General features: G+C 42.1%; 1 protein-coding gene across 5 annotated transcripts; it reads right to left on the bottom strand.

Moving 5' to 3' along the window:
* Nucleotides 1-41,444: 41,444 nt before the first annotated feature.
* LOC128695082 (pyroglutamyl-peptidase 1-like protein) lies at nucleotides 41,445-110,950 on the bottom strand. Of its 5 annotated transcripts, none has more exons than XM_053785476.2 (6): nucleotides 110,877-110,937; nucleotides 107,029-107,095; nucleotides 80,667-80,923; nucleotides 65,404-65,530; nucleotides 49,309-49,411; nucleotides 41,445-43,128 (listed from the first exon to the last, which is right to left on the bottom strand). In XM_053785476.2, the coding sequence occupies exons 3-6, from the start codon at nucleotides 80,919-80,921 to the stop codon at nucleotides 42,957-42,959; spliced, it is 657 nt and encodes a 218-aa protein (XP_053641451.1). In that variant the 5' UTR covers nucleotides 80,922-80,923; nucleotides 107,029-107,095; nucleotides 110,877-110,937; the 3' UTR covers nucleotides 41,445-42,956. The 5 variants fall into 5 exon arrangements, with proteins under 5 accessions (XP_053641451.1, XP_053641449.1, XP_053641450.1 ...); XM_053785474.2 differs by having other exon boundaries at nucleotides 107,050-107,095; nucleotides 110,877-110,922; XM_053785475.2 differs by lacking the exon at nucleotides 107,029-107,095 and having other exon boundaries at nucleotides 110,877-110,950.
* Between the last annotated feature and the right edge of the window lie 33,229 nt (nucleotides 110,951-144,179).

Raw genomic sequence — 144,179 nt, 5'->3', positions numbered from 1 at the left:
TGTATGCATTTCAGCCACTAAAGCAGCCTATTCTCTGTTCAATAATTGCACCCCCAGGTTTCTCCTATATTTCACTGGCCCTCTATTTTGAAGCCATCATCACAAAAAAAAAAAAAAAAAAATCAAAGTTGTACCCTATTTCTCAGGTAAAATATAACTGAGAATGATTCATCATGGTTTAGAAAATCCCAATATTTAAAGCTGACCTAGTAAAATCCATAAAACTACAACCACTTAAGCTATTTCAAGCTACTTACATTCTTGAAATCAACCAAAATATTCTCAACTTCAGTAGTATGTCTTCCATGTTATCAACTGATACCCAGAAACAGTCAATAAAGCCATAAAAGCTATCCCTAGAAAATGCCTCAGTCACTATTTTAAACCAAACAATAGGTCAGAGGGATGGTTTCCCCATCATGCACCACATGGGACAGGATTTTTTTTTATACAGTGTACACTCACCACACAAATCCATTCTCTCGTGTCTAGGCTAAAATTCACTGCTGACAGCACACACGAGGGCACCGTACTTAAAATGTAGATCTACACAAGTGACACTGGCATCAGTAACGTATATCTACCTGAAGAAACAGTGAAAGGATTAACACTCGTGCCACTCTCTCATCTCAAGTGCCTCTAGCCTCCTCACTGCAACATTGAAGACCATGCTTCATACACACACAAAAGTGCTGGCACTGCTATACTCTTGTATAGCTTTTGGTATACAAGTGATTATTACAAGTCTACATCAGCCAAGCTTGTTTACTTTCCAAGTATCCACCTGTAGACACATTTCAAAGGATAATCTTCATGATGCATCTGGACATGAAAATATAAATTATACAAATTTATATTAAAACAGAACATGTAAAAAATTATAAATAAATGTATAATACCAAGAGTGGAAAAGAAGAAAATGACATTTTGAAATGGTTTAATAAATTCTGAATACATGTAAAATAATTTGTTTATATATATGTCATTACACAATGCTCTCATAATTTGAAATTTACAAAGCATAGTTATATGATGCAAGTGATAGACGTGTGAAGTAAAGCTAGAAAGGTCCAGGAGTGCACTCCCTAAATGCAAAATTTTCATTATTATTATAATAATCAAAAGGAAGTGCTAAACCAAAAATTTTCATTAGCTTGTCAAAATTGACACTATTTTAGTGAACCTTCAGCAGGTAAACCTTCACACACATCAGCACTGGGCTGCAGGTGCCCAAAATGGGCACATACAGCGATTGGCAGGTTTGAGAATAAGCTGCCATTTACTACAGAAACACCGGGAAATCAACTATACAAGGTGTACAGAAAGAAACGCAACCTTGGAGAATGCACACTGGGTATATTACTGTAACCCATTTTTTTTTCCTTCTATTTCAGTGATCGTTAAGTACAAGAATGGTATTCACTTTACAGTTTTTTTATGTTTTTATGTAACTAACACTATGTATTCAAATTACTCTCACACACTGGAAGAACTACAGAGCAACATTCAGAAGACCGTACATCATGAAAACATTAAAACAAGTAATAAATAGCATTACTCATGTACCTCTGTGAAATTCACGAGGGTCAACGCGTGCAATCATTTTTGTAATTTACCAATAAACAGTTTCCCATGGGTTGCCACTCTTTCTGCACACTTTGTAGATCTTATGAAAACTGCCAATTTTTTCACTGAAGACTAAATGTGCTTGGCTCTATCCATGAGAAGCAACAATAGTTATAATTACAGAGTTCACAACTACTATTGAGTCTTTAACCCTTTCAGGGTCCGTCCCATAGATCTACGGCTTCACGTTGAGTGTCCAAACCGTAGATCTACGCCAAAATTCTAGTGCCGTCAAATTTAGCGCGAAAGTGCTCATAGGCCTACATGTGAGAGAACGGGTCTGTGTGGTGGGTGTGCGCCATAAACAAAAAATCTAGGCGCCCACATAGCATTGTGGGAACGCCGACTCAGTTACCCTTGTTCACCATGCCTCGTCGCAAGTCAGCTCTCACTCCCCGGAAAATTGGGACTCCTCTTCCTATCTGATAGTTCTGAGACTGATGGAAGTGGAAATGAAGACGAATTCTACGGCTTTGATCAGTTAGTGACCGAAAAGAATGACCAGGATATCGATAATAGTGCAGAAAACCCTGACGATCCTCAACCTTCTACCTCTGGTGTGGGCACTCGTGACTCACGGTCAGTTGTGCCTCAATGAAAGAAATATCCTAATTGGGGTTAATATGCTCAGGCAAGCTCATTCAAACCCCTGCACAGAAGCCCTCCAAACTTTCCTCAGCACTGGTGAACACTCCTCAAGATGAATCGAAAAAACTGGAACCGACCTCCGCATGAATCAGATACATGATCTATGTCAAGTAAGGCAACAGCAGCACTTCTCCGCTCCATGGAATATTACCCTATTCCAAACTACCATTCCTCCATTTCCCCCCAAACTACTACTTAAATCACAACCAAAACTTCGCCTTGAAGCCAAACATGAGGCCTTAAGCTGTATTGACAACTTAGTCACACAGCACACACTCTCGCAAATTATTTACGCTGATGGTTCTGTTCACCAATCCACTGGTGCAGCTGGTAGTGCTGCTGTTGTCGTACAGAGTGATGGCTCTCTTAAAGAAATTGGAGCACGCATCAATAATTGGGCCTCTACCCTTCAGACAGAACTGTTTGCCATACTCCTTGCACTGAAATGCATCTATGTATCAAAGATTGACAGTTTAATTGTAACATTCTCTGTCATCCATAAATGCTCTCAACTCATTAAGCATAAATTGTGGCATGCTTGTGTCAGAAGCCAGACACAGGTATGGTAGGATTGTGGACAGTGGAGTCTGAGTGCACATGCTGTGGATTCCATCTCACATTGGTCTTCAGATGCATGATAGAACTGATAAATTGGCTAAGCTGTATGCTTTCAAAGAGCGAGTAGATTACAATCTTGGCTTGTCAGGTAGTAGTTTGAGAACAATAATACGAAAAGAACTTCAACTGAATTTTATGGACTTAAGGCTCAGGGAGATTGACACCAGTGAGTCCATCTATCATCATTCTATCATGCAGGAGGAGCCACATGTCTAAGGTGCATCCAACAAAATAAGCAGACTCTTGGATGTCACTACTGCCCGGCTCCGGCTGGGTTACAAGTATCTTTGGCAGGTTAAATCACCACCACCAGATGTAAACCAAACGAAATGTAAACTTTGCCAGATGGACTATTGTCACACCCTGCGTCATTATGTACTGGAGTGCGATAAAATTAATGAATTTAGAAACAACTCACTCAGAAGTGTTCAAGAAATGGCTAAGTATTTTATCCACAGTGGTATATTACAGACCATTCTGGAGAAATACCCTGACTTTGCTAGCTGTAAATAAAGCATTACCACATATGTGCATGTGTGTGTGTGTGTGTTTGTGTGCACTCACCTAGTTGAGATTCCAGGGGTCGAGTCCAAGCTCCTCTGTGTGTGTGTGCGCGTGTGTGTGTGCATGTGTATGAGTGTGCAGTGTGTGTGTGTGTGTGTGTGTGTGTGTGTGTGTGTGTGTGTGTGTGTGTGTGTGTGTGTATGTGTGTGTGTGTGTGTGTGTGTGTATGTGTGTGTATGTGTGTGTATGTGTGTGTGTATGTGTGTGTATGTGTGTGTGTGTGTGTATGTGTGTGTGTGCGTGTGTATGAGTGTGAGTGTGAGTGTGTGTGTGTGTGTGTGACTCAACAATCAATATTTGCACCAATAACTCACTACAGTTGTGACCGGGTGTGGAAGTGTGAATTGCTCATTACTCTAAAATTTGTTCATGATTGTAGCCATGTATAAACGCAAGTAACCATTCTTACAGTATTCATTACCTTGTACCTAGTTCAGCCATCAAAACTTTGGGGCCCAGTTCCTGGACCCATTGTGTACCTCTATAATCTGTTAATACCTCAACGCAAGAGAAAACTTAATATTTTTGCGTGGCCAGGCCTCTGACTTCAGTAATGATGATGATAGTGACGTGGATTGTGATTTTATTGCGCTCGACGATCATTCGAGTAGTGATAGTGAGGAATCATATTCACCAGTGAAGTGTCGGTATGTTCGCCGCCGCATGCGCTCGGGTAGTGTACCCTATGCTGTGCCCAGGGGATGGAGTACATCCCGTGGCCCAACACCAGTTTTAGGTAGTGATAGTGAGGATGATGTGGCTACACTTGGCATGGATAGACCACAGGCATCAGTGGATGGTGTTAGTGGTGATGGTAGTGGCACCGCCATGCGTGACTCACCAGCCCAGGGTGGGACCCACGCTGCTGACTCGTCAGTTCAAGGACAAAGCGGAGCGTCAGCCACCAGCCCACCACAACCACAACCACCCACACAACCAGCCTATGATGTCCAGTATCCACCAGCAAACCGTATGTGGGATTGGCAGCAAAATCCCAATTTTGTTCCCAAGCCTCACCACTTTGATGACTCTCAAAGTGGAATTCTACCTACTTGTCCCCTTGGAATCACGGCCAATGAACTGGAATTCTTTGAATTATTCTTTGACCAGCCATTGATGGAAACTATTGTCAGGGAAAGTAATATTATTATTATAATCAAAAAGAAGCGCTAAGCCACAAGGGCTATACAGCGCTGCAGGGTAGGGAAGGAAGCGAGGGTATTGGATGGCAGAAGGGAGGAGGGATGATCAGCAAGTTACAGAAAACAGCGGGGCAGGGGATAGTACGGGGGTAGAGGGTAGCAAGAGACTGAAGTAGAAAGGGCTGAAGGTATCAGAATTTGTGAAGTAAGTCAGTTGTTGTCAAAAAGTCAATGAGAGAGTCCGGATGAAAGGTGGGTCCATCAGCGAGAAGGGAAGGTAAAGAGAGAGCAGCGGAGCGAAGACGACGACAGAGGTAAATTCTGCGTGCTCGTTGATAAAGTGGGCAGTCCAACAGAATGTGGCTGACTGATAATGGAGCTTGGCAATTCTCACAGAGAGGAGCAAGATGCCTCTCCATGAGATATCCATGAGTAAGACGAGTATGGCCAATGCGAAGACGGGAGAGAGTAGTCTCCCAACCTCGACACTGGTGATAAGAAGACGGCCAGTAACCTATACTCGGTTTAATAGATTGAAGTTTGTTGCCGAGCATAGTAGACCAACGTTGTTGCCAACGGGTGTGAAGGTGGGAAGATATTGCAGCAAAATAGTCCATAAATGGAATACCTCTATAAGAAACTGGTAGGTCATGTACTGCTGACCGCGCAGCAGTGTCTGCCTGTTCATTGCCCTGTACATCAACATGACCAGGGACCCAACAAAAAACAATATCTTTATGCTTGGTAAAGATGCGGCGTAGCCAAAGTTGGATACGGAGGACTAAGGGGTAAGGTGTATCAAATTTTTGTATAGCCTGTAAAGCACTAAGGGAGTCTGAGACAACCACAAATGATGACACAGGCATAGATGCAATACAGATAAGTGCTATAAGGATGGCATATAATTCAGCAGTAAAAGTACTAGCCGAAGATAGTAAATGCCCTTGTACGACGCTGTCCGGAAACACTGCTGCAAATCCTACGCCGTCAGACGACTTACAGCCATCTGTGTACACAGCAATGGCATGAGAATGAGAGTGAAAGTGGTCAAGAAAAAGAGAGCGGGAAGCGACCGTAGACAGTTGGGCTTTCGAGCAAGGGAGGGAGAAAGAACAGACTCGAACAGCTGGAACTTCCCAGGGGGAAAGGGAAAAGTGAGATGCTACATGTACATAGAAAGGTGGTAGTTGAAGAGAAGACAAGAGCGAATGAAGGCGAAGAGAGAAGGGACGGAGTAAACAGGGGCGGCGAACAAATAAAGAATGTCTACTAATATCAGTGACCATTCTATAAATGGAAGGATTGCGGAGATCATGAGAGCGTACATAGTAGCACAGGCAATGGGCATCACGGCGATCGGATAAGGATGGAAAATTCGCTTCTGCATAGAGGCTCTCGACAGGGGAAGAGCGAAAAGCACCAAGGCATAAACGTAATCCTTGGTGATGAATGGGGTTAAGGCTAGAGAGAGTAGCAGGAGATGCCGCTGAATAGATCTGGTCACCATAATCAAGTTTCGATAAAATAAGGGTGGAATGTAGGCGAAGGAGGGTTCGACAATCAGCTCCCCATGAAAGATGAGCAAGGGTTTTAAGAAGGTTCAGCCGGCTGTGACAAGTTGCCTTCAGAGAGGTAATGTGAGGTTTCCAGGATAACCTACGATCAAAGAGACCCAGAAACTTGACTATCACGTTCAGGGATACGGGAGCCATAGAGGTACAAAGGATGATCGGAGATGACAGAGCGTCTAGTGAAAGTAATTTGGTGGGTTTTAGTGCTGGAAAATTTAAACCCACGTGTGGTGGCCCAATTGGAAACACGGTCGACTGCATGCTGGAGAGAAACTGTAATGAGGTGACAGTCAGCGCCTGCACAGGCAATAGCGAAGTCATCAACATAAGAGTGATGACCAAATATTTGATGGAAGACTAAGAGGCCAAATCATTAATAACAAGGAGAAAAAGTGTTGTGCTCAGAACACATCCCTGGGGGACACCTTCAGCTTGGATAAAGTCCGGGGAGAGCACATTATTAACCCGAACACGGAAATGCCTGTCAGTTAAAAAGTTCTTAAGGAAGGATGGTAGATTGCCTCGAAGGCCTAAGGAGTGGGCTTGGGCTAAAATATTATACCTCCAAGTTGTGTCATATGCCTTCTCAAGGTCAAAAAATATGGCAATAACTGAGTGGTTATTCGCAAAGGCATTACGAACATACGTATCCAAGCGTAGTAAGGGGTCTATGGTAGAACGTCCCTTACGAAAGCCATATTGACGAGTGGAGAGACTGTTGTGTGTCTCTAAATACCACACTAAACGTCTATTTACTAGGCGTTCCATTACTTTGCAAACTGCACTGGTAAGAGCAATGGGACGATAGTAGGAGGTTTCATGTTCCGTAGTGCCTGGTTTGCGGAAAGGGAGAACAATGGCGGATTTCCACAGCTGTGGAAGAACTCCTTGTGACCAAATAAGATTGTAAAGGCGTAATAGGACTGCAAGGGCTGACTGATGTAAATGTTGTAGCATACGAATATGAATGTCGTCGGGCCCAGCTGCCGATGATCGACAAGCTGAGAGTGTTTCCAAGTTCTTGAAGTGTAAAAGGCACATTATACTGTTCTTCTCTGAGAGAAGAAAAGTCCAAGGATGCTAACTCTCTGGCAGACTTTGAGGAAAGAAATGAGGGGCATAGATGGAGTCCCAGCAGGCATGCGTGAGCGTGTTTGATAGCAGTGAATGGAGACAAATGGTTTTTAATACTTGACGTGCTGTTGGAGTGTGAGCAAAGTAACATTTATGAAGGGATTCAGGGAAACCGGCAGGCCGGACTTGAGTCCTGGAGATGGGAAGTACAGTGCCTGCACTCTGAAGGAGGGGTGTTAATGTTGCAGTTTAAAAACTGTAGTGTAAAGCACCCTTCTGGCAAGACAGTGATGGAGTGAATGATGGTGAAAGTTTTTCTTTTTCGGGCCACCCTGCCTTGGTGGGAATCGGCCAGTGCGATAATAAAATAAAAAATAGATGGAGTCCCTGAGAAATACGGACCAGATGATTGCCAATTTCATTGGCAACATCTAGTGGGTTTGCTATATCAACACCGGCAACCCACAGAACAGGAGCCGGGTCAGGAGAATATTTACCACTTAGTTTTCGTACTTTTTTCCAGACTGCACTCAGAGGAAGCAGAGGTGATGGTGGAGACAATCTCGCCAGCAAGTGCGTTTAGCGTCACGGATGACACGGCGAGCGATCGCACGCTTCTGTTTAAAATCAAGGAGTCTCTCTGTGGTTCTATTGTACCGGTACCTGCCCCATGCAGCGCGTTTCAAACGTACTGCACGAGCACAAGCAGGAGACCACCAAGGCACGCATTTCTGAGAATGCCTGCCCGAAGTTTGGGGTATAGAATGAGAAGCTGCGATGAAAACGGAGGACGAGAAGAGGTGTAAAAGCTCATCAATGGAGGACGAAGAAGGAACCTCTTTAAAAACAGTTAGGTGTGAGTAAAGGTTCCAATTTGCCCGATTAAATTGCCAGCGTGGGGTGCGAAGAGGTGGCAAATATGAAGGGGAAGTAAGAATGATTGGGAAGGGAAAGTAATAAGTATTTTGAGTACACCATGGCAAATACGATCATATCACCACAGTCAAGACTACACAGGTGGAAAGAGACGACTGTTGCAGAAATGTATTTGCTTTTTGCAACAATAATGCTGATGCCTCATGTCCATAAGCATAATATAAAAGCATACTGGTCCACAGATCGGCTAATTTCTACCCCGGTCTTCAGCGAAATCATACCAGTCAACAGGTTTATCTTACTCTTAGGTATGTTGCACTTCTCTGACAAAACCAGGCCTGACAGAAGTGACAGGTTATACAATTATTATTATTATAATCAAAAAGAAGCGCTAAGCCACAAGGACTATACAGCGCTGCAGGGTAGGAAGGAAGCGAGGGCATCAGGTGGCAAAAGGGAGATGGATAATAGGTTACGGATAACAGCGGGGTAGTGGATGGTGAAAGGGTAAAAGGCACCAAGAGACTGAACTAGAAAGGGCTGAGGGGAGTGCGAAAAGTATCAGAGTTTGTGGAGTAAATCAGTCGTTGTCAAGAAGTCAATAAGAGAGTCAGGATTAAAGGAGGGTCCATCAGCAAGAAGGGAAGGTAAAGAGAGAGTAGTAGAGCGAAGACGACGGAGGTAAATTCTGCGTGCTCGTTGATAGAGAGGGCAGTCCAACAGAATGTGGCTAATCGATACTGGAACTTGACACTGCTCACAGAGAGGAACAGGGTGCCTCTCCATGAGTAAGACGAGTGTGACCAATGTGAAGGCGGGAGAGAGTGGTCTCCCAACCTCGGCACTGATAACAAGAAGACGGCCAGTAACCTATGCTCGGTTTAATAGAATGAAGTTTGTTACCGAGCAGAGTTGACCAACGTTGTTGCCAACGGGTGCGAAGGTGGGTAGTTATTGCAGCAAAATAGTCCAGAAATGGAACACCTCGATAGGAAATTGGTAGGTTATGTACTGCTGACCGCGCAGCAGTGTCTGCCTGTTCATTGCCCTGTACGTCGACATGACCAGGGACCCAACAAAAAACAATATCTTTATGTTTGGTAGAGATACGGCGTAGCCAAAGTTGGATAAGGAGAACTAGGGGATGAGATGTATCAAATTTTTGTATAGCCTGTAGAGCACTAAGGGAGTCTGAGACTACTACAAATGATGACACAGGCATAGATGCGATACGAGTAAGTGCTGCAAGAATGGCATACAGTTCAGCAGTAAAAATGCTAGCTGAAGATAGTAAATGCCCCCGCACGATGCTGTCCGGAAACACTGCTGCGAATCCGACGCCGTCTGAAGACTTAGAGCCATCTGTGTACACAGCGGTGGCATGAGAATAGGAGTGGAAGTGATCAAGAAAAAGAGAGCGGGAAGCCACCGTAGGCAGTTGAGCTTTCGAGCAAGGGAGTGAGAAAGAACAGACCCGAACAGCTGGAACTTCCCAGGGGGGTAGGGAAAAGTGAGATGCTACATGAACATATAAAGGTGGTAACTGAAGGGAAGACAAGAGTGAATGTAGGCGAAGAGAAAAGGGACGGAGCAAACAGGGGCGGCGAACGAATAAAGAATGTCTACTAATATCGGTGACCATTCTATAAATGGAAGGATTGTGTAGATCGTGAGAGCGTACATAGTAGCGAAGGCAATGGGCATCACGGCGATCAGACAAGGATGGAACATTCGCTTCTGTATAGAGGCTCTCAACAGGGGAAGAGCGAAAAGCACCAAGGCGCAAACGTAATCCTTGGTGATGGATAGAGTTAAGGCTAGAGAGAGTAGCAGGAGAGGCCGCGGAATAAATCTGGTCACCATAATCGAGTTTCGATAAAACGAGGGCTGAATGTAGGCGAAGCAGAGTTCGACGATCAGCTCCCCAGGAAAGATGAGCAAGGGTTTTAAGAAGGTTTAGCCGGCTGTGACAAGTTGCCTTCAGAGGTAATGTGAGGTTTCCAGGATAACCTACGGTCAAAGAGAAGGCCTAAAAACCTGACTATCACGTTCGGGGATACGGGAGCCATAGACATACAAAGGATGATCAGAGATAACAGAGCGTCTAGCGAAAGTAATTTGGCGAGTTTTGGTACTTGAAAATTTAAACCCATGCGTGGTGGCCCAAGTGGAAACACGGTTGACCGCATGCTGGAGAGAAACTGCAATAAGATGACAGTCAGCGCCTGCACAAGCAATAGTGAAGTCATCAACATAGTGATGACCAAATATTGGGTGGAAGAACAGAGGCCAAATCATTTATAGCAAGGAGAAAAAGTGTTTTGCTCAGAACACATCCCTGAGGGACACCTTCAGCTTGGACGAAGTCCGTGGAAAGAACATTATTGACTCGAACACGGAAATGTCTGTCAGTTAAAAAGTTCTTAAGGAAGGATGGTAGATTGCCTCGGAGGCCTAAGGAATGGGCCTGGGCCAAAATATTATACCTCCAAGTTGTGTCATATGCCTTCTCAAGGTCAAAAAATATGGCAATAACTGAGTGATTATTCGCAAAGGCATTACGAACATACGTATCCAAGCGTAGTAAGGGGTCTATGGTAGAACGACCCTTACGAAAGCCATATTGACTAGCGGAGAGACTGTTGTGTGTCTCTAAATACCACATTAAATGTCGATTTACGAGACGTTCCATCACTTTGCAAACTGCACTAGTAAGAGCGATGGGGTGACAGTGGGAGGCATCACGTCCCGGTTTGCGGAAAGGGAGAACAATGGCAGATTTCCACAGCTGGGGAAGAACTCCTTGTGCCCAAATAAGATTGAAGAGGTGTAAGAGGACTACAAGGGCTGACCGATGTAAATGTTGTAACATACGAATATGAATGTAGTCAGGCCCAGCTACCGATGATCGGCAAGCTAAGAGCATTGCCTCCAGTTCTTGAAGTGTAAAAGGCACATTATACTGTTCTTCTCTGAGAGAAGAAAAATCCAAGGGTAGTAACTCTCTTGCAGACTTTGAGGAAAGAAACGAGGGGCATAGATGGAGCCCTCGGGAAATACGGACCATATGTGTGCCAAGTTCAATGGCAACGTCGAGAGGGTTTGCTACATCAACACCAGTGACCCGTAGAACAGGAGCCGGGTCAGGAGAGTATTTACCACTCAATTTCCTCACTTTTTTCCAGACTGCACTCATAGAAGAAGCAGAGGTGATGGTGGAAACATAGTCTCGCCAACAAGTGCGTTTAGCTTCACGGATGACACGGCGAGCGATCGCACGCTTCTGCTTAAAATCAAGAAGTCTCTCAGCGGTTCTATTGTACCGGTACCTGCCCCATGCAGCACGTTTCAAACGTACTGCACGAGCACAAGCAGGAGACCACCAAGGCACGCACTTCTGAGAATGCCTGCCTGAGGTTTGGGGTATAGAATGAGAAGCTGCGGTATAAACTGATGACGAGATGATGTGTAGGAGCTCATCAATGGAGGATGAAGAAGGAACCTCACTAAAAGCAGTGAGGTGTGAGTAAAGATCCCAATTTGCCCGATCAAATTGCCAGCGAGGGCTACGGAAAGGTGGTGAATAGGAAGGAGAAGAAAGAATGATCGGAAAATGATCGCTGTCATGTAAGTCCGGTAGAACAGACCAGGTGAAGTCTAGTGCAGTGGAGGAAGAGCAGACTGATAGATAGATGCAAGAGAGAGTATGAGTACGAGGATCAAAATGGGTGGGAGTACCCGTATTTAAAACATGGAGGGGGTGAGAGGCGAGAAAAGCCTCCAACTGGATGCCACGTGAGTCACAATGAGACCCCCCCAGAGGAAATGGTGGGCATTAAAATCACCAAGTAACAGAAGTGGTGGTGGTAAGGATGAAACAAGAAAGGCAAAGTCTGGGATAGAAAATGCTCGAGAAGGAGAGAGATATAAAGAACATATTGTAAACCACTTATTCAAGTGGATACGGGCTGCAGTGTAATGCAGCGAGGTATGGACAAATAGTTGACAGTACGGAATATCATTGCGTAGAAGAAGGGCACTTTCATTAAAGGTCCCATCTGAGAAAGGATCCGAAGAATACAATAAATTATAGCCTGAGATAGGTTGGAAAACAGCCGAGTGTAATTTTGGTTCTTGTAAGCAAGCACCAACAGGGGAAAACCTGGAAAGCAACATCTGAAGCTCACCCCGATTACCCCTGAGGCCGCGGATATTCCACTGTAAATAGGCCATGATTGGCGATGAAGAAAATACCAGGAATCTGTAGGTAAAGGCACCTACGGACTAGAGGGGTTAGAAAAGTCAACGTGTGGTGGCATTGGAAGACGTTCAAGTAGCGAAGGAACGGAGCGTTGCGAAGAATGGGGTTGTGAAGATGGAGGAGAGGGAAGAGAAGGAACAGGAAGTGAATCAGTGTCCATTGAAGGTTTAGTCTCTGCAATATATTCTGAAATGGCATCAAGTGTTTATGAATTCAAAGATGTATGAGAGACCATATTGGAGATAGAAGGAGGAGGGTGAGTAAAGATTGGGACAGTAATGGACTGTACCAAAGTAGAGGGGGAGGGAAGAGTGTAAGGGACTGGAGATGAAGTGTGGGGGGGGGGACAGAAGAGGCAGAAACCTGGGAGGTGGCAGAAGAGGGAGAAACTTGGGAGGGGACGGGGGTGGAAGGCATAGTACGAGGAGGAGGGTGAATCTCCACACTTGTAATAGAGCCAGAGAGAGGGGAAGAACTAGGTACAGAGACTGGAAAGGTAAAGTGTGGAGGTGGAAGAAGGGAAGGAAGGGGCAAAGAAGATTTGAGCAATGTGGATTTTCTGGACTTCTGAGTAGAGGGGCGATTGGTATTAGGTGTCGTACGAGGTCTTGTCGATACTGGGGCTTGTGAGGAAGGACGCGAAGATGTGAGAACAGACTGAGTTGTAGTCGGGACGTCAGAGCCAAGGACAGCAAGAGGATTAGATGCCGTAGTGGCTATGGGAGGGGTAACAACAGAGGAGGCTGCAGAAGATGGGACCCCAGAAGTGGGGGGATGTTTGGAAACACGAGAATAAGAAACACGGGGTAGTCTCCCTTGGAGGCGGAGATGAGTAACTGCCATAGCATAAGGGAGACCTTCTGCCTCTTTGAGGCAACGGATTTCATGTTCATTTAAGTAGACCTGGCAACGGCGGGAGTACGAAGGGTGAGCTTCATTACAATTAAGGCAAGATGGAGGTTGACTGCAAGATGTATAAGAATGGTCGTCGGCACCACAGACTGGGCATTCGGCCATAGATCTGCAATATTTCGCTGGGTGACCAAAACGCCAGCAATTTCTACATTGTTGCGGTGTAGGTATCACCTTTCGAACTTGTAACCGATGTCCCGTGACATAAACAGAGGACGGGAGTTCTCGGCTGTCAAAAGTTAAACGAGCCACATTGCAAGGGTAACATCTCCACCCCCGGGCAGGAAGGACATAAGTGTCTACTTTGAGGACTGCGAGATCCTGGAGTTCCAGCTGTTCAAAAATGTCATTGCCACATGACTGGAAATTCTGTTGGACTATGGTATGGGGCAGAATGACAGTACCACTACAAGAATTGAGAGAAAGATGTTTTTCAATAGTGATAGGAGTAGTATCGATATTCGAAAGGAGAGAAAGATCATGAGCTTGGGTAGCATTCTGGACAGTGACGATGCGCATACCGCTCTTGAGAGCATGAAATGAAATATCTCTACCAACATGACGCAGGAGCGCTTTGCCAATACTATGGTCAGAAAGGTAGGCAGAAGAAGTCGGTCTTAAAGTAAAGAATTTAGTCCATTGTGTGGTCCGAAACCGAGCGTGGAGAGGGAGTGCATGACGTGTCGGTCTTTTCCGAGTAGAATGGGAAGGTAACGAAGGAGCATCATCAGGAGATTGGCGTTTAGGAGTAGGACCGGTGTTGGTCCGGCGTGAAATGGGCGGGCGATTCGAAAATTGCCGTACCGTAGAGGGAGAAGCCGGAAGCATAGTCAAAGGAGAGCGGAGTTCAGACAAATCGAAGGAGTCAGTCGAAGCCCCGGTACCTGAAGCGGGAGAGGCAACAGCACCAGCAAGAGGTACAGGGGCATCAGGAGTGTCCGAAGAGTGGTCTAAACACAAGGCAGGGTCAGAATGGGGTGCGGTATCAAGAAGGGGCCCGGGGGTAGTGGGTTCATGGACTAGGGCTGCCATGGTTAGGTTACTCCTTTGCTTTTTGTTTTTAAGAAAAAAAAAAAATAAAAAATAAAATAAAAATAAAAAAAAGAATAAAAAAAAAGGGGGGAGCGGGGAGGAATAGTTCTCCGGAGGAATGAAAGGGCCGGAAATCTCCCTCCACGCCCAAGAGGACCTCAGCACCGCTAGTAGCGCAGATGCAGCATGGAACCCGTGCCATACCCTACCCTTCATGCCAGTAAACCAGCAATCCGGGATAGCAACCTCACATCTGCCGAGCTACCTCGGTGGACAAAAGAGAGGGCGGCCGGATATCCGCCACAAAGCATACCTCCTTCAGCCACCACCCCCGGAATCCGAAAGGTGGCTTCCAGAGATACACCCGTCGCCCAAAAGACACCCAAAGCTACTCCGGGATACCGGAGAGGGATCGGGACATCCCTAGGCAATCCAGATTCCACGGCAAACTACGCCACCGCCAAGAAACCTCAACGGAATGGGATCGACCCCGGTGTCCTTTCCCCTACCTAGGAACTAGCACGCCTGTGGGAGAAATCACGAAGGCTAAAAAGAGGAAGGGCAAAAGGGAGGGGTGAGGAGGAGGAGGAGGAATGGAAAAAGGGGAGGATGGGGAGGATGGGATAGGGGAGGGGAGAATGGGGGGTAATTAGGTTCGGTCTGAGGAAGAAGACCGACAGGGCTAATTCCTCAGACCAAGAGCCGCTTCATCACGCCAAGGAGCCCCCACAGGTTATACAAGATTAGAAATGTTTTCATGTATCTCAAACAAAAGTTCAGCATATACTTTTATCCATTCAAGAATCTTGTAATTGACGAGTCTGATTTTGTTCAAAGGTAGACTGTCATTCAAGCAGTATATACCGAGCAAGAGGAAACGCTTTGGTATAAAACTGTTTGTACTCTGTGACTGTGACAGTGGCCTGGTGTTGGATATTGTTGTATACACGGGAAGTAAAACATTGAAAGATACCAAGATGTTATTGGGTATCTCAGGTGACGTAGTGAGAAACATGATGGCACCTTATCTTGGTAAGGGGCATACATTATATACCGATAACTGGTACACAAGCGCATTACTCAGTGATTTCATGCGAGTGAACAAGACAGATGTGTGTGGCACAGTACGTTCTAATCATAAACATATGCCCAGGCTCAACGCAGGTGCTCGTGGTGATGACGTGCAGGTGTTTACTGCCAATGACATCATGGCATTACGGTGGCATGACAAACGAGATGTCACATTGTTGACAACCATTCACCGTAATGAAATGCAAGACAGTGGCAAAGTTGATCGAGTGACTAATGAACGTATTCGAAAACCAGTGTCAGTGATTGATTATACACAAAACATGCGCTTGGTTCACAAATGTGACATGCAGATTGGTTTTGTTGACTGTGTTCGTAAGAGTTACAAGTGGTACATGAAACTTTTCTTCCATCTCATGGACATTTCAATGCTCAGTGCATATAATATGTACCAAATAAAGACTGGCAACAGACCACCATATGGTGAATTTTGTTTGTCTGTTGTCAGACAACTCATAATGAAGTACCAGGTAACAACACCTGCTATACAACACGGTCCTCGAATTACTCAGGATATACCCAAGCGTTTGAGGAGGGAAGGTGATCATTTCATAATACAGCTTCCTTCAACTCAGAAGAAATTTGCTCAGAAGAGATGCATCGTCTGTGCACAAACAAAAAGACGGCAACAAAGACGCAAAGACACACTGTTTATGTGTGAGGAATGTAAGGTGCCTCTGTGCATGGTGCCTTGTTTCAAGGAGTTCCACAAGCTCCAGCAGTTCTAAAACCATGTCCAGTGATTGTAAATATGTAAATATGATAGAACATTAGTATTATACAAGATTTATGAATGTTTATTGTAATAAACAACAGTGGTAAACAATAATATGATAATAACTTTAGTGCGGTTATAGTGTTCAATACAGCGAGTTTATATATATACATTATATACAGTATTGGTCTCTCAGGCCCCAAATGTTAGTAAGAATAGAAAAAAATTGGAAAAGAAAAGAAAAAACTATAAAAACCGCAAAATAACGTAATGCGCGTATGTGGAATTCGTCGATGTTGCCGCCACCACATCATTTTTGACAAACTTCTTGGCACTGTATCTCGGTAAGTACTGATCAGAATTTTTTTTTTTTTGTCTTATTACTTTCACAAAAATATGCTCTTTAATTCTTTAAGAAAAAATAATTTTTTTTTTTTTCAAAATTTCTTGGACACTAGCACCACTTCAGATTTTGGCCTTGGACCCTGAAGGGGTTAATGATTCTTTCTTACAAATATGAAGTTGTATTTATTTTCTGTGTAAACTGTAATCGTGTACTGACAATTTAAAGTGCCTGAAAAAAAATTAAAAAGAAATTTAGGAAAATAAAATGTGTTTAAGAAAATGTACAAAAAAAAAAAAAAAAAAAAAAAAATCTTGAGCACAAATAAAAAAAGTAAGAGATCTCTTATAATATGAACAAGTATCATGAAAGACTATGTAGATACTGAATTAGAAATTAAAATTATGTTCAATATAAAAGAGTGAACCTCAAAGGTTTAGCTGTAACATGCAGAACACCAAAAATAAACAAATGCATCCTTTCCAGTCACTTCCAAATACACAAATTAAGGTAATGAGTACATGTAATTTAATACTTTTTTGGTTCACTTAAAGCTTAGTACAGTAATATCTCTATATATTTTCATACAACATACACAAATTACTTAAAGAATAAATCAAAGGTAATTTTGTAAGTACATTATATATCTTGTTTACCTAGCAAAATATGCCTCTGCCCAAACAGTTGCAATAAGAATTTTTTCAGCCTTTCAAAGAGGCTCTTTTAAAATATGACTAAGTACAACCATATGGAAAGTTAAGGGATATCTGTATCCCAACAGCATAGCTCTTTCTTTAGCTGTACCACCATCCATTGTTCTGCTACACTTATCCAACTTTAGCCATGGATACTGTTTTTTTTTCCATTTATATTTTTTTCTAAAACTGAAGAAAAAATTGTTCCTTACTTTCTACTTCCTCATTTGTATATGCTTAACCAAGGCAACCTTTATAATTTCCTTAAAAATTTAAATGCAAATATACAGCATCAAAATTCTTTGATTACCATTTCACCCAAAGAATTGCATTTGGAGAAAGCATCAACAAAATATCATAAACTAAGGCTCCTCCACAACAAAATTGAGTTTATTATGATTATCCTCCATCATAACTTAATAGGTGCAAGAAATGCCATGTATTAATGCTATATCTGTCCAGTTCAAAAGTAAAGATTGCACCTTCACACACATTTGAGAAATAAAAGAAGCACCAAGTGTTGTCATGTCCTGTGTTGCATGCCGGTATACAGTAGCTTATCATAGCAACTTTATACCACCTGTATACACCCTTTGCTTGCTTGATAAAATTTATCACTCGTCTAGCATAGCATGGCTAGGGTGAATGACATGCAGACGTCTGTTTACTTACTAAATAAACATTAAAATTACTTTCTATTTAACAAGTAAAAACTATACATGTAACATTACATAAATTTTAACATTTTAAGTACATGTATGGTTTCTGTTATTTAGTACTGGTTATCAAAGTCAATTTGCAGACTCAACTGCACTGCTAGTGAGTATTTCACTATGAACACTCATTGCATCTCCTCCATCCCTCCCACAGGCCGTGTCATATCAGGTTTGCTCTATACAAATCTTTTCACTGTGACAGTCTCCTGTGTGTGCCTACCAGTTGTTCCAATTATCCAGGCAAGTTTCTAGTATGCAAAATTTTCCCTTACTTTATGCAGTTTTTGCTTTTATGTGGCCACCTTATTTCTATAAATTCACTCTTATGCCATCACTGAATATTAAATTTAACCCCTTGACTGTCGAAACCCCAAATCCTGATCCTGGTGTAAAAAAAAAAAAAAAATCTTATGAAATAAGAGAATCTTTTCCCGAGGGTAATGACACCAAAAGAATGAAATTTGATGGAAAACCTACGGAATTACGCTCTCACGAAGTTAGCAACCACGGCGATATTTACGAATCAGCGATTTCACCCACTTTGAACCTTATTTTCGGCTAATTCCATTGTTCCAGTCAAACAAACTCAGTTATTCCTTTAGAACTCCATTTGTTCTATCGATTGAGTACAAGAAACTGCCCATTTACCAATTTCAGCTACCCAATAACGTGGTCAGAAATTTGCAATTTGACCAATTTCATGCAAATTAAAAAATATGCCAATTTCAAAATAGGGTCCAGAATGAACAATGCAGTCATTCCTGGCTCTAAAATAACATTTTCTTTGTTCATCAGTCATGTCTCCTGGCACTAAAAAAAACATTCATATCCCCAGGCTTCTTCCATATGCTTGCTTTCAATTTTGAACTTTTATCCACACAAAATAGAAAATTTACTGTTATGCAGACTACTGCATTTTTGTAATAATTGTACAAATAATGTCAGCGCAATGGTGAACACTTATTAGACCAACCAGCTGGACAAGTATTGGGAGAGTGACAATTTGTGTACTCTGGAATACTGTATCTGGGAGACAGGGGGATGGGGAAAAAAAAAAAAAAAAAAAAAATCACTACTTTGAGCTCAATTTCAAGCTATTTTCAGTCCTGAAACCGATCAAAATAATCTTTCTGTAATGTATCTTCCACTCTATCAAACGAGACCAAGAAACTGACTACAACCATGAAAACATATGAAAAACCACAAAGTTGCTATTTTAAACCAAGAAATATGGTCAGTTTTTTCTCATGCACTGCCTGGGGCAGGATTTTTTTAAATGGTGCACACTTACCTCAGACGAATTCCCTCATATCTAGGCCAAAATTTACCGATCATAGCTTATCTGAGCTGAGCTCATCACGTAGTTCTACAGCATTGACCCAGAGCTCAAAGCCTTAGTACTACGGCACAGACCTCAAAAGTGTTAACCTTTCCAGGGTTTTTGGTGTACTAGTACATGTGTTGGCGACGTACTAGTATGCGTAAATTCTAGTGCCCTCAAATCAAGCAGGAAAAGGGTGGTAGGCCTAGATGTGAAAGAATAGGTCTGCGTGGTCAGTGCGCAGTATAAAATAAATCCTGCAGCACAGTGTATAACGAGGAAAAAATAACTCCGTGTTTTTGGTTTAACCCTTTGGGGGTTTCGGCCGTACTAGTACGGCTTACGCCCCAGGGTTTTTGACGTACTAGTACTCCTAAATTCTAGCGCCCTCAAATCTAGTGTTCCTCGTGAACCTTGTGTTCTTATTTTCCATTTATTTCTGTGTGATTATTAGCATATTATGCTGACAACTAACCTTAGTTTTGTAACTCCAGTAAAATTTTCCACTTGAGAGTGGAAGTGCTGCTAAATGCTTTGTAAGTACAGTAACGAAAAAATCTGTCATTTATGACAATGCTGAAGTTTCAAAAATTGACATGATAAAAACAACTGAAATGAGGTACAGAAAAATTATGAGAACACAGGTTCAGTAAACTAAGAATCTGACTTATAAATGCATTCCTGAAAATTCATTTTGTCATAAGTTGGGGCCCTACTACATACAATAGGGCCCCACTTTACGGCGTTCCGCTAATACGGTCATTTCAAATTATGACCAAAACTCTCTATATGGCTTCCCCCCACCTGACATACGGTCGCCGTGCCTCACCCAGTTTGTTTACATTCTCAGCGAGATCCGTAAGCACTCTCTCCATTATGTCTGGAAACTCCAAAATTTCAAGTGTTTTTAAGTTGTTTCGTATTTTATATATACTCTGATAATTATACTTATGTATACCTGTACCTAAATAAACTTACACACTGTGCTGGCATGCAGGTATACATTAAAATCAGTAAGTGTCTTGTGTCTCAAGGCGCCATATTAATGATAATAATCACCGAGTCTCATTAAATGTCGTATATTACGTTAATACGTATACATGTACATATTTTTATCAATCCATCTATCATATTTTTTCAAAATAAACACGATACATAACATATAAACATGATAAATACACCCCACAGTAGAATAAATAATCATAAACATGAGATGTGGTAGCCAGACGACTTGTACGAGTGACAATAACATTTTCTCTAGTCCAACATAAGAGAAAATGTGTTACTGGGGTTAACTGTAGAAAACTATTCCTTTCATATCTAAGTTTATTCAAGTACAGTGGACCCCCGCATAACGATCACCTCCCAATGCGACCAATTACGTAAGTGTATTTATATAAGTGCGTTTGTACGTGTATGTTTGGGGGTCTGAAATCGACTAATCTACTTCACAATATTCCTTATGGGAACAAATTCGGTCAGTACTGGCACCTGAACATACTTCTGGAGTGAAAAAATATCGTTAACTGGGGGTCCACTGTATACACAAATACACAGACGACTTGTACGAGTGACAAAGAATAACATTTTCTCTAGTCCAACATAAGAGAAAATGTGTTACTGGGGTTAACTGTAGAAAATTATTCCTTTCGTATCTAAGTTTATTCAAGTATACACAAATACAGTTACATAGATTCTCATAGATAGCAGCATATGTGTAAAGTACCTAGGATAACCCAAAAAAAGTCAGTGACTTATTTCCATTGCCTTCACTCAGAGTGTCATTTCTTCTAAAAAATGGTGTTACATGAGAATGGGAGTGTTCCTCTTTATTTATTCTACCGTATCAATGTAGAAACAACTTGTACACAATGTAACGTACACAAACCAGACGTGTACACCTGGTTTGTTTACAAAACTGGCATTTGCCTGGTTTGTTTACATAACTTCGCGAATGTCCTCTCTCATGCACTCATTCTCTCTCTCTCATTTATTCATTTTATCTCTTTTACTCACATCTGACCCTATATTAAGACTACAAATATTTTAAAGGTAAGTAATGAGTGAACTGTATATGCATTTTATCGCTCCGGGATGCTTAAATGTCATAGAATATTATGTGTGGGTGGGTTGGTCTGGTATGGTAGCCTGGCTGGCTGGTGTACATACCACACTTGATTTTTTTTACAATAAATACTACTCATCTCATCCTAGATTAAGACAAATATTTTAAGGTGAGTAATGAGTGTACTATATGTGTATTTTACATTTTTGTTGTTTTTAATGCCTATGTTAATGTAAACTTGTTATCTAGTATTTATATGCATTTATAAGTAAAAAAAAAAAAAAAGGTGTTCCACTTTACGACAATTTCTGTTTTATGGAGGTAGCCTGGAACCTAACCTGCCATTTAAGTGGGGCCCTACTGTACAATGGAACCTCGGCTTACGAGGTTCCATTGTACAGTATCCTGATTCATATCCTGATTTGTTCGTATGCCGAGTCAATTTTCCTCATTTAAATTAATTGAAAAGCCATTAATCCATTCCTGTGGAATTCCTGCTCTCAGAGGCAGGAAAAATACACTTCAATATAATGCTAACATCAACTCTACGGCTTATTTACCTATCACAATTGATCTATTATGACATAATAAACAATATAAATAACAGAAACCTGATATGTACTCTAGAATGAATAAAATATATTACGTGAAAGTGGAGGCAGCCATAACCTCTCTCGCATATGTGTGGTATTCACTGCCAACTAGCAATGGCCTTATGAAGCCATCTATTATATTATATTATTGGCAGTTTGGAGGGATATGTTGTGTATCTCTATACGTATATGCTTCTAAACTGTTATATTCTGAGCACCTCTGCAAAAGCAGTGATAATGTGTGAGTGTGGTGAAAGTGTTGAATGATGATGAAAGTATTTTCTTTTTGGGGATTTTCTTTCTTTTTTTTTGGGTCACCCTGCCTCGGTGGGAGACGACTGACTTGTTGAAAAAAAAAAAAAAATAAATAAATAAACATTTTACTTGTTTATTTAAGGAACCTCCCTTGAGGAGGAAGTACGCATCCTGAAATTTCGTTCATTTCCAGAAGCAAAAAATCGACCGAATGACTGTTCGTATCCTGAATTATTATTATAATCAAAAAGAAGCGCTAAGCCACAAGGGCTATACAGCGCTGCAGGGTAGGGAAGGAAGCAAGGGAATTGGATGGCAGAAGGGAGGGGGGATGATCAGCAGGTTACAGAAAACAGCGAGGCAGGGGATAGTACGGGGGAAAAGGGTAGCAAGAGATACAAGTAGAAAGGGCTGAAAGTATCAGAATTTGTGAAGTAAGTCAGTCGTTGTCAAAAAGTCAATGAGAGAGTCCGGATGAAAGGTGGGTCCATCAGCGAGAAGGGAAGGTAAAGAGAGAGCAGCGGGGCGAAGACGACGACAGAGGTAAATTCTGCGTGCTCGTTGATAAAGTGGGCAGTCCAACAGAATGTGGCTGACTGATAATGGAGCTTGGCAATTCTCACAGAGAGGAGCAAGACGCCTCTCCATGAGATATCCATGAGTAAGACGAGTATGGCCAATGCGAAGACGGGAGAGAGTAGTCTCCCAACCTCGACACTGGTGATAAGAAGACGGCCAGTAACCTATACTCGGTTTAATAGACTGAAGTTTGTTGCCGAGCATAGTAGACCAACGTTGTTGCCAACGGGTGTGAAGGTGGGAAGATATTACAGCAAAATAGTCCGTACATGGAATACCTCTATAAGAAACTGGTAGGTCATGTACTGCTGACCGCGCAGCAGTGTCTGCCTGTTCATTGCCCTGTACGTCAACATGACCAGGGACCCAACAAAAAACAATATCTTTATGCTTAGTAAAGATGCGGCGTAGCCAAAGTTGGATACGGAGGACTAAGGGGTGAGGTGTATCAAATTTTTGTATAGCCTGTAAAGCACTAAGGGAGTCTGAGACAACCACAAATGATGACACAGGCATAGATGCAATACGGATAAGTGCTGTAAGGATGGCATATAATTCAGCAGTAAAAATACTAGCTGAAGATAGTAAATGCCCTTGTACGACGCTGTCCGGAAACACTGCTGCGAATCCTACGCCGTCAGAAGACTTAGAGCCATCTGTGTACACAGCAATGGCATGAGAATGAGAGTGAAAGTGGTCAAGAAAAAGAGAGCGGGAAGCGACCGTAGACAGTTGGGCTTTCGAGCAAGGGAGGGAGAAAGAACAGACTCGAACAGCTGGAACTTCCCAGGGGGGTAGGGAAAAGTGAGATGCTACATGTACATAGAAAGGTGGTAGTTGAAGAGAAGACAAGAGCGAATGAAGGCGAAGAGAGAAGGGACGGAGTAAGCAGGGGCGGCGAACAAATAAAGAATGTCTACTAATATCAGTGACCATTCTATAAATGGAAGGATTGCGGAGATCATGAGAGCGTACATAGTAGCGCAGGCAATGGGCATCACGGCGATCGGATAAGGATGGAACGTTCGCTTCTGCATAGAGGCTTTCGACAGGGGAAGAGCGAAAAGCACCAAGGCATAAACGTAATCCTTGGTGATGAATGGGGTTAAGGCTAGAGAGAGTAGCAGGAGATGCCGCTGAATAGATCTGGTCACCATAATCAAGTTTCGATAAAATAAGGGTGGAATGTAGGTGAAGGAGGGTTCGACGATCAGCTCCCCACGAAAGATGAGCAAGGGTTTTAAGAAGGTTCAGCCGGCTGTGACAAGTTGCCTTCAGAGAGGTAATGTGAGGTTTCCAGGATAACCTACGATCAAAGAGGAGGCCCAGAAACTTGACTGTATCACGTTCAGGGATACGTGAGCCATAGAGGTACAAAGGATGATCAGAGATGACAGAGCGTCTAGTGAAAGTGATTTGGTGGGTTTTAGTGCTGGAAAATTTAAACCCATGTGTGGTGGCCCAATTGGAAACACGGTCGACTGCATGCTGGAGAGAAACTGTAAGGAGGTGACAGTCAGCGCCTGCACAGGCAATAGCGAAGTCATCAACATAGAGTGATGACCAAATATTTGATGGAAGACTAGAGGCCAAATCATTAATAGCAAGGAGAAAAAGTGTTGTGCTCAGAACACATCCCTGGGGGACACCTTCAGCTTGGACAAAGTCCGGGGAGAGCACATTATTAACCCGAACACGGAAATGCCTGTCAGTTAAAAAGTTCTTAAGGAAGGATGGTAGATTGCCTCGAAGGCCTAAGGAGTGGACTTGGGCTAAAATATTATACCTCCAAGTTGTGTCATATGCCTTCTCAAGGTCAAAAAATATGGCAATAACTGAGTGGTTATTCGCAAAGGCATTACGAACATACGTATCCAAGCGCAGTAAGGGGTCTATGGTAGAACGTCCCTTACGAAAGCCATATTGACGAGTGGAGAGACTGTTGTGTGTCTCTAAATACCACACTAAACGTCTATTTACTAGACGTTCCATTACTTTGCAAACTGCACTGGTAAGAGCAATGGGACGATAGTGGGAGGTTTCATGTCCCGTAGTGCCTGGTTTGCGGAAAGGGAGAACAATGGCGGATTTCCACAGCTGTGGAAGAACTCCTTGTGACCAAATAAGATTGTAAAGGCGTAATAGGACTGCAAGGGCTGACTGATGTAAATGTTGTAGCATACGAATATGAATGTCGTCGGGCCCAGCTGCCGATGATCGACAAGCTGAGAGTGTTGCCTCCAGTTCTTGAAGTGTAAAAGGCACATTATACTGTTCTTCTCTGAGAGAAGAAAAGTCCAAGGGTGCTAACTCTCTGGCAGACTTTGAGGAAAGAAATGAGGGGCATAGATGGAGTCCCTGAGAAATACGGACCAGATGATTGCCAATTTCATTGGCAACATCTAGTGGGTTTGCTATATCAACACCGGCAACTCGCAGAACAGGAGCCGGGTCAGGAGAATATTTACCACTCAGTTTTCGTACTTTTTTCCAGACTGCACTCATAGAGGAAGCAGAGGTGATGGTGGAGACATAATCTCGCCAGCAAGTGCGTTTAGCGTCACGGATGACACGGCGAGCGATCGCACGCTTCTGTTTAAAATCAAGGAGTCGCTCTGTGGTTCTATTGTACCGGTACCTGCCCCATGCAGCGCGTTTCAAACGTACTGCACGAGCACAAGCAGGAGACCACCAAGGCACGCATTTCTGAGAATGCCTGCCCGAAGTTTGGGGTATAGAATGAGAAGCTGCGGTGAAAACGGAGGACGAGAAGAGGTGTAAAAGCTCATCGATGGAGGACGAAGAAGGAACCTCTTTAAAAACAGTCAGGTGTGAGTAAAGGTTCCAATTTGCCCGATTAAATTGCTAGCGTGGGGTGCGAAGAGGTGGCGAATATGAAGGGGAAGAAAGAATGATTGGGAAATGATCACTGTCATGTAAGTCCGGGAGAACAGACCAAGTAAAGTCTAATGCGGCGGGGGAAGAGCAAACTGAGAGATCGATGCAAGAGAGAGTATGAGTCCGAGGATCAAAATGGGTGTGAGTACCTGTATTTAAAACATGGAGGGGGTGGGTGGCAAGAAAAGCCTCTAACTGAATTCCACGGGAATCACAGTGAGACCCTCCCCAGAGGAAATGGTGGGCATTAAAATCACCAAGTAACAGAATCGGTGGCGGTAATGACGAAACAAGGAAGGCAAAATCCGGAATAGATAATGCCCGAGAAGGAGAGAGATATAAAGAACAGAGCGTATACCACCTATGTAAGTGGATACGGGCTGCTGTGTAATGCAGCGAAGTATGAATAAATAGTTGATGGTACGGAATATCAGTGCGGAGAAGAAGGGCACTTTCATTAAAGGTCCCATCAGGAAAAGGATCTGAAGAATACAACAAATTATAGCCTGAGATGTGAGAAATAACAGCAGAGTGTAATTTTGGTTCCTGTAAGCAAACACCAACAGGGGCAAACTGGGAGAGTAACATCTGAAGCTCACCCCGATTACCCCTGAGGCCGCGTATATTCCACTGTAAAAAGGCCATGAATGGCAATGATAAAGATACTTGAAATCCGCAGGTAAGGGTTCCTACGGACTAGGAGGGTTAGAAAAGTCCACATGCGGAGGCAGTGGAAAATGTTCAAGCAGCGAAGGAACGGTGCGCTGTGAAGAAAGGAGTTGCGCAGATGGAGCAGAGGAGAGAGAAAGAGCGGAAGGTGGATCAGTGTCCATTGATGGTTTGGTCTCTGCAATATATTCAGAGATTGCTTCAAGTGTTTCAGAATTCAGAGATGTTGTATGGGAGACAATATTGGGAATGGTAGGGGGAGGATGAGTAAAGATTGGAACTGTATTGGACTGTACCAAGGTAGGGGGGGGCGAAAGGGTGGAGGGAACTGGAGAAGCGTGGCAGGGGACAGAAGAGACAGGAACCTGGGAGGTAGCAGAAGAGGAAGAAACTTGGGAGGGAACAGGGGAGGAAGGTACATTACGAGGAGGAGGGTGAACCTCTGCACTTGTAACTGAGCCAGTGAGAGGGGAAGAACTAGGGACAGAGACAGGGAGGGTAAAATGAGGAGGTGGAAGATGGGTAGGAGGTGTTACCGGACCTTTTTTTGACTTTTGAGAAGTAGAGGGACGATTGGGAAGAGGTGTCGTACGAGGTCTCGTCGATACTGAGGCTTGTAAGAGAGAACTCGAAGAAGCGAGATTAGACTGAGGCGTTGAAGTAGGGACGTCTGAGCCGAGGACAGCAAAAGGATTAGATACAGGAGTGATTATGGGAGAGGTAACCACAGAGGTGGGTGTAGAAGATGGGATACCAGAAGTGGGGGGACGTTTTGAAACACGGGAATAAGAAACACGTGGGAGTCTCCCTTGGAGGCGGAGATGAGAAATTGCCATGGCATAAGGGAGACCTTCTGTCTCTTTGAGGTAACGGATTTCCCGCTCGTTTAAATAGACCTGACAACGGCGAGAGTACGAAGGGTGAGCCTCATGACAGTTAAGGCAAGAGGGAGATCGATTGCAAGACGTATTAGAATGGTCATCGGCACCACAGACTGGGCATTCGGCGATAGATCTGCAATATTTCGCTGGATGGCCAAATCGCCAGCAATTTCTACACTGTTGTGGTGTAGGGATCACCTTTCGAACTTGTAACCGATGTCCTGCTATATAAACTGAGGATGGGAGTTCTCGGCTGTCAAAAGTTAAACGAGCCACATTGCTAGGGTATCGTCTCCGCCCACGGGCAGGAAGAACGTAAGTGTCTACCTTGAGGATTGGGAGATCTTGGAGTTCCAGCTGTTCTAGAATGTCGGTGCCACATGTCTGGAAATTTTGTTGAACTATGGTATGGGGCAGAATAACGGTACCACTACAAGAATTGAGGGAATGATGTTTTTCAAGGGTGACAGGAACAGTATCTATATGGGAAAGACGAGAGAGCTCACGAGCCTGGGTAGCATTCTGTACGGTAATGATGCGCGTACCGCTCTTAAGAGCATGAAAAGAAATATCTTTACCAACATGGCGTAGGAGTGCCTTGCCAATACTATGGTCAGAAAGATAGGCAGTAGAGGAAGTTGGTCGTAAAGTGAAGAATTTAGTCCACTGTTCAGTCTGAAACTGAGCGTGGAAAGGTAGTGAAGGACGTGTCGATCTTTTCTGAGAAGAACGAGAAAGTGAAGGTGGAGAAGTATCATCAGCAGGTAATTGTCGTTGACGTTTAGGCGTGGGACCAGAGTTGGTCCGACGTGGAACGGGTCGGCGATTTGAAAATTGCCGCACCGTAGAGGGAGAGGCCGGAAGCATAGTCAGAGGAGAGCGAAGGTCTGGTAAATCGAAGGAGTCAGTCGAGGCCTCAGTACCTGAAGCAGGTGAGGAAACAGCACCGGCAATAGGTACAGAGGCATGAGGAATGTCTGAAGAGTGGTCCAAAGACGAGGCGGGGTCAGAACGGGGTGCGGTATCAAGAAGGGGCCCGGGGGTACCAGGTTCATGGACTAGGGCTGCCATGGTTAGGTTACTTCTTTCTTTTTGTTTTTAAGAAAAAAAAAGAAAGAAGAAAAGAAAATAAAAATAAAAAAAAGAAAAAAAAAAGGGGGGACCGGGGAGGGATAGTTCCTAGGAGGAATGAAAGGGCCAGAAATCTCCCTCCGCGCCCAAGAGGACTCGACACCGCTAGTAGCGCAGATGCAGCATGGAACCCGTGCCATACCCTACCCTTCATGCCAGTAAACCAGCAATCTGGGATAGCAACCTCACATCTGCCGAGCTACCTCGGTGGACAAAAGAGAGGGCGGCCGGATATCCGCCACAAAGCATACCTCCTTCAGCCACCACCCCCGGAATCCGAAAGGTGGCTTCCAGAGATACACCCGTCGCCCAAAAGACACCCAAAGCTACTCCGGGATACCGGAGAGGGATCGGGACATCCCTAGGCAATCCAGATTCCACGGCAAACTACGCCACCGCCAAGAAACCTCAACGGAATGGGATCGACCCCGGTGTCCTTTCCTCTACCTAGGAACTAGCGTGCCTGTGGGAGAAATCCCAAAGGACAAAAAGAGGAAGGGCAAAAGGGAGGAGTGGGGAGGAGGAGGAGGAAAGGAAAAAGGGGAGGATGGGGAGGATGGGATAGGGGAGGGGAGATTGGGGGGTAATTAGGTTCGGTCTGAGGAAGAAGACCGATAGGTCTAATTCCTCAGACCAAGAGCCTCTTCACCACGCCAAGGAGCCCCCCTTGAAGAGGTCGTATCCTGAAAAGTTCTCACAGTGGGGTGTTCGTAAGCTGAGGTTCCTCTGTATATTCAAGTATCTATTTCAAAATTTTCTAAATAAACTAGCCGCTCTGAATAATAATTACCATACTTCATTTTAGACTGAACTGCTATACATTCAGCAACACATTAATTATTATTATTATAATCAAAAAGAAGCGCTAAGCCACAAGGACTATACAGCAGCAACACATTAATTATTTGTTAGTAACACAAGTATTTGGAAGACCAGTGATGAAATGTAGCAGAAAATGTACACATTACTCAGTTAATTTAAAGGACTTCAGTAAATCAAGTTATCATTTATGGGAAAGCACTAAACCTGTAGGATCATACAATCCCTGACAAATCATACTGGGAAGTAATCAGATCTGACCCAAGGAAGGGAAGTGTGACTTGAATTCCTTGGGTCATGAGTCTACCAGCATCAAGACACCCCTTGAAAGGTCAACAACCCAAAGACTTCCTTTCTCTGAGTTTATTCATCCTTTATACCCTAACTGAAAAACCTCATTCCCATTTCAGAGTGAATCAAGCATATATAGTATTATGTATTTCTGATAGTGTCATTAATTATTTAAAGCACATAAAAAATTTAAGTCCAGGGTTCCCTCTCTCTATGTGTATCAGCTTTTTTACCAGTAATTCTGTACATAGTAGGACCCAACATATATCGCAGGGAACCGGACATCACCGGAAAGCAGAGCACCATTTTTATCCACTTATAAATGTATATCAATTGTCAGACGAGTTTACACTAATGTTTATCAAGTTAGCACTAGAACTAGGCATTAAAAACAATAAAAAGTAATATGCACACACAGTACATTCATTACTTACCTTAAAATACAGTGAAACAACTTCTTACAAGTGCCTTGCCATACGAGTTTTTCAGGACACGAGCAGTTGCTCGATCGATTTTTTTCTGGACATGAGCAAAATTTCAGGATGCGAGCTTCCCCCCTCAAACAACTTTTTTTCTAGACCTCCAGATGTTACATAAGTAGAAGTGAATATATAATCGCAGTTCATTGTCATGATGTATTATTTTTTTTTTTTACTGCTTAAGACTATAACTGCAACAGAAAAAATAGTATTTCTAACATTAAATTGTGGGTGCTGGTGTTTCTGGATGATTGTGAAGAGAGTGGAGAGTTATGTTGTGGTCCTACTGGGCTGAGGTGGATGGTAGAGGTTCTGGTACTGAAGACGATGGTTGTACCGAAGTGTGCATAAATTCTGTAATGGATTTCTATTCTATTGTACCCTGCAGTACATTATACAACTGATGGTAAGTCATCAGCTGCTCTAGACACCGTTTCAGGGTCCTCTTCAGTGAAAAAGTCTAAGTCATTCAATTAAGTCATTCAGCAACACTGGTATGCCTACTGGGTGTCATGATTGCTTGGCAGCTACAAGATATGGTAATTAAAAGATCAAAACAATTCACAAACACAGCTAGGTGTCAGGGGATGGCAGGAGATCTCCCCCACTGACCCAGATGAATTGCGAGAGATAAATAAGCCGTAGAGTTGATCTTAGCATCATATTCCTGCCTCCTGAGACCAGGAATTCCACTGGAATGGATTAATCGCATTTCAATTAATTTAAATGAGGAAAACCGACTCTGCATACGAGCAGATAGGGATATGAGCAAGGTCACAGAACGGATTAAACTCGTAAGCCGAGGTTCCACTGTATTTGTGATCTTAATGTAGGGCGAGTGGTGAGTAGTATTTATTGTAATTAGTTAGATGTGGGAGGTATAGTAGCCAGCCAGGCCACCTCACCAACATGTAATACAGTGTACTATACAGTTGACCCCCGATTAACGATATTTTTTCATTCCAGAAGTATGTTCAGGTGCCAGTACTGACCGAATTTGTTCCCATAAGGAATATTGTGAAGTAGATTAGTCCATTTCAGACCCCCAAACATACACATACAAACGCACTTATATAAATACACTTACATAATTGGTCACATTAGGAGGTGATCGTTAAGCAGGGGTCCACTGTACTATGATATTTAAAGCACCCAGAGCAATCAAATGCATATACAGTATACTCATTACTTTAAAATATTTGTAGTCAATGTAGGGCGAGAGGCGAGTAAACGAGGTAAAGTGAATAAATGAGAGAGAACGAGTAACCAAGAGAGGGGGGAGAGAGACGCAGACGATGTAAACAGACAACCGCGTCTGGTCATGGTTGATACACGTAACATTTCAATTATGTCAATTTATTCTACTGTGGTGTTTATTTATCATGTTTATATGTTACGTAGCATGTTAATTATATAATTTAAAAAAAATATCAGATAGATTAATGAAAATGTGTATGCTAATGTAATACAAGACATTTAATGTGCCTCAGATTATTATTGTGTATTATTAATATGGCATCCTCAAGACTAATGAGGCACTCTTAGTGATTTTAATGTGTGCCTGCACAGTGTGTAAGTTTACTTAGGTACAGGTACACAGAAGTATACTAATTATCAGAGTATATATAAAAGGTTGATGGGTAGACTCCAGGATGTACATGTTTATAGAGGGGCAACTGATATATCAGATCATTATTTACTTGTAGCTACAGTTAGAGTAAGAGGTAGATGGGAAAAGAGGAAAACGGCAACACGGAAGAGGGAGGTGAAAGTGTATAAACTAGGGGAGGAGGAAGTTTGGGCGAGATATAAGCAACTATTGGCAGAAAGGTGGGCTAGTGCAAGTATGAGTAGTGTGGAAGGGGGAGGGGGTTGAAGAGGGTTGGAATAGTTTTAAAAATGCAGTATTAGAATGTGGGGCAGAAGTTTGTGGTTATGGGAGGGTGGGTGCAGGAGGAAAGAGGAGCGATTGGTGGAATGATGAAGTAAAGGGCATGATAAAAGAAAAATTTAGCTTATGAGAAGCTTTTACAAAGCAGAAGTGTTCAAAGAAGAGTAGAGTATATGGAGAGCAAAAGAAAGGTGAAGAGAGTGCAAAAGGAGAGCAGATGATAGAGTGGGAGAGGCACTTTCAAGAAATTTTAATAAGAAAAATTTTTGGAGCGAGTTAAACAAGTAAAGAAAGCCTAGGGAACAAATGGATTTGTCAGTTAAAAACAGTAGGGGAGTCAGTAGATGGGGAGACGGAGGTTTTGGGTAGATGGCGAGAATATTTCGAGGAACTTTTAAATGTCGAAGAAAGGGAGGTAGTAATTTCATGCACTGGTCAGGGAGGTATACCATCTTTCAGGAGTGATGAAGAACAGGATGAGTGTGGGGGAGGTGCGTGAGGCATTACGTAGAATGAAAGGGGGTAAATGAGCTGGAACTGACGGGATCATGATAGAAATGTTGACAGCAGGGGGGCCATATATTGTTGGAGTGGTTGGTATTTTTGTTTAATAATGTATGAAAGAGGGGAAGGTACCTAGGGATTGGCGGAGAGCATGTATAGTCCCTTTATATAAAGGGAAAGGGGGACAAAAGAGATTGTAAAAATTATAAAGGAATAAGTTTACTGAGTATACCAGGAAAAGTGTAAGGTAGGGTTATAATCAAAAGAATTAGAGGCAAGACAGAATGTAGGATTGCAGATGAGCAAGGAGGTTTTATAGTGGGTAGGGGATGTGTAGATCAAGTGCTTACATTGAAGCATATATGTGAACAGTATTTAGATAAAGGAAAGGAAGTTTTTATTGCATTTATGGATTCAGAAAAGGCATATGATAGAGTGGATAGGAGAGCAATGTGGCAGATGTTGCAAGTATATGGAAAAGGTGATAAGTTACTAAATGCTGTAAAGAGTTTTTATGAGCATAGTGAGGCTCAGGTTACGGTGTGTAGAAGAGAGGGAGATTACTTCCCAGTAAAAGTAGGTCTTAGACAGGGATGTGTAATGTCACCATGGTTGTTTAATATATTTATAGATGGGGTTGCAAAAAAAAGTAAATGCTAGGGTGTTCAGGAGAGGGGTGGGATTAAATTATGGAGAATCAAATACAAAATGGGAATTGACAGTTGCTTTTGCTGATGATACTGTGCTTATGGGAGAGTCATAAGAAAAATTGCAAAGGTTAGTGGACGAGTTTGGGAGTGTGTGTAAAGGTAGAAAGTTGAAAGTGAATATAGAAAAGAGTAAGGTGATGAGGGTATCAAATGTTTTTGATAAAGAAAAATTGGATATCAAATTTGGGAGGAGAAGTATGGAAGAAGTGAATGTTTTCAGATACTTGGGAGTTGATGTGTCGGCGAATGGATTTATGAAGGATGAGGTTAATCATAGAAATGATGAAGGAAAAAAGGCAAGTGGTGCAATGAGGTATATGTGGAGACAAAAAATGTTATCTATGGAAGCAAAGAAGGGAATGCATGAAAGTATAGTAGTACCAACACTCTTATATGGGTGTGAAGCTTGGGTTGTGAATGCAGCAGCGAGGAGGCGTTTGGAGGCAGTGGAGATGTCCTGTCTAAGGGCAATGTGTGGTGTAAATATTATGCAGAAAATTCGGAGTGTGGAAATTAGGGGAAGGTGAGGAGTTAATAAAAGTATTAGTCAGAGGGCTGAAGAGGGGTTGAGGTGGTTTAGTCATTTAGAGAGAATGAATGACATGGAGAGCATTTAAATCTATAGGGAAAGGAAGGCGGGGTAGGGGTCGTCCTCGAAAAGGTTGAAAGGAAGGGGTAAAGGAGGTTTTGTGGGCGAGGAGCTTGGACTTCCAGCAGGCGTGCCCGAGCGTGTTCAATAGAGAATGGAGACGAATGGTATTTGGGACCTGACGATCTGTTGGAGTGTGAGCACGGTAGTATTTAATGAAGGGATTCAGGGAAACTGGTTATTTTTATAAAGCTGGACTCAAGTCCTGGAAATGGGAAGTACAATGCCTGTACTGTAAAGGAGGGGTTTGGGATATTGGCAGTTTGGAGGGATATGTGTATCTTTATATGTACAGTGGTCCTTCAATAAGCGTCCGGCCTGAAAGTCGTCCATTTCGGAAATACAGTGGACCCCCGGTTCGCGAAGTCATCGGTATCCGATAAATCCGGTATCCGAAGCATTATATCGCAAAAAATTTGCCTCGGTTCCCATTACAAAACCCGGTATGCGATATGATTCGTACGAGATGTGTCCACATGTGGCCTGAACTGCCCCGTGTGTGCCAATGTTTACAAGCCAGCCAGTGTGTGCGCATCTAAGGATACATTCAGTACATTCCATATTATCCATATTATCACTTTTTGGTGCTTGTTTCTGCAAAATAAGTCACCATGGGCCCCAAGAAAGCTAGTGCCAACCCATCGAGACAAAGGGTGCTAATGACTATATTGAAATGAAGAAAGAGATAATTGCAAAGTATGAAAGTGGAGTGCGTGTGTCGGACCTGGCCAAGTTGTACAGTAAATCCCAATCGACCATCTCTACTACAGTGAGCAGGAAAACGAATATCAAGGAAGCTGTTCTTGCAAAAGGTGCAACTGTGATTACAAAACAGCGATCGCAAGTGTTAGAAAATGTTACTGGTGTGGATAAATGAAAAACAGATAGCAGGAGATAGCATCTCTCAAGTGATCATTTGTGAAAAGGCTAGGCAGTTGCATGAGGATTTAATTAGAAAAATGCCTGCAACTAGTGGTGATGCGAGTGAATTTAAGGCCAGCAAAGGTTGGTTTCAAAGATTTAAGAATCGTAGTGGCATACATAGTGTGATTAGGCATGGTGAGGCTGCCAGTTCAGACCAAAAAGCAGCTGAAAAATATGTGCATGAATTCAAGGAGTTGAATTCAAGATATGTTGTGCGACAGAAGTCCAGTGACTCAAGCTGGTCCTAGTGGCATTAAAAGAAGGGAAGTAACCCCGGAAAAGGACTTGCTACCTCAAGTCCTAATGGAGGGGGATTCCCCTTCTAAACATTAAAAACTTTGACACTCTCCCCTCCTCCCATCCCATCAATCATCACCACCAGATCTTTATTAAAGGTAAGTGTCAATTATTCTATTGTGATTATTCTATTGTTATTATTGTTTTTGTAATTATTCTATTGCATTAAACTTAATATTTCATGTGGTAAAAGTTGTTTTTTTTTCATACTTTTGGGTGTCTTGCACGAATTAATTTGATTTCCATTATTTCTTATGGGAAAAATTGATTTGCTTTCCAATAATTTTGCTTTATGATGAGCTCTCAGGAACGGATTAATAACGTGAACCGGGGGTCCACTGTAGTCCCGTTATTTCGTCTAAACATTGGCTCGCAAATGGTCCGTTAAGGACGATAATCGAGGGACCACTGTATATGCTTCTAAACTGTTTTGTTCTGAACACCTCTGCAAAAACAGTGATTATGTGTGAGTGAGGTGAAAGTGTTGAATGATGAAAGTATTTTCTATTTGGGGAATTTTTCTTTTTGGGTCACCCTGCCTCGGTGGGAGACGGCCGACTTACCAAAAAAAAATTTATATATATATTTATATATACATGTATATATGTATATATACATACATATATATATACGTATATATATATACATGTATACATGTAGTAGGTTGGTAGACAGCAACCACCCAGGGAGGTACTACCGTCCTGCCAAGTGAGTGTAAAACGAAAGCCTGTATTTGTCTTACATGATGGTAGGATTGCTGGTGTCTTTTGTCTGTCTCATAAATATGCAAGATTACAGGTACGTCTTGCTACTTCTACTTACACTTAGGTCACACTACACATACATGTACACGTTTATTTATACACACTCATCTGAGTTTTCTTTGATTTTATCTTAATAGTTCTTGGTCTTATTACTTTTCATTTTATATCCATGGGGAAGTGGAATAAGAATCTTTCCTCCGTAAGCCATGCGTGTTGTAAAAGTCAACTAAAATGCCGGGAACAATGGGCTAGTAACCCCTTTTCCTGTAAAGATTACTAAAAAGAATAAGAAGAAAATTGTCAAAGTGGGAAGTCTGAATGTGCGTGGATGTTGTGCAAATGATAAGAAAGAGATGATTGTGGATGTTATGAATGAGAAGAAACTGGATGTCCTGGCTTTAAGTGAAACAAAGCTGAAGGGGGTGGGAGAGTTTCAATGGAGAGGAATAAATGGGATTAGGTCAGGGGTTTCAAATAGAGTTAGAGCTAAAGAAGGAGTAGCAATAATGTTGAAGGATAAGCTATGGCAGGAAAAGAGGGACTACAAATGTATAAATTCAAGGATTATGTGGAGTAAAATAAAGATTGGATGTGAAAAGTGGGTTATAGTAAGCGTGTATGCACCTGGAGAAGAGAGAAGTGTAGAGGAGAGAGAGAGATTCTGGGAAATGTTGAGTGAATGCGTGGGGAGTTTTGAATCAAGTGTGAGAGTAATGGTGGTTGGGGATTTCAATGCTAAAGTGGGTAAAAATGTTATGGAGGGAGTAGTAGGTAAATTTGGGGTGCCAGGGGTAAATGTAAATGGGGAGCCTTTAATTGAGCTATGTGTAGAAAGAAATTTGGTAATAAGTAACACATATTTTATGAAAAAGAGGATAAATAAATATACAAGGTATGATGTAGCACGTAATGAAAGTAGTTTGTTAGATTATGTATTGGTGGATAAAAGGTTGATGGGTAGGCTCCAGGATGTACATGTTTATAGAGGGGCAACTGATATATCGGATCATTATTTAGTTGTAGCTACAGTTAGAGTAAGAGGTAGATGGGAAAAGAGGAAGGTGGCAACAACAAGTAAGAGGGAGGTGAAAGTGTATAAACTAAGGGAGGAGGAAGTTCGGGCGAGATATAAGCGACTATTGGCAGAAAGGTGGGCTAGTGCAAAGATGAGTAGTGGGGGGGTTGAAGAGGGTTGGAATAGTTTTAAAAATGCAGTATTGGAATGTGGGGCAGAAGTTTGTGGTTATAGGAGGGTGGGGGCAGGAGGAAAGAGGAGTGATTGGTGGAATGATGAAGTAAAGGGTGTGATAAAAGAGAAAAAGGTAGCTTATGAGAGGTTTTTACAAAGCAGAAGTGTTATAAGAAGAGCAGAGTATATGGAGAGTAAAAGAAAGGTGGAGGGTGGTGAGAGAGTGCAAAAGGAGAGCAGATGAAAGAGTGGGAGAGGCACTGTCAAGAAATTTTAATGAAAATAAGAAAAAATTTTGGAGTGAGTTAAACAAGTTAAGAAAGCCTAGGGAAAGTATGGATTTGTCAGTTAAAAACAGAGTAGGGGAGTTAGTAGATGGGGAGAGGGAGGTATTAGGTAGATGGCGAGAATATTTTGAGGAACTTTTAAATGTTAAGGAAGAAAGGGAGGCGGTAATTTCATGCACTGGCCAGGGAGGTATACCATCTTTTAGGAGTGAAGAAGAGCAGAATGTAAGTGTGGTGGAGGTACATGAGGCATTACGTAGAATGAAAGGGGGTAAAGCAGCTGGAACTGATGGGATCAGGACAGAAATGTTAAAAGCAGGGGGGGATATAGTGTTGGAGTGGTTGGTACTTTTGTTTAATAAATGTATGAAAGAGGGGAAGGTACCTAGGGATTGGCGGAGAGCATGTATAGTCCCTTTATATAAAGGGAAAGGGGACAAAAGAGATTGTAAAAATTATAGAGGAATAAGTTTACTGAGTATACCAGGAAAAGTATACGGTAGGGTTATAATTGAAAGAATTAGAGGTAAGACAGAATGTAGAATTGCGGACGAGCAAGGAGGCTTCAGAGTGGGTAGGGGATGTGTAGATCAAGTGTTTACATTGAAGCATATATGTGAACAGTATTTAGATAAAGGTAGGGAAGTTTTTATTGCATTTATGGATTTAGAAAAGGCATATGATAGAGTGGATAGAGGAGCAATGTGGCAGATGTTGCAAGTATATGGAATAGGTGGTAAGTTACTAAATGCTGTAAAGAGCTTTTATGAGGATAGTGAGGCTCAGGTTAGAGTGTGTAGAAGAGAGGGAGAATACTTCCCGGTAAAAGTAGGTCTTAGACAGGGATGTGTAATGTCACCATGGTTGTTTAATATATTTATAGATGGGGTTGTAAAAGAAGTAAATGCTAGGGTGTTCGGGAGAGGGGTGGGATTAAATTATGGGGAATCAAATTCAAAATGGGAATTGACACAGTTACTTTTTGCTGATGATACTGTGCTTATGGGAGATTCTAAAGAAAAATTGCAAAGGTTAGTGGATGAGTTTGAGAATGTGTGTAAAGGTAGAAAGTTGAAAGTGAACATAGAAAAGAGTAAGGTGATGAGGGTATCAAATGATTTAGATAAAGAAAAATTGGATATCAAATTGGGGAGGAGGAGTATGGAAGAAGTGAATGTTTTCAGATACTTAAGAGTTGACGTGTCGGCGGATGGATTTATGAAGGATGAGGTTAATCATAGAATTGATGAGGGAAAAAAGGCGAGTGGTGCGTTGAGGTATATGTGGAGTCAAAAAACGTTATCTATGGAGGCAAAGAAGGGAATGTATGAAAGTATAGTAGTATCAACACTCTTATATGGATGTGAAGCTTGGGTGGTAAATGCAGCAGCGAGGAGACGGTTGGAGGCAGTGGAGATGTCCTGTCTAAGGGCAATGTGTGGTGTAAATATTATGCAGAAAATTCGGAGTGTGGAAATTAGGAGAAGGTGGGGAGTTAATAAAAGTATTAGTCAGAGGGCAGAAGAGGGGTTGTTGAGGTGGTTTGGTCATTTAGAGAGAATGGATCAAAGTAGAATGACATGGAAAGCATATAAATCTATAGGGGAAGGAAGGCGGGGCAGGGGTCGTCCTCGAAAGGGTTGGAGAGAGGGGGTAAAGGTGGTTTTGTGGGCAAGGGGCTTGGACTTCCAGCAAGCGTGCGTGAGCGTGTTAGATAGGAGTGAATGGAGACGAATGGTACTTGGGACCTGACGATCTGTTGGAGTGTGAGCAGGGTAATATTTAGTGAAGGGATTCAGTGAAACCGGTTATTTTCATATAGTCGGACTTGAGTCCTGGAAATGGGAAGTACAATGCCTGCACTTTAAAGGAGGGGTTTGGGATATTGGCAGTTTGGAGGGATATGTTGTGTATCTTTATATGTGTATGCTTCTAGACTGTTGTATTCTGAGCACCTCTGCAAAAACAGTGATAATGTGCGAGTGTGGTGAAAGTGTTGAATGATGAAAGTATTTTCTTTTTGGGGATTTTCTTTCTTTTTTGGGTCACCCTGCCTCGGTGGGAGATGGCCGACTTGTTGAAAAAAAAAAATATATATATATATATTTTTCAACAAGTCGGCTGTCTCCCACCGAGGCAGGGTGACCCAAAAAAGAAAGAAAATCCCCAAAAAGAAAATACTTTCATCATTCAACACTTTCACCACACTCGCACATTATCACTGTTTTTGCAGAGGTGCTCAGAATACAACAGTCTAGAAGCATACACATATAAAGATACACAACATATCCCTCCAAACTGCCAATATCCCAAACCCCTCCTTTAAAGTGCAGGCATTGTACTTCCCATTTCCAGGACTCAAGTCCGACTATATGAAAATAACCGGTTTCACTGAATCCCTTCACTAAATATTACCCTGCTCACACTCCAACAGATCGTCAGGTCCCAAGTACCATTCGTCTCCATTCACTCCTATCTAACACGCTCACGCACGTTAGGTTCCAGGCTACCGCCGTAAAGTGGAACACCCTTTTTTTCCCCACTTACAAATGCATACAAACACTAGATAACAAGTTTACACTAACATATATTAAGTTAGCAATAGAACCAGGCATCAAAAAACAATAAAGAAGTACAATACACACAGTGCACTCATTACTTACCTTAAAATATTTATAGTCTTAATCTAGGGTGAGACAAGTAGTATTTATTGTAAGAAATCAAGTGTGGTATGTATGGTAGTCAGCCAGGCTACCATACCAGGCCAACCCACCTACACATAATATTCTATTACATTTAAGCATCCCAGAGCGATAAAATGTATATACAGTTCACTCATTACTTACCTTAAAATATTTGTCAAGTCTTACCAGGCCAACCCACCTACACATAATATTCTATTACATTTAAGTAGGGATCAGGTCGTCTTAGTAAGTAAAAATGAGATAAAACGAATAAATGAGAGAGAAAGAATGAGTGCATGAGAGAGGACAGGCGCAGAGTTATGTAAACAAACCAGGCGAAGGTAAGTTTTGTAAACGAAGTGTACACGTCTGGTTTGTGTACAAGTTACATTGTGTACAGGTTGTCTACATTGATACGGTAGAATAAATAAAGAACACTCCCATTCTCATGTAACATCATTTTGAGAAGAAATGATGCTCTGAGTGAAGGTAATGGAAATAAGTCACTGACTTTTTTGGGTTATCCTAGGTTCTCTACACATATGTTATGTATGATAATCTATGTAACTGTATTTGTGTATACCTGAATAAACTTACTTACATACATACGAAAGGAATAATTTTCTACAGTTACCCCCAGTAACACTTTCTCTTATGTTAGATTAGAGAAAATGTTATTCTTGGCATCACTTGTACAAGTTATCTGGCTACCACATCTCATATTTATGTTTATTTATTCTATTGTAGGGCGTATTTATCATCTTTTTATGTTATGTATCATGTTTATTATATAATTTTGAAAAAAATATCATGGATGGATTAATGAAAATGTGTATATTAACGTAATATACAACATTTAATGAGACTCGGTGATTATTATTATTATTATTATCATTTCTAATATGGCGTCACTTGTGCAAGTCGTCTGCTACCACATCTCATATTTATGTTTATTTATTCTATTGTGGGGTGTATTTATCATCTTTTTATGTTATGTATCGTGTTTATTATATAATTTTGAAAAAATATACATGGATTAATGAAAATGTGTATTTAACGTAATATACGACATTTAAACGAGACTCGATGATTATTATTATCATTACTAATATGACGTCTGGAGACATAAGACACAAGACACTTACTGATTTTAATGTGTACCTGCATGCCAGCACAGTATGTAAGTTTATTTAAGTACAGGTATACATAAGTATAATTATCAGAGTATATATAAAATATGAAATAACTTTTAAAAACATTTGAAATTTTGGAGTTTCCAGACAAAATGGAGAGACTTAGTGCTTACTGAGCTCATGAAGAATGTAAACAAACAAGGTGGGGCGCGGTGACCGTATTAGAAAGTCAGGTGGGGGAGCCGTATAGCAAGTTTTGGTCATAATTTGAAATGCTTGTATTAGCGGAATGCCGTAACGAGAAATGCCGTAAAACAGGGCCTTACAGCCGCCATAAATCACATGCAGTATGTGAATGGCATAGTTCACAAAGCACATTGAAGATTCTATTATACACCACTAAGAGTTTATGATATAATTCAACTTCGTACAGTTGCCAAAGGCACAGGAAACATCTAGAGCACAGACAAGGGACATCTGTAAATGGTATGGCTATGTCAACATGATATGGAAAAAGAATGTACAGCTCAGGACATTAAAACATTCTGCCACAAGTATTATTATTATAATCATACTAAGCACCCTGCTTTGGTGGGAAACGGCAGTGTTAAAAAAAAAAAAACTAATCACTAAACCCTTGTTGCAAGTAGCTTCTTCAGAAGCCACCTGCAGAGAAACCATTTCCTTAAATGTATTGCCTGAAATGTCTGCAAGTCTTTTTGAACATTAATACTCTTTCAGATTACGGCATTCCATGAAAAGCTAAGCTGCCTAATATTGGCCAGTAGGCTTACTGTAGCCTCAATCCTCCATCTGCCATTGTGTGCAACTAGAAACAAGTGACAGAATACTTTAAAAAAAACAGATAACCATTTCAGAAACACTAGTAGATGAATGCTTGAAGAAATAAGTTATTTTCAAAGACACAGAACTGCTAGAAGTTGCGATAAATTTTTTATTCCCTATTTTGAAAACCCCATAATTATTCACATCATTTCAGGCATTAAAGAAAAAATTATAGAAGACATGGAAAACTATACACACTACACTTAATGAAAAATAGTGGGGTAGAGAAATCTCATCAAGTTAACACAGTAAAACATTCGACAATTATTAATTACCAGTAAATACAGATCTAAAAGTGGACCTTAAAAAAAATCAGACTTCTACCTATAAAGACCTGAGACAATATAAAAACAATTTTATATTGTACTGCATACATCCTGGATTACTATAAGGCAAGAGTGTAAGAGATTCAGTTATATAAATCATTTAGCAGGTTACATGCAATACTGTACATATATATAATACTGCTTACTGACAAATATTCAAGCAATGCTTTAGAACAAGAATAACCATGTTCCACATAATGCACAAGATATTAAAGAATCTGCATCACTTGTCTGAACTGTAAATGCTACAACATTTTCTTGATGGAGACTATTTAATGCAGTGGAACCTCGGTTTTCGTATGCCCTAGTCTGTATGTAAACCTATATTTCTCTATAAAAATGAAATTGTTAATATTTTTGGGTGTCTGGAATGGATTAATTGGAATTACATTTAATATGGAAAATATTAACAAAAAATACACTTTATAGAGAAAAACTATAGTTTTACATACACTAGGGCATACAAAAACTGAGGTTCCACTGTACAATGTCTACTGAAATTTTTAAAAGTTCTCTAAAATTAAGGAACCATATACAAAATAGACAAATATGCATAAACAATTTTAAATGCAATACAAAATAAATGCAAGTTTTAAAGTAAAACTTGCAAAATTAAAATTATGTTTTTGGTCCCAGTCCTGAGATTTTTATTTGTACTCTCTGCAATCTACTGGATAAATGCAGATGTAATGCATACATTAATATCTAAAGGCACTTTTAAGTTTGTAACAATGCCCATAATTAGAGGCAGAATGTGTGTGTACTTTGGGTATTTAAAAATAATTTGAGCACAAACTTCAAAAAATCTCAATCTCATCTAGAATCTCTTGAAAACCTATCTATAAAATGTGTGTGTCCCAGGCCTAAAACTTTTACACAGTCTTGGAGACTACTTGCAGTCCAGTTCCAAAACTTGTTGGTAAAGGGCTTCTACGGCAACAGCAAGGCCTGTAGCTATGTCTGATGCTGATAAATTTTCTTCGATGGGTGGAACGTGAATGAAAGCCGATCTTAATCTGTCTTGATGCAGGGACAAGTAATATACATACTCACAAATAAACCTGCAACAAAGAATTTGCAATAAATGTATAAGCTTATATTCAGTTTGTCACCTTACATATTTTGTAAAATATTTAAAAACCTTAAGGACTGAAGCCACTTATCCTAACTAATTTAAGAGATAATATAATCAATGCGGAATCAAATTTCATCTTAAAACATGTGTTCTGATACTTGCTGTACATCCTTGGACATTATTTTACTTTTCATTGCAACCCACAGGTTTTTATTTCATTTTTTAACTTTTTATGCTGAAGTGTACACAGTAGACCTATATTGGCAATCGGCTCCTTTTGATTACTAGATGATGTGTTCAAGACATGATCATATTTGAGTGGCCTCCAATAAATTACCTCTCACATTACAGGTCCTCCATCACAAATCTGGCATCACTGGGACCTCTGTGTCGGATTGCTGAGTTTGCCGGATCACAGAGTGGTTAGGTTAAAATACACTTAATAAAATTAACCAACTTGACTAATACATTGGCAAAAATCAAACGTTTCTGCTACTTTGAACTTATTTCAAAGTACTTTTCATCATGAAACCAGTGAAAAATTATATCTATTTCTGTAATATATCTTCCATTCTATCAAAACGAGAATACAACCATAAAAGCCATATGAAAATATACCGCAAAGAGGCGGCTAATGGCTAAGAAGAGAACTCCCTTATTTATCGTCCATTTTTTTATTTTATTATTTCTGGTGTACGTTAAGAAGCATCTTTCCATCGTACATTGCCCAAGTTTCAATAAGATAGCCCAACAAACAACCGAGAGAAAAAACAATATAATAATTTTATTTACTACACGTACACGTACGTGGTACACAGGCCTAGCTGACATCAGTGACATACTACTATATAGAAAGCCCCTTAAGTTTATTCAGGTATACATAAATACAGTTACGTAGCTTATACATAGCAGCATGTATGTCAGGTACCTAGGGTAACCAAAAAAAAGTCAGACAGTGACTTATTTCCACTGGGGTCCCTTTGTCCCTTGTTATGCTAAGCATTTCAAGCAAATTAAGTCAATGTCCCAGGATAACACCCACACCAGTCCACTAACACCCAGGTACCCATTTACTGATGGGTGAACAGACAACAGGTGTAAAGAAACAAACCTAATGTTTCTACCCTGGCTGGGAATCGAATATTTACCAAAAATCATATATGGCTAGTCCAAGCTAGGTACTAGAAATAAGCCACTGACTTATTGGGTTATCCTAGGTTCTTTACACATGCTGCTGTGTGTGATACTCTATGAAGAGAAAATAGCTTTTCTGTTTCAGTTTTATGGTGCAGTACGAGTGTACATCATAGTTAGCCCTGTACTATACTCTGTTTTCTCTAATATAAGCAGCAAGACAGGGATAGAAGAATGGCACTTTTATCCCATATATTCTTCATACCTCCGTCGAACTACTCAGTACGTATTATGCGAATTAATTTTGGAGTATTTAACAAGTTTTTATGTTATTTATATTATTTATTATGTGATATTAGATCAATTGTGATAGGCAAATAAGCTGTAGTGTTGATATTAGCATAATAATAAAGCATATTCCGCCTCGTCACAGACCGGGCACGGGGGCATTGACCCCCGGAACTCTCTCCAGGCATCATGGGACTGGGCTCATGGCAACCGACAGTGGCTTCAAAGTCACCTTATTTTTAACCCTTTGACTGTTGCAACCCCAAATCTTGAGGTGTCTCCTGGTGTCAAAAATTAAAAAAAAAAAATATATACATATATATACATATATTTTTTTTTTTTTTCAACAAGTCGGTCGTCTCCCACCGAGGCAGGGTGACCCAAAAAAGAAAGAAAATCCCCAAAAAGAAAATACTTTCATCATCATTCAACACTTTCACCACACTCACACATTATCACTGCTTTTGCAGAGGTGCTCAGAATACAACAGCTTAGAAGCATATATGTATAAAGATGCACAACATATCCCAAACCTCTCCTTTAAAGTGCAGGCATTGTACTTCCCATTTCCAGGACTCAAGTCCGACTATATGAAAATAACCGGTTTCCCTGAATCCCTTCACTAAATATTACCCTGCTCACACTCCAACAGATCGTCAGGTCCCAAGTATCATTCGCCTCCATTCACTCCTATCTAACACGCTCATGCACGCTTGCTGGAAGTCCAAGCCCCTAGCCCACAAAACCTCCTTTTCCCCCTCTTTCCAACCCTTTCGAGGACGACCCCTACCCCTCTTTCCTTCCCCTATAGATTTATATGCTTTCCATGTCATTCCACTTTGATCCATTCTCTCTAAATGACCAAACCACCTCAACAACTCCTCTTCTGCCCTCTGACTAATGCTTTTATTAACTCCACACCTTCTCCTAGTTTCCACACTCCGAATTTTCTGCATAATATTTACACCACACATTGCCCTTAGACAGGACATCTCCACTGCCTCCAACCATCTCCTCGCTGCTGCATTTACCACCCAAGCTTCACATCCATATAAGTGTTGGTACTACTATACTTTCATACATTCCCTTCTTTGCCTCCATACATAACATTTTTTGACTCCACATATACCTCAACGCACCACTCGCCTTTTTTCCCCTCATCAATTCTATGATTAATCTCATCCTTCATAAATCCATCCGCCGACACGTCAACTCCCAAGTATCTGAAAACATTCACTTCTTCCATACTCCTCCTCCCCAATTTGATATCCAATTTTTCTTTATCTAAATCATTTGATACCCTCATCACCTTACTCTTTTCTATGTTCACTTTCAACTTTCTACCTTTACACACATTCTCAAACAATTGAGGATATTAAAGTGATCTCTCCAAAAGTCTCTTAGAGTCAGTTGAGTTTCTGAGGTCACTACAAAGCACCTTTCAAACAGAGCTTTTGTGTACAGTTTTTTGAAGTTTGCAATAACCTGCTGGTCCATGGGCTGCAGGAGAGGAGTGGTATTAGGAGGCAAAAACTTCACCTTAATGAAGCTCATGTCCCCATAAAGTCGCTCTGCCACGTCTGTAGGATGACCAGGGGCATTGTCTAACACCAGGAGGCACTTAAGGTCTAATTTCTTTTCAGTTAGGTAATCTTTCACATTGGTTACACCAAGCATTTGCCCCCAGTCATAGAAGAAGTCCCTAGTGACCCATGCCTTACTGTTTGCCCTCCACAGCACACACAAATTAGCCTTGAGGATATTCTTTTGCCTGAACACTCTGGGAGTTTGAGTGATACACTAATAAAGGCTTCACTTTGCAATCACCACTAGCATTGGAACACATCAACAGAGTAAGCCTGTCTTTCATAGGCTCATGTCCTGGGAGTGCCTTTTCCTCCTGAGTAATGTAGGTCCTGCTTGGCATTTTCTTCCAAAACAGGCCCGTTTCATCACAATTAAACACTTGTTCAGGTTTCAGTCCTTCACTGTCTATGTACTCCTTGAATTCCTGCACATATTTTTCAGCTGCTTTGTGGTCCGAACTGGCAGCCTCACCATGCCTTATCACACTATGTATGCCACTACGCTTCTTAAATCTCTCAAACCAACCTTTGCTGGCCTTAAATTCACTCACATCACTAGTTGCAGGCATTTTTTTAATTAAATCCTCATGCAACTTCCTAGCCTTTTCACTTATGATCACTCGAGAGATGCTATCTCCTGCTATCTGTTTTTCATTTATCCATACCAATAAGTCTCTCAACATCTTCCATCACTTGCGATCTCTGTTTCGAAAACACAGTTGAACCTTTGGCAAGAACAGCTTCCTTGATTGCCGTTTTGTTGGACACAATAGTAGCGATGGTTGATTGGGGTTTATTATACAACCTGGCCAGCTCGGAGACACGCACTCCACTTTCATACTTAGCAATGATCTCTTTCTTCATCTCTATAGTAATCCTCACCCTTATTCCTGTAGGGTTGGCACTAGAAGCTTTCTTGGGGCCCATGGTCACTTATTTTGCAGATAAAATCACCAAAACACTAATACAAAATGTTCCGATTGTATGCTTGGATGTTACCGTGGAGGCTGGCTGGTAAACAATGCCACCGGCGGAACATGCGAGGCTGGCTCAGGCCGCACATTAGACACGTCTCGGACGAATAGCGTTGAGCGGGTTTTTTAGCGGTATGCGAGGCAAAATCTTAGCGATAAAATGTATCGGTATGCGGATTTAACATTATGTGATGCCAACGGTATGCGGGGGTCCACTGTACTGGAAAATGACATCATTTGTTTACTTTTGAACTTCGGCACAAATCAAACATTTCCCCTACTTTGAGCTCCATTTCAAGGTCCTTTTCATAGTAAAACCAATCAAAATCACCTCTATTTCTATAATATGTTTCCCATTCTATCAAATGAGACCAAGAAAACAAGAATACAACCATAAATACTATACGAAAATACACCACAAATTCGGCGTTTTAATCCAAACACACTGTCTTGAGTTTTTTTTTTTTCATTATGCACTGCGTGCTGCAGGATTTTTTTTTTATATGGTGCACACTGACCACACAGACCCATTCTCTCACATGTGGGCCTACCAGCTTTCTCCTGATTTATTTTGAACGTATCACTTATCAAACTCTTCAAAAATCTAACTTTTTTCGAACCAACTTCATCCCTACTATCGAACTCGCCCCTATTTTTGAACTGCCAGGTACTGGACCTGTTCAGCAGCCGACTCTGTCCGCGTCCCCGCACAGGCGCCGTGAGTCAGTCTAGTTTTGTTCATGCTTGAGTGAACACTAGCCTGCGCTCTCATTCAAACATTTCACAATTATTTCATTGTGTTTAGTGCTTGTGGGACTGTGAAATAAGCTACCATGGGCCCAAAGAAACTTGCTAGTGGTACCCCTGTGGTAAAGTAAGTGAGAAACACCATAGTCTCCCCATTTTCTTTTACCCCTGGCACCCCAAATTTACCTACTACTCCCTCTACACTTTAGTATTGAGATCCCCAACCACAAATACGCTCACTTTGTTCAAAATTCCCCATGCACTCAATCAACATTTCCCATAATCTTTCTCAATTACACTTCTCTCTTCTCCAGGTGCATAAACACTTACTGTAACCTACTTTTTACATCCAACCCTTATTTTACTCCACAATCCTTGAATTTGTACATTTATATTCCTTTTCCTGCCACAGCTTATCCTTCAACATCATTGCTACTCCTTCCTTAGCTCTATTAGAAACCCCTGACCTAATCCCATTTATTTCTTCCCACTGAAACTCTTACCCCCTTCAGCTTAGTTTCACTTAGAGCCAGGACATCCAGCTTTTCATTCATAACATCCACAATCATCTCTTTCTTATCACTCGCACTACATCCATGCACATTCAAACATCCCACTTTGACTTTCTTTTTAGTAGGCTATACATGTATAGGAAAAGCAGTTACTAGCCCAGTGCTCCCGGCATTTTGGTTGACTTTTACAACATGCATGGCTTACGGAAGTAAGATCCTTATTCCACTCCCCATGGATATGAAAGGAAAAGTAACAAGAACAAGAACTATTAAGGTAAAAATCAAAGAAAACTCAGATGAGTGTATCTACATAAACATGTACATGCATGTGTAGTGTGACCTAAGTGTAAGTAGAAGTAGCAAGATGTACCTGAAATCTCGCATGTTTATGAGACAAAAAAAAAAAGAAACCAGCAATCAATCAAGTAAAACAATTACAGGCTTTCGTTTTACACTCGCCTGGCAGGATGGTAGCACCTCCCTGGGTGGTTGCTCTCTATCAATCTACTACCTACTGATACTGTATATTAATTACCAAATCCTCCCCCCCCCATGCTTTTTTAACACCAGTAGTCTCCCACCGAGATGGGATTACCCAAAAAAGAATGCTTTCATAAAAGTTGTGACTTTTTACATTAAGTAATTTATACAGCAAAAGAGGTTACTAGCTCCTTTTTCCTGGCATTTTTGTCACCTCTTAAGACATGCACAACACACATGGCTTACTGAGGATGGATTCTTCTCCACTTCCCCATGAAGATTATTTTAACATAAATTAACAAAATTTATCTAATTTATAACATACAATAACAGCAATAACTCCAATAAGGCATAGAGGCAAGAATGATTTGATGACAGATAAGAAAATGGGGAACCACCAAATTAAATACATTTTACACTTTAAACAATGTGACTTGGAGCTCACCTGCCAGCATTAGTGGATCTATCAGACTTAAGGGTGCCATTTTCATTTATGGCCTGGGATGCCATCTTCATGCAGATTCCAGATTCAATCACCTCCTCACCACCTAGAAATGTACAGTCAGTAAAAAACAAACAGTGAAATAAAGATTAAACTTAATATTAAAGTAAAACTAATTGATTGTGTAATCCTTGAGAGTGAGATTGTAATTTAAAATTCTTTAGTGATCACTGGCTATTTGGAGTATAGGTATAGGTACAGCACATATAAGTTTACTCATACACATACAAGCATATGCAAAACAAACTGAAAAAAAAATTGTAAAATTCCAAGTGCTTTCAAGATTTCTCACACTATCAAGGAACTATAATAACAGAAAAGCAGAAGGCTACATAAGGCCGAGATAACACCTCACAGGTGTTGTGGGATAGGTGTGACATCAGACGTGACCGAGGTGTTACCACAGCCTTATACAGTGGACCCCCGGTTTGAGATATTAATCCATTCCTGAGAGCTCATTGTAAACCAAAATTATCGGAAAGCGAATCAATTTTCCCCATAAGAAATAATGGAAATCAAATTAATCTGTGCAAGACACCTAAAAAGTATGAAAAAAAAATTTTTACCACATGAAATATTAAGTTTAATGCACACAAACTGAAGACCTGCACAGTTTGTAGTACTCTACTAACAACAGAGTACATAACACTTACCTTTAATGAAGATCTGGTGATGATTGATGGGATGGGAGGAGGGGAGAGTGTCAAAGTTGTTAATGTTTAGAATGGGAATCCCCTTCCATTAGGACTTTTTGGTCCGACATGGCAGCCTCACCATGCCTAATCACACTATGTATGCCACTACGATTCTTAAATCTTTCAAACCAACCTTTGCTGGCCTTAAATTCACTCACATCAGCACTAGTTGCAACTTCCTAGCCTTTTCACAAATGATCGCTTGAGAGATGCTATCTCCTGCTATCTGTTTTTCATTTATCCACACCAATAACAGTCTCAACATCTTCTAACACTTGCGGTCGCTGTTTCGTAATCACAGTTGCACCTTTTGCAACAACAGCTTCCTTGATTGCCGTTTTCCTGGCCACTACAGTAGCGATGGTTGATTGGGGTTTTGTATACAACCTGGCCAGCTTCGACACACGCACTCCACTTTCGTACTTACAAATTATCTTTTTCTTCATTTCAATAGTCATTAGCATCCTTTTTCTCGAAGGGTTGGCACTAGAAGCTTCCTTGGGGCCCATGGTGACTTATTTTGCAAAAAGAAGCACCAAAATCACTGATATGGAATGTACTGAATGTATCCTTAGATGCGAGCACACTGGCTGGCTTGTAAACACTGGCACACACGGGGCAGTTCAGGCCACACGTGGACACATCTGACGAATTGTGTGTACCGGGTTTTTTAACGGGAACCGAGGCAAAATTTTTGCGTTAAAATGTATTGAATACCGGATTTATCGGATACCAATGCCATCGCAAACCGGGGGTCCACTGTATAGCCTTCTGTTGAGAAATTGCTTTACCAGCTAAGCTTATACAGCTTGTAAAGGGAAAACTTAGCTCATCGCCTGCACAGCCGCCCCTGCAGACGAGGTCTTGAGAAGCTGTCGAAGTCATTCCTCAATGGGCTGAAATGAGTTATAATTTGTAAACAATAAATTACCCCTAGGGGGTGTTATGTCAGCATATTTCATTCACTGATGGCTGACAAACTTACTTGTGTGTACTCAAAAGTCCGCACCTAACTGCTGACTATAGGTTGATTACAAACTCCTTGCGACTCAAGAACTGCGCAGTCCCCCGTACTACATGAAATTCGTAACCTACCTTGCTCTCGTAGCGTGAGCTATGGTGTTCTTCACACCTTCGACAGATATCGGTGACTTGACAGAAGCTGAAGCGTCCTTGGATGTCCACGTCTTCCATAGTCTAGGAATACGCACACTGGTACACTATGTTCCACAAGATTTGTCTTTATTGTTCACAATCTTATCACTAAAGAAGCTGATCACACTTCTCAAGTGTTTGTGTTTTATGAGACACTTTGTTCACACTAACGCACAGACCGTTCTTTGTTGGTTATCCTGGCGTCAGTGTCACTCTCAGTAGAGTCAAAAGTAATCTGAAGACGCCACAGCACCCCACGCAGTTACTGCCCCTTGCACAAAGGAAAAGCTGACATACTTTTGCTTCCTTGCCACTTCCTCGATGAAGCAAAGCAGAATGTTTGATTCTTGCTGTCTTAAGCATAGACAACAATGTCCACTTTCTTTACTATGGTAATAAAGTGGGAGCAGGATTTACCTTAATTGTCCTGCCAAGGTAAGAGATGTACTGTCTCTTATTAAAATACACTCTGCAATACTGGACTGCAAGGAGCGGCGGTCGCTTGACCATGTTGCATACTCTTACTGCATCTGCGATCAATTACTCGCTGAAGCAGTAAGCAAGATATTTGCCCCTTCTGAGAGGGCTGGGCCCCTCAGGGCTGAAAAGGGCTGAAGGGGGCTGATACCCCCCTCCTGGAGAAAATTTCTCCACACCTTCTGCCATTCTATTATAGTTCCTTGATAATGTTAGAAACCATGAAAGTACTGTGTATATGCTTGAACACAAGAATATACAGAGAAAAGTTGGCAGATGTAAGATGAAAGAGCACTGCCCTATACTCAAATCAACTTCAATACACCATACTAATGTTTAGTCTCTTGAGGAAAGCGGCACTTTCAGAAGTAACAATGTACTATACAATTAAAATGTTTTTTTGAAAATTTAACACTATTTCAATGAAAAGCTGGGAAAGGCATGAAAAATTATATCCATGTTTTATAACTGATTAAGATAAATGATTCTTATTAATCAGTTATGTAAAATACCTAGCTTGTAGTAAAACAAGTTTAAATATAAACACATTACATACTACTATTAAGTGCATTACCCTTGTACAAGTAATAGTGGTACAAGTAGATGTACTAGTAGTGGTGATACAAGTACAGTGAAACCCCGGGTTTCGGCCGCCCTGGGAATCGGCTGCTTCAGGTTTCGCCTGCTTTCTCAGCCAAATTTTGTCCCATGTTTCGGCCATTGCCCAGGGTTTTGGCTGGCATACCAGACCTGTCCGCCTGCCCGTGCTTCCGCGCCTCCCTACGCAGGCGTCGTCAGCCAGTCAAGCATTATCCTCAAGTGAACATTACACTGCACTCTCGTCCTGCCAACCATCCAGCCAGGCATCCAGCCAGCAATGTTTACTTAAGTTGTAATTTATGTATTGTATAATAGATATGTATTTATCTGTGGTGTATGTAAAACTACAGTTATTATTTAAAAAATGTGTTTTCTGTGAATATTTTTGTGGGTTTGGAATGAATTAATTTTATTTACATTAGTTCTTATGGGAAATATTGGTTTGCCTTTCGGCTATTTCGTGTTTAGGCCTAGCTCCTGGAACGGATTACAGCCAAAACCTGGGGATTTACTGTAGTTGTAGTAGTGGTGGTATAAGTAGTATAGTAGTAGTACAAGTGGTGGCAGTAATAACAGTAGTAATAGTAATAATAGTAGTACGTAATATAGGTAATAGTAATAAAGGAGGGCTTTAATTTATGGCATTTTGCTAATACAGCAGTTTTCAATTACAGTGGTACCTCAACTTACAAGTGCCCCAAACTACGAGTTTCCCCGAGTTACGAGCCATCGCTTGGTCGATTTTTTTGCTTCGAACTGCGAGTGAAAATCAGTTACTAGTGAAAAAAAATATTTACTGAAAATATTTGGCAAGAACCCCAGCCTAAATGGCCCAACGAAAGGTGGTTTTGGGACTAGGTACTTGTAAAACAATGCTAGTGATGTTCTCACTGGAGGTAATCGTGTAATTCTTTCTTTTTCTTCTTTCAACAAACCGGCCGCATCCCACTGAAGCAGGGTAGCCCTAAAACAAAAACAAAAGCTTCTCTTTTTTAACTTTAGTAATGTATACAGAAGGGGTTATTAGCCCCGTGCTCCAGGCATTTTAGTCGCCTCTTACGACACGCATGGCTTATGGAAGAAAAAGCCTGTTCCACTTCCCCATGGAGAAATCATGTAATTATCTTTAGTTATTCTACAAAAAAATATAGTTGCTAAGTTTTTGACATTTGCAAAATATCTTGCCCTTTACTCTCACACAAATACCAAAAATTTGAAATATTTTTAATATTCCACAAGCCAATTGTAGAATAATCGTTTTTTATTCCTGTCAATACTATTGCATTTACTTCAATAATAAGTGGTGGGCTTCACGAAGTAAGTCAATAACTTACTTCTGAGATACTCATATATCAATGCACTAGCGATCTAGTGCAGGTACCCTCCCAAAAACTCCGTTTTCTCTTACCCAAGACCAAAGATGGTCCTGGTCCTGGACACTCGCCATAATATGGTCTATTTTATTCATGCTAGACTATGTATCATGTTTCTATATAAATAAGCCATCAATTAATTACAATGAAGAAAATTGATTTCATTCAGTTTCATGTGGTATAGGGTAACATTAAAGGCACTGTGTGCCCCTCTGGTTGCTCGGCAGGTATCACTGATAGTCCAGTTCAGTCCAGATGCTCTGCAGCATATCTGGAGTTATCATGCGAACTGCTTCAGTGATCGAAATTTCCAGCTCCAGGGTTGCGGGTAGTGGTGGTATGTAAACTGTGCTCTTCAAGTACCCCCAGAGAAAGAAGTCAAACAGTTAGGTCTGGTGATCTCGCGGGCCACTTGCACAGGTCACTGGACCTAACTGTTTGTGACTATCTTTGGGGGTATGTGAAGAGCGCAATTTACATACCACCCCTACCTGCAACCCTGGAGGAGCTGAAAATTTCAATCACTGAAGCAGTTCACATTATAACTCCAGATATGCTGCAGAGCGTCTGGACTGAACTGGACTATCACAGTGATGCCTGCCTAGCAACCAGAGGGGCGCACATAGTGCCTTTAATGCTACCCTATACAGGTCTGCCATCACAAATCCGGCAATCAGTTATTCGGTTCCTTCAGTTATTCGGCACTAATTTTGGCTAGCATAATTTCAAATTTCCAGGGTCGCCACACCAACCTGCTGGTACTGTTTGGTGGCGCTACTTGCTGCATAAGTCATTCCAATTTCTTTTTCTCCATTTATTGTTTTAACCTGCTTACTTTTAGCCCTAGCCATGGTTCCAATGAATAAAAGAAATGCTTCTCATTACGTAAAGCACAGACACAGAACATTATCCATTAAAGATAAGGTGACTTTGAAGCCACTGTCGGTTGCCATGAGCTCAGTCTCATGATGCAGGAGAATATGCTTCATTATTATGCTAATATCAACATTACAGCTTATTTGCCTATCACAACTGATCTAATATCACATAAACAATATAAATAACAAAACATGTTAAATACTCTAGAATAAATAATATTTGGCATAACACCGAGCAGTTCAGCGGAGGTATGAAGAGGATGTGGTATACAAATACCATTCTCCTATCCCTGTCTTGGGGCTTATATTAGAGAAAACGGAGTGTAGCACAGGGCTAGCTGTGATATACACTCGTACTGCACCATAAACCTGAAACAAAAAAGTTATTTTCTCTATATAGATTATCACACACAGCAGCATGTGTAGAGAACTTAGGATAACCCAAAAAAGTCAACGTGGCTTATTTCTAGTATCTGGCTTGGGTTAGCCATATATATGATTTTTGGTAAATATTCGATTCCCAGCCAGGGTAGAAACATTAGGTGTGTTTCTTTACACCTGTTGTCTATGTTCACCCATCAGTAAATGGGTATCTGGGAGTTAGCCGACTGGTGTGGTTGTCATTCTGGGACACTGACCTAATTTTCTTGAAATACTCAGCATAACAAGCAGCTTTCTATATAGTAGTATGTCGCTGATGTCAGCTGGGCCTGTATACCTTGTACATGTACGTGTAGTAAATAGAGAACACAAGAACATAAAGAAGGAACACTGCAACAGGCCTACTGACCCATGCAGAGCAGGTACATGTCTCCCCCCCCGGATTAGCCCAATGACCCACCCAGTCGGGTTACCTCCACTCAAGGATGGAGCATGACACCAGATCCAGCAGCACAAGCTAGTCAGGTCCAACTCACACCCACTCATGTATTTAACCTATTTTTAACCCTTTCAGGGTTCGTCCCGTAGATCTACGGCTTTACGTTCAGGGTCCAAACCGTAGATCTACACCATGAGCTCAGCTCACTCTGATAAACTGTGAGTGGTACATTTGGGCCTAGATATGAGAGAATACATCTATGTGGTATGTGTGCACCACATAAAACAGATCCTGCAGCACACTGTGTATAATGAGAGAAAAAAATGAAATCATGATTTTTCGATTAAAACAGCAACTTTGCAGTGTTTTTTCGTATGTTTTTTATAGTTGTATTTGCGATTTCTTGGTCTCATTTGATAGAATGGAAGACATATTACAGAAATGGAGATGATTTTGATTGGTTTTAGCACTGGAAATGGCGTGAAACTGAGCTCAAAGTAGCAGAAATGTTAAATTTTTGCCGATATTCAAGAGTAAACAAACGACCTCACACGTCTAATACACATCAGCTGGTGGGTCTAATATACATTCACAAATATGGTGATGATATTTATACAATTATTACAGTATTGCATAACAGTAAATCTTTTATTTTTTGGTGTGAATAAAAATTCATTAAGTGAATAAAAAATCAAAATGGAATTTATTTGTAAAGCCTCAAAACATAACTAATGAACAGAGGAAATGTTAGTTTAGTGCCAGGAATGCCTACATTGTTCATTCTGGACCCTATTTTGAAATTGGAATATTTTGAACTTTGTGTTAAATTGGCCAAATTAACAATTTCCGATCACTTTATTTTGTAGTTGAAACAGTTGACTTGGCGATTTCTTGTGCTCAATCGATAGAATAGAAGTAATACTAGTGAAATAGCTAAGAATTTGGTTGACTGGAATAATGTAATTGGCCTAAAATGGAAGTCAAAGTCGGCAAAATCGCCGATTCGTAAATATCGCTGACACATCAAAATTCGCGAGAGCATAATTTCGTCAATTTTCCACCAAATTTCGTACTTTTTGTTTTATTACCTTCACAAAAAGATTCTCTACGATTTCATAAGAAAAAATAACAAATTTTTTTTTTGAAAATTCTTGGACACTGGTGCGTGACTCCAGATTTGGGCCTTGGACCCTGAAAGGTTTAAAACTACACAACGTTTTAGCCTGAATAACTCTACTCGGGAGTTTGGTCCACTCATCCACAACTACAGTGGACCCCCGCATAACGATATTAATCCGTTCATGAGAGCTCATTGTTATGCGAAATTATCATTATGCGAATGAATTTTCCCCATAAGAAATAATGGAAATCAAATTAATCCGTGCAAGACACCCAAAAGTGTGAAAAAAAAAATTTTACCACATGAAATATACATTTTCCTACACACAAAGAGAAGGATACATGCACAAAAGTAGAGTAGTACATGCACAGTATATATTGTGCATGTACTACTCTACTAAATGAAGAATAAATGACACTTACCTTTATTGAAGATGCAGCAATGACTGATGAGACTGTGTCCTGGAAGTGCCTTTTCCTCCAGAGTACTGTAGGTCCTGTTTGGCATTTTCTTCCAGAACAGGCCTTATCACACTGTATGCCACTACGATTCTTAAATCTCTCAAACCAACCTTTGCTGGCTTTAAATTCACCAATATGAGCACTAGTTCCAGGCGTTTTTCCCTGTTCACCTGGGTGTTAGTCGACTGGTGTGGGTTGCATCCTGGGAGACAAGATTAAGGACCCCAATGGAAATAAGTTAGAGTCCTCGATGATGCACCGACTTTCTTGGGTTATCCTGGGTGGCTAACCCTCCGGGGTTAATCGTTTCTCAGTAATTGTTTCACGTTAAGCCACACCAACAACACTCTCTCCACATCTTCGAGTAATACAGCTGATGGTGCAGCAACAACAACAGCTGTGGTGCAGCTGACCATGGTGCAGCAGCAGCAGCTGTGGTGCAGCAACAGCTGACTGGTCCAATTTATCAGCTGACCATGGTGCAGCAGCAGCTGACTGTGGTACGATAGTATTTATCACCCTTTTTACCACAGGGTTGGCACTAGAAGCTTTCTTTGGGCCCATGGTGGCTTATTTAGCAGTTACAAGCACTATAAATAATGTAATACAAAATGTATCGAATGTATGCATACAACTGGCCACCCTGGCTTGTAAACAATGACGGCAAGGCAGGCACTCAGGCTGGACGGACAGGTTCGGGACGAGTCATGTTCAGAAGCAGCTGACCGTGGTCCGGCAGCAGCTGATGGTGCAACAGCAGCTGACTGGTCCGGCAGCAGCTGATGGTGCAACAGCAGCTGACTGGTCCGGCAACTGCTGACTGGTCCGGCAACTGCTGACTGGTCCAGCAACTGCTGACTGGTCCAGCAACTGCTGACTGGTCCAGCAACTGCTGACTGGTCCAGCAACTGCTGACTGGTCCAGCAACTGCTGACTGGTCCAGCAACTGCTGACTGGTCCAGCAACTGCTGACTGGTCCAGCAACTGCTGACTGGTCCAGCAACAGCTGATTGTGGTGCAGCAGCAGCTAACTGATCCAGCAACAGCTGACTGGTCCAGCAACAGCTGATCATGGTGCAGCAGCAGCCGACTGATCCAGCAACAGCTGACCGTGGTGCAGCAGCAGCTGACTGTGGTATGATAGTATTTCTCACCCTTTTTACCACTGGGTTAGCACTAGAGGCTTTCTTGGGGCCCATGGTCACTTATTTTGCAGATGAAACCACCAAAAACGCTGTAATAATACGAAATGTTCCGATTGTATGCTTGGATGTTACCGCGGAGGCTGGCTTGTAAACAATGCCACCGGCGGAACATGTGAAGCTGGCTCAGGCCGCACATTAGAAGAGTCTCGGACGAATAGCGTTGAGCGAGTTTTTTAGCGGTATGCGAGGCAAAATTTTAGTGATAAAATGTATCGGTATGCGGATTTAACGTTATGTGATGCCAACGGTATGCGAGGGTCCACTGTATCACCAAACCAGTGCTTTCCTATATCCTTCCTGAATCTGAATTTTTCCAACTTCAAACCATTGCTGAGAGTCCTGTCTTGGCTGGAAATTTTCAGCACACTATTTACATCCCCTTTATTTATTCTCGTTTTCCATTTATACACCTCGATCATATCCCCCCTAATTCTACGCCTTTCGAGAGAGTGCAGATTCAGGACCCTCAGTCTATCTTCATAGGGAAGATTTCTGATACATGGGATCATCTGTCATCCTCCTCTGTACGTTTTCCAGAGCATTTACATCCATTCTGTAATACGGTGACCAGAACTGAGCAGCATAGTCTAAATGAGGCCTAAACAAGGATATCCAGTGGACCCCCGGTTTACGATCAGCTCCCAATGCGACCAATTATGTAAGTGTATTTATTTAAGTGCGTTTGTATGTGTATGTTTGGGGGTCTGAAATGGATTAATCTAATTCACAATATTCCTTATGGGAACAAATTCGGTCAGTACTGGTACCTGAACATACTTCTGGAATGAAATAATATCGTAAACCGGGGGTCCACTGTATAGAGTTGAAGAACCTGAGGACTTCTATTATTTATACTTCTAGATAGATATGAAGCCAAGAATTCTGTTAGCTTTATTGCAAACACTAATGCATTGTTGTCTTGATTTTAGATTACTGCTAACCAGAACTCCTAAATCCTTTTCGCAATCAGTAGTATTAAGATCTACATTATTTAGTTTATATGTGGCATGGTTATTTAACTGTCCAACATTTTGAACTCTGCATTTGTCAAGATTAAACTGCATCTGCCACTCCTCCGACCATTGCATCAGTCTATTCAAATCATCCTGGAGTGCTCTAGTGTCCTCATTAGAATGAATTGGATGGCCTATTTTGGTGTCGTCAGCAAATTTGCTTATGTCGCTATTTATTCCCTCATCTATGTTGTTCATGTAAATTGTGAACAAGGGGCCCAATACTGACCCCTGAGGAACACCACTTGTGATGTGCCCCCCATTCTGATTTCTCCCCATTTATGCAAACACTCTGCTGCCTATCTGTCAGCCATGCCTCTACCCAGGAAAAAATTTCTCCTATTCCGTGTGCCTTAAGTTTCCTCAATAGCCTCTGATGTGGAACTCTATTGAAAGAGTTACTGAAATCCATATACACAATATCATATTCATTAACATGATCTACCTCCTCAAACACCTTAGTGAAAAAGGTTAGTAAATTCTTAAGACAGGAATGCCCCTTTGTAAAACCATGTTGAGATTCATTAATCAATCTGTGCCTATCAAGATGGCTACGAATTTCTTTGGCAATTATTGATTCCATAAATTTTCCCACTATGGAGGTAAGGCTAATTGGTCTATAGTTCGAAGCCAAGGACCTGTTACCTGCCTTGTAAATAGGCATTACATTTGCCATTTTCCACTTATCAGGCACTATGCCAGTTTGTAGTGATATGTTAAAAAGATCAGCCAAAGGTACGCTAAGTTCCTCTTTACATTCCTTTAACACCCTTGCAAACAGTTCATCAGGACCTGGGGATTTGTTAGGTTTTAGTTTCTCTATTTGTCTGAGGACCATGTCACTAGTTATCGCAATTGTACGTAGTTTATTACCCTGTTTTACATAATCTATTATTTCAGGAATATCACTAGTATTTTCCTGGGTGAAAACTGAGAGGAAGTAGGTGCTGAGAATTTCACATATATCCTTATCACTGTCAGTGATCTGACCAGAATTACTCTTAAGTGGGCCAATCTTGTCCATGATATATTGAAACTAAGTGATTTGTGATCACTTTCCCCAAGCTCATCATTAACCTCAAGATTATTAATTAGTGAATCTTTGTTGGAAAGAACCAAGTCAAGCAGATTGTTTCCTCTAGTTGGTTCTGTCACAACCTGTTCTAAAAAGCAATCCTGAACCGTATCAAGAAAGTCACTAGACTCAAGATTTCCTGTCATACTGTTCCAATCAATTTGTCTAAAGTTAAAATCTCCCAATATCACAACACTTTCATATCTAGATGCCTTATGAATTTCATCCCATAACAGCTTACTGCACTCCCTATCAAGGTTTGGGGGCCTATAAATCACACCCAAAATTAATTTCTCACGTCCCTCGAGAAACTGTAGCCAAGCAGATTCTGTGTTCGATGTTTCTAATCTTATATCATGTCTAAGACAACAATTTAAATTTTCTCTGACATACATCACCACTCCACCACCCTCCCTGTTGACCCTATCAGTGTGGAATAGTTTAACCCTGTGTGTTGCATTCAGAAGGCATTTCTCTATCTTTCAAGTTGAACCAGGTCTGTTATACCAATAATATCTATATTGCCTGCACTTGCAAGTAATCTTAGCTCATCTATCTTATTTCTTAGACTCCTACTATTTGTATAGCAAACCGTAAGGGAGCTAGTCGCTCGTTGCCTTCTACTATCTTTCTTTGCTGATAAATTGATTTGCCATTACTAGCAACTTTATTTTGAATATTGTCTTAAACATATCCCTGAGGTATCCCGGTAATAACTGCTGTTTTTAACCCTAATGCTGCAGCCTGATTGTTTCCCACAAACACCCATACCTCTATAATGTATCAGTTTAAATTCCTAGACAAGTCATCAATTACCCTCTCAATTCAATTGGCTAATGCAACCACTCCATCCCCATAGAGATGAACCCCATCCCTTGCATACATATCACGTTTGCCAAAGAATAGGTCCCAGTTATCATTGAATGGGATTGCAAGTTCCTTGCAGTACCTGCCTAGCCAGCAATTTATACCAATTGCCCTAGACATCCATTCATTGCCCACTCCCTTTCTAGGCAAGATGCTACATATGACTGGGATCCCTCCCTTAGACCTAACTACTTCTATGGCTGACCTGTACTTATCCAGCAGCTCCTCTCTCCTGCCCTTCCCAATGTCATTACCCCCAGCACTAAGACAGATAATGGGCTTGTTCCCATTACCTGCCATAATATTATCCAACCTGCTGACTGTCACCAACACCAGCTCCAGGAAGGCACACTGTCTGACCTTTCTGTCTGTTACAAAATGCACGGTCCATATATCTTGCCCAAGAATCGCCTATTAAAATATTCTTACCTTGATTAGCAAGGGAATCAGTGGTACCTTCAACCTCACTAACCACTGAAGTACACTCGTCTTGGAGAACAGAGAATCGATTTCCTACCTTCACATCTTTATTAACTCTCATCTTCCTTCTTCCTGAACTGTGAACCACTTGCCACTTAAAGCAGCTGCCACTATCACTGCTGATGACCATTTCCCCCTTACCAGCTAAATCCTTCTCACACTCACTCCTAAACTCATCTATGCGAAGCTTCAGCCTCCTATTTTCCTCCTGAAGAAGTAGAATCTCCTTCAACACTTGAACCCAAGATTCTAAAACACTTCAACAAGCCATGGTGCTTGGTAACAGCCCACGCTAACTCCCAAGAGCTTAGGCAAGTATGACCGCAAGTGACTACTGATTATTATATTTTCTCAGTTGTTTGTTGGGTTTTCTTATTGAAACGTGGGCAATGTATAATGGAAAGATACTTCTTAACGTACACCAAAAATAAAAGAAATCAGACCACAAATAGCGGAGTTCACTTCTCGGCCATTAGCGGCCGCTTACCGGTATATTTTTTTATTGTTTTTATGGTTATATTCTTATTTTTTCGGTCTCATTTCATAGAATGAAAGATATATTACAGAAACAGATATGATTTTGATAGCTTTCATGATGAAGAGTACCTTGAAATTGCGCTCACAGTAGCGAAAATGTTCTATTCTTCAGCAAAGCTCAAGATTAAACAAATGACGTCACCGTCCAATACCTGTCCGCCTGCCAGTCCAATTCCAAAACTGAGTCAAGAATAGGTTGACATTATTTATACAATTATTACAATAATGCAGCAGTCTGCATAACAGTAAATCTTGAATTAATTTTTTTTTTTTTTTTTTTTGTGAATAAAAATTCCAAATGGTAAGCAAGAGTAATATAAGAGGGGCCTAGAGCCATGACTAATGAACTGAGAAAATGTTATTTTAGTGCCAGGAATGTCTACATTGTTTATTCTGGACCCTATTTTGAAATTGGCATCTGTTGAAATTTGTGTGAAATCGGCCAAATTGCCAATTTCTGACCTCTTCACTGGGTAGTTGAAATAAGTGAATGGGCAGTTTCTTGTACTCAGTTGACAGACTAGAAGTAAATATTTTATTCAGGTATACACAAATACAGTTACATAGATTATCATACATAGCAGTGTATGTATCAAGAACCTGGGATAACCCTGAAAAGTCAAAGTGACTTATTTCCAGTACCTGGCTTGGGCTTGCCATATATGATTTTTGGTAAATATTTTTTTTTCTTTGTTGTTTGTTGGGCTATCTCATTGAAACTTGGGCAATGTACGATGGAAAGTTTCTTCTTAACGTAAAACAAATATAAAAAAGACGGACGATAATAAGGGAGTTCACTTCTCAGCCATTAGCCGCCTCTTTGCAGTATATTTTCGTATGGTTTTTATGGTTTTATTCTTTTTTTTTTTTCAACTCATTTGATAGAATGGAAGATATATTACAGAAACAGACACTATTCTGATTGCTTTCATGACAAAAAGTACCTTGAAATTGAGCTCAAAGTAGCAGAAATGTTCGATTTTTGCCGATGTTCAATGAACTTTGTGTAAGCCAAGTTGGTTAATTTTATTAAGTATTCTAACTTAACCACTCTGTAATCCGGCACACTACAGGTCCCAATGATGCCGGATTTGTGATGGAGAACCTGTATAACATGAAAATGAAATCCTGTATCTGAAGCTACTAACTGAGAGATTATTACAATAAAGTTACATGTTATACCTGTTTAAAATCAGGAAGTGTTTTTGTGAATACCCTGAATGATAGTATAAATATGTTATCAGGCATTTACAGTGGAACCCCGACTTACGATATTATTCCATTCCTGAGAGCACATTGTAAGACTAAATTATCATAAGTTTAATTAATTTTCCCCAAAAGAAATAATGGAAATCAAATTAATCCGTTCAAGACACCCAAAAGTATGAAAAAAAAAAAATTTTTTACCACATGAAATATACATTTGCCTACATAAAAAGGATACATGCACAATATATATTGTGCATGTACTAGTGTACTAAATGAAGAATAAATGACACTTACCTTTATTGAAGATGTAATGATGAGTGATGAGACACTGTCCTGGGAATGCCCTTTCCTCCTGAGTATTGTAGGTCCTGTTTGGCATTTTCTTCCAGAACAGGCCTCATCACACTGTGTATGCCACTACAGCTCTTATCTCTCAAACCAACCTTTGCTGGCCTTAAATTCACCAATATGAGCACTAGTTCCAGGTATTTTTTCCTGTTCACCTTTGTTTTAGTCGACTGGTGTGGGTTGCATCCTGGGGGGACAACATTAAGGATCCTAATGGAAATAAGTTACAGTCTATGGTGACACACTGACTTTCTTGGGATATCCTGGGTGGCTAACCCTCTGGGGGTTAATTGTTTCTCGGTATTCTCGATAAGCCACACCAATAACAGTCTCTCCACATCTTCGAGTAGTATAGCAGACTGTGCTACAGCAGCAGCAGCAGACTGTGCTACAGCAGCAGACTGTGCTACAGCAGCAGACTGTGCTACAGCAGCAGACTGTGCTACAGCAGCAGACTGTGCTACAGCAGCAGACTGTGCTACAGCAGCAGACTGTGCTACAGCAGCAGACTGTGCTACAGCAGCAGACTGTGCTACAGCAGCAGACTGTGCTACAGCAGCAGACTGTGCTACAGCAGCAGACTGTGCTACAGCAGCAGACTGTGCTACAGCAGCAGACTGTGCTACAGCAGCAGACTGTGCTACAGCAGCAGACTGTGCTACAGCAGCAGACTGTGCTACAGCAGCAGACTGTGCTACAGCAGCAGACTGTGCTACAGCAGCAGACTGTGCTACAGCAGCAGACTGTGCTACAGCAGCAGACTGTGCTACAGCAGCAGACTGTGCTACAGCAGCAGACTGTGCTACAGCAGCAGACTGTGCTACAGCAGCAGACTGTGCTACAGCAGCAGACTGTGCTACAGCAGCAGACTGTGCTACAGCAGCAGACTGTGCTACAGCAGCAGACTGTGCTACAGCAGCAGACTGTGCTACAGCAGCAGACTGTGCTACAGCAGCAGACTGTGCTACAGCAGCAGACTGTGCTACAGCAGCAGACTGTGCTACAGCAGCAGACTGTGCTACAGCAGCAGACTGTGCTACAGCAGCAGCTGACCGTGGTATGATAGTATGTATTTCAATGGTATTTCTCACTCTTTTTACCACAGGGTTGGCACTAAGCTTCTTTTGGGCCCATGGTGGCTTATTTAGCAGTTACAAGCACTAAAAACACTGAAATACAAAATTTACCGAATGTATGTGTGCAACCGTCCGCCCCAGCTTGTAAACAATGTCACACTAGCTCAGCTGAGGTACTCGGGCCAGACGGACCAGACGGCCGCGTTCAGGACGAATGATGCAAGTCGAGTTTTTCCAACGTAGGTCGGGGTCAAATTTTTACACTGACAAGCATCGTAAGTAGGTTTTAACGTAGGTTAAGGACATCGTAAGTTGGGGGTCCACTGTATTCGCATTTGAAAGTGAAAAAAAAAGGGCGTTTCACTTTATGCCAATTTTCACTTTACAGCAGTAGCCTGAAACCTAACCTGTTGTATTAGCGGGGCCCTCCGGTATTAGTAGTAATAGGTAGTAATAATAAACAGTAATAGTCACTGTACCAGCTGACTGTCCAGATATCCCTCTTACCATCATTTCTCAATTGCAGACAGGTCTTGGGTTATACGAGAAGTAAAGAAATTTGAAGTTTAATAGTGACAAGGATATAAAAAACACCATTATAAACTAAACTAATTCTAGATTGCAACTTTAAGAGGATATTTATGCTCACCAGGAATGCAAATGTTGTTTTTTGGAAGCATCCTATGATTGTCAAAATACTGGTAGCCAGTGTTGTGTGCCATCTGCTCCAGCATAAGTTTATCTGTGTTGTTCTTCATCCCAACATGGATCACCAGCTGAAAGGAACACACAAGCATGTAACATGGTTTAACAAGCAGTTTACAAGCATCTGTTCACAAAGCGAGTTTCATTAACCCTTTCAGGGTTGACAGGCCCTCTCGGACTTGTTCTCATGGTCGGCCAAATTTAAAAAAAAAAAAAAAAAAAAATATGAAAAGGATAGAGAATCTTTTCCTGATCATAAAGACACCAAAAGTATGAAATTTGATGGAAAACTTACGGAATTATGCTCTCGCGAAGTGAGCGGTCTCGATGATGTTTACACATCAGCAATTTTGCCCACTTTGAGCCCTATTTTCGGCCAATTCCAGTGTACTAGTCGACAAAAATATAACTACAGTGGTCCCTCAATAATCGTGCGGCCTGAAAGTCGTCCATTTCGGAAATAGTCCCGTTTTTTCGTCAAAATATCGGCTCGGAAATGATCCGGTAACTCGCTAATAGTCCTTCGTCCCGGACGCGTACTCACGGTCTAAGCGGCCTCAAGCCGCCTTGGCCTTTCCTTCCCAGCCAGTGTGCCATTGTTTACCAGTGAGCGACGGTCCCCTCACGTGCTCCAGCGAAATATTTCATAATATTTCATTTATTTTGGTGCTTGCAAGTTATTTAAGTGCTAAATAAGCTACCATGGCTCCAAAGAAAGCTCCTAGAGCCAAGCCTTTGGTAAAGAAGGTGAGAAATACGATTGAATTTAAGAAAAACATCATTGAACAATATGATAGTGGCGTACGTGTGGGCGAACTGGCCAGGATGTATAACAAATCCCGTACAACCATATCTTCCATCATAGCCAAGAAAAGGAAATAAAGGACGCTATTGTTGCAAAGGGGGTAAATGTGCTGACAAAAATGAGATCATCAGTACTCGAAGATGTTGAGAAGTTATTATTGGTGTGGATAAATGAGAAACAATTAGCAGGAGACAGTCTTATGACATCGCTTATTTGTAAAAAGGCTAGGCAGTTGCATGATTATTTGGTAAAGAAATTGCCTGCAAATAGTGATGATGTGAGTGAATTTAAGGTCAGCAGAGGCTGGTTTGAGAGATTTAAGAAGCATACTGGCATACACAGTGTGGTAAGGCATAGTGAGGCTGCCAGTTCGGACCACAAGGTGGCTGAAAAATATGTGCATGACTTCCAGGAGTACAGAGGCTGAAGGACTGAAACCTGAACAAGTGTTCAATTGTGACAAAACAGGCCTCTTTTGGAAGAAAATGCCAAAGAGGACCTTCATTACACAAGAGGAAAAGGCAATGCCAGGACACAAGCCTATGAAAGACAGGCTGACGCTAATGTTCTGTGCTAATGCTAGAGGGGATTTCAAAGTGAAGCCATTACTAGTGTACCATTCTGAAAATCCCAGAGTGTTCAGGAAAAACAATGTTATGAAGAGTAAATTGTGTGTGTTTTGGAAATCTAATAGCAAGGCATGGGTCACGAGGGAAATTTTTGTAGAGTGGTTCAATGAAGTGTTTGGCCCTAGTGTGAAGAATTACCTCCTGGAAAAGGAATTGGATCTCAAGTGCCTCCTAGTAATGGACAATGCACCTGCTCATCCTCCAAACTTGGATGACCTAATTCTGAAGGAGTTTGGGTTCATCACAGTAAAGTTCTTGCCCCCGAATACCACTCCTCTCCTCCATTATTATAATCAAAAAGAAGCGCTAAGCCACAAGGACTATACAGCGCTGCAGGGCAGGAAGGAAGTGAGGGCATCAGGTGGCAAAAGGGAGATGGATGAGTAATAGGTTACGGATAACAGCGGGGCAGTGGATGGTGAAAGGGTAAAGGGCAGCAAGAGACTTAACTAGAAAGGGCTGAGGGGAGTGCGAAAAGTATCATCAGAGTTTGTGGAATAAATCAGTCGTTGTCAAGAAGTCAATGAGAGAGTCAGGATTAAAGGAGGGTCCATCAGCAAGAAGGGAAGGTAAAGAGAGAGTAGTAGAACGAAGACAACGTTGGAGGTAAATTCTGCGTGCTCGTTGATAGAGAGGGCAGTCTAACAGAATGTGGCTAATCGATACTGGAACTTGACACTGCTCACAGAGAGGAACAGGGTGCCTCTCCATGAGATACCCATGAGTAAGACGAGTGTGACCAATGCGAAGGCGGGAGAGAGTGGTCTCCCAACCTCGGCACTGATGACAAGAAGACGGCCAGTAACCTATGCTCGGTTTAATAGAATGAAGTTTGCTACCGAGCAGAGTTGACCAACGTTGTTGCCAACGGGTGTGAAGGTGGGTAGCTATTGCAGCAAAATATTCCAGAAATGGAACACTTCGATAGGAAATTGGTAGGTCATGTACTGCTGACCGCGCAGCAGTGTCCGCCTGTTCATTGCCCTGTACGTCGACATGACCAGGGACCCAACAAAAAACAATATCTTTATGTTTGGTAGAGATACGGCATAGCCAAAGTTGGATACGGAGAACTAGGGGACGAGATGTATCAAATTTTCGTATAGCCTGTAGAGCACTAAGGGAGTCTGAGACAACCACAAATGATGACACAGGCATAGATGCGATACGAATAAGTGCTGTAAGAATGGCATACAGTTCAGCAGTAAAAATGCTAGCTGAAGATAGTAAATGTCCCCGCACGATGCTGTCCGGAAACACTGCTGCGAATCCGACGCCGTCTGAAGACTTGGAGCCATCTGTGTACACAGCGGTGGCATGAGAATGGGAGTGGAAGTGATCAAGAAAAAGAGCGGGAAGCCACCGTAGGCAGTTGAGCTTTCGAGCAAGGGAGTGAGAAAGAACAGACCCGAACAGCTGGAACTTCCCAGGGGGGTAGGGAAAAGCGAGATGCTACATGAACATATAAAGGTGGTAACTGAAGGGAAGACAAGAGTGAATGTAGGCGAAGAGAAAAGGTACGGAGCAAACAGGGGCGGCGAACGAATAAAGAATGTCTACTAATATCGGTGACCATTCTATAAATGGAAGTATTGTGTAGATCGTGAGAGCGTACATAGAAGCGAAGGCAATGGGCATCACGGCGATCAGACAAGGATGGAACATTCGCTTCTGTATAGAGGCTCTCAACAGGGGAAGAGCGAAAAGCACCAAGGCACAAACGTAATCCTTGGTGATGGATAGAGTTAAGGCTAGAGAGTAGCAGGAGAGGCCGCGGAATAAATCTGGTCACCATCATCGAGTTTCGATAAAACGAGGGCTGAATGTAGGCGAAGCAGAGTTCGACGATCAGCTCCCCAGGAAAGATGAGCAAGGGTTTTAAGAAGGTTTAGCCGGCTGTGACAAGTTGCCTTCAGAGAGGTTATGTGAGGTTTCCAGGATAACCGACGGTCAAAGAGAAGGCCTAGAAACCTGACTATCACGTTCGAGGATACGGGAGCCATAGAGATACAAAGGATGATCGGAGATAACAGAGCGTCTAGTGAAAGTAATTTGGCGAGTTTTGGTAATTGAAAATTTAAACCCATGCGTGGTGGCCCAAGTGGAAACACGGTTGACCGCATGCTGGAGAGAAACTGCAATAAGATGACAGTCAGCGCCTGCACAAGCAATAGCGAAGTCATCAACAGAGTGACGACCAAATATTGGGTGGAAGAACAGAGGCCAAATCATTTATAGCAAGGAGAAAAAGTGTTGTGCTTAGAACACATCCCTGAGGGACACCTTCAGCTTGGACGAAGTCCGGGGAAAGAACATTATTGACTCGAACACGGAAATGTCTGTCAGTTAAAAAGTTCTTAAGGAAGGATGGTAGATTGCCTCGGAGGCCTAAGGAATGGGCCTGGGCCAAAATATTATACCTCCAAGTTGTGTCATATGCCTTCTCAAGGTCAAAAAATATGGCAATAACTGAGTGATTATTCGCAAAGGCATTACGAACATACGTATCCAAGCGTAGTAAGGGGTCTATGGTAGAACGGCCCTTACGAAAGCCGTATTGACTAGCGGAGAGACTGTTGCGTGTCTCTAAATACCACATTAAACGTCGATTTACGAGACGTTCCATCACTTTGCAAACTGCACTAGTAAGAGCGATGGGGCGATAGTGGGAGGCATCATGTCCTGTAGTACCCGGTTTGCGGAAAGGGAGAACAATGGCAGATTTCCACAGCTGGGGAAGAACTCCTTGTGCCCAAATAAGATTGAAGAGGTGTAAGAGGACTACAAGGGCTGACCGATGTAAATGTTGTAACATACGAATATGAATGTCGTCAGGCCCAGCTGCCGATGATCGGCAAGCTGAGAGCGTTGCCTACAGTTCTTGAAGTGTAAAAGGCACATTATACTGTTCTTCTCTGAGAGAAGAAAAGTCCAAGGGTACTAACTCTCTGGCAGACTATGAGGAAAGAAACGAGGGGCATAGATGGAGCCCTCGGGAAATACGGATCAGATGTGTGCCAAGTTCAAGGGCAATGTCGAGAGGGCTTGCTACATCAACACCAGCGACCCGTAGAACAGGAGCCGGGTCAGGAGAGTATTTACCACTCAATTTCCTCACTTTTTTCCAGACTGCACTCATAGAAGAAGCAGAGGTGATGGTGGAAACAGTCTCGCCAACAAGTGCGTTTAGCTTCACGGATGACACGGCGAGCGATCGCACGCTTCTGCTTAAAATCAAGAAGTCTCTCAGCGGTTCTATTGTACTGGTACCTGCCCCATGCAGCACGTTTCAAACGTACTGCACGAGCACAAGCAGGAGACCACCAAGGCACGCACGTCTGAATGCCTGCCTGAGGTTTGGGGTATAGAATGAGAAGCTGCGGTATAAACTGAGGTCGAGAAGATGTGTAGGAGCTCATCAATGGAGGATGAAGGAACCTCACTAAAAGCAGTGAGGTGTGAGTAAAGATCCCAATTTTCCCGATCAAATTGCCAGCCAGGGCTACGGAAAGGTGGTGAATAGGAAGGAGAAGTAAGAATGATCGGAAAATGATCGCTGTCATGTAAGTCTGGTAGAACAGACCAGGTGAAGTCTAGTGCAGTGGAGGAAGAGCAGACTGATAGATCGATGCAAGAGAGAGTATGAGTACGAGGATCAAAATGGGTGGGAGTACCCGTATTTAAAACATGAAGGGGGTGAGAGGCGAGAAAAGCCTCCAACTGAATGCCACACGAGTCACAATGAGACCCCCCCCCCAGAGGAAATGGTGGGCATTAAAATCACCAAGTAACAGAAGTGGTGGTGGTAAGGATGAAACAAGAAAGGCAAAGTCTGGGATAGAAAATGCTCGAGAAGGAGAGAGATATAAAGAACATATTGTAAACCACTTATTCAAGTGGATACGGGCTGCAGTGTAATGCAGCGAGGTATGGACAAATAGTTGACAGTACAGAATATCATTGCGTAGAAGAAGGGCACTTTCATTAAAGGTCCCATCTGAGAAAGGATCCGAAGAATACAATAAATTATAGCCTGAGATAGGTTGGAAAACAGCCGAGTGTAATTTTGGTTCTTGTAAGCAAGCACCAACAGGGGAAAACCTGGAAAGCAACATCTGAAGCTCACCCCAATTACCCCCGAGGCCGCGGATATTCCACTGTAAATAGGCCATGATTGGCGATGAAGAAAATTTCAGGAATCTGTAGGTAAAGGCACCTACGGACTAGAGGGGTTAGAAAAGTCAACGTGTGGTGGCATTGGAAGACGTTCAAGTAGCGAAGGAACGGAGCGTTGCGAAGAATGGGGTTGTGAAGATGGAGGAGAGGGAAGAGAAGGAACAGGAAGTGAATCAGTGTCCACTGAAGGTTTAGTCTCTGCAGTATATTCAGAAATGGCTTCAAGTGTTTCTGAATTCAAAGATGTATGGGAGACCATATTGGAGATAGAAGGAGGAGGGTGAGTAAAGAATGGGACAGTAATGGACTGTACCAAAGTAGAGGGGGAGGGAAGAGTGTAAGGGACTGGAGATGAAGTGTGGGGGGGGGGACAGAAGAGGCAGAAACCTGGGAGGGGACGGGGGTGGAAGGCATAGTACGAGGAGGAGGGTGAATCTCCACACTTGTAATAGAGCCAGAGAGAGGGGAAGAACTAGGTACAGAGACTGGAAAGGTAAAGTGTGGAGGTGGAAGAAGGGAAGGAAGGGGCAAAGATTTGAGCAATGTGGATTTTTTGGACTTCTGAGTAGAGGGGCGATTGGTATTAGGTGTCGTACGAGGTCTTGTCGATACTGGGGCTTGTGAGGAAGGACGCGAAGATGTGAGAACAGACCGAGTTGTAGTCGGGACGTCAGAGCCAAGGACAGCAAAAGGATTAGATGCCGTAGTGGCTATGCCAGGGGTAACAACAGAGGAGGCTGCAGAAGATAGTACCCCAGAAGTGGGGGGATGTTTGGAAACACGAGAATAAGAAACACGGGGTAGTCTCCCTTGGAGGCGGAGATGAGTAACTGCCATAGCATAAGGAAAACCTTCTGCCTCTTTGAGGCAATGGATTTCACGTTCATTTAAGTAGACCTGGCAACGGCGGGAGTACGAAGGGTGAGCTTCATTACAATTAAGGCAAGATGGAGGTTGACTGCAAGATGTATTAGAATGGTCGTCGGCACCACAGACTGGGCATTCGGCCATAGATCTGCAATATTTTGCTGGGTGACCAAAACGCCAGCAATTTCTACATTGTTGTGGTGTAGGTATCACCTTTCGAACTTGTAACCGATGTCTCGCGACATATACAGAGGACGGGAGTTCTCGGCTGTCAAAAGTTAAACGAGCCACATTGCAAGGGTAACGTCTCCGCCCCCGGGAAGGAAGGACATAAGTGTCTACTTTGAGGATTGGGAGATCCTGGAGTTCCAGCTGTTCAAAAATGTCATTGCCACATGACTGGAAATTCTGTTGGACTATGGTACGGGGCAGAATGACAGTACCACTACAAGAATTGAGAGAAAGATGTTTTTCAATAGTGATAGGAGTAGTATCGATATTCGAAAGGAGAGAAAGATCATGAGCTTGGGTAGCATTCTGGACAGTGACGATGCGCATACCGCTCTTGAGAGCATGAAATGAAATATCTCTACCAACAAGACGCAGGAGCGCTTTGCCAATACTATGGTCAGAAAGGTAGGCAGAAGAAGAAGTCGGTCTTAAAGTAAAGAATTTAGTCCATTGTGTGGTCCGAAATCGAGCGTGGAGAGGGAGTGCTTGACGTGTCGGTCTTTTCCGAGTAGAATGGGAAGGTAACGAAGGAGCATCATCAGGACATTGACGTTGGCGCTTAGGAGTAGGACCGGAGTTGGTCCGGCCTGAAATGGGTGGGCGATTCGAAAATTGCCGTACCGTAGAGGGAGAAGCCAGAAGCATAGTCAAAGGAGAGCGGAGTTCAGACAAATCGAAGGAGTCAGTCGAAGCCCCAGTACCTGAAGCGGGTGAGGAAACAGCACCAGCAAGAGGTACAGGGGCATCAGGAGTGTCCGAAGAGTGGTCTAAACACAAGGCAGGATCAGAATGGGGTGCGGTATCAAGAAGGGGCCCGGGGGTAGTGGGTTCATGGACTAGGGCTGCCATGGTTAGGTTACTCCTTTGCTTTTTGTTTTTAAGAAAAAAAAAAAAGAAAGAAAAGAAAATAAAAATAAAAAGAGTAAAAAAAGGGGGGAGCGGGGAGGAATAGTTCCCAGGAGGAATGAAAGGGCCGGAAATCTCCCTCCGCACTCAAGAGGACCTCAACACCGCTAGTAGCGCAGATGCAGCATGGAACCCGTGCCATACCCTACCCTTCATGCCAGTAAACCAGCAATCCGGGATAGCAACCTCACATCTGCCGAGCTACCTCGGTGGACAAAAGAGAGGGCGGCCGGATATCCGCCACAAAGCATACCTCCTTCGGCCACCACCCCCGGAATCCGAAAGGTGGCTTCCAGAGATACACCCATCGCCCGAAAGACACCCAAAGCTACTCCGGGATACCAGAGAGGGATCGGGACATCCCCAGGCAATCCAGATTCCACGGCAAACTACGCCACCACCAAGAACCTCAACGGAATGAGATGGACCCCGGTGTCCTTTCCCCTACCTAGGAACTAGCGTGCCTGTGGGAGAAATCCCAAAGGCCAAAAAGAGGAAGGGCAAAAGGGAGGGGTGAGGAGGAGGAGGAGGAATGGAAAAAGGGGAGGATGGGATAGGGGAGGGGAGAATGGAGGGTAATTAGGTTCGGTCTGAGGAAGAAGACCGACAGGGCTAATTCTGCAGACCAAGAGCCTCTTCACCACGCCAAGGAGCCCCCCTTGAAGAGGTCCTCTCCTCCAGCCCATGGACCAGCAGGTCATTGCAAACTTTAAAAAACTCTACACCAAAGCAATGTTTGAAAAGTGCTTGAATGTGACCTCAGACACTCACTTGACCCTACGAGATTTTTGGAAAGAACATTTCAGTATTCTCCATTGCTAAGCCTTATAGGTAAGGCTTGGGAGGGAGTGACTACCAGGAGTTTGAACTCTGCTTGGAGAAAATTGTGGCCAGATTGTGTCCACAAGAGGGATTTTGAAGGGTTTGGGGCTGACCCTGATAAGCCTATGTCAGTTGTTAAATCCATTGTGGCACTGGGGACTTCCATGGGGTTGGATGCGAGTTTGGAGGATGTGGAAGAGTTGGTGGAGGGCCACAACGAAGAGCTAACCACTGAGGAGCTGCAAAAGCTTCAGCAGGAACAGCAACAGATGGCAGCTCTGAATCTTGCTGCAGAGGAGGAAGAGAGATGGAGGAAGGTGCCTTCTTCAGAAATTAAGGAGATTTTTGAAATGTGGGGTAGGATGGAAAGATTTATGGAGAAACATCACCCAGAGAAGGATGTTGCAAGCCATATCGGCAACTTGTACAGCGACAGTCTTGGCCCATTTTAGGGAAGTTTTAAAGAGACGCCAAAAACTGAGCTCTCTGGACAGTTTTTTTGCGAGACAGGACTCCAGTGACTCCCAAGGTGGTCCTAGTGGCATTAAGAAACAGAAGAGAAGTAACTCCAGAAAACCAATTGGTACCCGAGGTGTTGATGGAAGGGGATTCCCCTTCCAAACAGTAATTCATCCAATCAGTCTCATTCTCCAGTCTTCCATACACAAAGAAGAATCACCAATAAAGGTAAGTGTTATTCTGTTAATGTTTAATTCATCATGTGCCACTGTATTGTTTATGTACTACATCTATATTTCATGTAAAAAAATTTTTTGTTTTAATACTTCTGGGTGTCAGGAACGGATTAATTGAATTTACATTATTTCTTATGGGGAAAATTGATTCGTAAATCGTCCATTTCGATAATAGCCCCACTTCCAGGAACGGATTATGGACGATTATTGAGGGACCACTGTATTTCGCTAGAACTCGAAAATTTTCTATTGAATGAGTACAAGAAACTACTCATTTACCGATTTCAACTATCCAATACAAAGGTCAGAATTTAGCAATTTTGCCAGTTTTACACAAATTTCAAAAGATGCCAATTTCCGAATGGGGTCCAGAATAAACAAGACATTCCTGGCACTAAAATAACGTCTCCTCTGTTCATTAGTCTCGTCCCCATGCCCCTCTTACATTGTTTCACTTTCCACTTTGAATTTTCATTCTCAAAAAAATTCAAGATTTACTGTTATGCAGACTACTGCATTGGTGTAGAAATGGTAAAAATATTATCAGCGCATTTGTGAAAGAATATTAGGCTCACCAGTTGACGTGTATTGGACGCATAGCACAATTTGTTTACTTTTGAACTTTGGTAAAAATCAAACATTTCTGCTGCTTTGAGTGCAATTTCAAGGTAGTTTTCTTTGTAAAACCAGTCAAAATCATCTCAATTTCTGTAATATGTCTTCCATTCTATAAAACGAGACCAGGAAAACTAGAATACAACAATAAATACCATACGAAAACACAGTGCAAAGTCGCTGTTTTAACCCTTTGACTGTTTACGCCGTATAAATATGTCTTACGAGCCAATGTTTCTGACATTTATACGCACAAATTCTAGCGGCTTCAAATCAAGCGGGAAAGGCCTGGTAGGCCTACATGAGAGAGAATGGGTCTCAATGGTCGGTGTGCACCCTGTGAAAAAAATCTGGGACCCAGCAGTGCATTGTGGGAACGCCATCTTGTTAGTCCATTTTCACCATGCCTCTCGGTAAGAAGTTCCTCACTCCTCGGCGGATTGGAGGTCTTTTGTTCCCAAGTGATAGCTCTAACAGCGATGAAAATGTCAGTGACAGTGAATTCCAGGGTTTTGAAGCGAGTGTTACCGGAAAAAGTGCCCAGGATAACTTAATTAGTGATGAAAACCCAGATGACCCACAACCTTCCACCTCTGGTGCTGGGCCGGCTTGTTCACGTTCGCCTGTACCAGGACGAAAGAGGGAAACTATTTGGTCGTGTACAACACCCAGATGTTAGCAGTGAATGTGATAGTGATAGTGATTTCAAGGTCATTGAAAGCAGTTCTAGTGACAGTGAGGGTGAATATTCCCCAGTGAAGCGGCAGTATGTACGACGTAGCATGCGGTCTGGTAGTGTTTCATATGTTGTTTCAAGGGGAAGGAGAAACTCTGGGAGAACATCCCGTGGCCCTACACCACGACCTGATAGTGAAGATGACGATATTGTTATGATAGGTATGAATGATGTGAGTGAGGGAGCAGGCAGTGGTGGTGATAGTGAGGGTGGCACGGCCTATGTGGCACCATCAGCGGGCCAAGCTACTACCCACGCTGCTGACTCTGCACAACAACCAGCCTCACCCGACCCCCCACAACCTGCACAACCACGGTACAATATCCAGAACCCACCAGCAGACCGCATCTGGGATTGGCAGGACGGTGACGAGTTTGTTCCCAGTCCCCATGACTTTGATGAAACACAAAGTGGAGTCAAGCCATCATGTCCAGTTGGGAACAATGCTAGTGAACTGGACTGCTTTGAGTTATTCTTCAATGAACCCCTGATGGACATCATTGTCAGGGAAACCAACACATACTATGAATACACCATGGCAAATACAATTCTCTCACCAAAATCACGGCTACACAAGTGGAAGGAGACAACTGTGGCAGAGATGTACCTGTTTTTTTGCCACAATAATGCTTGTGTCACATGTGTATAAGCACACTGTCACCACATACTGGGCAACAGAACGCCTGATTTCAACTCCAGGTTTTAGTGACATTATAGGTGTCAATCGTTTTTTGATACTGTTACGTATGTTACACTTTTCAGACAAAACCAGGCCTGACAGAAGCGACAGGTTATACAAGATCAGAAATGTGTTTATGTACCTGAAACAAAAGTGCTGCATGTATTTTTATCCCTTCAGGAAGCTTGTTATTGATGAGTCCTTGATTTTATTCAAAGGAAGACTCATTCAAGCAATATATATCAAGCAAGAGGAAATGCTTTGGTATAAAGCTATTTGTACTGTGTGATTGCAGAAGTGGTCTAGTTTTGGATATCATTGTGTACACTGGCAGTAATACTTTGAGAGATACCATGAAGTTATTGGGTATCTCTGGTGATGTGGTTCGAACAATGATGGAACCATATCTTGGTAAGGGGCATATGTTATTTACTGATAACTGGTACACAAGCCCCTTACTCAGTGATTTCTTGCGAGTGAACTTGACAGACGTGTGTGGCACAGTGCGTGGTAATCATAAACATATGCCAAGGTTCGACGCTGGCACTCGCAGAGGTGAGGTGCAAGCCTTTGCTGCCAATGACATCACGGCATTTTGGTGGCATGACAAACGTGATGTCACATTGTTGACATCAGTTCACCGAAACGAAATGGCACACAGTGGCAGGCACAACACACACCAATGAACCCATTCTAAAGCCTGCAGCTGTCATGGACTACAACCTCAATATGCGCTTAGTGGACAAATGTGACATGCAGATTGGGTTTGCAGATTGTACGCAAGAGTTATAAGTGGTATATAAAACTTTTTCCATCTTGTTGATCTCTCTATGCTAAATACTTATAACATATATTCAAATTCAAATTCAAAGTTTATTCTCTATAAGGATTACAATGCTTAGTTTACAGAAATTTGGTTATTGTTTGGTTTAACATGTAGTAAAATTGAGATTACAGAGTGTACCACTAGAACGCTTAGCATGGCTAGGCATTTCGGGCATACTTAGTTTTATTCTTAAATGTAAAATATTACAAATTATGAGGTAAGTTGGTATTATGGCTAAGTGACTAAATACTATTTTGTGAGTTTAGCAGTGTGAATGCTTTTGTTTTGGCACAGCATATAGTTTCAGTATTGGAGTATCACAGGATTCATTATATTAAGACTGAGATTAATATTTCTGTTTATGGTCAAATGAGTGTGCGAGTGTAAGTGTGAACCACCAGGTGGTATTTGTGAAGTTAGTTGACGGGGTGTATCAGGGAGATAAGATGTTTTCTAATGGTAGTTTTGAAGGTGATGAATGTGTCTGCAGTTCTAGAGTTCTCAGGTAGGGTATTCCAGATTTTAGGGCCTTTGACATACACTGAATTTTTGTAAAGGTTTAGTCGGACACGGGGAATGTCGTAGAGATGTTTGTTTCTGGTGTTATGCCTGTGGGTTCTGTCACAACTATCAAGAAAGCGTTTAAGGTCAAGGTTGATATTAGAGTTTAAGGCCCTGTAGATATAGATTGCACAGTAGTAAGTGTGGATGTGCTGAACTGGGAGTAAGTTTAGATCTTTGAAGAGTGGGGGGGTGTGCTGCCAGGGATGGGATTTAGTGATTATTCTTACTGCAGCTTTTTGTTGGGTTATTATTGGCTTTAGGTGTGTTGCTGCAGTTGATCCCCAAGCACAAATAGCATAGGTGAGGTATGGATAAATAAGTGAGTGGTATAGTGTGAGAAGGGCATTTTGCGGCACGTAGTATCGTATCTTGGAGAGGATCCCAACCGTTTTGGATACTTTTTTGGCTATATGCTGGATATGGGTGCTGAAATTCAGGTTATTGTCAAGGTATAAGCCTAAGAATTTTCCCCCATTATTTCTGGTAATTAGAGTGTTATCAATCTTAATGTTAATTTGTGCATCTCCTGCTCTGCTACCAAACATAATATAGTAAGTTTTGTCAGTGTTAAGCGTAAGTTTGTTGGCTGTCATCCAAGTCGATATTTTAATCAGCTCCTCATTCACAATGGTGTTAAGGGTGGCAAGATTAGGGTGAGAGATGACATAAGTCGTGTCATCAGCAAAGAGAATGGGTTTTAGGTGTTGGGATACGTTTGGTAGGTCATTGATGTATATGAGGAAGAGCAGGGGACCAAGGACACTTCCCTGCGGAACTCCAGTATCAAGTGGCCGTGTTGCTGATGCTGTGTCTTTAATGGTGACGTACTGATACCTATTAGTAATGTAAGATTTGAAAAAAGCAAGCGCATGGCCTCTTATACCGTAGTGGTCAAGTTTGTGGAGTAGGATTTCGTGGTTTACCGTGTCAAAAGCTTTTCTTAGGTCAATAAAAATTCCTAGTGGATATTCCTTATTTTCCAGTGCTGTGTAAAGCAGATCTAGCATTTTTATGATTGCATCATTAGTGCTTTTATTTTTCCTGAATCCAAACTGGCAGGGGTTGAGTATGTTTTGAGCCGTTATAAATGAATACAGTCTCCTGTGCACAAGTTTCTCAAAGATTTTGGATAGTAATGGTAAGTTAGATATTGGCCTATAGTTGTTTAAGTCTGTAGGGTCACCACCTTTATGTATTGGTGTAGACCAACAAAATACCAAAATATGGTGAATTTTGTTTGTCAGAAATCAGACAAATAATCGCAAAGTACCAAGGAGCAACACCTGCAATAGACCAGCGCCCACGAAATTACCAACACGTCATCTCGTTTCAGGCCTGGTGATCACTACCCCATACAACTGCCTCCTACTACTGCCAAGAAAAATGCTCAGAAGAGGTGTTATGTATGTACACATACCACAAAACGCCCACAAACATGCAGAGAGACTCATTTTATGTGTGAGGAGTGTCAAGTGCCCCTCTGCATATACCCATGTTTTAAAGAGTTCCACAAGCTGCAGCAGTTCTAGGAACGTGGTTAGTGACTGTACATATGTATATATATTATGGAACAATAGTAATAAACATTGTTTTGTATTGTTTGTTTGTGTAAACAAAGTGTATACACAAACTAATAGTGATAAAGTTTGTTCTGTTATTATGTTGTAAACAATGAGTGTATATTTGAACAATGCACCTTACATTGGTTTCACAGGCCACAAGTTACTTGGAAAAGAAAAATATTGAAAAATGCAAGAAACCTTTGAATTAGAGTAAATAAAAATACCGGGTGGGCGGCAGTTGCCGCTGTTGCTGTACGCACGTCACTTTCTGCAAACTTTGCGGCTCTATATCTTGGTAAGTACTGATGGTAAAAATTTTTTTTAGGCTTAAAACATTCATGAAAATGTTAGGAATATTTTTCTAAGAAAAAATAACTTTTTTTCGAATATTCAGCGACATAGAATGACAGTTTCAGAAAGGGGCCTGCGACAGTCAAAGGGTTAATCCAAAAACACGGTCAAAGTTTTTTTTTTCTCATTACGCACTGTGTGCTGCAGGATTTTTTTTATACTGCGCACACTGACCACAGACCCATTCTTTCGTATGTAGGCCTACCAGCTTTCTCTCACTAGATTTGAGGGCGCTAGAATTTAGGCGTACTAGTACACCAAAACCCTGGTGCCTAAGCCGTACTAGTAAGGCCGAAACTCTGAAAGGGTTAATTACTACGTATTATATATAAATAAATTCATGCTATGGAGATCCTACTCTTTAGCCACTTATCCACAACTGTATTGCTAAATCATTGCATTCCAAAACAAAGACAAAGAAGCATGGCAGTCAGTCTACATGCCCATGTTATTTAATCCTACTCTCAACCACTCAAAAACACAATCTCTTAAAAGAGACCTTAGCAAAGTCCTTGCATCAGGTCCCTGATCAAGCAGACTGTGATGCATGTTAGTTTACATGTGGCTGACAACAGTAACCTGTCTGATCTGGCCAGCAACCAAGAAGCCTGTTCTGGGAGCAAGCACAAGGGCAGTGGCTCCTGACACTGACTAGAGAACCTACAGGTAACACCTGCACTACAATTTGATTAGATCTCTACATATGTGCCTCCTGCCAAAACAAAGGAACGATGTTTTCTTACCTTTGGCTTCAGTTCTTCCCATTTTTTAGGTATAATGCTGTTTATATCTTTATATGAAACGCTCAAAATTTCAATGACAATTCGACATTTAAGTCTCTTGTCTAGATTTAGTTCTTGTAATTTCTTTAGAGCCTCTTCACTAGAGTTTACAGGGAAATTCCAAAATTTGGAAAATCCAGTTATGTAAATAACAGGGAGTTTGTCCTCAGATGGCAGGGATGAATCTCCTGTAATTAGAGAGATGAGGCCACCCATATCTGAAAATAAAAACCATTAAAGTATTTTAAAACTGATACTGCTCTTTCAAATAATACACCTACCATCCGACTTACGACCTGCTCGACATACGTCCACTCTACTTACGACCATGCATCTGGCAGCTAGGCTAGGCCGGCTGATGCACATTACTGTACAATATTTGACAATACTCGCGGCGGTAATGTGTCATGCAGGCAGCATCAGTTTGAGTAATCCTGCCCGATCAGCAGCATCATACTGTATTAACTGGACAGTAAATTTCACCACGGCCCGTAAGATGAAGTCTGAATCTTGCACTGGAGATTGTGGCAAGAAAGGCTCTTACTCTCCAACTCTATTTGTTTTCACTGTTGCACATAAACCTATCTGTCTGCCTGTATATCTGTGTCTGTCTGTATCACTGTGTCTACCTGTGTGTCTTTCTGTCTGCTTGTCTTAGAGCCACTCATTAAGAGTAATTGGTCTTGAAGATCCATATTAATGAGCATGTTTGATACGAGTGAATGGAGACAAATGTTTTTTTTAATACTTGACGTGCTGTTGGAGTGTAAGCAAAGTAACATTTATGAAGGGGGTTCAGGGAAACCGGCAGGCTGGACTTGAGTCCTGGAGATGGGAAGTACAGTGCCTGCACTCTGAAGGAGGGGTGTTAATGTTGCAGTTTAAAAACTGTAGTGTAAAGCACCCTTCTGGCAAGACAGTGATGGAGTGAATGATGGTGAAAGTTTTTCTTTTACGGGCCACCCTGCCTTGGTGGGAATCGGCCAGTGTGATAATAAAAAAAATAAAAAAAAAAAATAATAATAATAATAATAATAATAACAACAATAGGGGTCGTCCTCGAAAGGGTTGGAGAGAGGGGGTAAAGGAGGTTTTGTGGGCAAGGGGCTTGGACTTACAGCAAGCGTGCGTGAGCGTGTTAGATAGGAGTGAATGGAGACGAATGGTACTTGGGACCTGACGATCTGTTGGAGTGTGAGCAGGGTAATATTTAGTGAAGGGATTCAGGGAAACCGGTTATTTTCATATAGTCGGACTTGAGTCCTGGAAATGGGAAGTACAATGCCTGCACTTTAACCCTTTGAGGGTCGACAGGCCCTCTCCGAAACTCGTTCTCAGGGTCGGCCAAATTTAAAAAAAAAAAAAAATTATTTTCTCTTATCAAAAGATAGAGAATCTTTTCCCGATCATAAAGACACCAAAAGTTTGAAATTTGATAGAAAACTTACGGAATTATGCTCTCGCAAAGTTAGCGGTCTCGGCGATGTTTAAGCATCGGCGATTTTGCCCACTTTGAGCCCCATTTTCGGCCAATTTCACTGTACTAGTCGACAAAAAACATGAATATTTCGCTAGAACTCCATTTTTTCTATCGAATGGATGCAAGAAACCACTCATTTATGAAATTCAACTATCCAGTACAGTGGTCAGAATTTAGCAATTTTGCCAATTTCACACAAATTTCAAAAGATGCCAATTTCGGAATAGGGTCCAGAATAAACAAGAAAGACATTCCTGGTACTAAAATGACATTTCCTCTAGTCATTAGTCATGTCTCAAGTCCCCTCTTATATTCTTTTGCTTTCCACTTTGAATTTTTATTTTCACAAAAAATATAAGATTTACTGTTATGCAGACTACTGCATTAGTGTAAAAAATGGTATAAATATTATTGGTGCACTTGTGAAAGAATATTAGACTCACCAGTTGACGTGTATTGCACGCTTGGCACGATTTGTTTACTTTTGAAGTTTGGTAAAAATCGAACATTTCTGCTACTTTGAGCTCAATTTCAAGGCACCTTTCTTTGTAAAACCAGTCAAAATCATCTCAATTTCTGTAATATGTCTTCCATTCTATAAAATGAGACCAAGAAAACTAGAATACAACAATACCATACGAAAATACACTGCAAAGTCGCTGATTTATTAAAAAAAAATGGTCAAAGTTTTTTTTTTCTCATTATGCACTGTGTGCTGCAGGATTTTTTTTTAGAGTGTGCACACTGACCACATAGACCCATTCTTTCATATGAAGGCCTACCAGCTTTCTCCCACTAGATTTGAGGCCGCTAGAATTTATGAGTACTAGTGGTATAAACCTTGGTAATAAATACCGACAAGTTGGTTTAGAAAGACACGTAAGCAAACACTATAACATATTTATTAGAAAACGTTTCGGTCCTGGAACCTTGATCACTTCTAACATACAGAGGTAGAAAGACATTATATATATAGGCGGAGAGTGAGATGTGACGCACGTGACCTGAGGAATGTCATAAGAACATTAGAATGGAGGAACACTGTAGAAGGCCTACTGGCCCATGCGAGGCGAGGGTAGACGATGAAATCACGTGACTCCTGTGTTGTTGGGTTGGTGCTGCTTAAGTATCATGTATGCCAATGTTTTTGAAATTTTGTAGTTTCCAGTGTTGCGTTCTATAGTGTCGGTGACGGTGATTAGTGAGGCTTCTAGGCACCGTCGGCGTCTGAGGTCTGGTTCGGTGAGAACGAGTTGTGCCTCGTTCCAGTTCATCAAATGCCTCGCGGAGTCTCTCTGGAGGACACAGGCGTACCTTACATCGTCTCTGTTAGAGGCATTTCGATGCTCATTCACGCCTGAATGAGCATCGAAATGCCTCTAACAGAGACGATGTAAGGTACGCCTGTGTCCTCCACAGAAACTCCACGGGGCATTTGATGAACTGGAACGAGGCACAACTCGTTCTCACCGAACCAGACCTCAGACGCCGACGGTGCCTAGAAGCCTCACTAATCACCGTCACCGACACTATAGAACGCAACACTGGAAACTACAAAATTTCAAAAACATTGGCATACATGATACTTAAGTCACGTGATTTCATCGTGCCTCGCATGGGCCAGTAGGCCTTCTACAGTGTTCCTCCATTCTAATGTTCTTATGACATTCCTCAGGTCACGTGCTTCTCACTCTCCGCCTATATATATAATGTCTGTATGTTAGAAGTGATCAAGGTTCCAGGACCGAAACGTTTTCTAATAAATATGTTATAGTGTTTGCTTACGTGTCTTTCTAAACCATGAGTACTAGTACGTCAAAAACCCCTACGCGTAAAACGTACTAGTACGACGAAAACCCTCAAAGGGTTAAAGGAGGGGTTTGGGATATTGGCAGTTTGGAGGGATATGTTGTGTATCTTTATATGTGTATGCTTCTAAACTGTTGTATTCTGAGCACCTCTGCAAAAACAGTGATAATGTGTGAGTGTGGTGAAAGTGTTGAATGATGAAAGTATTTTCTTTTTGGGGATTTTTTCTTTTTTGGGTCACCCTGCCTTGGTGGGAGACGGCCGACTTGTTGGAGAAAAAAAAAAAAACAATAATAATCACTCAGGCGCATTAAATGTGCATAAAACATTAATATACACACTTTGCTTAATCCATCTGATTTTTTTTTCAAAATTATATAATAAACATGCTACATAACATATAAACATATAAATTAACAAATATGATATGTTTTTCTGGTCAGCTTGACAGAGTAAACAGAAACCATTCATGTCCAGGCTGGTAACAACAATAACAACGTTTGCTTACATAACCCTTGAACATTCTACACTCTTTTATTCATTTAATCTTGTTCACTCACCTCTCACTCTACATTAAGACTACAGATATTTTAAGGTAAGTAATGAGTGGACACAATTATTATATTATAGCTTAAAAATAATATTATTAGTACATATGTATTATTGTAATAATAATAATTCATTTTATTATTATTATCACACTAGCCGATTCCCACCAAGGCAGGGTGGCCCGAAAAAGAAAAACTTTCATCAACATTCACTCCATCACTGTCTTGCCAGAAGGGTGCTTTACACTACAGTTTTTAAACTGCAACATTAACACCCCTCCTTCAGAGTGCAGGCACTGTACTTCCCATCTCCAGGACTCAAGTCCGGCCTGCCCGTTTCCCTGAATCCCTTCATAAATGTTACTTTGCTCACACTCCAACAGCACGTCAAGTATTAAAAACCATTTGTCTCCATTCACTCCTATCAAACACGCTCACGCATGCCTGCTGGAAGTCCAAGCCCCTCGCACACAAAACCTCCTTTACCCCCTCCCTCCAACCTTTCCTAGGCCAACCCCTACCCCACCTTCCTTCCACTACAGACTGACACACTCTTGAAGTCACTGTTTCGCTCCATTCTCTCTACATGTCCAAACCTCCTCAGCCCTCTGGACAACAGTTTTGGTAATCCCGCACCTCCTCCTAACTTCCAAACTACAAATTCTCTGCATTATATTCACACTACACATTGCCCTCAGACATGACATCTCCACTGCCTCCAGCCTTCTCCTCGCTGCAACATTCATCACCCATGCTTCACACCCATATAAGAGCATTGGTAAAACTATACTCTCATACATTCCCCCTCTTTGCCTCCAAGGACAAAGTTCTTTGTCTCCACAGACTCCTACGTGCACCACTCACCCTTTTCCCCTCATCAATTCTATGATTCACCTCATCTTTCATAGACCCATCCGCTGACACGTCCACTCCCAAATATCTGAATACATTCACCTCCTCCATACTCTCCCTCCAATCTGATATTCAATCTTTCATCACCTAATCTTTTTATCCTCATAACCTTACTCCTTCCTGTATTCACCTTTAATTTTCTTCTTTTGCACACCCTACCAAATTCATCCACCAATCTCTGCAACTTCTCTTCAGAATCTCCCAAGAGCACAGTGTCATCAGCAAAGAGCAACTGTGACAACTCTCACTTTGTGTTATTCTTTATCTTTTAACTCCACACCTCTTGCCAAGACCCTCGCATTTACTTCTCTTACAACCCCATCTATAAATATATTAAACAACCACGGTGACATCACACATCCTTGTCTAAGGCCTACTTTTACTTGGAAATAATTTCCCTCTTTCCTACATACTCTAACTTGAGCCTCACTATCCTCGTAAAAACTCTTCACTGCTTTCAGTAACCTACCTCCTACACCATACACCTGCAACATCTGCCACATTGCCCCCCTATCCACCCTGTCATACGCCTTTTCCAAATCCATAAATGCCACAAAGACCTCTTTAGCCTTATCTAAATACTGTTCACTTATGTTTCACTGTAAACACCTGGTCCACACACCCCCTACCTTTCCTAAAGCCTCCTTGTTCATCTGCTATCCTATTCTCAAGTCTTACTCTTAATTCTTTCAATAATAACTACCATACACTTTACCAGGTATACTCAACACTTATTCCCCTATAATTTTTGCACTCTTTTATCCCTTTTGCCTTTATGCAAAGGAACTATGCATGCTCTCTGCCAGTCCCTAGGTACCTTACCCTCTTCCATACATTAAATAATTGCACCAACCACTCCAAAACTATATCCCCACCTGCTTTTAACATTTCTATCTTCATCCCATCAATCCCGGCTGCCTTACCCCCTTTCATTTTACCTACTGCCTCACGAACTTCCCCCACACTCACAACTGGCTCTTCCTCACTCCTACAAGATGTTGTTCCTCCTTGCCCTATACACGAAATCACAGCTTCCCTATCTTCATCAACATTTAACAATTCCTCAAAATATTCCCTCCATCTTCCCAATACCTCCAACTCTCCATTTAATAACTCTCCTCTCCTATTTTTAACTGACAAATCCATTTGTTATCTAGGCTTCCTTAACTTGTTGATCTCACTCCAAAACTTTCTTATTTTCAACAAAATTTGTTGATAACTTCTCACCCACTCTCTCATTTGCTCTCTTTACATTGCTTCACCACTCTCTTAACCTCTTCTTTCTCCATATACTCTTCCCTCCTTGCATCACTTCTACTTTGTAAAAACTTCTCATATGCTAACTTTTTCTCCCTTACTACTCTTTACATCATCATTCCACCAATCACTCCTCTTCCCTCCCGCACCCACTTTCCTGTAACCACCAACTTCTGCTGAACACTAAACACTACATTTTTAAACCTACCCCATACCTCTTCGACCCCATTGCCTATGCTCTCATTAGCCCATCTATCCTCCAATAGCTGTTTATATCTTACCCTAACTGCCTCCTCTTTTAGTTTATAAACCTTCACCTCTCTTCCCTGATGCTTCTATTCTCCTTTTATCCCATCTACCTTTTACTCTCAGTGTAGCTACAACTAGAAAGTGATCTGATATATCTGTGGCCCCTCTATAAACATGTACATCCTGAAGTCTACTCAACAGTCTTATCTACCAATACATAATCCAACAAACTACTGTCATTTCACCCTACATCATATCTTGTATACTTATTTATCCTCTTTTTCTTAAAATATGTATTACCTATAACTAAACCCCTTTCTATACAAAGTTCAATCAAAGGGCTCCCATTATCATTTACACCTGGCACCCCAAACTTACCTACCACACCCTCTCCAAAAGTTTCTCCTACTTTAGCATTCAGGTCCCCTACCACAATTACTCTCTCGCTTGGTTCAAAGGCTCCTATACATTCACTTAACATCTCTCAATCTCTTCTCCAGGTGCATACACACTTATTATGACCCACTTTTCGCATCCAACCTTTACTTTAATCCACATAATTCTTGAATTTACACATTCATATTCTCTTTTCTCCTTCCACTGATCCTTCAACATTACTGCTACCCCTTCCTTTGCTCTAACTCTCTCAGATACTCCAGATTTAATCCCATTTATTTCCCCCCACCAAAACTCCCCTACCCCCATCAGCTATGTTTTGCTTAGGGCCAGGACACCCAACTTCTTTTCATTCATAACATCAGCAATCATCTGTTTCTTGTCATCCGCACTACATCCACGCACATTCAAGCATCCCAGTTTTATAAAGTTTTTCTTCTTCTCTTTTTTAGTAAATGTCTACAGGAGAAGGGGTTACTAGCCCATTGCTCCCGGCATTTTAGTTGCCTCATACGACACGCATGGTTTACGGAGGAAAGATTCTTTTCCACTTACCCATGGACAATAGAAGAAATAAAGAACAAGAGCTATTTAGAAAAAGGAGAAAAACATTATATATATATATATATATATATATATATGCATGTGCGTGTCTGAAGTGTGACCAAAGTGCAAGTAGGAGAAGCAAGATATTCCTGTTATCTAGAGTGTTTATGAGAGAGAAAAAGAAACCAGCAATCCTACCATCATGCAAAAGAGTTACAGGTTTCTGTTTCACCGTCATCTGGCAGGACGGTAGTACTTCCCTGGGTGGTTGCTGTCTACCAACCTACTACCTATGATAATTAATATTATTAATTTAGGGCACTGGAGCACAGATCCACTGTATAGCACTCTCTGGATTTTTTGGGGTTACCCTAGGTAATTTATAATATGTATGATAACTTGACTTACCTCTACCTGAGAGAGACACATTCGGTCAGCCAGCCGGATACGTATTACACATGTTCCAGAGTTGTTTCTCTTTACTTAGGGTATAGGTTATACTACATTCTGACAGGATGACACTACCAGTGGTATTCTCCCATTCCACTATGTCGACAATACATAAAGACAACAGTAACATATGATACTATATGCGATGTAAAATTTACAATACAGTTCACTACCATGTATACATTATATACAGTACATAAATAATTAAAATATAACAATAGAAGTAAATTATGGTAAAAAGAATGAAATAATGATTGTACATTACTATGTAGGTAGTTTATATAGGAAAGGTTTGACATTATGTCCTACCCAATATGTCAGCAATTTTCAAAGGTTCGACTTGCGTCCATTTTGACTTACGACCGGTTGGTCGTAAGTCGGATGGTAGGTGTAATAATAAATAATATTCACGTGCAGGAATGGTATGCAATACCGACAAGATGAAATTAAGACGTGCAACATCTGGGTATCTTTATTGTAGACGTTTCGCCATCCAGTGGCTTTATCAATACAAATTCTAGGACATAACTTGAAGACAGTAGGACTATATACAGAAGATGAGGTAATCAGTCCCTCAACCTAGGAGTAGTTGCGAAGAGCTCTGTAGTCGTGGAGATTCTGAAGCAGAAGCAAGGAGCCTGGCGCTTACATAGTAACGTCAGGTGTAGCAGACGAGGGCATAGTCACTGGTAGGCGGGATTTCCCAGTGGAAGTAGGTACTTCCCAAAGAGATGGATTAGTTGTAGTAGTAGTTGTCGTAGCCGTGAAGGTTATGTACATGTATATAGTCCTACTGTCTTCAAGTTATGTCCTAGAATTTGTATTGATAAAGCCACTGGATGGCGAAACGTCTACAATAAAGACACCCAGATGTTACACATGTGTCTTAATTTCATCAATAATATTAATGTGAAGTGCTAAACCTGCAGAGGTTATAACTTCAATTAAATAAGATATGTACTGTATACTTACTCTACTAAAAGATATACAAATCAGGATAGGAAAATTAATTACCAGTACAGCCTCTCCTCACTTAGGAACAGAACTCCGTTGTTAAGACCACGTTGGTAAATGAATTAATCGCTAAGTGAGGAGCATACTACAATGGTAGTGGATTTGTGTTAACTATCTTTGATATTGTTTTAGTGTCACCTTTGGACCATTTATAACATTTCTGGTATGTTTTTAAATATTTATACAGTGTAGGAGGTAGGTTACTGAAAGCAGTGAAGAGTTTTTACGAGGATAGCGAGGCTCAAGTTAGAGTATGTAGGAAAGAGGGAAATTATTTCCCAGTAAAAGTAGGCCTTAGACAGGGATGTGTGATGTCACCGTGGTTGTTTAATATATTTATAGATGGGGTTGTAAGAGAAGTAAATGCGAGGGTCTTGACAAGAGGCGTGGAGTTAAAAGATAAAGAATAACACAAAGTGGGAGTTGTCACAGTTGCTCTTTGCTGATGACACTGTGCTCTTGGGAGATTCTGAAGAGAAGTTGCAGAGATTGGTGGATGAATTTGGTAGGGTGTGCAAAAGAAAATTAAAAGTGAATACAGGAAAGAGTAAGGTTATGAGGATAACAAAAATATTAGGTGATGAAAGATTGGATATCAGATTGGAGGGAGAGAGTATGGAGGAGGTGAATGTATTCAGATATTTGGGAGTGGACATGTCAGCGGATGGGTCTATGAAGGATGAGGTGAATCATAGAACTGATGAGGGGAAAAGGGTGAGTGGTGCACTTAAGAGTCTGTGGAGACAAAGAACTTTGTCCTTGGAGGCAAAGAGGGGAATGTATGAGAGTATAGTTTTACCAACACTCTTATATGGGCGTGAAGCATGGGTGATGAATGTTGCAGCGAGGAGAAGGCTGGAGGCAGTGGAGATGTCATGTCTGAGGGCAATGTGTGGTGTGAATATAATGAAGAGAATTCGTAGTTTGGAAGTTAGGAGGAGGTGCGGGATTACCAAAACTATTGTCCAGAGGGCTGAGGAAGGGTTGTTGAGGTGGTTTGGACATGTAGAGAGAATGGAGCGAAACAGAATGACTTCAAGAGTGTATCAGTCTGTAGTGGAAGGAAGGCGGGGTAGGGGTCGGCCTAGGAAAGGTTGGAGGGAGGGGGTAAAGGAGGTTTTGTGTGCGAGGGGCTTGGACTTCCAGCAGGCGTTCTCGAGCGTGTTTGATAGGAGTGAATGGAGACAAATGGTTTTTAATACTTGACGTGCTGTTGGAGTGTGAGCAAAGTAACATTTATGAAGGGGTTCAGGGAAACCGGCAGGCCGGACTTGAGTCCTGGAGATGGGAAGTACAGTGCCTGCACTCTGAAGGAGGGGTGTTAATGTTGCAGTTTAAAAACTGTAGTGTAAAGCACCCTTCTGGCAAGACAGTGATGGAGTTCTCAGTAGTAGTAACCAGTTACCAGTAACCAGTGTACCAGTAGATGACTCACTACCAACCGTCTCTGCATGCCAAAGCTTGATCAAAAGTTTGTTGGTCCTTATCAAGTAGTTGAACATATCACTGGTAATAAGTATAAGGTTAGAGAGATTAGTACTGGTAAGTATAAAGAATCGCATTTAGATCATATGAAGTTAGTATGTGATGATAATGATGTATCAACCCAGACTAATGTGACAGACTCTGACAATCTTCCTGATCCTGTACTCTCTTCCTCTGATACTCAGTCAAACGATCAACCTGTATGTCGTTATTCCCTACGTACACGACAGGTATTGAGAAATCCTCAAGTATCATTTGTAACTTCCAATTCAGATTTGCCTCAAATACAGCATGAGTTAGCCAATGTAACAGAGTTTGATCCTCCCAGAGATGACACTCGTTCTGCATATGTCAATCTTACCCTAGCAGAGTTGGGGTTAAATGTAAATAACCTGTATAGATGAATAATTACAGTATCAACTTATCAGTATTCAAGAATTTTTTTTCGTGTTCACGTTTTCTCCGAATTCTGAGAGTTAACAGTCTAGATTTGAGTGCACCGAATCTGCCTTTCTGTTAAACACTCTTTCTTTGTATATATTCCTTCCTCAGAATCCGTAGATCACATGAATACAGATCGATCGATCAATTTTTTTTTTTATCACTTCTATTGTGTAATCTCAACGTTGAGTTTCATTCAATGAGTTTCATTCGTTGAGTTTCTTCGATGAGTTGTGCTATATTATACCTTGTATTGCATTATAGTTTCAGTTATGTAAGCTTCCATTCCAATGTTCTACTTATGTATGTTATAATGTTCAACTGTTGTGTACTTTGACATTGTATAGAATCAGCCCAAGCCGTACACCTGCCATCTCTAGTTTGTATTAGTTTTATGTTGGGACGACATACGTTAGCGTCGCCGAGCTCTCAGTAGTAGTAACCAGTTACCAGTAACCAGTGTACCAGTAGATGACTCGCTACCAACCGTCTCTGCGTGAATCACTGGCTGTATTCATATTGTTGCTGACCTAGCAGGATTTCAAGCGCCCCCTCGCCCATGGGCACTTCTCAGTCAGTCTAGTCAAGGGGCAGAGAGAGGCAGGTTCGGCTGTGGCGCCCTTCCACATACTTCAGTTACAATATACATGTACGTACTTCCAGCCTACGTGAGTATTTTTACCCAATCCACGTGTTTGAACCCCACATGATAGAGTGAATGATGGTGAAAGTTTTTCTTTTTTGGGCCACCCTGCCTTGGTGGGTATCTGCCAGTGTGATAAAAAAGTGTACTGTATACTGTAATAAACAGAACAGAAAATCAGCTCTAGTATACATTATGTATACTGGTCAGAGCCTGTTGCAAGTCCAAGGCGTCGGTAAATGAGTACAGTGGACCCCCGCATAACGATGGCATCACATAGCGATTATTTCGCATACCGCTTACTTTAATTGCAAAAATTTTGCCTCACATACCGCTTAAAAACCCGCTTACCGATTTTCTTCCGAGACGCGCTCACATGTTCCGCCGGTGGCATTGTTTACCAGCCAGCCTCCGCGGTAACATCCAAGCATACAATCGGAATATTTCGTATTATTACAGTGTTTTCGGTGCTTTTTCTGGAAAATAAGTGACCATGGGCCCCAAGAAAGCTTCTAGTGCCAACCCTACAGCAATAAGAACATAAGAACGAAGGAACACTGCAGAAGGCAGGTTGTATAATAAACCCCAATCAACCATCGCTACTATTGGTGGTACAGCTGCTGCTGCTGCTGCACTGTCAGCTGCTGCTGCTGCTGTAGCACCGTTGTTGGTGTGGCTTATTGAGAATACCAAGAAACAATTAACCCCAGAGGATTTGCCACCCAGGATAACCCAAAAAAGTCAGTGTCATCGAAGACTGTCTAACTTATTTCCATTGGGGTCCTTAATCTTGTCTCCCAGGATGCAACCCACACAAGTCGACTAACACCCAGGTGAACAGGGAAAAATGCCTGGAACTAGTGCTCATATTGGTGAATTTAAAGCCAGCAAAGGTTGGTTTGAGAGATTTAAGAATCGTAGTGGCATACACAGTGTGATAAGGCCTGTTCTGGAAGAAAATGCCAAACAGGACCTACAGTACTCAGGAGGAAAAGGCATTCCCAGGACACAGTGTCTCATCAGTCATTGCTGCATCTTCAATAAAGGTAAGTGTCATTTATTCTTCATTTAGTAGACTAGTACATGCACAATATATACTGTGCATGTACTACTCTACTATTGTGCATGTATCCTTCTCTTTGTGTGTGGGAAAATGTATATTTCATGTGGTAAAATTTTTTTTTTCATACTTTTGGGTGTCTTGCACGGATTAATTTTATTTCCATTATTTCTTATGGGGAAAATTCATTCACATAACGATTATTTCGCATAACAATTACCCCTCTTGCACGGATTAAAATCGTTAACCGGGGGTCCACTGTATGTCGCTAAGTGAGGAGAAGCTGTACTTACGTGTAACTAAAGATCTAAAGATCTAGACAGACTTAAATAGGACTTCTTATGGAGTTAACTACAATCATTAAGTACAAGAAGAAAGGTAGCTTATGTATAAATAGGCTAATCTCAGATAAGGCCTTCACAGGAAAGGAAACGGTACATGTATATCAGGAATAAAGATCGCACTTCTAGAAAACAGTGTACTGTATACTAAATATAAGTAAGGTTTAAAAGATTTATCAGTTATCTTACTGGTTCACAAGATAAAAAAAAAATGACAGTAATTCAGCTCAAGTGCAAAATGTTGCACAGGTTCCTATTTCTCATTCTTAGAATAGTAGTACAGTATTAGTTTCCTGCTCGTTAAAAAAACCTCAAGACAAAGAAAATGTTCTAAAGTCAATAAGAATGGCTCCTTTCCTTCACATACTATAGCAAAACTGCCTACTGAACTCTCAAAATTATCCTATAAAAGTTCTCATGTGTGCAATTAATCTGGGCAAATTTGCATACAATTAAACAAATTCCAATTTAAAAACAGACATTCCAGCTACTATGGCAACCTTGCCTCAGTCTACTAGTATCCCCAGGCCTCTCCTATATAATACTTACCCTCTATTCAGAATAAATCATTACACAAAAAATTGAAGATTTAACCTATTTTTTTTTTTTTTTTTTTTGGGGTAATGACTGGTTTTTGTTTAGGCCATCTCAACAACTAAAGCAGACGTAGTTAAAAAAAAAAAAAAAAAAAAAAAAAAAAAAAACAATAATATATGTGTGCGTGTGTGTGTGTATATATATATATATATATATATATTACACACACACACACACACACACACACACACACACACACACACACACACACACACACACACGTATACACACACTATAAAACAGAGGGAGGTGGGAGACAGATGGGCCCCTGCCCTTCCTTAAGAAAAATCATTAGTATAAATAATTTCTTATTTATTTTTTATTTGGACATGATACACAGTTGTACAAAGAAATACAGTGATTGGGTGTACATGCCAAAAGCCCCTTGTATGTAGAGCATTATGGGCAGGCTTAAAATTAACTTAAGATTAAATGAGCAATGATATACATATTCAGTGGCAAAAATTACACTAAACATATTACAACATGAAGTACAAATGAGCATTTCAAATAAGAAGCTTTATAGTTGTACAAATTTGTAGCATAAAAATGTATAATATAATCGAATCAAGATTGAGTAAAATCAATGATTTGTAGTGCAGAAACAGGTTATGTGATCATTAGACAAGTTACTGTGCATTCAAGAGAATGGAGTATTCTATTAGGTAATGTAGTAAAAAAAAAAGTTTGATAGGGTCACAGGTTATACATTTATGAGATTGTTATTCAGTATTTATTTAGTTGTGGTTGAGTAAGTGGTTTTTAAGAGTCTTGAATTCATAAACAGTATTTCTTTTATATTCACAGGTAAAGAATTCCAGATTTTTGGGCCTTTTATGTGAAATGAGTTTTTACATAGTGCGAGATGGACACGAGGAACATCAAAGAGTGATCTGTGCCTTGTGTTATGGTCATGTGTTCTGTTGAGGTTGGTAAGGAGAAGTTTGAGGGGAGGGTTTATATCTGAGTTTAGTGTTCTATGTTTAAGTGTTCTAATGTTTAAGTAGGCACAATAATAAGTATGGATGTTTTGTACGGCGAGTAAGTTTAGAGTTTTGAATATTGGTGGAGTATGCCGCCTGGAGTGGGAATTTATCATTCTGACTGCAGCCTTTTGTTGGGTAATTAATGGTCCGAGATGATTTATTGTTGTTGAGCCCCATGCACAAATTCCATAGGTGAGATAGGAGTAAATGAGCGAGTGATATAGGGCCAGGAGGGCTGACTGTGGAACATAGTACCGTATGTTCAACAGTACACCTACGACCTTTGAGTTTCCTTGGAAATTTATTGTACATGAGTTTGAAATTTGAGCCCATTATCAAGGTGGATTTCTAAGAATTTTCCCTCTGTGAACTTTGTGAGAGGTGAACCGTTTATCATTATGTTAAGAGGAACATCTGCAGTTCTGTTCCCAAAATGAATGTAGTAGGTTTTGTCAATATTGAGAGTAAGTTTGTTAATCATCATCCAGGTAGATATTTTCTGTAATTCAGTATTTACAGTATTGGCTAGTATGACTGGGCTTGGGCGAGAGAAGACGTACGTAGTGTCATCTGCAAATAGTGTGGGTCTTTCACTAATATAAACCATTTCTCTTTCACGAGTGCGTTTGACCTTGTGTTTGATTATAAAACAAATCCGAGACATGTTCTAGGGTGGTTTTCATGGTTTTATTGGCCGTTTCTTAGTATCGATTGATGGAATGGAAAATGATTTATATATACTACCTACCTACTCCCCTCACCCCAAACACAAACACACACAAAGGTGATCAGGCTGGGGAAAGAAGGTGGGGAACTCACAAGAAACGATCAACAGGCGAGTCAGGAGCTCAACACGAGATTCAAGGATGTATTTACAGAAGACATAGGAAGGGCTCTGGGAAGAGAGCACAGAGGGGAACACCAACAGGGAATATACCAACAGGTGTTCGATGACACACACAATCTAGGAGGGGTGCAGAAGGTGCTAAGTGACCCTGATACCTCAAAGGCGAAGGGACCGGACAACATCTCGCCGTCGGTCCTTAGAGAAAGAGCAGAGATGCTGTGTGTGCCACTAACCACAATCAACATCCCTTGAAACTGGGCAAATGTTGTCCATTTTTTAAGAACGGAGACAGAAACGAGGCCCTAAACTACAGACCAGTATCACTGACGTGAGAGTATGCGAAGTCATGAAGAAGATTACCAGGAGGAGAGTGATGCAGTACCTGGAACGGAAGAAGAGTATAAACAACAACCAGCACGGATTCATGGAAGGCAAATCCTGTGTCACAAACCTTCTGGCGTTTTATGATAAAGTAACTTAAGACACGAGAGAGAGGGGTGGGTCGATTGCATTTTTCTGGACTACAGGAAGGCCTTCGACAGTTCCTCACAAGAGATTAGTGCAGAAGCTGGAGGATCAGGCACATATTACAGGAAGGGCACTGCAATGGATCAGAGAATACCTAACGGAGGCAACAACGAGTCATGGTACATGATGAGGTATCACAGTGGGCACCTATGACAAATGGGGTCCCACAGGGGTCAGTCCTAGAACCAGTGCTATTTTTGGTACATGTGAATGACATGATGGAAAGGACAGACTCAGAAGTGTCCCTGTTCGCAGATGATGTAAAGTTAACGAGGAGAATTAAATCAGACGAAGATCAGGTAGGACTACAAAGAGACCTGGGTTGGCTGAACACGTGGTCCAGCAACTGGCTTCTTGAATTCAACCCCACCAAGTGCAAAGTCATGAGGATTGGGGAAGGGCAAAGACGACCACAGACAGAGTATAGGCTAGGTGGCCAAAGACTGCAAACCCCCCCTCAAGGAGAAAGATCTTGGGGCGAGCATAACACCGAGCACGTCTCCGGAGGCACACATCAACCAGGTAACTGCTGCAGCATATGGGCGCCTGGCAAACCTGAGAATAGCGTTCTGATGCCTTAGTAAGGAATCGTTAAGACACTGTACACTGTGTACATCGGGCCCATACTGGAGTATGCAGCACCAGTTTGGAACCTACACCTGGTCAAGCACATCAAGAAATTAGAGAAAGTACAGATTTACAACAAGGTTAGTTCTGGAGCTCAGGGGAATGTCCTACGAAAAAAGGTCGAGGGAAATCGGCCTGACGATACTGGAAGACAGGAGGGTCAGGGGGAGACACGATAACAACATACAAAATACTGCATGGAATAGATAAGGTGGACAGAGACAGGACGTTCCAGAGAGGGGACACAGAAACAAGGGGTCACAATTGGAAGCTGAAGACTCAGATGAGTCACAAGGATGTTTGGAAGTATTTTTTCAGTCAGAGTTGTCAGGAAGTGGAATAGTCCAGCAAGTGATGTAGTGGAGGCAGGAACCATACATAGCTTTAAGATGAGGTATGACAAAGCTCGGGAAGCACAGAGAGGGAGAGAGAGAGAGAGAGAGAGAGAGAGAGAGAGAGAGAGAGAGACAGACAGACAGACAGAGAGGACCTAGTAGCAATCAGTGAAGAGGCAGGGCCAGGAGCCGAGTCTCGACCCCTGTAACCACAATTAGGCGAGTACGTACGTACACGCACACACACTAACTCGCTCACTGTACAGACATTCTCTCGTGTCTATGCCAAAATTTACTGCTCACAGCACATGCGAGTGCTATGATTAAGACAGATCTACATCCGCGCCGCTAATCCCACTGATGTAGATCTACACGAGAGACAATGAAAGTCTTAAGGATGAATGTAAACACTGAGCAGTATTTCATCAAACAGGCACTCCTGTTAGGTAAGCCAGTTGCCAATCAGATTAACCCCTTGATAAGAAAAGACCTTATTCAGTCTTCCACAAATCAGACAAATATGTCTAAACTAAGTGCCTCACAAAATTAAAGCGGCAATCTCTTATTCGAGCTTAAAAGAGTAATCATGCTAACATCCCTAATGTCCATAGGGATACAGCACCAACTTATCGGCAACAGACTGTCCAGTACCTCTTAGTCCTGACTAAATTACAAGACTACCTTCTTGCCAAGATAGTTTTCCAAGCGGCATCGTGCATGCTCGCTTATATTGTTTACGATGGGGTTGTTGGTGGCGATTCCTTGATTCTGTGTAATTCTTAGCACATTGTTAATTAACCCTAGCTATGGCTAGCAATGAGCTCTGCAGCTCTAGAAAAAGTCTACAATTTACCACTTAGGGAGGGAGTGGTAGCACTGAAACATTCTCTGTAAGTGCAGTTATAAATTAAAAAGTTTCTTTTATGCTAATGTTTAAGTTCCTAGCAGACCAGGGTCATAGGTGTACCAATTAATTATTATTATATGATCTTGCTGGTCTGGCACAATCAATGCACGTGCCGGAATATCGGTGATGTACTTGTGCCAACATCAGCAACTACACAAATTCTCGTTACTTCTAGTACATCCTCTAAAATAGCCTCAATATATCACTTACAAATTCCACTAGTAGCACAGAATATCAAATGCACTATCAGTAACCACTATATGATAACAATAGCCTGTTGTTGTTGTTAACCTTTTCAGGGTTTCGGACGTACTAGTACGGTTTACGCACCAGGGTTTTCGACGTAGTAGTACACCTAAATTCTAGCGCCCTCAAATCTAGCGAGAAAGCTGGTAGGCCTACATATGAAAGAATGGGTCTATGTGGTCAGTGTGCGCAGTATAAAAAAAATCCTGGAGCACACAGTGCATAATGAGAAAAAAAAAAAAACTACCGTGTTTTTGGATTAAAACAGCAACTTTGCACTGTATTTTTTTTATGGTATTTATTGTTGTATTCTAGTTTTCCTGGTCTCATTTTATAGAATGGAAGACATTACAGAAATTGAGATGATTTTGACTGGTTTAACCATGAAAATTACCTTGAAATTGAGCTCAAAGTAGCAGAAATGTTCGATTTTTACCGAAGTTCAAAAGTAAACAAATCATGCTGTGTGTCCAATACACGTCAACTGGGGAGTCTAATATTCTTTCACAAGTGTGCTGATATTATTTATACCATTTCTATACTAATGCAGTAGTCTGCATAACAGTATATCTTCTATTTTTTTTTTTTTTTTTTTTTTTTTTTTTTTTTTTTTTTTTTTTTTTTTTTTTTTTTTTTTTTTGAGAATAAAAATTCCAAGTGGAAAGCAAAAGAAATGTAAGAGGGGCATGGGGATGTGACTAATGAACAGAGGAAATGTTATTTTAGTGCCAGGAATGTCTTTCTTGTTTATTCTGGATCCTATTCGGAAATTGGCTCTTTTGAAATTTGTGTGAAATTGGCAAAATTGCTAAATTCTGACCACTGTACATTGTACATTGCAGAGTCACTTGTTTGCACAGAACTGCTTAATGCCTCAAATGACGTAGTGCAAGTTTTAGCAGTAAAGGTCGAGAACCAAAACCTAGTCATTGTGGTAGTCTACAAGCCTCCGGATGCAACATCCCAGCAATTCCAGGAACAGCTGTTAAAAATTGACCACTGTCTGGAAAATCTTCCAGCTCCTGCACCCAACATCTTGCTCCTGGGGGATTTCAACTTAAGGCACCTAAAATGGAGGAATATAGCAAATAATATTGTTGCAGTAATAACACCAGGAGGCAGCTCTGATGAAAACTCACACTCACACGAGCTTTTAAATCTCTGCACAAAATTCAATTTAAACCAGCAAATAATAGAGCCTACTAGACTGGAGAATACACTAGACCTCATATTCACTAACAATGATGATCTGATAAGAAATGTCACCATATCAAAAACAATATACTCAGATCACAACATAATTGAGGTTCAGACATGTATGCGAGGAGCCCCAGACCGACAAAATGAGACTAGTCACGAGGGAGCATTCACCAAATTCAACTTCAATAACAAAAACATAAAGTGGGACCAAGTAAACCAAGTCCTAACCGATATAAGCTGGGAAGATATACTAAGCAACACAGACCCAAACTTATGCCTAGAACAGATTAACTCGGTGGCACTCGATGTATGCACAAGGCTTATTCCTCTAAGAAAAAGGAGGAGTAGATGTAAAATAGAAAGAGACAGGCGCTCCCTTTACAGGCGACGGAAAAGAATAACAGAGCGGCTAAAAGAGGTCAATATATCTGAAATGCGCAGGGAGACACTGGTCAGAGAAATAGCAAGCATCGAACTTAAGCTAAAAGAATCCTTTAGGAGTCAGGAATCGCGGGAAGAACTAAAAGCTATAAATGAAATCGAAAGAAACCCAAAGTATTTCTTCTCCTATGCCAAATCAAAATCGAGAACAACGCCCAGTATTGGGCCCCTACTTAAACAAGATGGGCCCTACACAGATGACAGCAAGGAAATGAGTGAGCTACTCAAGTCCCAATATGACTCAGTTTTTAGCAAGCCGCTAACCAGACTGAGAGTCGAAGATCAAAATTAATTTTTTATGAGAGAGCCACAAAATTTGATTAACACAAGCCTATCCAATGTTATCCTGACGCCAAATGACTTCGAACAGGCGATAAATGACATGCCCATGCACTCTGCCCCAGGGCCAGACTCATGGAACTCTGTGTTCATCAAGAACTGCAAGAAGCCCCTATCACGAGCCTTTTCCATCCTATGGAGAGGGAGCATGGACACGGGGGTCGTCCCTCAGTTACTAAAAACAGACATAGCCCCACTCCACAAAGGGGGCAGTAAAGCAACAGCAAAGAACTACAGACCAATAGCACTAACATCCCATATCATAAAAATCTTTGAAAGGGTCCTAAGAAGCAAGATCACCACCCATCTAGAAACCCATCAGTTACACAACCCAGGGCAACATGGGTTTAGAACAGGTCGCTCCTGTCTGTCTCAACTACTGGATCACTACGACAAGGTCCTAAATGCACTAGAAGACAAAAAGAATGCAGATGTAATATATACAGACTTTGCAAAAGCCTTCGACAAGTGTGACCATGGCGTAATAGCGCACAAAATGCGCGCTAAAGGAATAACAGGAAAAGTCGGTCGATGGATCTATAATTTCCTCACTAACAGAACACAGAGAGTAGTCGTCAACAGAGTAAAGTCCGAGGCAGCTACAGTGAAAAGCTCTGTTCCACAAGGCACAGTACTAGCTCCCATCTTGTTCCTCATCCTCATATCCGACATAGACAAGGATGTCAGCCACAGCACCGTGTCTTCCTTTGCAGATGACACCCGAATCTGCATGACAGTGTCTTCCATTGCAGACACTGCAAGGCTCCAGGCGGACATCAACCAAATCTTTCAGTGGGCTGCAGAAAACAATATGAAGTTCAACGATGAGAAATTTCAATTACTCAGATATGGTAAACATGAGGAAATTAAATCTTCATCAGAGTACAAAACAAATTCTGGCCACAAAATAGAGCGAAACACCAACGTTAAAGACCTGGGAGTGATTATGTCGGAGGATCTCACCTTCAAGGACCATAACATTGTATCAATCGCATCTGCTAGAAAAATGACAGGATGGATAATGAGAACCTTCAAAACTAGGGAGGCCAAGCCCATGATGACACTCTTCAGGTCACTTGTTCTATCTAGGCTGGAATATTGCTGCACTCTAACAGCACCTTTCAAGGCAGGTGAAATTGCCGACCTAGAAAATGTACAGAGAACTTTCACGGCGCGCATAACGGAGATAAAACACCTCAATTACTGGGAGCGCTCGAGGTTTCTAAACCTGTATTCCCTGGAACGCAGGAGGGAGAGATACATGATTATATACACCTGGAAAATCCTAGAGGGACTAGTACCGAACTTGCACACGAAAATCACTCACTACGAAAGCAAAAGACTTGGCAGACGATGCACCATCCCCCCAATGAAAAGCAGGGGTGTCACTAGCACGTTAAGAGACCATACAATAAGTGTCAGGGGCCCGAGACTGTTCAACTGCCTCCCAGCACACATAAGGGGGATTACCAACAGACCCCTGGCAGTCTTCAAGCTGGCACTGGACAAGCACCTAAAGTCAGTTCCTGATCAGCCGGGCTGTGGCTCGTACGTTGGTTTGCGTGCAGCCAGCAGCAACAGCCTGGTTGATCAGGCTCTGATCCACCAGGAGGCCTGGTCACAGACCGGGCCGCGGGGGCGTTGACCCCCGAAACTCTCTCCAGGTAAACTCCAGGTAAACTGTATTGGATAGTTGAAATCGGTAAATGAGTAGTTTCTTGTACCCATTCAATAGAAAAAATGGAGTTCTAGCGAAATAGTTATATTTTTGTCGACTAGTACACTGGAATTGGCCGAAAATAGGGCTCAAAGTGGGCAAAATCGCCGATGTGTAAACATCGAGACCGCTCACTTCGCGAGAGCATAATTGCACAAGTTTTCCATCAAATTTCATACTTTTGGTGTCATTATGATCAGGAAAAGATTCTCTTATCCTTTCATAAGAAAAAATAATTTTTTTTTTTTGAAATTTGGGCAACCCTGAGAAAGTCTGGTAGAGGGCCTGTCGACCCTGAAAGGGTTAATGAAGTGTAAAAAAAATAAATGTATTTGAATTCCAGATAAGGATTAGTTTAAATCAAATTTAGGAATAGTAAAAGTTAAGGTAAAGTTTGAATTTACTGTCTAAGTATACATAATTTAAGCAACAATATTAAACTGAAATTTCACAGAATCATGGTTACCCTTCTATGTCATCTCTCCAATAAATATCAGACTAGTGTTCCACACCAGAAAGAAATACCCATCAATATCTACAGGAAGGCAGCAAAAGCTTTATCTCAGCCATTTCAGTACAGTGGACCCCTGGTTATTGTAATTAATCCATTTCAGAGTGACTAAAACCGAATTTGATGATACCCGAATTCATTTTCCCCATAAGAAATAGTAATGTAAATTCAATTAATCTGTTCCAGACACCCAAAAGTATTAAAAAAAATAATTTTTTTACATGAAATATACATTTACGTACAATGAAAATAACGAGACATGAAGAATAAACAATAACAACATGACACTTACCTTTACTGAACACTTGTTGATGTATGGAAGATGGGAGAGGATAGTGTTACTATTGTTCGGAAGGGTAATTCGCTTCCATAAAAACTTCAGGTACCAAGTTCTTTTCTGGAGTTACTTCCCTTCTTTGGTTTTTTTTTTAATGCCACTAGGACCAGCTTTAGAGTCACTGGACCCCTGTCGCTCAAAAAATCGTTCCAGAGAGCTCTGTTTCTGGCGTTTCTTTAAAATTTCCCTAAAATGGGACACGAGACTGTCATTGTACATGTTGCCAACACGGCCTGCACAAGCTTTGTCAAGGTAACATTCATCCATAAATGTTTGCACCTCACTCCACTTTGCACAAATGTCCTTAACCCTTTGACTGTCACAAGCCCCTTTCTTAAACTGTCAGTCTACATCGCAAAATTTTTTGAAAAAAATATTACGAAAGGAAGAATCTTTTCCCGATGGTAATGACACCAAAAGTACGAAATTTGGTCGAAAACTCACGGAATTACCCTCCCTCAAAAGTTAGCAGTCTCGGCAACATATATGCATCAGTGATTTCGCAGACTTTGAGCCTTGTTTATGGCCAATTCCACTGTTCCAGTTGACCAAACCCAACTATTTCTTTAGAACTCCATTTTTTTCTATCAATCGAGTACAAGAAACTGCCCATTTACCGATTTGAACTACCCAATAAAGTAGTCAGAAATTGGCAATTTGGCCAATTTCACACAAATTAAAAAAAGATGCCAATTTCAAAATAGGGTCCAGAATAAACAATGTAGACATTCTTGGCACTAAAATAACATCCTCTGTTCATAAGTCACATCTATAGGCCCCTCCTATATTACTACTGCTTTCAATTTTGATTTTTTATTCATACAAAAAATACAAAATTTACTGTTTATGCAGACTACTACATTACTGTAAAAATGGTATAAATAATATCAGTGCACTAGTGAAAGAATATTAGACTCCCCAGTTGACGTGTATTGGACGTGTGGTGTCATTTGCTTACTCTTGAACATTGGTAAAAATCTAACATTTCCGCTACTTTGAGCTCAATTTCAAAGTAGTTTTCATCGTGAAACTAATCAAAATCATCTCTATTTCTGCAATATGTTTTCCATTTTATCACGCGAGACCATGAAAACGAGAATACAACGATAAATACTACATGAAAATACACCTCAAAATCAGCATTTTAATCCAAAAAACAATGGTCAGTTTTTTTTTTCTCATGCACTGCGTGCTGCAGAGTTTTTTTTTTGTGGTGCACACTGATCACACTGACCCATTCTCTCACATGTGGGCCCACCAGCTTTCTCCTGCTCGATTTGAAGCCGCTAGAATTATTGAGTATTCATATGTTCGAAACACTGGCTCGTAAGACGTATACATACGACCAAAACAGTCGAAGGGTTAATCTTTGAAGAAGGCACCTTCTTCCATCTCTTCCTCGTCCTCTGAAGCAATTTCCTGAGCTGTGGTCTGTTGCTATTGCAGATGAAGGCCTTGCAGCTCTTCAGTGGTTAGCTCGTCCCTGTTGTCCTCCACCAATTCTTCCACATCCTTGCCACTCACCTCCACCCTCATGGAATTCTCCAATGCCACAATACTTTCCACAACTGCCATAGGCTTGTCAGGCTGAGCCCCAAACCTTTCAAAATTCCTCTTGGACACATTCTGGCCACAATTTTCTCCAAGTAGATTTCAAAGTACTGAAAGTCACTCCATCCTAAGGGTTACGCAATAGAGGATACTGAAGTGATCTTTCCAGGAGTCTCTTAGGGTCAATTCAGTGTCCGAGGCTATGTCAAAGCACCTATGAAACATTGCTTTGGTGTAGAGTTTTTTGAAGTTTGAAATGACCTGCTGGTCCATGGGCTGGAGGAAAGGAGTGGTATTAGGGGGAAAGAACTTCACTGTGATGAACTGAAACTCCTCCACAATTTGGTCATCCAAGTCTGGAGGATGAGCAGGAGCATTGTCCAGTACGAGGAGGCACCTTCAGCTTATTTTCCAAGAGGTATTTCTTCACACTCAGGCTAAACACTTCATTGAACCAATCGAGGAAAATTTCCCTCGTGACCCATGCTTTACTGTTTGCCTTCCACATCACACAATTTAATCTTGACACTTTCTTGAACACTGGAATTTTCATAGCGATACACCAGTAAAGGCGGCACTTCGAAATTTCCACTAGCATTACTACAGAATATGAAAGTTAGCCTGTCTTATAGGTTTGTGTCCTGGGAGGGCCTTTTCCTCCTGCATGATATAGGTCCTCTTTGGCATTTTCTTCCAAAAGAGGCCCGTTTCCTCACAACTGAACACTTGTTGGGGTTTGAATTGTTCAGCCTCTATGTACCCCTTGAATTCCTGAACATTTTTCAGCTGCATATTTATCAGAACTTGCAGCCTTGCCATGCCTTACCACACTATGCCACTATACTTCTTAAATCTCTCACACTAGCCTTCGCTGGCCTTAAATTCACTAACATCAGCACTAGTTCCAGGCATTTTCTTTACGTTCACTCGCATAGCGCTCTGAAAGTACTGTTATTTTACATTTGAAGGCATGTAAAAATAAAACGTAGATCTACGTTCAGAGTGCTACTCGAGTGAATGTAGATCTACGTTTAAGACAGTTTAAGAGTTAACAAGACCTACGATAACCTGTACAAAAAAGTAGCGATTAAAGAGAAGTGAATAATTACTGAACATCTAATCTACCATTATGTGCTTACTCCTTGTCAACTTGGTTCAAGACTTTAAAAAATAAAACACTAATGATGCAATCAAAAATGCTTGACAGTTTATGCAACATTTGAAAAAACAAGTATTGAACAGGGCTTTTTATTGATTTGTGTAATGCTTTTGATGTGGCTGACCATAATATTCTTCATAAACTTAACAATGAACTCAAAGAGCACCCCTACATATTTCGTTCTTCAAATACATGTGCATACAACTGAACAGTCACTAATAATACTTCTTGAACTATACATCTTACCAATTAAGTTACATTTTTCCCAAGGTAGCATCCTGGACCCCCTTCTTGTTCTCCTTTATATCAGTAACTAACAGATAGCCACCCAGCTGCTAGACTCCTCAGCTCGCCCATGAAGGACCTGGGATCAATCCCAGCACAGGTGAAATGTTGGGCATGTTTCCTTGAACCTGATGCCCCTGTTCACTTAAAGTAGGTACCTGGGTGTTAGTTCACTGTTGAGAGTCAACCTAGGGGATAAGATTAAAGGACCCCAAAATATAAACAGTCCCTGATGACACTGATGTCATTGGGTTATCCTGGGTGGCTAACCTTTCAGATTAAAAATCCAAACAATCTTAATCAACCAATATTCTCTGCTGATGACACTATAGTCATTGATAAACTAAAAACAAAAGATAATAAATAAACTGGCACTTAATGTAGAAAAGACATTCTATACAACTTTTGGGAATAAATCATGTCCAAAATTAGATAGCACAATAAATGAATTAAAAATAAAGAACAAATGGGAAAATCTGTATGCATTTGTAGACAAATTAAAATTTAATCCTCATATTCAGCTTTCGAAAATTCATTATGTTCTTCAATCTACACTACTAACATTTCTCCCATTTACCCTACCTCACTTAAGGAATTTGTGTCTGAGGTTCTACCTCAGATATTTCCTCAATCCAATTATTAATACAATCATCACAAAACCAAATTTTAGGTAACACCTAGACCTTGACTCAAGGCCCTATATTTTTTTTTTTTTATGTTAATACCACACATACTTCTGTTCGCTTCATGTCTTTAAACACTGAAATGCTGACATTGTAATAATCTATATAGAAACATTGCCACAATAAAGGCATAATTTGCATATGCCTTTTCTTTGATACTCCTGGCAAACCACTTCTGTATCTTCATACACTAGCCAGGTGCCTCGTGACTCAGTTGGTAGCTGTCTCAACTTGCAGACTGAGGGACCTAGGTTAAATCCCCAACAAGTGGAAACACTGAGCATGTTTCCCTATACCCAATGGAAGCAAGTCATTTGTCTAACTTTTTTGGGTTATGCTAAGTTCTCTACACACATGCCACTATGCATGATAATCTATATAACTATTTGTGCATACCTGAATAAACTTACTGTTTACCTAGAAGTAGATACATGGGTGTTTGGTAACTGGTGTGAGCCACATCCTGAGGGAAAGAATTAAAGGACCCCAGTGAAAGTAAAATGATCCTTGATGACATCCTGAATATTGAGTAATCCTGGGTTATTAATCCTCCTGGAGTTTACCTGGAGAGAGTTCCGGAGGTCAACGCCCCCGCGGCCCGGTCTGTGACCAGGCCTCATGGTGGATCAGAGCCTGATCAACCAGGCTGTTACTGTTGGCTGCGCACAAACCAACATGACAAATTCTCTCTAGTGTCTGGGGCCCAAGACTGTTCAACGGCCAACAGACTCCTGATTGTCTTCAATAAGGCGCTGGACAGGCACCTGAAGTCAGTACCTGACCAAGCGGGCTGTGGTTCATATGCGAGTTTGTGTGCAGCCAGCAGTAACAGCCTGGTTGATCAAACCATGCTCCACCATGAGGCCTGGTCTCAGATCGAGCCGTGGGGGCGTTGACCCCCAAAACCCTCTCCAAATAAACTCCAGGTAGGACAATTTCAACATGATAATTCATACTAAAGTCAATGGAAATTTATCTATCTAATATTTAGCTAAGTGATGCGTTATTTTTTGTACGACTCTTTACCATCAATATTGTAAAGTTGAGGATGGAAAACAACCAGACTGGATTCAAGGAAGAGTAGTACTAAAGTCCCTGGATCAAGAACCTTCAAAAATATCAAGGCAATCCCCTTTTGAAGGGACAGAAATAAGAGATAATAACTAAATGTTGCACCTCGGCGGATTTCGGTCAACAAAAGTTTTTAACTAATAATACTTACTGGGTTTTACACTAGATCTTATTATATTGTGTAAATGTAAAGATTACACAACTAAATAAAACCTACACACAAATAACACGAATATAACAGAAACTTATGACAACATTTTGGTCCAATATGAATCATTTACATGTCAACCTAAATAACGTAACCTAACTTAACCTTGCTCAGCCATCAAGCTTTTTCTTACATCCGCTGCGTCTTTGTTTACTTGGCTGTGATTGGCCAGCCAGCAGTACTAGACCTTGTCTGCCCTGCTGCCCCAGGGACGGGGAGGCCCAAACATGCAGTTTTCGCTAATATCTCCAAGAATATCTATATACCCAAGAAATAACTAATATATTGTGTAGATCCCACGTATAAAAAATGTCTTATTTCCATCTTGTATCATTCCAATATAATAGAAACAAAGGGAACAAATTCTCACAGCCTGAAAAAGTTGACCTCACCATCTAAGTCCAGGGTAGAGCCCGTCGTTCATTTAATTAATTAAAATAAAGAAATATTTCACTGCGGCGACCACCATCATAGTTTGAACTATCAGCTGATGGAAGTATCTGCTATTTATCTACTTGCTACTCAAAACTTAAAATTTTATTTTATTCCAGAAACCACCACAAATTAAAATAATACAATTTAACTTCACTAAAAAAATTTATTAACAAATCTCATGTATATACACTAAAGACAAAAAAATATATTATAAATAGCTCTTAGATATATAAGATAAGATAAGATTTCGTTCGGATTTTTAACCCCGGAGGGTTAGCCACCCAGGATAACCCAAGAAAGTCAGTGCGTCATCGAGGACTGTCTAACTTATTTCCATTGGGGTCCTTAATCTTGTCCCCCAGGATGCGACCCACACCAGTCGACTAACACCCAGGTACCTATTTGCTGCTAGGTGAACAGGACAACAGGTGTAAGGAAACGTGTCGAAATGTTTTCCACCCGCCGGGAATCGAACCCGGGACCTCCGTGTGTGAAGCGGGAGCTTTAGCCACCAGGCCACTAATATATATATATATATATATATATATATATATATATATATATGTATATATATATATATATATGTATATATATATATATATATATGTATATATATATATATATATGTATATATATATATATATATGTATATACCTGGACCTGGAGTTTACCTGGAGAGAGTTCCGGGGGTCAACGCCCCCGCGGCCCGGTCTGAGACCAGGCCTCCTGGTGGATCAGAGCCTGATCAACCAGGCTGTTGCTGCTGGCTGCACGCAAACCAACATACGAGCCACAGCCCGGCTGATCCGGAACTGATATAGATATATATAGATAGATAGATAGATAGAGATATATATATATATATATATATATATATATATATATATATATATATATATATATATATATATATATATATATATTATATATATATATATATATATTATATATATTATTTTAGAATGAGTCCTGTGCAACATTTGGGTATTTTTATCGTGGGAATGTTTCAGCAGTCACTAGCTTTATCAGTAAGTCACGTACACTGTACAATAGGATCTTCTAGTTACTAGTAGAAGTACACTAGTCCAAAGTGCAATTTTTTTTTTTTACCATTTCATACCAAAAATTTAGGTACGAGCACTGGTGTCGAACCTTGGTCCTGAGATTACTAGGTGGTCTGGTGGCTAAAAGCTCCCGCTTCACACACGGAGGGCCCGGGTTCGATTCCCGGCGGGTGGAAACATTTCGACACGTTTCCTTACACCTGTTGTCCTGTTCACCTAGCAGCAAATAGGTACCTGGGTGTTAGTCGACTGGTGTGGGTCGCATCCTGGGGGACAAGATTAAGGACCCCAATGGAAATAAGTTAGACAGTCTTCGATGACGCACTGACTTTCTTGGGTTATCCTGGGTGGCTAACCCTCCGGGGTTAAAAATCCGAATGAAATCTTATCTTATCCACCACTTTACCACTGAGCTACGGGACGTTAACCTTTCTACATCATTAGCTGCCATTTGCAACGTTACTCTTGAATATGATGTTATACAATATTAACATGTTGATAAGCAATTATTCCGAAACGTTTCACCTACACGGTTAAGCTTCTTCAGTCGAATACAAAGGCGGCAGCAAAAGTAGAGATGTAAAGAGTAGTTTTGAGGTGTCAGTCCTCCAGGCAGGTATCTCACCTTCCTTTGATCTATTACCTGGCATTCCCAGAGGCACTGTATATGGCCCCTACGGCTTTAGTTCTCACCTCATGAATGTAATAATAGCGCTCACTCGGTTGCTTCACTTCATCAAGGGAAGGTACCTTGATGCTGGTCACTGGCTTCCCATCCCTTCCTTGGATCAAACCTGATGATCTCCCAGTCTTCAGGTGAGGTATGACTCCCTCCCCCATACAAGTTTATCACTTTCCCATGATAATGACATGATGTTGCTTCACCTGACTTCATTCAGATTATTAACCTGGATACTAATAATCCTGGACTCCTGAAGGAAGAATCCTACACGCTGGTAAGCTCTTAAACTAAGGAATCCGACCCCTTTTTTTTTCCAAATCTTGAGTCGAGTCTGCTTTCCATTACCCCAGGTGCTGTATGACCCCCTACGGGTTTAGCGCTTCCCGTGAATATAATAGTAACCCATAACCAAGGCAACGTTCACGGTGCCTCCCCAGGTCTTCCTCAGTTACCACACACCAGCCTAGTAACTCCTGAGTTACTAACTACATACGTATATTACTAGATAATTGGGGCAACAGATAATTAGATATTTGCCCACATAAATTTTATTTTCAGAATATAGATCCTCGTTTCAAAATGGGTTGACATTATATACTTGTATAATCTAAGTTATAGTATTTGAATCCTAGGTTAAGTATAATAAAATTGTCTGAAGGCAAGATTATTAACTGTACCAACTTAATAAATAGTATCAGATGACTGTTCCTTCAGAATACCGTAAAATGCCACTACACTAGTTAACAGGACGAGTTTTGATCAAATAAATGGAAGTGTATCTGACCTTCAGTGTACAGCAGAGTTATGGCACACGTTAACTGATCCTGGTGTATCACGTCCCAACCCGAGTCTTCTACTGGTGAAGGGGCACGTGGAGGCCTCATATATATAAACAGTACACCGCCTGCGCATGCGCTGCAATGTTGTAGCGCATGTGTCGTACAACCAGTTTCCGGTACCTTAGTGGTACGTGATTCATACAGAGTACACTAGCAGCCTACTACGATGCGATTTATCCTTTACATTATAAAACTTTGTCACGTGATTAGCATCATTTGGTCAACTGGATAAAGGGATGAATACTTTGTCCTGTTCCCACAGGGCTGGATACTGTGACGCAGGATGGAATCCTGGCAAGCCGCAGTTCTGTTAATGATTCAAAAGTGGATAAAAAGGATTCAATGAAAAATATTTGAATTTCTTCTTGAAGCAATTCGAATATTCCACTTCAACTACCACCCAATCTTTTATCTGAAGAGGGTTTCGGGGGTCAACGCCCCCGCAGCTCGGGCTGAGACCAGGCTTTGTGGTAGATCATGGTCTGATCAATCAGGCTGCTATTGCTGGCCTCACGCAAACTGACGTACGAACCACAGTCCTGTTCGTCAGGTACCAACTTTATGTGCCTGTCCAGTGCCTTCTTCAAGACAGCCAGGGGTCTATTGGTAATCCCCTTTATGCATGCTGGGAGGCACTTGAACAGTCTTGGGCCCCTGGCACTTACTGTGTTTCTCTCAGTGTACTCGTGGTGCTCCTGCTTTTCATTGGGGGAATGTTGCATCTCCTGTCCAGTTTTTGGTACTAATCCCTCTAGGATTTTCCAAATGTATATTATCATGTATCTCTCCTGCATTCCAGGAAATACAAATCAAGGGATTTCAATCGTTCTCAGTAACTTAGGTGCCTTATTGTACTTATGTGTGCCGTGAAAGTTCTTTGTACACTCTCCAGGTCAGCAATGTCGCCAGCCTTGAAGGGGGCAGTTAGTGTACAGTAGTATTCCAGCCTAGAGAGAACAATCAATTTGAAGATAATCATCATGGGCTTGGCATCCCTAGTTTTGAAGGTTCTTATTATTCATCCTATCATTTTCCTAGCATATACGGTAGATACATTGTTGTGGTCTTTGAAGGCGACATCCTCTGACATTATCACTCACAGGTCCTTCACTTTACTTTTTCGTTCTATTGTATGGTTAGAATTTGTGATATACCCTGATACAGTTTTAATTTCGTCAAGTTTTCCATATCTGAGTAGTTGAAATTTATCTTCGTTGAAATTCATATTGTTTTGAGTGGCCCATTTAAAGATTTGGTTATTGTCCGCTTGGAGTCTCGTGGTGTTTTCCATGGAGGTCACTGTCATGGCAATTCGGGTGTCATCCGCAAAGGAAGACACAAAGCTATGACTTACATCTCTGTCTATGTCAGATATGAGGATGAGGAATAGGATGGGAGCGAGTACTGTGCCTTGTGGATCACAGTTTTTCACTGTAGTTGCAGAATTGAGACACTTATGCAACATATGAGAATCTTTATTGGAGAAACGTTTCGCCACACAGTGGCTTCATCATATGATGAAGCCACTGTGTGGCGAAACGTTTCTTCAAACAAGATTTCCATATGTTGCATAAGTGTCTTAATTCTTCAACTTGTCGGTTTTCAAAACTATTCATCACACTGCAGTTGCCTCAGACTTTGTTTACTATTAGTCTTTGTGTTCTGTTTGTCAGGAAGTTATAGATCCATCTACCCACTTTTCCCGTTATTCCTTTATCACGAATTTTGTGTGCTATTACAGTCTGTGGCCACACTTGTCGAAGACTTTTCCAAAGTCTGTGTATACTATATCTGCATTTGGTTATCCTCTATAGCATCCCGGACCTTGTCATAGTGGTCCAGTAGCTGGGACAGGCAGGAGCAACCTGTTCTAAACCCGTGTTGCTCTGGTTTGTGTAACTGATGGGTATTTAGGTAGTTGGTGATCTTGCTTCTTAGAACCGTTTCAAAGGTTTTTATGATATGGGATGTTAGTGCTATCGGCCTGTAGTTTTTTGCAATTGATTTACTGCCACCTTTGTAGAGTGGGGCTGTCTGTTGTTTTTAGTGAGTGTGGGATGACCCCTGTGTCCATGCTCCCTCTCTATGGAATGTTGAAGGCACGTGGCAGGGGCTTCTTGCAGTTCTTGATGAACACGAAGTTCCATGAGTCTGGGCCTGGGGCAAAGTGCATAGGTATGCCATTTATTGCCTTTTCAAATTCTTGTTGTGTTAGGAAAACATCAGAGATTTTTGAGATGACCAAATTTTGGGTCTCGTTCATAAAGAATTCATTTGGATTGTCGACCCTTACTCTGGGCAGCGGCTTGCTGAACACTGAGTCGTACTGGGACTTTAGTATCTCGCTCATTTTTTGGCTGTCATCTGTGCATGTCTGTGATTTTGAATAGTTTATAGACTAAAAGTACCTTGAAATTGAGCTCAAAGTAGTGGAAATGTTTGATTTTTGTTGATGTTTAACAGAATACAAATCACATCACACATCCAATACACGTCAACTGGTGAGTTTGATAAGCTTTCACAAATGCGCTGATATTATTTACACTGTTTTTACAATAATGCAGTAGTCTGCATAACAGTAAATCTTCTATTTCTGTGTTAATGAAAATTCAAAATGGAAAGCAAGCATAATATAAGAGGGGCCTAGAGAAGTAACTAATGAACAGAGAAAATGTTCATTTGAAATTGGCTTTCCTTGAATTTTGTATAAAATTGGCCAAATCACCAATTTTTTATCACTTTATTGGGAGGTTGAAATTGGTAAATGGGCAGTTTCTTGTAGTCAATCAATAGAAGAAAAGGATTCTAGCGAAGTAGCTATGAGTTTGGTTGACTGGAACAGTGGAATTGACCAAAAATAAGGCTCAAAGTGGGCGAAATCGACGATGCATAAATATCGCCAGACTGCTAACTTTATGAGAAAGTAATTCTGTTAATTTTCCATCAAATTTCGTACTTTTGGTTTCATTACCATTAAGAAAAGATTCTTTATCATTTCATAAGAAAAAAATTAATTTCTTTAAATTCTTCGACACTGAGTAAATTTGTAAGCAGGAGTCTCGACAGTGAAAGGGAGGTTTTTTTTTTTTTTTTTTTTTTTGTGTGTGTGTGTGTGTGTGTGTGTGTGTGTGTGTGTGTGCTTGAAAGACAGAAAGTAGTGAAAGAATATTACATAGTAAATGACAGACACATTAACAAAAAACATCCATTTTGGAGAAATTTTAGGCCTGTCAGCATACATAAGAGGGGTTACCAACAGACCCCTGACTGTCTTCAAGAAGGCACTTGACAGGTACCTAAAGCCAGTACCTGACCAACCGAGCTGTGGTTCGTACGTCAGTTTTCCTGCAGCTGGAAGTAACAGCCTGGTTGATCACACCCTGATCCACCATGAGGCCTGGTCTCAGACCGAGCCACAGGGGCGTTGACCCCCGAAACCCTCTCCAGGTAAGCAGGGGCCCAATACTGGATATTGGGTTTCCCTTAGATTTGGCATAAAAGAAGTATTTTTTTAATTTATTTTATGGCTTTTAGTTCTTCCTGCGATTCTTGTCTCCTGTAAGATTCCGTCAGCTTAAGTTTGATATTTGCTATTTCATTGACTAGTGCTTCCCTTCGTATTTCAGATATATTGACCCCTCTCAGCAGCTCTGTGATTCTTCGCCTTCGTCTGTATAGGGAGCGTCTCTCTCTTTCTAGTTTATATCGTCTCTTTCTTTTTCTTAATGGAATGTGTCTTGAGCAGATCGCAAGAACCACAGAGTTAATTTTTTCTAGGCAAAGGTTCAGATCCGTGTTGCTTAATAATAATATAATAACAATAATAATAATAATTATTATAGGAATGGCATTCAAATTAAGAATAACCTAGCTATTATGAAAAAGTAAGCCTGAATAGGAAAAATTCACACAGGCACATTAACTGACACTGCGAGTATTTCCTGAATGTTCTGGAAGATACTGCGACACCGTTGACAAATGAGGTATTTTTTTCCCCCCTCTATTTCATTATAAATCTTTTCATGGAACATTGCTTCCATCAGGAAGCGGTTGCCTGACTCACATCATATTAGTGCAGCCAAGAATATTGATATCATCTGTTTGCAGGAATGTAGACTGAAAGATGGAGCACCTACACTAAAGTTGCCTGGATATGCAGCTTATAACTTAAGGTCAACCAACTGTTGTGTGATGTATGTTAGAAAGAACTTGCCACATTCACTCCTTGCCCTGCAGAGTCGAGTAACCATGCAGTATCATGGTGTCACAGTATATGCAGGCGATTTTTCCATAACCATTTTTAATCTCTATGCCCCAGCGAACCAGCTTCGACCTGATGCTTTACCAGATCGCATCAACAGTGAACCTACCCTCATTCTTGGAGACTTTAATGGCACACATAAGAATATTGGTGGGTCTATAACAAACACCAATGGAACTAGTGAAATTGCTAAATGAGCATGATAATGTTCGAATTGTGGGCACTACTGAGCCTACTCACTTATATGGTGGCATACTAGATCTGTGTCTTGGATTTAATACATCATATACGATGCATGACTCTGTCATAGTTGATGATCTTCTATCTGATCACTTCCCAAGACTAACAACTGTCAATCTTGATCATATCTCCAGCAATCAAGAAGCTAAATTCAGAAGGAGGAAACTTATTCTCAACCAAGAACAGAGACAACTTTATTAACCACTTGGATCAATGGTATAAGAATTACGAGCCCATTGGCACACAAAAAATTAATGATGATTTAGTTGCCACTATTGAGACTCCTCACAGATCAAGTGGGCAGGAAAAGAAAACAAACCTTCCACTATAAATGACAATAAATATCAATGTAAATACTATAATGATCCAGAGCTACGCAATCTAACACATGCAGCAGTTAGGAGGATTGGTAAAGCATACCGTGAATGTAGAACCCCAGACCTGCTCAGAACGTTCCAAGCTGCACTAACAAATGCAAGGAATAGAAAGCAAGAACTTAGGCAACAGGAATGGGAACAATTTGTTAGTGGGTTAAATAGGTCTACCCCTTTAAGTGTGGCTTGGTAAGACACATATGCAACAGTAAGGTAACTGTTGCATGTGTCTTACCTAACAACCTGTCGGTATTATATACCATTTTTATATTCACTCTGTCAGACACTGCAACACAGAACAGAAAACAACTTGGACAACTTCAACTAGTGAGAATGGTTGGATTTGAGAGGGACGTGACCTCCCAACGACTACATTCTTACCTCTACTAGTGACCTACATCTCACCTCCTGGCGGTATATAAGGCTCGATCCTGTCACTTCAACTCCATATTGTTTCAGACTAGGGAACAATACTCTTTTCCAGACTGAGGGACTGACCACCTCAAAACTTCAAGGGTGATAGACTGATTACATCGTCTTCACTTCTCTTCTATCAACTTTTCTGTAATCGACTGAAGAAGCCTACTGTGTATGCGAAACGTTTCGAAATAAAAATACCTAACTGTTACATATGTGTCTTACCTAACAACCTGTCGGTATTTTATACCATTTTTATATGATAATCCTTTGTTGGCACTGTATAATACCAGTTACATTGAGGGAGTTCTTCCTACTTCCTGGACCAATAGTCTCATTGTGCCTATTCCTAAGCCCCAGCAGCCTGTTACATTTAGGCCGATATCCTTAACTAGTTGTTTTTGTAAAACTTTTGAAAGAATGATAACAGACTACTTCAGAATCAGACACCAACTTTCCCCTTACCTTTATGGGTTCATGAAAGGAAAAAGTGTGCAGAGCTGTATTTCCACCTTTCTCACTACGCACACCTCTACTAGTTTTACCACATTTCTTGATCTAAAATCTGCATTTGATATCGAGAACAGAACCGTTATACTACATGAACTAGCCAAAATGAATATTGGTGGTAGCTTACTCTGCTGGATAACAGGATACCTGTCAAATAGAGCATCCTCTGTCCTAAAGAAATGTCTCTAGGTACACCGCAGGGAAGAGTTCTTAGTCCTATGTTAGTTAATGTTCTAATAGTAGGTTGGTAGACAGCAACCACCCAGGGAGGTACTACCGTCCTGCCAAGTGAGTGTAAAACGAGAGCCTGTAATTGTTTTACATGATGATTGCTGGTGTCTTTTGTCTGTCTCATAAATATGCAAGATTACAGATACGTCTTGCTACTTCTACTTACACTTAGGTCACACTACACATACATGTACACGTTTATTTACACACACTCATCTGAGTTTTCCTTAATTTTATCTTAATAGTTCTTGGTCTTATTACTTTTCCTTTTATATCCATGGGGAAGTGGAATAAGAATCTTTCCTCCGTAAGCCATGCGTGTTGTAGAAGTCAACTAAAATGCCGGGAACAATGGGCAAGTAACCCCTTTTCCTGTAATAATTACTAAAAAAAAAGTTTTGAATCAAGTGTGAGAGTATTTGTGGTTGGGGATTTCAATGCTAAAGTGGGTAAAAATGTTGTGGAGGGAGTAATAGGTAAATTTGAGGTGCCAGGGGTAAATGAAAATGGGGAGCCTTTAATTGAGCTATGTGTAGAAAGAGGTTTGGTTATAAGTAATACATATTTTATGAAAAAGAGGATAAATAAGTATACAAGGTATGATGTAGCACGTAATGAAAGTAGTTTGTTAGATTATATATTGGTGGATAAAAGGTTGATGGGTAGGCTCCAGGATGTACACGTTTAAAGAGTGGCAACTGATATATCGGATCACTATCTAGTTGTAGCTACAGTTAGAGTAAGAGGTAGATGGGAAAAGAGGAAAATGGCAACAACAAGTAAGAGGGAGGTGAAAGTGTATAAACTAAGGGAGGAGGAAGTTCGGGTGAAATATAAGCAACTATTGGCAGAAAGGTGGGCTGGTGCAAGTATGAGTAGTGGGGGGGTTGAAGAGGGTTGGAATAGTTTTAAAAATGCAGTATTAGAATGTGGGGCAGAAGTTTGTGGTTATAGGAGGGTGGGGGCAGGAGGAAAGAGGAGTGATTGGTGGAATGATGAAGTAAAGGGTGTGATAAAAGAGAAAAAGTTAGCTTATGGGAGGTTTTTACAAAGCAGAAGTGTTATAAGAAGAGTAGAGCATATGGAGAGTAAAAGAAAGGTGAAGAGAGTGGTGAGAGAGTGCAAAAGAAGAGCAGATGATAGAGTGGGAGAGGCACTGTCAAGAAATTTTAATGAAAACAAGAAAAAAAATTGGAGTGAGTTTAACAAGTTAATAAAGCCTAGGGAATGAATGGATTTGTCAGTTAAAAACAGAGTAGGAGAGTTAGTAGATGGGGAGATGGAGGTATTAGGTAGATGGCGAGAATATTTTGAGGAACTTTTAAATGTTAACGAAGAAAGGGAGGCGGTAATTCCATGCACTGTCCAGGGAGGTATACCATCTTTTAGGAGTTAAGAAGAGCAGAATGTGAGTGTGGGGGAGGTGCGTGAGGCATTACGTAGAATGAAAGGGGGTAAAGCAGCTGGAACTGACGGGATTATGGCAGAAATGTTAAAAGCAGGGGGGGATATAGTGTTGGAGTGGTTGGTATTGTTGTTTAATAAATGTACGAAAGAGGAAGGTACTTAGGGATTGGCGGAGAGCATGTATAGTCCCTTTATATAAAGGGAAGGGGGACAAAAGAGATTGTAAAAATTATAGGGGAATAAGTTTACTGAGTATACCAGGAAAAGTGTACGGTAGGGTTATTATTGAAAGAATTAGAGGTAAGACAGAATGTAGAACTGCGGATGAGCAAGGAGGCTTCAGAGTGGGTAGGGGATGTGTAGATCAAGTGTTTACATTGAAGCATATATGTGAACAGTATTTAGATAAAGGTAGGGAAGTTTTTATTGCATTTATGGATTTAGAAAAGGCATATGATCAGGCTCTGATCCACCAGGAGGTCTGGTCACAGACCGGGCGGCGGGGGCGTTGACCCCCGAAACTCTCTCCAGGTAAACTACAGGTAATATGATAGAGTGGATAGAGGAGCAATGTGGCAGATGTTGCAAGTATATGGAATAGGTAGTAAATTACTAAATGCTGTAAAGAGTTTTTATGAGGATAGTGAGGCTCAGGTTAGGGTGTGTAGAAGAGAGGGAGACTACTTCCCAGTAAAAGTAGGTCTTAGACAGGAATGTGTAATGTCACCATGGTTGTTTAATATATTTATAGATGGGGTTGTAAAAGAAGTAAATGCTAGGGTGTTCAGGAGAGAGGTGGGATTAAATTATGGGGAATCAAATTCAAAATGTGAAGTGACACAGTTACTTTTTGCTGATGATACGGTGCTTATGGGAGATTCTAAAGAAAAATTGCAAAGGTTAGTGGATGAGTTTGGGAGTGTGTGTAAAGGTAGAAAGTTGAAAGTGAACATAGAAAAGAGTAAGGTGATGAGGGTATCAAGTGATTTAAATAAAGAAAAATTGGATATCAAATTGAGGAGGAGGAGTATGGAAGAAGTGAATGTTTTCAGATATTTGGGAGTTGACGTGTCGGCGGATGGATTTATGAAGGATGAGGTTAATCATAGAATTGATGAAGGAAAAAAGGTGAGTGGTGCATTGAGGTATATGTGGAGACAAAAAACGTTATCTATGGAGGCAAAGAAGGGAATGCATGAAAGTATAGTAGTACCAACACTCTTATATGGGTGTGAAGCTTGGGTGGTAAATGCAGCAGCGAGGAGGCGTTTGGAGGCAGTGGAGATGTCTTGTCTAAGGGCAATGTGTGGTGTAAATATTATGCAGAAAATTCGGAGTGTGGAAATTAGGAGAAGGTGTGGAGTTAATAAAAGTATTAGTCAGAGGGCTGAAGAGGGGTTGAGGTGGTTTAGTCATTTAGAGAGAATGGATCAAAGTAGAATGACATGGAGTGTGTATAAATCTGTAGGAGAAGGAAGGCGGGGTAGGGGTCGTCCTTGAAAAGGTTGGAGGGAGGGGGTAAAGGATGTTTTGTGGGCGAGGGGCTTGGACTTCCAGCAAGCGTGCGTGAGTGTATTAGGAGTGAATGGAGGCGAATGGTATTTGGGACCTGACGAGCTGTTGGAGTGTGAGCAGGGTAATATTTATTGAAGGGATTCAGGGAAACTGATTATTTTATATAGCCGGACTTCAGTCCTGGAAATGGGAAGCACAATGCCTGCATTTTAAAGGAGGTTCTTGGGATATTGGCAGTTTGGAGTGATATGTTGTGTATTTTTATACGCATATACTTCTAAACTTACAGATATCTTGGCGTAGATGTACCTTTTAACAAATACACTATACCACAACTAAATGAGAAATACAAAGATAAGCTAAATGCTCTCAAAGCTGTTGCTGGCTACAACCCCAACTATGGTGCTAATGTGAGAATCGTGAGAATGATGTACATAGTCTATACACAAATAACCCGCACATAGAAGAGAGGGGCTTAAGACGACGTTTCGGTCCGACTTGGACCATTTACAAAGTCACACTAACCAGAAGTAGAGCAGGACGGGTATATATAGGCAGGAAGAGGTAGTGGTAGTAGTAGTAGTAGTAGTAGTAGTAGTAGTAGTAGTAGTAGTAGTAGTAATAGTAGTGGTAGTAGTAGTGACGGAGATGGAAGAAAGTAGTAATGGGGAAGTAAGGAGGAGGAGCCAGTCAAATACAAAGAAAGGGGAGCACTGCAAGGGAGCTAGGTGCCCACAAGGGAGCTAGGTGCCCACAAGGGAGCTAGGTGCCCACAAGGGAGCTAGGTGCCCACAAGGGAGCTAGGTGCCCACAGAGGGAGAGCAAGAACACAGAGGGGGGGGAGAGGAAATAATGAAATAAATAATGAAGGAACAGAAACACAAGACAGAAGAAAGAAAGACAACCCGGAAGAGAAAAAAAAGAGGAAATGGGAAGAGGGAGAAGAAGAAAAAAGGAGGAATCAGGTTAAGTCACGGGTGTTCTGAAGTTTGGAGCATTTTACAGTGTAGTGGGAGAGGAAGGCATCTACAGAGACGAAGCCAGGACTAAGATTCATACAAGGAAAGTTGTGTATTAGGGAGGATTCAACAAGACGGCGACTGTTAAAGTTGGAAGTAGGGAAGACAGTTTTAGCAGAAGACCAGTCAATAGGATGGCTGTGATCTCTGACGTGACAGAACAGAGCATTGTTAGTGTCGGCAAGCCTAACACTATTTTTGTGCTCCCTAAGTCTGTCAGAAAGAGATCGACCAGTTTCTCCAAAGTATTGAAGAGGACAGGAGGAGCAAGAAATAGAGCAGACACCAGGAACATCTGTAGAGGGAGGAGAGGTATGAACGAGATTAGTGCGAAGAGTGTTAGTCTGGCGGAAGGTAAGCTTGATGTCTAAGGGACGGAGAGAATTGTTGAGATTAGAAAGACCGGAAATGTAGGGAAGGCAGAGGACAGAAGAGTTCCCAGGAGTAGAGAGTTTGGGAGAAAAGAAATTACGTTTAGCACGTGAGAGGGCAGAGTCTATGAAATGGGAAGGGTAAGCAAGACGGGAAAACGAATTATGAAGAGTGGAAATTTCTGCTGGAAGGAACTGAGGATCACAGATGCGGAGGGCACGGAGAAAGAGGGAGATAAGAACACTTTTCTTGACAAAGGAAGCATAATAGGAAAAGTAGGGAATGTACATGCCACTGTGCATAGGTTTACGGGTTATTTGTGTATCGTTCCAGTCACGGTATTGTGCCTTTTTTTGTTATACATAGCCTATGTTAGGTCCTTGATTGATTATGCTGCTTCCATGTTGATATTAGCTAGAGAAAGTTCTCTCCGACCTTTGGAGTTAATGAAAAATGAAGCTCTCAGAATTATTCTTGGCTGTCCCAAATCTACAAAGGCTCTTAATATGAGGAAGGAGCTTTGTATTTCTAGTATCAGTGATAAGGTTATTGAGATTAACAGTGTACTCGGTATTAGAATGTTAAGAAATAAACCAGACACTGTCACTATGAATCTTACTAAATGTCTAGAAGTAAATACACACAGATCTAAATTGATTGTGAAAACATGCAATTATATTAAGTTTTATAACCTGCATGAACTGTATCACTGTAGACAACAAAAGCATTTTACCCCTCCATGGAAGATGTGTTCATTTAATATCACATACCTGCAAGCCCCTCCCAAGAAGCTGACTACTATAAATCCCTTCCTTAAATCACTTGTTAGAGCAACAGGAGTCTTCTGGCAGGGCTGCATCTGCTCTTGTTGCCACCTCCCTAGTTAAGAATTAACTAGGGAGGTGGCAACAAGAGCAATTAACAACTGGGCGTCTACATTGCAAACTGAACTATTTGCAATCCTAATGGCGTTAAAGCTAACTTATGACACTGAGCTTGACTCTATCATCAATACTGATTCTATGTCATCACTAAAGGCTCTTGACTCATATAATGACTCCAACAACATGCTCATTGGAGAAGACAGGTATAGATACTCAAAAATCTGGGACAAAGGAATTAATGTACAATTCCTATGGATCCCATCACACATTGGATTACTCCTTCATGATAAAGTTGATATGCAGAAGAGTACCCAGAAGGAGAATGTAGAATATAACTTTGGCATATCTGTGTCTAGCATTAGGAATAATGTTAGGAGAGAAGTAAATAATGAAAATTATTGTTATAGAAATGCAGTTAGAAGCCTGAGTAGATCTATAACCCACTATGATAACATGAACGTAGGACAAACTATGTTTATGGAGCAACTTGCAATGTGAACAGACTGACTGATGTTATAGTGGCCAGGCTTAGGCTTGGTTACAAGTACTTCTGGCAGTTTGGGAGACACACAGATGATGATCAAACTAAATGTAAATTATATGATCAGGCATATGGTCACTGTCTTGAACACTATGTGCTTAATTGTCCACTTATTGAGGAATACAGAGATAGACAGTATAATAACCTATGTGACATGTCAAGATATCTTATTAATGAAATTAAGATATACTAAGACATGTCAAGATATCTTATTAATGAAAATAAGATATACTAAGCAAATTTCCTAAATTTGCTTGTAACAGATAAGTGAACTGTAGATATGTAGATATAAACCCATGTGTATTCATGTTAACCCTTTTGGGGCCTAGTTCCTGGGCTTTTTGTGTATCCATATGCTCTTGCTCTACCGTCCACAGGATGGATATGGGGTGCACAATAAACTAGCTACTTAAGATAAGATAAGATTTCTTCGGATTTTTAACCCCTGAGGGTTAGCCACCCAGTATACCCCAAGAAAGTCAGTGCGTCATCGAGGACTGTCTTATTTCCATTGTGGTCCTCAATCATGTCCCCAGGATGCGACCCACACCAGTCGACTAACACCCAGGTACCTATTTGCCGCTAGGTGAACAGGACAACAGGTGTAAGGAAACGCGTCGAAATGTTTCTACCCCGTCGGGAATCGAACCCGGGCCCTCCGTGTGTGAAGCAAGAGCTTTAGCCACCAGGCAAAAATCTAATCTCTATTTCATCAGTTAGAAGGATGTAAATGAAGGTATGTAATGATCCAGTATTGTAACTTTTTACGCCACAAGACCTGTTCCGGGCGGTTAAAAGCTTATCTTCTAGTATTTACCTCCTGCTATCTGCAAGCTGTGAGGTCTACCCGCACCCGCCCCCATGTTGGGTGTGTGGATTGACATCCTGCTTGTCTTCCCGGAAAGTTTGAGACTGACCGGTGTCTCCACACTACCATTCTCTGAAAACTTACCCTACTCCTCCTGTTGCTGTCTTTGCAACACCGCACAGCTACTAATGACGCACTGAGAAGTGTGGCTTGTCTTGCATTGTTAAAATCGCCTGTCTGCGATTGTTTTGTGTGTGTATCAGATCTAAATGGATTGTGAAAACGTGCAATTGCATTAAGTTTTATAACCTGCATGAACTGTATCACTGTAGGCAACAAGAGCATTTCACCCCTCCATGGAAGATGTGTTCATTTAATATCACATACCTACAAGTCCCTCCCAAGAAGCTCATTGCTAGTAATCCCTTCCTTAAATCTCTTGTTAGAGCAACTGCTCAAGAAGAAATTTTTCGCCTAGCTGGTAGTAATAAGTTATCACAAGTTATATACACTGATGGATCTAAACAGGAGTCTTCTGGCAGGGCTGCATCTGCTCTTGTTGCCACCTCCCTAGTTAAGAACGATAATAAATTTGTTGAGTTAGGCATAAGAATTAACAACTGGGCGTCTACACTGCAAACTGAATTGTTCGCAATCCTAATGGCGCTAAAGCTAACCTATGACACTGAGCTTGACTCTATCATCATTACTGATTCTATGTCATCATTGAAGGCTCTTGGCTCATATAATGACTCCAACAACATGCTCATTGGGGAAGCCAGGTATAGATACTCAAAAATTAGGGACAAAGGAATTAATGTACAATTGCTATGGATCCCATCACACATTGGATTACTCCTTCATGATAAAGTTGATATGTTAGCCAAGAAGAGTATCGAGAAGGAGAATGTAGAATATAACTTTGGTATAACTGTGTCTAGCATTAGGAATAATATTAGGAGAGAAGTAAATAATGAAGATGATTGTTATAGGAATGCAGTTAGAAGCCTGAGTAGATCTATAACCCACTATGATAACATGAACGTAGATAAGTATGTTTATGGAGCAACTTGCAATGTGAACAGACTGACTGATGTTGTAGTGGCCAGGCTTAGGCTTGGTTACAAGTACTTCTGGCAGTTTGGGAGACACACAGATGATGATCAAACTAAATGTAAATTATGTGATCAGGCATATGGTCACTCTCTTGAACACTATGTGCTTAATTGTCCACTTATTGAGGAATACAGAGACAGACAGTATAATAACCTATGTGACATGTCAAGATATCTTATTAATGAAAATAAGATACCAGATATACTAAGCAAATTTCCTAAATTTGCTTGTAACAGATAAGTGAACTATAGATATGTAGATATAAATCCATATGTATTCCTGTTAACCCTTTGGGGCCTAGTTCCTAGGCCTTTTGTGTATCCACATGCTCTCGCGCTACCGTCCACGGGATGGATATGGGGTGCACAATAAACTAGCCACTTCGGTGGCAAAATCTAAAAAAAATCTTTGTGTGTGTGTATATATATATATATATATATATATATATATATATATATATATATATATATATATATATATATATATATATATATATATATATATATATAGGTAGAGTCGTTCCCTTGAATGGATCTACCTGGACTTCCTACTCATTTCTGCCTAGGCATATAATACCTACAATGTTATCTGCTACTGTATGTATGTAGTTAAGATACATTGACGTCCAAATTTTTCTTTCACTACCTCATCTCTTTCATGTATCTACATACAGATATATTATGAAATCCAAATTCCTTTACTCCTCTCTTCTCTCTATCTCCTCATCCAAATTTCTCTTTCCCAATGTCTCCTCTGTATAATTATTCTTGCTCCTGCTCTGAGATGATAGATACGTCTCCATAAAAATGTTATGTCTGCTGTGTATGAGATAGGTTATCTCTGGGGATGGTAATTCATGAGTAATAGTAACTCGAGTTCTGCTGGAAGCAAGTCTTTGAAGCTACCGTAGGTGATGAACCTGATGACCCTCGTTCACCTACTGAAGTCTCCCAGCTCAGGCTAATATATTTTAACACCTGGTATGAGCCCCGGGATAATAATAATAATAATAATAATAATAATAATAATAATAATAATAATAATAATAATAATAATAATAATAATAATAATAATAATAATAATAATAATATCTTCATTTAGTACAAGTACATGTACAAAGTATACAGGTCTAGCTGACATCAGTGACATACTACTGTATGGAAAGCCCCTTGTTAGTCAGTTTTGTCCCAGGATGCGACCCACACCAGTCGATTAACACCCAGTTACTCATTATACTGATGGGTGAACAGGGACTGCAGGTGTCTTATGGAAACACGCCCCTAATGTTTTCCAGCCGTACCGGAGGAGATTCAAATACCGGAGGTGAGTGTGTTAGGTGAGTGCGGTAGTGATGGAGCTACGGGGCACCATGTGATGGAATATGACAGAGAAACACAGCTTTCGTTCTCACTTTGTAGCAGTAATGTAGAATAGGGAAGCAACACACTGAACAGTCGGGCCATGGTTCATACATTGGATTACGTGCGGCCAGCAGTAACAGCCTGGTTGATCAGGCCCTGATCCACCACTAGGTCTGGTCATAGACCTGGGCGCGGGGGCGTTGACCCCCGGAACACCCTCCAGGTATGTCACTCCACTCACATATTAAGTTCATATTTAAGTTTCATATAATTTTACAATGGTTTTATATAGTAAATTATATAGAATTTAACCTGTGATATATATGTAAATAATACAACGCCGGTTGTCATCTTATTGCTAAAACGTTTCGTCCACCAGCAACTGTCAATACTGATAGTCCTTAGTTGACCTTAAGAGGACAGGGTTTCGGAGGTCAACGCCCCCTCGGCTGGGTCTGGTGGGCGAAACGTCTTCACAACACAATGACAACCTGCATAGTGTGTCTTATTTACACAGTGAGGTACTCTGTACCATTGTATTATCTTAACCTAGGATAACCCAGCACTGTCAACACTGCGCTTTGCTTTCATTTAGGTCTTAACTATGATAAGGAAAAAGACAGTAATGTACGGTTCAGAACGTTATTAAAGGAAACGTATTGTCGTGAATGGCTTGTTCAGACCCGAGGATGACACGAGTGGCGACACCTTTCATCCGATAAATGTACTCAACTGTACGTGTCTTTTTCCACATCTTGTCGGTATAACGATAATAATAATAATAATAATAATAATAATAATCTTTATTTCTACAAGTACATGTACAAGGTATACAGTCCTAGCTGACATCAATAACATACTACTATATAGAAAGCTGCTTGTTATGCTGAACATTTCGGGGAAATTAGGTCAGTTTTGTCCCAGGATGCGACCCACACCAGTCCACTAACACCCAGGTATTTATTTTACTGCTAGGTAAACATTGGACAGCAGGTGTCTTAAGGAAGCACATCCTTATCTTTCCACCAGTACCGGGGATCGAGCCACGGACCTCAGTGTGTGAGCTGAGTTAGAACTTGGGTTACGGGCCACATTATCTTCGTAACTGTGATGTCGGTGACAAAAAGTATTTGGTACTGGTTATTTTATGAGTATAATGTTTCACACTGGTTAGTTAAGTGCAGTAATATTGCTTTATTTACGTTTGTGAGTTTATAATGTCAATTGAGGAACTTGTGGGTGCCTGCTGATACGTTTTCGCCTGGCCAGGGGTGTGGCGTGCCAACCCCGCCTGGCCAGGGGTGTGGCGTGCCAACCCCGCCTGGCCAGGGGTGTGGCGTGCCAACCCCGCCTGGCCAGGGGTGTGGCGTGCTAACCCCGCCTGGCCAGGGGTGTGGCGTGCCAACCCCGCCTGGCCAGGGGTGTGGCGTGCTAACCCCGTCTGGCCAGGGGTGTGGCGTGCTAACCCCGTCTGGCCAGGGGTGTGGCGTGCTAACCCCGTCTGGCCAGGGGTGTGGCGTGCTAACCCCGTCTGGCCAGGGGAGTGGCGTGCCAGCCCCGTCTGGCCAGGGGAGTGGCGTGCCAACCCCGCCTGGCCAGGGGTGTGGCGTGCCAACCCCGCCTGGCCAGGGGTGTGGCGTGCTAACCCCGTCTGGCCAGGGGTGTGGCGTGCCAGCCCCGTCTGGCCAGGGGAGTGGCGTGCCAACCCCGTCTGGCCAGGGGAGTGGTGTGCCAACCCCGCCTGGCCAGGGGTGTGGCGTGCCAACCCCGCCTGGCCAGGGGAGTGGCGTGCCAACCCCGCCTGGCCAGGGGAGTGGCGTGCCAACCCCGTCTGGCCAGGGGAGTGGCGTGCCAACCCCGCCTGGCCAGGGGTGTGGCGTGCCAACCCCGCCTGGCCATGGGTGTGGCGTGCCAACCCCGCCTGGCCAGGGGTGTGGCGTGCCAACCCCGCCTGGCCAGGGGTGTGGCGTGCCAACCCCGCCTGGCCAGGGGTGTGGCGTGCCAACCCCGCCTGGCCAGGGGTGTGGCGTGCCAACCCCGCCTGGCCAGGGGTGTGGCGTGTCAACCCCGTCTGGCCAGGGGTGTGGTGTGCCAACCCCGTCTGGCCAGGGGTGTGGCGTGCCAACCTCGTCTGGCCAGGGGTGTGGCGTGCCAACCCCGCCTGGCCAGGAGTGTGGCGTGCCAACCGCACCTGGCCAGGAGTGTGGCGTGCCAACCATGCCTGGTCAGGGGTGTGGCGTGTCAAACACACCTGGCCAGGAGTGTGGCGTGCCACCCACACCTGGCCAGGAGTGTGGCGTGCCAACCCCGTCTGGCCAGGAGTGTGGCGTGCCAACCCCGTCTAGCCAGTGGTTTGGCGTACCAACCACGCCTGACCAGGGATGGGGCATACCAATCACGCCTGGCCAGGGGTGTGGCGTACCAACCACGCCTGGCCAGGGGTGTGGCGTGCCAACCCCGCCTAGCCAGGGGTGTGGCGTACCAACCACTCCTGGCCAGGGGTGTGGTGTGCCAACCCCGCCTGGCCAGGAGCGGGGCGTACCAACCACGCCTGGCTAGGGGTGTGGCGTGCCAACCACACCTGGCCAGGGGTGTAGTGTGCCAACCCCGCCTGGCCAGGAGTGGGGCGTACCAACCACGCCTGGCCAGGGGTGTGGTGTGCCAACCCCGCCTGGCCAGGGGTGTGGCGTGCCAACCCCGCCTAGCCAGGGGTGTGGTGTGCCAACCCCGCCTGGCCAGGGGTGTGGCGTACCAACCACGCCTGGCCAGGGGTGTAGTGTGCCAACCCCGCCTGGCCAGGAGTGGGGCGTACCAACCACGCCTAGCCAGGGGTGTGGTGTGCCAACCCCGCCTGGCCAGGAGTGGGGCGTACCAACCACGCCTGGCCAGGGGTGGGGCGTACCAACCACGCCTGGCCAGGGGTGGGGCGTACCAACCACGCCTAGCCAGGGGTGTAGTGTGCCAACCCCGCCTGGCCAGGAGTGGGGCGTACCAACCACGCCTAGCCAGGGGTGGGGCGTACCAACCACGCCTGGCCAGGGGTGGGGCGTACCAACCACGCCTGGCCAGGGGTGGGGCGTACCAACCACGCCTGGCCAGGGGTGTAGTGTGCCAACCCCGCCTGGCCAGGAGTGGGGCGTACCAACCACGCCTAGCCAGGGGTGTGGTGTGCCAACCCCGCCTGGCCAGGAGTGGGGCGTACCAACCACGCCTGGCCAGGGGTGGGGCGTACCAACCACGCCTGGCCAGGGGTGTGGCGTACCAACCACGCCTGGCCAGGGGTGGGGCGTACCAACCACGCCTGGCCAGGGGTGGGGAGTACCAACCACGTCTGGCCAGGGGTGGGGCGTACCAACCACGCCTGGCCAGGGGTGGGGCGTACCAACCACGCCTGGCCAGGGGTGGGGCGTACCAACCACGCCTGGCCAGGGGTGGGGCGTACCAACCCCGCCTGGCCAGGGGTGTGGCGTACCAACCACTCCTGGCCAGGGGTGGGGCGTACCAACCACGCCTGGCCAGGGGTGTGGCGTACCAACCACGCCTGGCCAGGGGTGTGGCGTACCAACCACGCCTGGCCAGGGGTGGGGCGTACCAACCACGCCTGGCAAGGGGTGGGGCGTACCAACCACGCCTGGCCAGGGGTGGGGCGTACCAACCACGCCTGGCCAGGGGTGGGGCGTACCAACCACGCCTGGCCAGGGGTGGGGCGTACCAACCACGCCTGGCCAGGGGTGGGGCGTACCAACCACGCCTGGCCAGGGGTGTGGCGTACCAACCACGCCTGGCCAGGGGTGGGGCGTACCAACCACGCCTGGCCAGGGGTGGGGCGTACCAACCACGCCTGGCCAGGGGTGGGGCGTACCAACCACGCCTGGCCAGGGGTGGGGCGTACCAACCACGCCTGGCCAGGGGTGTGGCGTACCAACCACGCCTGGCCAGGGGTGGGGCGTACCAACCACGCCTGGCCAGGGGTGGGGCGTACCAACCACGCCTGGCCAGGGGTGTGGCGTGCCAACCCCGCCTAGCCAGGGGTGTGGTGTGCCAACCCCGCCTGGCCAGGGGTGTGGCGTGCCAACCCCGCCTAGCCAGGGGTGTGGTGTGCCAACCCCGCCTAGCCAGGGGTGTGGCGTACCAACCACGCCTGGCCAGGGGTGTGGTGTGCCAACCCCGCCTGGCCAGGGGTGTGGCGTGCCAACCCCGCCTAGCCAGGGGTGTGGTGTGCCAACCCCGCCTGGCCAGGGGTGGGGCGTACCAACCACGCCTGGCCAGGGGTGTGGCGTACCAACCACGCCTGGCCAGGGGTGTGGCGTACCAACCACAGCAACATTCATTCATTCATTAGAGATTTGCCGGTACTTCCGTGCCGGGTGTTCTCCAGATGGCGACCCAGCGAGCCATGGCAACATTACTCACGTCACTCCTCACACAACAATTATTGTTTATTGTATGATTTTTCGTTGAAACTTTGTAAATGTTTATAGTGTATATATATAAGATTACAACATAAAAATTCTTTGATGTTACTTGATCTGTAATAATCTTGAAAATTAATATGTTGCAATTGTGGCAACATACACGTAATGTGCAGTAATTTCTATATTTGTTTATATACTGTTGTTTATCAAATACTAGATAAGCGATATTGTGCGGTTACCCTTATCTACCTGATGTTTTGTGAAGCTGTGTGGTAACTGTGTTAACCTAATGTTCTCTGTGGAAAAGTTATTTATAGGATACAAAGTATATATGTGGCTGGAGACAGTGTTCATGACAGTACATACACTGAGTACAAGATACAAAGTATATATGTGGCTGGAGACAGTGTTTATGACAGTACATACACTGAGTACAAGATACAAAGTATATATGTGGCTGGAGACAGTGTTCATGACAGTACATACACTGAGTACAAGATACAAAGTATATTTGTGGCTGGAGACAGTGTTCATGACAGTACATACACTGAGTACAAGATACAAAGTATATTTGTGGCTGGAGACAGTGTTCATGACAGTACATACACTGAGTACAAGATACAAAGTATATTTGTGGCTGGAGACAGTGTTCATGACAGTACATACACTGAGTACAAGATACAAAGTATATATGTGGCTGGAGACAGTGTTTATGACAGTACATACACTGAGTACAAGATACAAAGTATGTATGTGGCTGGAGACAGTGTTTATGACAGTACATACACTGAGTACAAGATACAAAGTATATTTGTGGCTGGAGACAGTGTTCATGACAGTACATACACTGAGTACAAGATACAAAGTATATTTGTGGCTGGAGACAGTGTTCATGACAGTACATACACTGAGTACAAGATACAAAGTATATTTGTGGCTGGAGACAGTGTTCATGACAGTACATACACTGAGTACAAGATACAAAGTATATTTGTGGCTGGAGACAGTGTTTATGACAGTACATACACTGAGTACAAGATACAAAGTATGTATGTGGCTGGAGACAGTGTTTATGACAGTACATACACTGAGTACAAGATACAAAGTATGTATGTGGCTGGAGACAGTGTTTATGACAGTACATACACTGAGTACAAGATACAAAGTATGTATGTGGCTGGAGACAGTGTTCATGACAGTACATACACTGAGTACAAGATACAAAGTATATTTGTGGCTGGAGACAGTGTTTATGACAGTACATACACTGAGTACAAGATACAAAGTATGTATGTGGCTGGAGACAGTGTTCATGACAGTACATACACTGAGTACAAGATACAAAGTATATGTGTGGCTGGAGACAGTGTTCATAACACTACATACACTAAGAGGCTAACTTCTCAGTGTATGTTAGGTAAGGTTTGTCAGGAAATAGGAAACAGTTTCCTGGCGTGGGTTTTGTAATTTTCTCAGTGTATATATGTTGAGAGTTCACTTTGTTTTCTGTTTTAAGGATTAAAGTATTCTTGTTGGGTGGTGAACAAGCTACATTAGTCGATAGACTTAAACGAGTACGTAACTTTATTCAGGTGCAATTACAAAATTACTGGATGACTACAATTGCTTTACATAATAATATGTGTAAATTACCTAGGATCACTCCCTCGAAAATCATGAACTCCATATCACAGGATTCCATGACTCAGGATGGACGTAGGTTGTTGTATAATGACGCTTTTCAGATTAGCTAAAAATATTAATACAATACGCATATAAGCGGAAACCTCTCCTAAGATGTTAAAGTTAACTTTAATTAAGTCAGAATTAGAAAAAAAATCAATTCCACAAGAGTATGATTAGACAACAATTGAATGTTTATTGAGGCTAAGATTCGCTGGCCAGGAGATTCGTCATGCATCAGTGAGGCGAGCGAATCAAGTCTCAGTAAATATTAGACGCTGCAAGTGAATCCACCGACCTGAAGCTCATCTCCATGCTGTGTGGTTTCCACCAAGTTATGTTCAACGCTGCGAAATGGTAGTGTTTTGTTGTTGAGAAACAACAGTGTAACTTGACACGCTAAGACATAATCTTAGCCAGATAATGACTAGTTATATGGGTAAGCTTGTGCCAGCCTCACGGAGCTAGTATTGGTAATGGTATACAATGATGATGATGAGTTCATGAGTAAGACTCACAACACTTAGGTATCTTTATTATGTAAACGTTACACCTGCCCAGTAAGCTTTCATTAGTTTGTTATAGATAACAAGAAAAAGGCACAATACCGTGACTAGAACGATACACAAATAACCCGCACGTAAAAGAGAGGAGCTTACGACGACGTTTCGGCCCGACTTGTACCATTTACAAAGTTACACTAACGAAAAGGAGAGCAGGATGGGTATATATAGGCAGGAGGTGGTGGTAGTAGTAGTAGTAGTAGAAGTAGTAGTAGCAGTGGTAATAGTGGAGGTGGAAGTAAGTAGTAGTGGGGAGGTAGTAAGAGGAGGAGGAGCCAGTCAAATCTTCAGAACACCCGTGACTTAACCTGATTCCTCCTTTTTCTTCTTCTCCTTCGTCCCCTTTCCTCTTTCCTTTTTCTCTTTTGGGTTGTCTTTCTTCTGCCCTGTGTACTTGTTCCTTCTTTATTTATTTATCCCCCCCCCTCGGTGTTCTTGCTCTTACCCTCTGTGGGCACCAGCTCCCTTGCAGTTCTCCTCTTTCTTAGTATTTGACTGGTTCCTCCTCTTACTGCCTCCCCTGTACTACTTCCTTCCACCTCCACTACTACCACTACTACCACTACTACTACTACTACTACTACTACCACTACTACTACTACTACTACTACTACTACTACTACTACTACTACTACTACTACTACTACTACTACTACTACTACTACTACTACTACTACCACTACTACTGCTACTACTACTACTACCACTACTACTACTACTACTACTACTACTACTACCACCTCCTGTCTATATATACCCATCCTGCTCTCCTTTTTGTTAGTGTGACTTTGTAAATGGTCCAAGTCGGACCGAAACGTCGTTGTAAGCTCCTCTCTTCTCAAGACACAGTCGCTCCTCACCTCAAGAAGTGTTCCATCGATCCCCGTCGGGGAGGGGAACCTATAATCATCGTACCAGCGCCTGTCTTACTCCTTCATGATGCTTGCAAACCGTGTAAGGATCAAACCCAACAGTGGAGTAATAAATGACTCTACTAAACTTGCCCTTGATGCCGCTGTAAAGACTTGCCTACAGGTTAAATTTACAGCCATCCACTCGACGAAAGACTCATTCATCGTCGTCTGTACTGACGATTATGAAGCCTTGAAGCTGATAGCCGACACCTCTATGAAAACCCTCAGAGACCGACAGTTCACCATCTCCCCTACACCTTTTTTGCTGGCGAAACGTTCCGTTTTCGTCAAACGGCTGGACAAACTCGTCACTTCTTTATCGACTGAGGACCTCAAGACCTCTATCGAGGAACAAAATACCTGGGCGTCGATTGAACATATCATCAAAATCCCCAACACCTCTACAATGATCAAGCTAACCTTCTCCAACATCGATATGGCTACTAGAGCACTGTCTGACGGCCTAGCTATCTCCTATCATATCCATCCAAGTCACATAGAACCCGAACGTTTCGCCCACATCTCGCCATGCTGGACCTGCTACTCCTATCACCACTCAACGCCTGACTGTCCTCTGAAAGGGAAGAAGTACTGCACAAACTGCGGTAAAGACGGCCATGACTTCAAGGAATGTTCTACTACCACTACCTCTCTCCTACCTGTCTCAACTGCAAGGGTACTCGCCACACCCTTGCAGCAAAATGCCCTCTACGTAAAGAAGTCCTGTCTAAGAAAATCATTGAAAAAACCAAGAAGAACAACCCTAAATCGCCAACATACGCCGCCATTGCAAAAATTCAATCAGATACCACCTACCCCTTCAAGCTACACAACAATCATCTCCACCCAGCCAGTCCCTCTCTGCTCTTCCTGACGCTGCTCCATCCAAGGTGCTATACTGTATGATGTATGCACACTTCACTAATGCTGCAAACCCTGGCTCATTCAACATAACAATCACTGAACTGTTTCGCCTAAACAACATGCCAAACTTCAACTTTCCAGACTCACCACCATCACAAGACCTCCTCAAGCTAATCCCAGACATTCAATCCCTGGTCCTACTCGTATCTCTGACCAAGACTCTACTCCAGACCCAACACCACCGTCTACTGCCACCTTTCACCACCCACCACCAGCCCAACAAACCACAACCGACCAACACTCCCTGCCTCCTCTCAACACAGTCACAGAAGACGAAATAGAACCAGAACATTATGAACAACCCTCTGACGACGACGAAGTAGTAGTCGAAGAAATAATCGAAGAAGAAACCACAGGCAACCGTTACCTAAGCCAAGCCTTTAATGGGTCTCTAACCTTCTACACCACTCCCAACCTCCCAACTGAAATGAGCGCAGCTGATATGCTCCACTTAATGAAAGAAGGAGCTGTTAAGTACACTTGCACCAAACCTCACCAAATTCCTTTTGAAAACGTACTATCTTACCTCGTGACGAATCTGAACTGCTCCAACCTCAGAATGTAACTATTCCACATGTCCAAGAGAGACTTCAAAAGACTCAAGAGTGGCTCCATCACCAGCGAAGTGTAGCCAAACACACAACACACTTCCGCAACACACAACCTGAGCCTCCCGACTCCTGACGTCTAAACCAGCTCTTCACCTCAGTCTGAAGCATATCAGCCAGCGAGCACTGTCTGCAGTCTTCTCTCTCCTCTATGCCATCAACATGCCCTCTCTACACTGTCTCGCAGTGCCACGCAGCTGGGTTTAGCCCTGGCTATTTCATCTACAACTCAAGACCTTCCTCTCACCGACTATTCTTCGTCTGTCCACACTTCCCCACTCACCCACCGGAGTCCCAACAGAAGAGCCTGCTATGTGTATTCTCAATGTCTGTCCCCACGATCGACTTAGCTGCTGGGTTAAGCCCTGGCTCTATTTCTACAACTAAGAACACTCCTCTCCAGCGCTATTCTTCGCCTGTCCCGTCTTCCCCGCTCATCCCATTGGGAGCTTACCTGAACTTGTTCTTTCGTTCGTTCCTCTCTTCTACGTGCGGGTTATTTGTGTATAGCTTGTTATAGCTCTGGACAGTGGAAATATAGAGGTAATTTTGAGGTGATCAGTCCCTCAGTCTGTTTCACCTGAAAATTACCTCTCTACTTCTAGCTTGCTCATGTCTTATTCCCAGAACCGGTATGCAGGTTGATATAAGAATACAGGATCACTGATAAAACCTTAGTAATGGATACCGACGAGTGATAAGGAGAGACGTCAACAAACATTAGAACTTGCTTAAAAAAAAACATTCTTTCCTTGAATCTTCACAGAATTTATGATATGTACCCTAAGGGCAGAATTTCTCTCAACATATATATGCTTTGAGTCTTTATTTTAATCACTGTTTTAGGGATTAAAGTATTCTTGTGACTTTTTTTTGTGTTATCCTAGGTAAGTTGCACATGTTGCTATGTATGTATGATAATTGCACTTATGTGTACCAGTACATAAATAAACTTACTAACAGGTTACCGTTCAGCCTTAATGACCCTAGTGTAGTCGATAGGTTATAAACCTATCGATTACGCTATAACTTCCTAACAAACAGAACACAAAGAGTAATAGTAACCACAGTAAAGACTGAGGCGGCTACAGTGAAAAGCTGTGTTCCACAAGGCACAGTATTCGTTCCCATCCTGTTCCTCATCGTCATATCTGACAGACAGAGATGTTAGTTAGTTTAATATGTTTATTATGCACCCCATACCCATCCTGTGGGTGGTAGTCATAAGATTACAGAGGTACATAATTGGTCCAGGGACTGGACTCCAAAGTTATGATAGCTGAATAAGTTACAAAGGTAATGAACTCCAGGTAGATCTGGTCACAATCATGGCAAGTTACAAAGGTATTGAATCAGCCTCACTCCTATACATGGTTACAATAATGAACAAATTACAAAGTAATGAACCACTGATACGTCCACACCCTGTCACAATTGTAATGAGTTATAAATACAAATATTAAGTGGGTCATACACCCACACGAGCGCACACACACACACACACACACACACACACACACACACACACACACACACACACACACACACACACACACACACATGAGAACAATGTTCCGATACCTTTGTAAGGAATCGTTCAAGACACTGTACACCGTGTACATCAGGCCCATACTGGAGTATGCAGCACCTGTTTGGAACCCGCACTTTATCAAGCACGTCAAGAAATTAGAGAAAGTGCAAAGGTTTGCGATAAGGTTAGTTCCAGAGCTAAGGGGAATGTCCTATGAAGAAAGGTTAAGGGAAATCGGCCTGACGACACTGGAGGACAGGAGGGTCAGGGAAGACATGATAACGACATATAAAACACTGCGCGGAATAGACAAGGTGGACAAAGACAGGATGTTCCAGGGAGGGGACACAGAAACAAGAGGTCACAATTGGAAGTTGAAGACTCAGATGAGTCAAAGGGATGTTAGGAAGTATTTCTTCAGTCATAGAGTTGTCAGGCAGTGGAATAGCCTAGAAAGTGACGTAGTGGAGGCAGGAACCATACATAGTTTTAAGACAAGGTTTGATAAAACTCATTGAGCAGGGAGAGAGAGGACCCAGTAGTTAGTTAGTTTAGTTTAATGTTTATTATGCACCCCATACCCATCCTGTGGGCGGTAGTCAAAAGATTACAGAGGTACATAATTGGTCCAGGGACTGGACTCCAAAGTTTTGACAGCTGAGCAAGTTACAGAGGTAATGAACTCACAATTTACAAAGGTAATGAACTCACAATTTACAAAGGTAATGAACTCACAATTTACAAAGGTAATGAACTCCAGGTAAGTCTGGTCACAATCATGACAAGTTACAAAGGTATTTACAGATTACAGAGGTACGTAATGGGTCCAGGGACTGGGCCCCCAAAGTTTTGATAGCTGAACTAGGTACAAAGGTAATGAGCTCACAAGTTACAAAGGTAATGAATTCTGTAGAATGGTTACTTACGTTTATACTTTGGCTACAATCATGAACAAATTATAGAGTAATGAGCAATTCACACTTCCACACCCAGTAGCAACCAGTGAAGAAGCAGGGCCAGGAGCTAGGACTCGACCCCTGCAACCACAAATAGGTGAGTACAAATAGGTGAGTACACACACACACACACACCTCATAACAAACTCCACCCACACCACAGCCCCCAATAGGTCCCCACCAGGGCTCCCACTCCCCGAACCCCAATATTCGCCTAGGACTACAGTGATAGAAAAGAAGCTGAAGGTTTGGTACACAAACGCGGACGGAATAACGAATAAATATGAGGAGTGGCATGAAAGAATCAGCGAGAAATCCCCAGACATCATGGCAGTCACAGAAACGAAACTTGCTGAGACAATAACAGACGCAAGCTTCCCACTGGGATATCAGATCCTGAGGAAAGATAGAAGGAATAGAGGGGCTGCACTGCTCATAAAAACCGATGGGGATTTGAGGAAATGGAAAGCATGAACATGATTGGAGAAAGGGACTACATAGTAGATACAATTCAGTCTGGGGAACATAAAGTAGTCATTGGAGTGATGTATAACCCACCACAGAACTGCAGGAGGCCAAGAGAGGAGTACGAAGAAAACAACAGAGCGATGGTGGACACACTAGCTGAGGTGGCAAGAAGAGCTCACTCTAACAGAGCAAGGTTTCTGGTAATGGGTGATTTCAACCACAGGGAGATTGACTGAGAAAACCTGGAGCATCATGGGGGTCCTGAAACATGGAGAGCCAAGATGATGGATGTGGTACTTGAAAACCTCATGCATCAACATGTCAGGGACACTACCAGAGAGAGAGGGGAGGATGAGCCAGCAAGACTGGATCTTGTGTTCACCCTGAGCAGTTCAGACATTGAGGACATCACTTACGAGAGGCCCCTTGGAGCTAGCGATCACGTGGTTCTGAGTTTTGATTATATAGTAGAGTTACAAGTGGGGAGGGTAACAGGAATTGAATGGGAAAAGCCAAGCTATAAAAGGGAGGACTACACAGGTATGAGGAACTTCCTGCAGGAGGTTCAGTGGGACAGAGAACTGCTAGGAAAAATCAGTAAACAAGATGATGGAATATGTAACAACAAAATGCAAGGAGGCAAAGGGAAGGTTTGTTCCCAAGGGCAATAGAAATAGTAATAGGAAGACCAAAGAGAGTCCTTGGTTTACCCGAAGGTGTAGAGAGGCAAAAACTAAGTGCACCAGAGAATGGAAAAGGTACAGGAGGCAAAGGACCCAGGAAAATAAGGAGATTAGTAGAAGTGCCAGAAAAAAGTATGCACAGATAAGGAGGGAGGCCCAGCGACAGTACGAAAACGACATAGCATCGAAAGTCAAATCTGACCCGAAACTGCTGTATAGCCACATTAGGAGGAAGACAACAGTCAAAGACCAGGTGATCAGGCTGAGGAAAGAAGGTGGGGAACTCACAAGAAACGATCAAGAGGTATGTGAGGAGCTCAACATGAGATTTAAGAAAGTATTTACAGTGGAGATAGGAAGGCCTCTAGGGGAACAGAACAGAGGGGGACACCAGCAAGGAATATACCAACAAGTGTTGGATGATATACATACAAATGAGGAGGAGGTGAAGAAGCTGCTAAGGAAGATTGATACCTCAAAGGCAATGGGACCGGACATCTCCCCATGGGTCCTTAGAGAGGGAGCGGATATGCTGTGTGTGCCACTTACCACAATCTTCAATATGTCCCTGGAAACTGTGCAACTACCTGAGGTATGGAAGACGGCATATGTAGTTCCCATTTTTAAAAAAGGAGGCAGAAAAGAGGCACTAAACTATAGACCTGTGTCATTGACGTGTATAGTATGGAAAGTTATGGAGAAGATTATCAGGAGAGTGCTGGAGCACCTGGAATGGAACAAGAGTTGAAACGCCAACCAGCATGGATTCATGGAAGGCAAATCCTGTGTCACAAACGCTCTGGAGTTTTACGATAAAGTAGCAGAAGTAAGACACGAGAGAGAGGGGTGGGTTGATTGCATCTTCTTGGACTGCAAGAAGGCCTTTGACACAGTTCCTCACAAGAGATTAGTGCAGAAGCTAGATGATCAGGCGCATATAACAGGAAGGGCACTGCAATAGATCAGAGAATACCTGACAGGGAGGCAACAACGAGTCATGGTACGTAATGAGGTATCACAGTGGGCACCTGTGACGAGCGGGGTTCCACAGGGGCTGGTCCTAGGACCAGTGCTATTTTCGGTATATGTGAATGACATGATGGAAGAGTTAGACTCAGAAGTGTCCCTGTTCACAGATGATGTGAAGTAATGAGGAGAATTAAATCAGATGAGGATCAGGCAGGACTTCAAAGAGACCTGGACAGACTGGACACCTGGTCCAGCAACTGGCTTCTCGAATTTAACCCCGCCAAATGCAAAGTCATGAAGATCGGGGAAGGGCACAGAAGACTGCAGACGGAGTATAGGCTAGGTGGCCAAAGACTGCAAACCTCGCTCAAGGAGAAAGATCTTGGGGTGAGTATAACACCGAGCATGTCTCCTGAAGAACACATCAACCAGATAACTGCTGCAGCATATGGGTGCCTGGCAAACCTGAGAACAGCGTTCCGATACCTTAGTAAGGAATCGTTCAAGACACTGTACACCGTGTACATCAGGCCCATACTGGAGTATGCAGCACCTGTTTGGAACCCGCACTTAATCAAGCACGTCAAGAAATTAGAGAAAATGCAAAGGTTTGCGACAAGGTTAGTTCCAGAGCTAAGGGGGATGTCCTGTGAAGAAAGGTTAAGGGAAATCGGCCTGACGACACTGGAGGACAGGAGGGTCAGGGGAGACATGATAACGACATATAAAATACTGCGAAGAATAGACAAGGTGAACAAAGACAGGATGTTCCAGGGAGGGGACACAGAAACAAGAGGTCACAATCGGAAGTTGAAGAGTCAGATGAGTCAAAGGGATGTTAGAAAGTATTTCTTCAGTCATAGAGTTGTCAGGCAGTGGAATAGCCTAGAAAGTGACGTAGTTTAGGCGGGAACCATACATAGTTTTAAGACGAGGTTTGATAAAGCTCATGAAGCAGGGAGAGAGAGGACCCAGTAGCAATCAGTGAAGAGGCGGGGCCAGGAACTAAGACCCGACCCCCGCAACCACAAATAGGTGAGTACACGTGGTAATGCTTTATTTGAAGCTAGCAAAGTCAGGGCATTTCTCGAAAATGGTCTCTAATATACCACTGTGGATAAAAAAGCTTGCCATTTCTTGAACATTTCTGAGTGAGTTTTCTCTAAATTCATTAATTTTATCGCACTCCAGTACATAATGACGCAGGGTGTGACAATAGTCCATCTGGCAAAGTTTACATTTCGTTTGGTCTACATCTGGTGGTGGTGATTTAACCTGCCAAAGATACTTGTAACCCAGCCGGAGTCGGGCAGTAGTGACATCCAAGAGTCTGCTTATTTTGTTGGATGCACCATAGACATGTGGCTCCTCCTGCATGATAGAATGATGATAGATGGACTCACTGGTGTCAATGTCTCTTAAGTCTTAAGTCAATAAAGTTCAATTGAAGTTCTTTTCGTATTATTGTTTTCAAACTGCTAACTGACAACCCAAGATCGTTATCTACTCGCTGTTTGAAAGCATACAGCTTAGCCAATTTATCAGTTTTATCATGCATCTGAAGACCAATGTGAGATGGAATCCACAGCATGTGCACTCTGACTCCACTGTCCACAATCTTACCATACCTATGTCTGGCTTCTGACACAAGCATGCCACAATTTATACTTAATGAGTTGAGAGCATTTATGGATGACAGAGAATCAGTTACAATTAAAGTGTCAACCTTAGATACATGGACGCATTTGAGTGCAAGGAGTATGGCAAACAGTTCTGTTTGAAGGGTAGAGGCCCAGTTATTGATGTGTGCTCCAATTTGTTTATGAGAGCCATCACTCTGTATGACAACAACAGCACTACCAGCTGCACCAGTGGACTGGTGAACAGAACCATCAACGTAAATAATTTGTGAAAGAGTGTGTGCTGTGTGACTAAGTTATCATAGTCACACAGCACACACTCTTCACAAATTATTTACAGCATCATGTTTGGCTTCAAGACGAAGCTTTGGTTGTGATTTAAGAAGAGTTTTGGGGGGAAATGGAGGAATGGTAGTTTGGAATGGGGTAATGTCCCATGGAAGAGGGAAGTGCCTCTGTTGCCTAACTTGACATAGATCATGTAGCTGGTTCATGCAGAGGTCGGTTCCAGTTTTTTCGATCCATCTGGAAGAATGTTCACCAGTGCTGAGGAAAGTTTGGAGGGCTTCTGTGCAGGGGTTTGAATGGGCTAACGTAAGCATATTGACCCCAATAAGGATATTTCTTTCAGTAACACGATCTCTAATGCTTGGAATATTAAGTTCTTTCCGCATATTTAAAATTTTGGCAGTACGAGGGCATCCTAGGATGATCCTCATTGCTTCGTTTTGCAGTTTTTCCAGCCCTCCAAGCTTCCAGTCAGACACGAGTGGAAGTAGTGGCACCGCATAATCAACCAATGATCTAATACAAGCAAGATACATCATTTTCACAATTTTAACATTAGCACCATACCTGGGGTGAAACCCTGCCACAACTCTAAGTGTTCTCAGTCTTTCTTTGTATTGGCGACAAAGTCTCGTTACAACAGGTCCAAGTAGTGGGACCTCAAAGCCTAGATACCTGTATCTGCTTACATATCCTAGAAGAGACCCATCATGCAACTGGATCTGACGAACTGTGCTTATCTGTCAGGAGGACGCCTGTTGAGTATCTTTGTTTTATCAGTAGAGATTATCAAACCCAGGTCCTGACACGAGGCTAGTACATGATTAAGAGCGCTTTGGGCGGTGGAGAATCCGGTGGTGTGAATCATTATATCATCAGCAAAACTAATCATATAATGATGGGGCTGGCTAGGCATAACATTGAGTTAGGCATTAATTAGAATATTGAATAGGGTGGGACTGAGCACACCTCCCTGTGGGGTTCCTAATTCAAAATCTTTAGTTACACTTCTATGTCCCTGGAACAACACAGACGACTTTCTGTTGGACAGGAAGCCTTTAATCCAGCGGAGAAGCCATCCTCCAACATCCATTCTGGCAAGTTCGCTAATGATTACATGTCGGTTGGCTACATCAAAAGCGGATTTAGGGTCAAGGAAGGTAGTGTATGAGCTGTCAGTGTGCAGGGTGAGAAAGGTGGCTATGCAATGATGCACGCTCCTTCCATGCATGAAGCCATGCAACCGGGGAGACAAAAATTGCTTAATTCTGTGCATGAGACGATTAAGAATCATCCTTTCGAATGTTTTACACAAGCAGCTAGTAAGGGATATTGGGCGAAATGAGTTTTGTTGATTGGGCTTCGGAATGGGAATAATGAGGCTGTTGGTCCATGATTTAGGGAGCTCCCCAGTGACATAACTCATGTTATATAATTCAAGTAAAGGATTACATGGTACTCGACACAGCAATCTGAATATGTTGTAAGTAATACCATCCTCACCAGGCGATGTGGAGTTGCCCTTAGTGCTGCATCAGGTTCATAATTAGTGAAAGGAATGTTGCAGTCATCTGCCTTGCTGAGCATAAAGCAAACAAGTCTCTCCCTTGCATCATATTTGTCCTTTAATTTCGCCTGTGTGGTACTGGGAAGATTGTCATAGCTAGATGTAGCAGCGCAAGCACTAACTCATTCGCCCTATGTAAGGGATGAGGGTGCGCGATCTGCCCAGTTCTGTTACCCTTAATTCTATTTATGTCCCTCCATGTCCGGCTAAGTGGGGTGTGAGTATTGAGACCGTTGACAAATTGTTCCTAGTCTGTTTACCGCAGCTCTGTCACACGCTCTCTGGCAGCAGCAAGGGCAGTTTGGAAGAGGCTCAGCATTGCAGGGGTACGATGGTTTCTATAGGCTAGGCCTAGTCTGCGAGCAGTACGTTTCAGTGTACGAAGTTTAGAATCATTGTAATAGGTATAACTAGGGATGCCAAGCCCACGCTGATTCTCTTCAAATCGCTTGTTCTCTCTAGGCTTGAATATTGTTGTATACTAACGGCCTCTTTCAAGGCAGGCAAAATTGCACACTTTCACTGCACACATAAGTACAATAAAGCACCCAAATTACTGGGAACGGTTGAAATCCCTAGATTTGTATTCCCTGAAATGCAGGCAAGAAAGATGCAACATTCCCCCTATGAAAAGCAAGGGCACCACCAGTACGCTAAGAGACAGCACAATAAGTGTCAGGGGCCCAAGACTATTCAACTGCTTCCCAACATACGTAAGGGGGATTACCAAAAGACCCTTAACTGTTTTCAAAAAGGCACTGGACAGGCACTTAAAGCAGTACCTGACCAGCCGGGCTGTGGTTCGTAGGTTGGTTTGCGTGCGGACAGCAGTAACAGCCTGGTTGGTGAGGCCCTGATCCACCACAAGCCTTGGTTGCAGACCGGGCCGCGGGGGCGTTGATCCCTGAAACCTTTTCCAGGTATAACCAACCAGTCATTAACCGTCACGATACTTGCTGGCTAGACAAGTACTGTGACGAACA

The sequence above is a fragment of the Cherax quadricarinatus genome, chromosome 35 (genome assembly GCF_038502225.1).
Source record: "Cherax quadricarinatus isolate ZL_2023a chromosome 35, ASM3850222v1, whole genome shotgun sequence".
NCBI classification, from domain to species: domain Eukaryota; kingdom Metazoa; phylum Arthropoda; class Malacostraca; order Decapoda; family Parastacidae; genus Cherax; species Cherax quadricarinatus.
Note: the sequence above shows the minus strand (reverse complement) of the source record. Positions and strands in the feature narration are given on the sequence as shown.

Excerpts from the sequence above, each read along its gene's own strand:
- LOC128695082 (XM_053785473.2), bottom strand. The coding sequence starts at position 108,306 with ATGGTGAGGTCAACTTTTTCAGGCT. Across the intron at positions 80,924-108,281 it reads GAGGTCAACTTTTTCAGGCT|ATATGGGTGGCCTCATCTCT; the intron begins GTGAGAATTTGT and ends TTTTATTTTCAG. Across the intron at positions 49,412-65,403 it reads AAACAACATTTGCATTCCTG|GTGGTGAGGAGGTGATTGAA; the intron begins GTGAGCATAAAT and ends GTACATTTCTAG.